This window comes from Mauremys mutica, chromosome 2 (genome assembly GCF_020497125.1).
Source record: "Mauremys mutica isolate MM-2020 ecotype Southern chromosome 2, ASM2049712v1, whole genome shotgun sequence".
Lineage (NCBI taxonomy): Eukaryota > Metazoa > Chordata > Testudines > Geoemydidae > Mauremys > Mauremys mutica.
The window spans coordinates 12235871-12352832 of record NC_059073.1 but is presented as its reverse complement, the minus strand read 5'-3'; the positions used below and the strand labels follow the sequence as shown (position 1 = coordinate 12352832).

Sequence of the window (116962 nt, the reverse complement as noted above, 5' to 3'; positions counted from 1 at the left end):
GCTGCCTCAAGCAGGCTTTGAAATGGGGATCTCTTACATACCTGTAGTTATTTAACGTATGCAGTGTTGTTGCTGTGTCAGTCCTAGATATTAGTGTGACAAGGTGGGGGAGGTAATAGCTTTTACTGGACCAACTTCTCTGGGTGAGAGAAACAAGCTTTTGAGCTTACACAGAGCTGCTGTTCAGGTCTGGGAAACTTAATCAGCATGTCACAGCTAAATACAAGGTGGAACAGATTGTTTAGCACCCGTAGTTAACTTTGTTTTCCTTGCGGCGCTTCATGCTCCTGTGACCAACTCATGAGCATGTTACACAAAATGCCAAGATAGCAGCCACATAACTGGGTAGTGGGCTCATCTTGGATTCAAACTGGTGTGGGTCTCAGATGCTTGGGATACACTTCCTGTGAGCAGAGGATATATGTAAGTGTTACTGGATCCTTCTGTGCCCAATCTGCAGAGGCCACGAGTCTGTTAAAGCCCACAGCTGCAGAGACATGGTATTTTAGCGCAAGCTGGAACAGCTCATGCTCATAGCTCTAGAGAATCCCCTGTCAGTGCCTGGTGTGTTAACTAACATAGGCCATCATATAAGAGCTTAGTGACTCTCTGGTCTGCTGGCTTTTTGGGCAGCTCCATGCTGGGAATCCGTGAATTTGTTTGAGCTTAGTGTACCTGTTTCAAAGGTGATTCTAAAAACCATTGCATTCTGAAGTATCAATGCTAAGGAAAAAATACGGAGCTGCTGCTTAATGCAGCTGTTTTTAAGCAGTGAGTACGTAAGAGCAAGTGACAGATGCAGGGAACATGAAATTTCATGTTTGTCTTAGCTCCATTCTATAGGAGAGAGAGAGAGAGAGAGTGTGTGTGTGTGTGTAAAAAAAACAAACAAAAAAAAACTATGATTCATTTCTCGACACAGACAGCAGAGGGCACCACTGACAACTAAATAGAACTCAATGCTGGGAGAGAAAATGCAAAGCATTTTTCAAGGCCCCAGCGCTCAATATCAGATTGAAAGGTAGGCCCCTGCTACCCCGGAGTTCTGCAAGCTGTCTGGTGGGAACATTTATGCCCTGATTTTTCCAGTGACTTGTATGTTTTGTTGCACTTATTCACACATGTTCAAAGTAAGTGTAAACAGACCATTCTAATGGGGTAGCATTTTGCATTCATCATTTGCACCCATAAAAGCTGGACTAATTTAGAGCAATGCTCACTATACAAAAATATAAAGACAGGGCCCTTTGAGGGTAGGCAGCTGTTTTAGGTGAGCAGGTGCATCATATGCTACATTTTTAAATGATTCACTCCTGGAAGTAGGAGCCAGCAGAAGCAGGTCCTGGCTGGGGAGGTGAATCTAGGCCATAGTAATTCATTTTCATTTCTGGGACACGCACTGCACAAGAAGATGTTCAAGTCAGTCTTGACGGACTGCGGATTCCCAGGTCTGCTACGAGTAAGGGCCCCTCACGTAGCCCAAACCCAGTAAGTTGTAGGAGCGCCTGGGCTTTGCTGAAATACCAGGCTGAGGAGGGAGTTCTGCACCAAAAAATTAAACTTGGGGCACAATATTTTAAAATTCTGAAAAAAAATGTATATTTTGTCAAAATAACCCTATATAATCATGTCAGTGTCAGTTATTTTGTAATTTATTTCAAAATATCTCTCAGGGACTCTGTGGGTAACAATACAGATGCACACACACAAATTCCCCCAGCAGTAGAGAGGTAAGGAAACCCCTGTGACAATCCAGTTCCTGTTTCTCTGCCCCCTCCCCCCAGAGCCCAGCTGTAGGGCACCCCCCAGCCCAGACACCCACACCCCCAACTCTCCCCAGAGCCCAACCGTGGCGCACCCCCCCATCCCAGACACCCACGCTCCCTACCTCCCGCAGAGCTCAGCTGTGGGGCACACCTGCATTGGCCGTGGCAGATAATTCTCCCAGGCATAAATACGAGTGGCAGAGGAAATAGGAGGTGCTCTATCTCCATCCACAGTAGCTCCTTCTGCTTTACCCTGGGAATCCAGCATGTCTGTTCACTTCAGCACCATTTGCTGCTTTTCACGTCCCCCATGAGGTCAGTCAAAGTGCCTCATTTATTTCTGCTGCGCTCCATAGAAGCCTGGGCGTTTACACCAGCAATGAACTTGGCCCAAAGAGCAACTACAATCCCAAGTACTGTTGTGTAAAAGTGGCAGCTTCTTGCCAGTCAGCTCACAGCTCAGAGAAAGGTTCCAGAGTGGTAGCCGGGTTAGTCTGTATCAGCAACAAGAATAAATGGAGACAACTCAGACAGCAAGAATTATAACATTCAAAAACCAGTTGGCGAACACTTCAACCTCCCTGGTCACGCGATTACAGACCTCAAAGTCGCAATACTCCAACAAAAAAACTTCAAAAACAGACTCCACTGAGAAACTGAAGATTTGGAATTAATTTGCAAACTGGACACCATTAAATGAGGCTTGAATAAAGAGTGGGAGTGGATGGGTCATTACACAAAGTAAAACCTATTTCCCCACAGTAACTTCCACCCCCCCTACTGTTACTCAACACCTGGTCAGCTGTTGGAAATGGGCCATCCTGATTATCACTACAAAAGTTTTTTTTTCCTGCTAATAATAGCCCACCTTAATTGATTACTCTCATTACAGTTAGTATGGCAATACCTATTTTTTCTTGTCCTCTGTGTGTATATATATCTTCCTACTGTTTTTTCCACTGGATGCATTGGATGAAGGGGTTTTAGCCCACAACAGCTTATGCTCAAATAAATGTGTTAGTCTTTAAGGTGCCACGAGTACTCCTGTTCTTTTGGCTCAGAGAAAGTGAATTGGAGTCTGCACTGGCTCCTGTAGTATTTGTGACAGGCCAGTGGGAAATGTCTTTGTGAGCACATGGCTCCTGATCCTGCTCCAAGCAGGGCAGACACATTGTAGCTGGTCCGGCTGGCTTGGAGTCAACTTTGTTTCTGAAAAGCACGCCACATAATCCAGCCCAAAACATCTGCCCACAGGTGGGAGCTCCCAAGGCATCTCCCCACAGCCTGCTCAGGGCTCCCTCACCCTGGGGCCTTGCTGGCTAGAGTCCCACTCCCAGTGCCTTTATCTCTGGGTGTGGTGTGAGCCACTTAACGGGGTGAGGCATTAGAGGCAAATCCTGCCAGCTCTTCCTAGGGGACACGCCAGCAGCGTGACAGAATCAAGGGGGTGTTTTCTGGCCCTGTGTTCCCGAGTCTATGCAGGGAGGCAGCTGATTCATCAGGCTCTGGCACAAATGGGTCCCTGCACCTTAAGTGCCATCGTCCATGCTCCAAACCTCAGCTGCGCTTGTGTGTCTTCCTGCCGCTGTCCCTGCTGGGCTCAGGTCACCGCTCAACCACCTCTGCCTAGATGATCGCCTGTTTCTTGAGCGAGCAGCAGGCCAGTGCCTCCCTCTCCCTGCTGCCCCCGATGGCCTCTCCAGCCCCACAACAGGGCTGTCCCTGTGCCTTCAACAAGCTGGTTTCTCCCCGCTCTGGCTCCAGCTCTGTGCCCCTGTCTCACCATAACCAGTGCTGGTGGCAGCCCTTACTGCACTGACATGTCCCGCTATGGTTGTCTGCCTGCCTTTGGCGCTAATCTGCTGGCACCCGGCTCATGTGCCCCCAGCCCCTTCCATTCGGGCTTGTGTAACCCACACACCTCCTGGGTGTGGTGTTCTGGCCCAGCTAGTAGCACCAAGACCCGTTAACGAGAACAATGGCTGTAGCGCAGCCCCATTAATTGCTTCTCTGACAGCCAGGTGCCTTTTCGTTCTCGCTGTAGCGGCTCATGCACTAAGCTCCAGAGGTCCCCGGTCGGCTCCCGTCTGCCAACGACTCGGGTCTGTCGGTGTTACATTTGCACAGGCGGGTGCAGTGCCATGGGATGCGCTGCTAGTGACACACACCCCCCCCCACCCCACAGGTGTGCATCACAGCCTAGGCCACTGTGGTCCCTGCACAGCGGCTGCCCCCTCAGCATGTCACCCGGCCTGGCCTGGCCTTTCCCTACCAGGCAAACAGCTGGGGCTGTGCTGGCTTCGTCTGCTCCTGGAAGGCTGTGTGTGGCGGGCAGGGTCTAACGGGGACAGCTGTGGCCGCAGGCGCAGCCGCCTGCCCAACGACCATTTGCTGGTCCCAGCCAGCGTGGTATGTGAGTAGAGCAGCCGCGGCTGGCGAGCTGGGCTCTTCGCCTGTATTGTCAGTGGAACTGCTGGGCCTTTTTGGGTGGGGCGGAGCAAGGGGCCAGTGCGGCTCTTGCCGTGGGTGAAATTCACTGCTGTGCCCAGGGCACTAAGCCTTCGTGCCGCTTAATTCGGGGGCAGGATGGGCTGACGCGCACAGCGCCCCAGGCTGCCTTTGCATGTGCCCGCTGGGGGCCACCCCCTTGCAGGCTGTTGGGGGGCAGCCGGCCTAGGGAGGGGTAGTGCCACTGCCTGCCCTGTGAGCCAGCTGCAGCACATGTTGGGGCGCTCAGGAGTATCTGGGCCCTCCCAGCCAGCCTACTCCCCCTGCCCCCGTGCGCTGACGCAGCAAGTCAGGCCAGCAGCCTCCACCAGCCTTGGTTACACTTGGCAAGATGGCTCCCCCCCCAACCCCCAAAAACGAACAAACAAACACACACACACTCTCACGCTCTCTCCTCTGCCCTGAGTTCCCCAGCACTAGGTGCTGGGCCACTGCCAGCCTGCTCCCGGCCCCTTCAGCGCGACATTAAGGGTTGCTTGTTCCTTTCAAGCAGGGGTTCTCAGAGTGGGGGTTGGGACCCCCTCAGGGGGTCATGAGGTGATTACATGGGGGGGAGTGTTATAAAACACCTTTTTATACATTTAATGGGGGGGCAGGGGGTGTCACCAGGACAGAAGTTGAGAGCCACTGGCTTTAAAGCTACAAACCCCAGCAACCCCGCCCCTCTTTCTGCACCAGCCTCCTGAGCCAGGAGTGCACCAAGCAGCTCGCCCGCTGGCTGCCCGCTGTATCGCAGGGAATGGAGGCACAAGCTGCTCCATTGCTTGCCACGGGGGCATTGAGCCCAGCCCCTTGTGCTGAGGCAGCACCCCGTAAACCTGGCCCAGCCCTGAGAGCCCCCCAAGGCAACGTGCCCAGCTAGGGTGACCAGATGTCCTGATTTTATAGGGACAGGCCCAATTTTTGGGTCTTTTTCTTATATAGGCTCCTATTACCCCCAACCCGATTTTTCACACTTGCTGTCTGGTCACCGTATGCCCAGCTCTGGCTGAGTCTTGGGCTCATGTAGCCACGGTTGGCTCCCCCGCTTTAGTCACACAGGGGTCTCCCTCGTTCTCCGCGCCTCTGAGTTGGGTGGTCTGGCCCCTAGGGGCCATGCCTGAGCTAAGGAGAGCCAGCACCCAACCCTAGCCAGCCTCTACCCCACCCCTCCCCAACACTCTTCTCTGCCCCAACCACCTGTGGGGAGTGGGGTGCAGCGGCTCACGCTGTGTCTGCGGGGGCCCCCCCACTCATGCTGCATTTCACTCCCTTTAGCTGAGCAGCTGCCCTAAAGCACTGATTGCTCCTCTGGACCTTTCTGCCGTCATCCACCTGCCCAAAGCTCAAGGCTGGCCCAGCGTTAGGTTGTTAGCCTCTGACTCAGGCTACAGGATCTAATCCCGTCACTGCTCTGCCTGTGTCCATGCACAGATCAGTTGCGCTGTGTTCCCAGGTGTCCAGTGGGGACGATAGCACTGCCCCACCTCCCAGAGTGTTGTGAGGATAAGGACAGAAAAGCTTGTGCAGCTCTCAGCCTGCAGCAGGCTGGGCTGGTTGGATGCCACAGAACTGATGGAGAGTTGTGGGGAGGAGGAGAAATAAATCAGGCTGGTGGCAGATGAGGCAAATAGGTGTTAGGATGCCCCACGTCCAAGGCACGTAGCTCAGGGTAGAGCTGGAGGGTGCAAGGGTGCGGGCTGAAGAGCCCTTCTGTTGTGTTGGCTGAAGTCAGACACCCCCCCCCAGCCCCATTTCTCCAACAGGGTGGGAGCAGAGCAGGGGGCAACAGGAGCACGTGGGGTGTTATTGCAGGAAAGACTCATGCCTCCACCTCACTAAAGGAGGCAGCCATGCCCCCCCACGCGCTGAGTCCTATGTCAGCCAGTCCCCTGTGCGCAGGAGCTGCTCAGCTCGGAGCAGGTTCTCCGTCAGTCATGAACCGCGAGGGCCCTTCTGTCCAAGCCAGCGGCTAGCTTCGCCCTTCCAGGGGACAGATAAGGACAGCAGCTGTTCAGCTTTGTCTCTATCAGACAGGATAAGCCTCTGATTTTCTCTGATCAGCCAAGGGCTTCCACAGTGGCCCAGCCTGACGAACCCACCCACGCCCATTAACTCGGTGAAGACCAGCATGACCTTTCCTTCCAGCTGCACCCCAGACAAACATGCTTTACTGCAGCATGTGCAGGCACATCCAGTGTAATTTTTGCCCTACAAATAGACCCTGGCCTTGAGGGATGTTTCTCATCCGTGTCAGAGAATTTCCAGGCAGCGTTCAGCCAGGCCCTGCATGCAGAGCTCAGCACTCTGAGCAGCGGCTGTCTGCACACAGCTTTGCTAGCCTTCCGTCAGTCCCCTCACAGCACACGGGCCATAGCAATAGGGAGGGTGCAGGGTCAAGCAGGGGCACTCGGTGACCCTGGGGAAAGGGATCATGTTTCAGTGTTTCAACAACAAATGAGGGGATTTTAGTTCCACCAACATTTTCAAGTTTTTAGCTCTTCATCTCACAGGGCGATAATTTTTCTGGAAACTTCAACTACTGGAATCCAATTTTCTGTTCCACCAGCCAGCCCTACTCATAAAATTCGAGGTAGAGTGGGGCACACCATGCATTAGCATGGGCTCTACAAGCATGCAAAATATTATTGCTCTGTCTTTGTACCGCACCTCCCGTAATGGGCTCCTGGGCCATGACTCCTAGACAAATAAGTAATAAGACCATGAAATGAAGTTCACAACCTAAGTCCCTCCCCAGGAGGAGGCAACAAGCCAGTAACAAACCAGAGGCATAAAAAGACTTCCATAGATGGCGATTGCAATGAGCTGAACTGTCTGCTTTACAGTGAGACACAGTGAATAAGGGGACATGATAAAGAGATGCAAAATAATACATGCTATATACAAAGTAGAACAGGATCCCAGCCCACTGTCTTGTACTGAATGTGTGAACAAAAGAATGAATCAATTACATTAAGACAGCTGATTTAAAAAGGAAATACTTATACAATGCAAAAGTTGCCAGTGGAACTCATTGCCAAAAGATACCACAGAGATATCATGAAGAGCTTAGCAGGAGTCATAAAAAGGATTAGATATTTATTTAGATAAGAACATCCAGAGCTTAAAAAAAGTTTGGAAGAGTTTGAAACCGTCATGCTTCGGGTCATAGATCAACCTATCACTTTCCCTTCTTGCACCATTGTCCAGTCGCTGTTGGAGACATGTAACCAGACCAGGAGTCGTTATGTTCAGTTCTGTAACCAGACCGTGATCATTTAGTTTCAGACTGTTGGACTATATTTATAAGAGCTCCTTATTCTTTGTACTATAACCACAAAAAGTCATCTTATTGCCAAGGTAAAAACCAGGTATTTTATTCAGATTCCCAAATCTAGACACCAGTAAGTGGTCACCAGCAGCTTAGGAGCAGCAGCATTGTGGAACATGGGTGGCAAGTTTGTAAAAATTTTGGTGGGGCCCAGAACCCGCCCCCAACTTCGCCCCCCACAACTCCGCCCCCACCTGCCTAAGGCTCTGGGAGGGGGCTCGGCAGGGGAGGTCTGGGGTGCAGATCCTGGGCTGGGGATTAGGGTGCAGGAAGGGTGCTGGGTGCAGGCTCTGGGCTGGGGCAGGGGGTGGGTGTGCAGGAGGAGGTGAAGGGTGCAGGCTTTGGGATGGAGTTTGGGGTTGGGAAGGGGTGTGTGGGAAGGGGGAGGGAGTTTGGGGATAGGAGGGAGTGCAGGGTGAGGACTGTGGGGCTGAGGATGAGGGGTACATGATGCAGGAGGGGGCTCAGGGCTAGGGAAGAGGGTTGGGCTGTGGGGTGAGGGCTGTGGATGAGGGGTTCATGATGCGAGGGGGCTCAGGGCTAGGGAAGAGGGTTGGGCTGTGGATGAGGGGTTCATGATGCAGGAGGGGGCTCAGGGCTAGGGCAGAGGTTTGGAGTGTGGGGTGAGGGCTGTGGATGAGGGGTTCATGATGTGGGGGCGCTCAGGGCTGGGGCAGAGGATTAGGGTGCGGGGGGATGAGGGCTCTGGCTGGGGCAGAGGATTAGGGTGCGGGGGGATGAGGGCTCTGGCTGGGGCTGAGGATTAGGGTGCAGGGGGATGAGGGGTTCATGATGTGGGGGCACTCAGGGCTGGGGCAGAGGATTAGGGTGCGGGGGATGAGGGGTTCATGATGTGGGGGCGCTCAGGGCTGGGGCAGAGGATTAGGGTGCAGGGGGATGAGGGGTTCATGATGTGGGGGCGCTCAGGGCTGGGGCAGAGGATTAGGGTGCGGGGGGATGAGGGCTCTGGCTGGGGCTGAGGATTAGGGTGCAGGGGGATGAGGGCTCTGGCTGGGGCTGAGGATTAGGGTGCAGGGGGATGAGGGGTTCATGATGTGGGGGTGCTCAGGGCTGGGGCTGAGGATTAGGGTGCGGGGGGAATGAGGGCTCTGGCTGGGGCTGAGGGTTTGGGGTTGGAGAGGCTCAGGGTAAGGGCAGCCTGCCTTGCCAGTACTGGCGGGGGGCAGGCACTAGGACCCTGCGGCAGCAGACAGCAAATCTGCTGGGAGCCCTCCGGGCAGCAGGCAGGGGAGAGGCGCGCTGTGTTCTGTCAGGCAGGGACGCAACACAACGCGGCGGAGGGGGGGGAACACGCGGAGGGGGGGTGGCAGGCGGGGGCTGGGACCTACTCCAGGCAGGGTCGCGGCGGCGGGGGGAGACCTGCGGTGGCCGGGGCCGATCCAGGCAGGACCGGGGGGGGGGGGGCGGGAAGAGACCCAGCTCCAACTATTGCTGGAGCAGGGCCCCCAGCCCTGAATATTGCTGGGGCCCGGGCCCCACACAAATATATAACCTGCCGCCCATGCTGTGGAATGAGACTGTGTCTGGCACAATTAGCAGTGAACACTCATTCGTCTCTGGTCTGAGGTAGCAAGATCTTGGGCTCGTCACCTCATGGAACAGATTTTAATCTTAGAGTCTAGGGTGGGTCTATTGCTTTAGAATCGTAACAGAGCTGTTTCTAATGTTCCCGGGCTAGTCTACGGTGAGGCATGACACACACTGAATGCAGACAATAGCCTGAGTGATGGAACCCTCCCTTCTCTCACATCTTCCATGGCACCTTTCCAGAGATGCCAAACCACCCCCCTCCCTGACCCGTAACATCCTGACATCAGCTGTTCCCAATCCTCTAGTGAGAAACATCATGTACACCCCCACCGGGCAAGGCTGCTCTCACAAGGGGCTGATTCATTGGTGCTTTTGAGGAACCCTATTCTGTGGGGAGATCCTGTCAGCCAGCTCACAGGGCAGAGCCTGACACAGAGAGCCAAGCTAGGAGCAGGAGCATTAGTCATTTCTCCTGAGCTATACAATGGCCATTTTCTCCTCCCTTTGCAATATTCTCAGAGGGTAGCGGTTGTATCCCGATGCAGGGATTAGTACTAGGGCTTGTGGTTCTTTCTAGATCCTGATTAATTCAGGACAATTTCCTCTCTCATAGGATTTAGCACACACTGTGGCGTACCCCTCCCTTCTACTGCCATTACTAAAGCACATTGTCTACTCCCCACTTCAGAAAGCTTTTCCTGAGGGGTTCTCCCCTGCTCAGCCCCTTTCTTTCCAGAGGGATTCTCTCCCCCAGAGTCACTTCAAGCAGGACTCAGCAGCACAAAGGTCATCTCCACACACCGGCAGCGTACCTGTGGTCAGCAGAATCTTTGTGGCGTCAGAGTTTGGGTACATGCGTAACAGGGCCCTGCGAGAGGAATTAGAAGTGAAGCAGCTTGTTGATGGCTCCAAGGGCTTCTGCCTCCCTTCTCTTGAAGCACAGCATGTGGGAAGATGCTCAACTGAGGTAAATGGAGCTACTATGAGCATGAGGGTCTTTTCTTTAACCAAGCTGCCTGAGCACACTGCCATGAGAGCAAGGCTACAATCTGTAAGTGTATAGCCTAAGGGGGCACATTCACAGGCACCACAGAGCAGACCAATTGCCAGGGGGCTTAAGACTCGTTCTGTGCTAGGTTTCCCTTTCTGTCACACTCCTTACCCCCTAGCACTTCGGTTTTATAGCTTGGCTGGTCTCAGATCTCTTCACCCTTTTAACAGTAAGTCAGGTTGTGGTTCAGCATGGATGATGAAAATCTTGTGTGACTGGGACAGGTTACTTCAGTCAACTCATGTTTCATGCAATCTCTCGGGCAGAACACGAAAGGTCCTGTGAATGCCAACAGACCACCACACACTTTCTCTTCATTCCAGAGTGATGGGGGGAGGTCTCTTGGCATGAGGGGTTGGGCAGCATCACTCGCAGCCTGCAGCATAAAGCTCTGATAGCCCAATGTTCTGGGAATGTTAGGCTGGACAAAGGGGGTGGTTTTACTAAAGAACAAAAGAGACTTACCTTTAAGGGGAGTCTTCTGAGGAATTTATAGCAGGATCATTCTAAGTTGGGCAACTTCTGGCTTGCAACACAATAAGCTGTCAGCTCAATTAATTGAAATTTTTTTCCCCTCCAGGCACTGCCAACAGGCCTTGCCTGAGCAAGCACACCATGCCGAAGGTCAGATTTATTGCTATGATAAGTTTTTGCCTAAGCCCAAGCAGTAGTTTGAACCAACTCCCATGTGGAAGAAAACATTCTGCAAATCCATGAGCATTCTGTGGGCTGAAGAATAAAGCTCTTGGGAGGTGGGTAATAAAATTAGGGCTGGTTTATGCCCAAGAGTGAAGTTGGCCCAGAACCACTGCCTCTTCACCTGAGCAGAAGAGTTTCCAGAGTACAAAGTCTGTAGAAGTGCTGGGAATCAAAGTCACAATAGTGGTCTCTGAAACATAAAGGTACCTCAGCCAGTTCCCAGAGACTAATGAGGGTTTGCAGTCAAGCAGACTCCACAAGGCTCAGACTACAAAGTATGGTATGCAACCCAAGCCCAGTACTACTAGTGTCAGACTAGGGTTTTATTATTTCATATACCTGCTATTGAATATGATAAACAATCTCAAGTGCCTTTTAATGGTTTAGCTACAGAGTTAAGTTTTTGATAACTCAGTAAGTGACAGCTTCTCATTATGCACAGGAATGGTTCAATCCAGAGGAGAAGACCCAAGCCATTCTGCGCTTATGTAGGTTTGCTACATTCCAGGCTGGTTTTGGTGTTTGACAGATGGTATGTTCTAATATTTCTCGCTGTGTCATGACAATGTCCCAAATGTTAGTCAAATATGTGAAGGGTGTAATGTGTTTGGAGCACTGTCGAGGCCCGAACTTTAACACTTTGTATTTAAATGTTTACACAACACAATGTAATTAAGACTCTCAAACCTTGAAAGGTTGAGTAATATTATTTTCATTTGTCAGTTGAGGAATGTGAAGAGTGGTTAAATAACTGGCCAGAGACGGCACAGAAAGTTAATATTAGAGGGCAAGTGTTCTTGGCTCACTCTTGAAACCAAGTCACGCCTCATTCACTAGTGACGCATACTCTCCAGAACTCTTGGCTAAGATATGCACCACACATGTGTTTTCAAGGACAGTAAGGCCCTTGTACTCAGGATTCAGACATCACACGAACTTATTTAAATGTTTATTAAGATTGAATTGTAGAACAACAGATTGGAACACAATGCAATGTGGAGTAGAGTATTTCTAAATCCATTTTTTCTATGCATAAATGAAAAATCAAGATTATACAAAAGGGAACAAAGTGCAGAACACAGTAAAAGTTTCTCATGCAATAAAGTTTGACCTTAAAAACAGAAAATAAGCTTAACAGTGTAGAAATAAAAAAAGTATGCTGTCTACTCAAACACATTCATCTGTGACATTGCTTTTCTTTATCCCTTTTTCCTCATAAAACTTAGTATGTGTTTAACACACGCTTATAAACATTGCTAAACTCAGCAAGAGCTATTATACTGCCCCAACTTAATAAGTTGATAAAAAAGTAGTTGTCATATGGCCAGTTCACAATGGAACCAAATATTTTTTTCATTATGAGATGCCTATATGCAGCTTTCTATTAATATGAGGCATTTTAAACAAGCTAGTCATTTGGCTACCAAAAGAGTTTGGTGTCCATGTTACATCAGAAAGAAAAATTAGGAACCACCAATTTGTTCAGAGTTATTGCCATCTGGGGTTTGTTCTACTAAATACAACTTGGAAATAATCTGGCACTGGTGGGTATTAAATCGATAAAGCTAATAATAGTGTTTTAGGGGTACATTCCTAGATCTTTAAATGCGATTTTAAAATTTGAATAAAAAGGAGCCAGAGTTCATCAAACAGGGGCTTGTGTGGTGGGTTCTCTTCCGGAAGTTTGCACTGGAGGCCTAGACGTGTATTAGGGTGCAATATTTGCTGGGGAAAAAAATTGTTTGCAATTGTGTTACATTGACAACAGCTACAGCACTAAAAGAAGTCTGTTTACTGCTGGTATCAGAAATGACAGCTCCTGTTGCCATCGGGTTAATCAGGATGCTGTATGATGCAACAGGTTCAGTCCCCTGCACATCAGACAAAGCTATTTGTCTCCCCAGGGGTCCAACGCAACCGTTTGCAGGCTGGAAAGGCCAGGTTAAAAGCAAGACAAATTTGAAGGTTGTTCAGGTCTAAAAATTCAAATCCATCTTACAGGAAATTATCTTCAATTTAAGCAGGGCAAAACCAAGCACCTTAATGGCAGAACCTTTCTGCCCTGACTGGCTGAAGTCACGCGTTAGTGACATTGTGAAGAGAGAAAGGATCCTTCTCGGATCCAATTTCCCCTTGCTGAAGTGAAAAATCCCTTAAAATAAAATCAGAGTTTAACATTTGAGTTAGTAGACGATGCATTTGCAATATGCTTATTCTGGATGCAACATGAGAAATAGAAAACTCTGGGTAGCTTATCCTTTCAGAATGACCCTTTTCAATGCAAATTTACAAACTTGCAGTGTGGCGGCTTAAGCTCAAGGACTATCTATAGCCATAAAAGTCACCTTAAGGAAAAATAAAACTTGGTATTTCTTACACAGAGTCCTCAATACCATTCATGTGCAACATTTGGCGTGCATTACATTAGGCCTAGCAACAGAAAACAAGGAAAACACAGCTGCAAATAGAAACAATCGCTCTTCCACAACAGATACTTCAGATGCTTGGAATTTCATGCAGGAGTTCTTGAAACAGGATATATATTCTATAGCTTGCAGCAGATTAAGAAGTGGGAAAAATGGGAAGAACTCAAGTGAAAACAACATTACTTGGTACAATTCAGGAAGAACCTACAACCACCAAGGATATTTTGGCCCAAACCATATAGTTCAGTACCTAGTTTTACCTCTAGCTCTGTCACTAAACATTTTAAATTCTCTATATAAACTAGAGGTAAAACTAGGTACTGAACCACAGGCTGTCACACAACCAAATCACATTCAATTGCAGTTAGGAAAAATATGGAAATGTTGGAGAAAAGATAATCTTGACCATCAAAATAGGTTTCAAGGAGGGAGCCCACCAGCTGGGCTTCTGTTGTCTCCAGCTAAACTATTTAACTTCCTCCTCCTGCCATTTGTAAATTTAGTCTTAATCCAGAGAGCTGCAAATGGGTATTAAGGGCCCGATCCAAGGCCCACTTGAGTGAATGAAAGTCCTTCCATTGACTTCCCTGGGCTTCGGAGCAAGTCCTACATCACCAAAACCCACGATTAGAGAGATGGGTTCTAGCGAGACTTAGCCTTGAACGACCTACTTCCTAATACTGCCACCTCTGCCATGTAGTTATTCAAACGCTCTGGGACAAGAGGAATTCCTCCTAGGGTGAGACTCCCCTTGCCCTAGCATCCATGCCTTTTTTGTATAAAAAAAGTTAGCTTTCTGGGGAATGTTTGGCATGTTTCTCAACTGAATCTGTCAGCCAGAATTTCCATAGTGAAAGTCACTCATAAGTGCAGGAGTCTAAGTTCAGAGTGTCCCTGCTGGTTAGACTTGAAGTGGGGAATGTTCCATATTTTACAAACAGATCCATCTACGATAGACCAGCAAGGACAAGAGATTCAGAGAGGGAGTTGTAATTTGCACTGGATTTGTTGTTTCTCCTTCAAATACTTCTTTGCACCTTGTTGTGAAAGGCACACGTCTTTCCCCACCAACAGCTGTCCTGAACTGACTGTTGACAGAGTGGATCAGAGATAAATCAGCTTAAAATTATTTAAAGGTTTATTTAAGTAATAAGTCTCCATGCAAATAATTTGAGTAATTGGAAGAAAACATTCCTAAGAATGTATTGCTTCTATTTTTTGAAATCCTTACTGAGCTGCTTGGTTTAATATGATTAGACTATGATAAATCAATGCAGCCAATTCAATTTTATAATTTCCAAAAATGGTTATGTTTAAGCCTCTGACTTCACGCAGCATAATGCTAGACTTTGCGTGAGATATCCGGTTGCTAGGCTTCAAGAGAGACTTAAGTCATTTAACCTTTTAAGAACATGAACCTAAATCTGTCAAGTGTTATCAAGAAACAAAGATTTTTAATGAGTGGATGTAACGTTCTATACGGTAAAGAGAAACACAGGAAGAATTAAACTACCGAAACTTAAACCTGCTGCAGTATGTATCTTATTTGATAGCGTACAGAAGATGAAGTGGGCTAAGTAGTAATAGTGGCAAACCTCAACACTACTTAGAGTCACCAGGAAGTTAAACAGCTCCATCAGCTTTTTCCTCCCTTCAATTCCACAACAAGAAATAAGGTGATTACACTTTAAGGTTGCACTAGTCAAACCCATCAAAGTAATAATCTCTTTGCAGTTGAAGATGAGGGATAGGATATGTTATCTACCCCAAGGAAAAGCCTGGGCTACAAAGGGAATCTCTCAAAATCAAAGAACTCTAGAATTAAAAACCTCTGATAATCCAAGTCTGAAGCTGAAAAGCATCTTTAATTTCATCAGGCTCCGTAACCTGGCTAGGCTATAGAACGAGATACTTCGGTTACAAGTCTTTGAAGGCCTAAGCAGGGCTACCCAAACATGAAGTATTGCCAGCAGGATGCAAACATGTTTACACTGAATGACTGTTTCCCTGGGACCTTCATTTGCTGAAGCACAGTAAAACGTTGCTATGTTTACAGTTAGTTTATATTTTAATGGGATAATCTGAACAATGCTTTCCCAGCCCAAAACATGCACATTCTAGTCTCCAATTCTTAGGAAAGAGGCTTGGTAAAGGCTGGTCAGCACAAAATTCCATCTGATCTGATTGAAATCCTCTGGATCTGAAACTGACTCCACCCCACAATCAAACCTTCACCTCCCTACTTTAGAGGGGTGGGGGAGGTAAGTGTGCGTGCGCCCAGCTCCAAACAGCAAAGTTTTATGACCCCTCTATTGCTACGTAGCAAGAGGCAGCCCACTGCTCTTTCCAAGGCTAAATTGTCACCAGTTGATGATGCCAGTGCACATTTTGGCTCAAGAAAGCGCTATGCTGAGTAATGGCAATTTAAACAACATCCAGTGAAACATCTGTCGAGAGGAAAAAGGACCAGATTGGTATTACAGATTAAATTGATAGACAAATCTCACATGCAACGGTAACTTTAAAACTTGTTTCTATGTGTAAGTTACAAAGAACGACTGACTGTGTCCGTTTAACAAAGATGCAGAATCCTTAGAGTATTTTAAAATAAAATATTGATGCCAAACTTTAAAACTGTCTAATTAGGTTTGTATTTCACAGGAATGCCATTTATGGTGAAACAGCATTGCAATTCTGTTATATGTGAACCCGACTAGACTATATACAGAGATAAAACTCACTCCAAGCGTTCAGTGAGAAATATTTCTAACTGATTTCTTCAATAAGGTCTTAAATGCTTCAGTAGTATTATTCTCCTGTCTGAACACACAATTCAGAAGTGTTCTAATAAAAAAATATTCACAGGAAACAAAAATCTCTTTTCCTTAACACACTTCAAACAAGAGTCCTATGCAATTCTGTATACGTGGTGGAATTTCATAGCACTCAATGTAAAGACAGTATATTCACTCCTGTCAGAGTGAAGAGTACTGCCTAAAATCCTTCAGCTAAGAAGTAAACATATGATGCCATCAGTAATTTATCAACGACACTGGCAAGACGGAGAGTTAGCTTCAACTACACCAGAATATAGATCTTCTCTTAAATACACGTGCAATTCAAGTAATTAAAAACGGCTTGTCATTTTGAAATATATAAAACTTTGCTTTTGAATGCCTATCGCAGCATGATTCAGACATGCACTCTAAAGTACTGCAACGATTTAATGAATTTGAGGCAGCAGAAATATTACAACAGTGGTCTGGATTTGCCTGATGAAACCTGTGAACTCGCTGTAGGTCTCTTCTATTCCATGTGGAAATGAGTAAATAGAGTTACAAACACTTGTTATAAGGAAAGGACCGGAAATTTGGTGGTTGTGTATAAAGACACTTTAAAAGGCTGCTGCATCTGAATTGCGTCTACCCATGGTTTTGGGCATTGCTAAAAATTCAGTTAAGCATTTAAATTAAAAATAGTATCTTTCCTATTGCTCGTCACTGAACGTTTCTTTGCACTGCAGCTGTGTCCTGAATCCAGTATTATACATCAGGACGGCAGCTCAATCTAAGAGCTCTAGCATACAACTCCTATGTAGGGACAGGAAGTGCATTACATGTTCCTGGATTGGATTTTAAGGACCAAAGCTTTTTCTGACACAGATTTTTATATAACCAGACTATGGCATAAAGTTATAGAGGTAGGCCTTCGGTTTACCTTGTTGTACTGACACCGACTATACTATTGTGATTCCCAGCCAGAGGGTTAAAGGATCATAAAAGTGCAATCAACAACCTCCTTCCCCTCTAAAGAGAATCCTCACATCAATTCCATGAAGCCAACTGAATGAAATTCCTTTCTCCATGGCAGTTTCATCAAAATGAGATGATCAGCTTTAAATACTGAGAGAAAAATCAACCCTAGTAAGTTCAACACACAAAGCTCCCTGCTAAAACTGTCACAGCATGTTCCAATGCCGCTCATTAAATTCTGCGCTCACTGCAAAGGCAGATCACCTTCCCAGCTGCTGTTACTTCCATCAGCAGCTAAACCACACACCCAAGACCATCAATTTCTGACAAGCAGCAGTACTTGGGAACAAACTTGTTGAACGGTTTGAATAAAATAATTGACAGCAGTTCTATTAAACTTTAGTAAATTGCTTTTTAAAAAACAAGTAATTGCAAAGAAAAATACTCGGTAGTAATTGCACCCACTAAAATAGGATGAAATCCAAACAAATGTTAAAAAAAATTGTAGCTGTCAAACCAAATATTGTATCTATAGGAAAGGGGGAAAAGAAAAAAGGTGTCTATGCATTTGATTCACCTATTACATCATCAAGATCTGAAATGTTCAGACAAAAAATTAGCAAAGCCTATGGTCAAAATAGCTTTTGTTTTCAATTACAGTCTAAAAATTGCAAGCAACCTTCATTTTTCTAAACTGCTAATTGTATACACTGTGAATCTGTCATGACATTTTAAAAAACATGCAAGAACGAACAATGTACCTGCAGATTGATAGATTTGAAATGTGTGTGTTCTTAATTTAAAAGAAAGTGTTCAGAAGTGACAATTTCTAAATTGTAGAGAAAGCAATCAGCAAGATAGCCATCTGCTCAAACCTATCCTAGGACTACAGAATTTCATCTACGTTTTCATATGAAAGACATTTTTGCTGCAATTTAAGCAAAAAAGTAACTATTGAAGAGAGTCAGAATTTTCCTTAAGAACATCCTCATTCATGCACCTGCATTCATGCACCTGAACGGCTTGGAATGTGTATAAACAACAACGACCAGTTCAAACTATTGACTCGCTTTCCACTTCTGATGAGGCTGCCCCTTTACGCGAGAGCTTTATAGCAGTTGGTTTCTCTGCATCCACCCCATTGCTTTCGGTGGTCTCGGGAGGGCTCAGTCCTTTCTGTTCTTCCTTTGGGTCCTCTGTGACATCAGGATAAATCACCAAAAATGTAGCCGTCAAAAAGCCCAGGAAGGATCCTACTGATGCCACCATTGGAATAACCTGGACTGTGCCTACTAGATCCACCACTCCACCAAGTGCTGAGGCCACCAGGATCTGGGAGATGTAGACTTGGCATGACAGGATAGCACAGTCTATGCCAAATCCTCGCTTTGAGTTCCCAGGGCTGTGGTGAATATACTGAAAGACAAGGAATATACATTAGAAGTCAGGGATCTAAGCATAAACAGTCTTCCCAGACTTCCTGAACCACATTCCCTCCTGGACACACCATCTCTACCCAAGAGGGTTGTGTGGGGATGCTGAATGGTTAAACAGGCAACACTCATTTCTGCTTGAAGATTAAATGGTACAGAGGCAATAAAAATACTACTATCCACACAGCTCCTATTAAGGTCTATCAGCTAACTGGAATCCATTATTCTGGAGTGATAATTCCTGCTTATTTTGCGCCAGACAGGCCATTAATCACTCCAGTTTAAGGGCCTTTGCCATCGCAGTTGGCTCAAAATTAAGTTTTATAAAGGTCATTTTTTAAAATGAATTGACCAGTAGAAACTTTGATATTTTAGACAATGTCAATGAAAACAGATGTGTCCAAGAAGTACTCTTGCAGGCTGGAACCCAAACACAGCAGTACTAAGAATCTGAAAGTGAAGTTGACTGCACTTCTGCTGGAAATCAGTCAGGACAACAGAATCGTTGCACTTATGATACCTGGGGTTGTATCTCCAGACTATTATCAGAGCCTTTAACAGGTTTACAATACAGCAGATGGTGCTTAAACGGGACAGCTCAGTAGACAGCCTATCCTCCCAATTAAGGAGACAGGTCCTTTAACAAAAATGGTTCGCCAAGATTTAAGACACAGCAATGAATAGGAGTGCAATGACTGCATTCATTGCCTCACTTTCCTTTTAATCATTATTTGACCACTCCTTTTTAATTAAAAGGCCTGCGCTCATATTTCATATGCATTTAACCCCTTTTACACCATCACTTAGCAACTTGGCATCAAGCTGTGTCCCCACTGAGCAGAGTTTTATGCTAATTGTGGCCTGATTAAGTAGCAGTCATTGCTGTTCACTATCATACTCTTTCCTCCAGGAGATGCCCCAACAGTGCATATATCGCAAGCAAGTGGATGTGGCAGACCTATTTTGTCACTCACAATCTAAATAGAGAGGTGTAAGTGAACTGCTATAGTTAACTATTTCACATACCTCTTTAATATCATGGTATTGTCCTAAAAGCGCGTAAGGACAGTAGGATATGCTCATAGAGACGATTCCCATAGTGCTGATCATTATCATAGCGACGTACACATTGGGGAACATAGCCATCACTGCAGTTCCAATAGCAAAACCCAGCGTGCCCAGAATGTAGATCACCTTTATACTAAGGTCGTAGTTGTCCAGGTATTTTTGTAGTAAAGCTGCAGAGAATTAAAAGCAAAAATCAAATACACATTAGTCTACTGAATTACGTTTTACAATACTCAGTCCTTCAGTCTGACATAACATTTAAGGATTACATGGCACTTTTTATATGTTCAGAGAGTGTTGAACAAGCACTGATTAATCTTCACCACCTACCTAGGAGGTAGGAACATGTTATCCCCATTTCAAAGAAGGGGGGAACAGACACAGGTTAAGTGACTTGCCCAAGGCCACAATTCAAGCCTGTGGCAAAGCTGGGACTAGAATTCAAGTGTTGCAGGATTCCAATTCAGTGGTATCATGATACCACTATATGTGATCAATGGTATTAACTAACATTTTCTGTTAAAGGAAAAAAAAGTGTCCAGATATTTTGAGTACAGGATAGATTCAGTTCCTAACTCAGATATTTACTAAATTACATGCTTTTGATAATTAAATAATCCATCCCCAGAGCCAGACTTCCTTTTGTATTTTAGAATGAGACATCTGGCTGGACATGCCTGAATAATGAGATGGTCCCAAGGATATTAAATTGTAATTTACATGTGCATATGCACTCATGTGTGGGCTGCAAAAGGCAGATTTAAAGTAGGTCTAAAGCTCTATGTTACAGTATATTTCAAGTGCAAATGTTAGCTCTGAAGTTTATAGGGTGCTTATCTGTCAAACTTACACACAGATTCATGTCTTAGAATGGTATTATTTAAAGAATAGTCTTAAAAAATTTAAAAGACCACAAGATGAACATTTTTGATAGGCAGTTTTAGTTTTCTGATGGCTGGCTGGCTAAAAGTCACAAATGTCCTCAGAAGTGGTTTTAGGTTTTAAACTATTAGAAAGGAGCTGTTCATATGTCTGCATTTGAGGTACTTTGCTATACAGATACTTGAGGAGCCAGCCTTAAGACTCATTATAACATGTGAAATGCATTTGCAAGTTCTCTCATGCCCCTCCCTCAACCTTGCAAAAACTGACTGGAAGGTTCACTCTGGAGTCTAGACAAAATTATGTTTTTACTTTGGAAAAAATATTTAACATACTGTCCCAGCAGTATCCCACTCACATGATTAGTGAGAAATACTTCATTGCTTGTCTGCATGGAGTCTCTTACCTGAGCAAACAGCAGCAGTCGCAGCATAAATGACCAAGCCCCTGCAGCCCATCTGAACTCCGGCATTGTAGGCATGCAGTTCAGTAGAATTAGAAGGACCCTGCATGAAACAAAGATTTACTAGAGTATAATCAAAACAGAATAATTACAAGCTGTTCTGCATTGGCAACACAGGCTCTTTGCTCACCTTGGGATCCCCTTTAAAGATGACCTGTCCCATGAAATCTGTATAAAACACTGCTTCAGCAATGATGGAAAACCAGGTTAAGAGGTGACAAAGGCAAAGCCTCAGGAGCTCATTGGGCATTTTTAGCATAGACAGCCACAGAAGTCTGACAGTGGTTTCAGTTTCCCCTTCTTCACTCTCAGTGTCTCCACTAGAATTCGTTGTTCCACTCTGATTCCTGTGCCTGTACCTCTGCCGCTGTCTCTTCTGCATGTCATAGATATCATTCATGCTGCGGGAGGACTTGATCAAGACAATGGCATTGGCCCGTCGGAAACGATAGCGGTGAGAACCTATTTTGCCATAGTAGGAGAAGGTGTAAGATGGCTGACGATAGAACATGTGCCTTCGCCTGCGCATGGAGTTTGAAGTACTAGATTGCTTCATGCCAATCCTAGCATGTCCATTGAGGAGATCTTTTGGTAGGGAGCCATTGCCATTTGGGACTTTGGCTTCATTCAAGTGATTATCAAGCAACATCTCCTCTCTTTCGTTTTCCCTGAGGAAAGCAGACAGGCGGTTAAATCTGCACTTCAGAAATTCCTGGCTGGTGCTGAGGGGAGTGTTTGGGTATGAAGGGTCCTGAAAAATGGAGGGCTCAATGTCATGTAGAAAAAGCAGCTCTGATTCAATTTCCAGAGTAGCATCTGGCATGTGCAGAACAGAATCGCTCTTACTCCTTACGATGTCCACCTCAAGGAACTCCATATCAAGGTCCTGCTCTGACTGAACCTCCTCTGGGTACACAGAGGTCCCATAGGGATCTTCCTCGCTAATTACATTCAGTCGATTCAGAGGTGGAAGGCTGCCACTGAGCTTAACACTAGAAAGTGTATCTGCTTCATCTTCAATTCTGTCTTGTTGAGGGTTATACTGCTCTTCTTCAATGCTAAAAAGGTGAAGAGCAACAGAGACAGAGAAAATAATGGCTGCAAAAAAGAAAAGTACTTGTTCTTGAGATTTAAAAAGGTCACCCAAGAAGGTCTGCATCCAATCCAGCCCTCCTAACATATAGCCAATGGCTCCTCCAAGACCTGAGGAAGGGAAACAAACAGTTACTATTTTGCTGCATGAAAATAAAGGTTACATTCAGTTTGATCTCAAACTTAATTTTTCCTTGAAATACCATCTCATCTAAAGCACCCAAAAGGTGATCCAGAAAGGCACAGAAACAAGAAGTGAGACATGTAGAAGTTTCCACTACTAAGTTTAAGACATTTCTTGTTTCATGGGAAGTACGAGTCTCTTTTTAAGACTGCCATGAATTATTTTAAGTGGTGGAGCACTGGAATTCTGGATTTCCCAGCTTTAATTTAAAATATATTTCCAGGCTGGAGTCAACTCTCAGTCTGGCAATGGGAAGAGGTTCAAGAAATAAAAAGCAGTCAGGCAAATTCTCACAAAATGGAAAATTTTATCTAAAGCTGTAGACTTAAACTCCAAGACCATATGTGATTGGCTAGTCCAGTGTTATCATGTGATAACAAGCTGATGCAATTGACAGAGTACATGATTTCAGTACTGCCCTAAACCCACATATTTCTAATGAGGTGGTTCATTTACAACTATGGGAAAACCAGAGTTTTAATATTCATGTCTTTGAGGGAACTGAAACAAATATCCATTTGGTATGTTACCATATATTTTAAATATACACCACACCCAATTCTCTTTTTGGTTACACTGGTGTACGTCCAGATTACTCCAGATATATTTTAGTGGAATAACTCACTGACATCATCATAATGGTGAAACTTGGGCCAGTTTATTGTCTGTCTTTTCCATTTAGATTGGAAGTACTTCAGGGAAGAGAATCTCTTACTACATGTTTGCAGAGTACCCAGTGCAACAGGGCCCTAATCTTGACTGAGTCCTCCCCTAAGTGCTTCGGTAATACAAATACAGGCAGTCTTCAACTTTACGACGTTCGACTTATGACAAACGGCACTTACAGCATTTCTGAGTTGACACCCTGATGCAACTTACGACCACTGGTTTTGACTTTACAATGCTCGGTCCCGCAATGGAGTGTATTGCGGTTCTGAGTTACAATGTTTCGACTTATGACGCAATTTACAGAAACCGTGTCGCAAGTCCGAGGACTGCCTGTAATCATATGATGCACTTCCACTTGCAAGTATTATTGATGCATAATCATATGATGCATACTTCCACTTGCAAGTATTATTTTGTCATGGCCAGGGTTCATATAAAAAAAGTGTCAAGACCCTCCACATTGGGATGGCTACGATGCACTATGGACACGAGGAGCAAGGTCAGTGAACATCTACAGCTAATCTTTCAGTGAAATGACTTGTCAACTTCATGCAGATACAAAAATTGCAGGAGAGATGCAAGTTAACTGCCTACCAGCTGAAAAGGCATGGATGTTGAGTGCCATGTCTTGTTCTTCACTGTCCACCACATCCAGTAAATAGGCCCGAATTGGCCCCTCTGTCGCATCAGCACAAAAATCCAATACCACCACCCCAAGCACTGTGAGAACTATGCCAATGGGCTGCTTGTCTGGGACATCTCCAATGGCCAGACCTGTGGGAGGAAAAAAAAAAAATCTTTAAGCATTGTATCCAAAAGGGGCAAAAGCAAGGTTAATCTCCTTAAGAGAAAGGCAACCAACACACTTACTGGAAACATTCCTTTACTGAATAAAATGGCCATTTCAGTTCTTTGGCACAGCTTCTTGCATGGTCTGGGACAGAAGACACGTTTTTACATTTATGAGAAAAACTCTCGAGAAACAAGTGTCAATCTGTTTTAAGCACCTCAGAAAGTATCAGCTACTATCTTTCATTTCTCATACATGTGATCCTCCAAATTCCAAAGGCAGTTTTTGTGACAGGTAGCCAGCGTAGAGAGGTCAGCACCCACTAAATTACAAAACTGGTCAAAATACTGGTTATAAATGCAGTTATACGAGTTTCATTTTTCCCCCATTCAATGTTGTAGATTGCACCCTTCAATATAGAGCACTCCTAGATGGTCCTGCCGGTGTAAGCTACACTAATGGTGCATTCCAAAAGTGGAAATGTGCAGAGGCCACTCAAACAATACCACCAACTTCTCAAAGGCCTGCAATTGCTTCTGTGTTTTAAAACTAATCATAGAATCATAGAATCTCAGGGTTGGAAGGGACCTCAGGAGGTCATCTAGTCCAACCCCCTGCTCAAAGCAGGACCAAACCCAACTAAATCATCCCAGCCAGGGCTTTGTCAAGCCTGACCTTAAAAACCTCTAAGGAAGGAGATTCCACTACCTCCCTAGGTAACCCATTCCAGTTCACCACCCTACTAGTGAAAAAGTTTTTCCTAATATCCAGCCTAAACCTCCCCCTCTGCAACTTGAGACCATTACTCCTTGTTCTGTCATCTTCTACCACTGAGAACAGTCTAGATCCATCCTCTTTGGAACCCCCTTTCAGGTAGTTGAAAGCAGCTATCAAATCCCCCCTCATTCTTCTCTTCTGCAGACTAAACAATCTCAGTTCCCTCAGCCTCTCCTCATAAGTCATGTTCTCCAGCCCCCTAATCATTTTTGTTGCCCTCCGCTGGACTCTCTCCAATTTATCCACATCCTTCTTGTAGTGTGGGGCCCAAAACTGGACACAGTACTCCAAATGAGGCCTCACCAGTGCTGAGTAGAGGGGAATGATCACATCCCTCGATCTGCTGGAAATGCCCCTACTTATACAACCCAAAATGCCATTAGCCTTCTTGGCAACAAGGGCACACTGTTGACTCATATTCAGCTTTTCGTCCACCGTAACCCCTAGGTCCTTTTCTGCAGAACTGCTGCCCAGCCATTCGGTCCCTAGTCTGTAGCAGTGCATGGGATTCTTCCGTCCTAAGTGCAGGACTCTGCACTTGTCCTTGTTGAACCTCATCATATTTCTTTTGGCCCAATCCTATGGAACATACTGAGCATGATGCTATTACATGTATCTCTGTTCCCTCTGCAATACTGCAACGCCCCCCTCCCCCCATAGTGACAAAAGGGTAATAATTAGGGCTGTCAAGCGATTAAAAAATTGCAATTAATCGCACTGTTAAATAATAATACATTGCCCCTCAAGTTTTGGAAGACCCTTCAGATTCTTAAACCTTGGGTCGAGTCCTGTAGCTATCTCACATTGGTACCTTCTTTGCGTTTTGTCAAATCTGCAGCGGAAGTGTTCTTAAAATGAAGAACATGTGCTGAGTCATCATCCGAGATTACTATAACATGGAATACATGGCAGAATGTGGGTAAAACAGAGCAGGAGACATAATTCTCTCTCAAGGAGTTCAGTCACAAGTTTAACACTTTTTTTTTTAAATATGAGTGTCATCAGCATGGAAGCATGTCCTCTGGAATGGTGGCCAAAGCATGAAGGGGCACACATATGTTTAGCATATCTGGCATGTAAATACCTTGCCATGCTAGCTACAAAAGTCACATGTGAACGCCTGTTCTGACTTTCTGGTGACGCTGTAAATAAGAAGTGGGTAGCATTATCTCCCATCAATGTAAACAAACGTTGTCTTAGCGATTGGCCGAATAAGTAGGACTGAGTGGACTTGTAAGCTCTAAGGTTTTACATTGTTTTGGAGTGCAGTTATGCAACAAAAAATAGACATTTGTAAGTTGCACTTTCACGACAAAGATTGCACTACAGTACTTGTATGAGGTGAATTGAAAAATACTATTTTATTTTTACAGTGCAAATATTTGTAATCAAAATATAAAGTGAGCAGTGTACACTTGGTACCTGGTATTCTGTGTTGATAAATAGAAATCTATATATTTGAAAGTGTAGAAAAATATTTAATACATTTCAATTGGTATTCCATTGTTTAACAGCAAAGAGTCCTGTGGCACCTTATAGATTAACAGAAGTTTTGGAGCATGAGCTTTCGTGGGTGAATACCCACTTCGTCGGATGCATTGTTTAACAGTGATTAAAACTGCAATTAATTTTTTAAATCATTATTTGAGTTAATTGCCTGAGTTAACTGCAATTAAGTAATAATTACTTTAAAAAAAAAGTGTTCTAAAAGTTTGAGAATACAGACCACTGATTACATTTTTACTAAATCAATCACTAGAAGATGAAATGTTGCCAAGTAAAAGTTTTAGCTGATGCATTAAGCTATGTTTGTCAATATCAGATGCAGACCTAAACTAACATGCAGAGATATCTTAAATCAGAATGAGCTTCCTCTTTATCTAGATAAATCTATTAAGAGGCCGGCAGTCAGATGGCTTTCACAAATTTGCAGGGGGGAGAAGGAATAGCAGGAGCAGGGAGACAACTAGTGGACAAAGTAACAACCACATCATATATTACCCATTCCTCCAAGCATTAACATTTTCTTGCAGGGACTAAGTCTAAGAAAACTGGTAGAGCAAAGCAATGGAAGTTGCTGATGTCTAATAAGTAGACATGATTTGTTTATTAACAGGAACAGTTCTTATCCCGGGCAAACTGTAGGAAGTTAAAAATGTCACATGGCGGGTCAGTCAGACTTTGGAAAGGTAAAATGCTGACCCAGTGTCAAATGCTCAGTTTGCTTCCTGAAATATTAAAAATAGGGCTGTGTCTACCACACAAATAAGAGCAAAAAAGAGTTATGGCTCGGTTCCTTGCTATTGTATCAATCCAAAGGTGATGTAAATGTTTGCCCAAATTTACTTGCTGCTGCCAGTCCCATTCTAAATTTCACAAAGATTCTCAGATCCTAGATTAAATCTTGTAGTAAACTATGTTCTAAGCAAACAATTTATTTTTAACAACTTTGATGGGGACTCAGGAAAAATTATTTTCCCACATACAGTTTCTGATAAACAAATATTAACAGTGTTCTGGACATTTTCAATACCAGGACTAAGAAAAGAACAAGAAAAAGTGAAAAGATAATTTTTGAAATAATGCTGGAAACAGGATGTGTTGCCAGATATGCATTAAAGGGAAAATGGATCACAACAGGAAACATTTCCCTGTGAACAGGTTGCTACAGTTTTCCCATGTCAAGAACTGGCCGAATTCATCTTAGCGTCTGCAAATCTGCTGGCAATCACTATTAATGACTAGGTATTAACAGTTACAGCTAGGCTTGCAACACATCTACTCTAGTATTTAGCACAGTACTGTAATTTTTGAAAGAGAACAAACAAGCAAAGTTTGGGATAGTTCACATGTTAGAAATCTCAAAACTATTAATTTAGTACTAAACATCATATAAATTAATCAAGCGCACATCATCTGTTTCTTATATAAATATTTTAGATCCAAGACTGTAGCAGAAAGAGGAATGCAGGTGATTTCCCCAGTATTTACCTATAACAGAGCCATTAAGGAAAAGTGCAACACCAAAGAGGACACCAACGCAGAGAGCAAGAATAAAAGGCCGCCGGCGGCCCCAGCTCAGTGTGCAGCGGTCACTAGCCGAACCTATGAGTGGAGTGAAGATCAGGCCCAGGATGGGGCTAAGGAACCAAGTGAGGCTGTAGTATTGCTCAGGAAGACCTAAAATAAAGACAAAGAGGGTTCACAGATTACATGTTGGGCAATGAACATTTTAGACCTAACAGGATTCTATGTTTATGAAAGGTACAATACATGAACAATACGTTTGTCTCTAGTAGTCACTCTCCTGAATGCACAACTGCATTAGATTCCCTAACTGGCAGAAAACTCACAGGAGTTAGACAAGTTATAGTTTCAATTTAAAACCACATGCAGCATGAAGAAATGGCTGAAAATAAAAGGTTATAAAATGAGTAGCATTATTTAGGAGTCAGTGGGGAGATTTGACCCTGTAGGGAGAGTAAAATAGAGGAGTCCGTGTTTAGCAGGACAGTTTTTGGACTTTACTTGTACATGGATATATAAAAACAGTGAGCCTTCTGACATTCTTGAAGAATTACCTGTAGGCCACTGCATCTGGTATTTCCCCTTCTTGCAGAATGACTGATGCAAAACTATTAATAACCAACTGATGCAAGTCTGAGAAAAAGCAACATTCAGGGCTAAAAGTTTTTGAAAATTGGACTTAATATCTTAATGTGTTAAAATGAAACCAGTGCCCTACTCATTGCTGTGTTTATAATTTTGTACCAAAGTGTACTCCAGATAAAATTGAACAATGGATAAAAAGCAATTTGCTAGCCCTCAGAATGGATAAATAGGTTGCTCCTCTCTAAAACCAAAAGGGTTTTTTGTTTTGCCACCCCCCCCCCCCCCAAAAGAAGAAGATTGAGTTGTGTGTTCAGGACTGAGGGAGGAAGTGAAATGGGTTTAATGGGAAAAAGCTAGTGCAGGTGATGAACAACATCTGGAGAAAGACAAGTGAAGAGAAGGAAGGAGACCCAAAAAAACACACAAAAAAAACCAACCACACAAAGGGGAAAAAAGCCTGCTACCCACATTTAGTGTGAGTAACGCTGTCCCGCAGCCTATAGATGTCTGGAGTGCTTCAGAGCAGGTGTTACTCTTATTGAATGTATGTTCAGAAGTGTTTTCCCTCTTTAATACAGCACTACCTCATATACCCTTTTGACACAATTTACAACAAAGCAATATGGGCAAAACAGTTCATTGTTTATTGTTTAAGTAGCACAGAGCCTAAAATGCCAATATTCTAATGCTAAAGAAAAATACTTACAATTCAAAACCATAGGTAGTGATCACAACTGTTTGATCTTTACCACTGAGGTCAAGCTGCACTTCATGTTTTCATCCTGTGGATATTAGTTATCAAGTGGGATGATAATAATTCAGAAAAACCCATATGGTAGTTCAGGAAAGTCTAATCTCATTGCTATTTAAAGTACCATCAAATCTTGACTAATATGATGACTTGTTCTATGAGAACTTGGTTTCCCAAGATAGCAGGAAACAGTATGTAAATAAGCTATATAGACCGAATTTAGTTGTTGCTTACTAAAGAAGAGCATTTCATCCTAAAGGCTCTGAATGATGTTCTGAAGCTAAGAACCTCTGTGATGGGACCAGCTTTTGCCAACTAACATGTTCACAACCACAGCTGCTTAGCCCAATATTGGGCTATTAAGTTCATCAGACCGCACTCTGAGTTTAGTCAGGACTTCTGCTACTAGTGGAAAGGCATACAGAAGCTTTCTTCCCAGTGGATGGAGCAGGTACTCTTTAATAGCCCTTTCTTGGTTGGAGCTGAAGACCAGCAGCGTCCTGTTCAACTGACTGGCAGAGATCCACCTCCAACATCCTCCACTAGAAGAGGATCTAGTCTCTCCTTGATGTAGATCCCACTCATAGAGCTTAAGTTAGCTAACAGGGAAGGAGAACACAACTGCAAGCTATGAGATAACTACCACTGGCCTATGGGACAAAGCTCAGAGAGACGTGCCAAGGGAACTACAAATAGATGGGGCTGTGAGACCAAGTGTTCACACCATGGCGGAGGCTACCACCTGCTGGCTCCTGCTTAGCTTTTCTGACAGGCTGATGAAGTCTCGGATATTGGCCAGGGGCAGGAAGGCTTTGAGTTGGTGCTCCCTTCTAGGTGTAGCTCAAGATCTTGTGGGACATGTGAAGTTTACCTCCCAGCTTTCCGGGACAATTAGAAGTTAACAGCTTTGATCTTGGCTTTCTGCAATCTCTGCTCAGACTACAGCTCTAGCTTGCATCTATACCAGCCAGCTCCCCTCACTGAGCCTATTCCTGGCAGAGCACTGCACAAAGTCAGCCAGCAGGGGTGCACTCGCACAGGAGTAGGTCTTAGGATACAGTCCTGCCTGAGGGCCAGCCTCTGCTTGCATACTGATTTTATACCAGTGTTCATTCTTTTGGCTTTACTAGTTTACTCCAGTATGACAGCAGAATCAGGCTCTGGATGTTTAACATGTACCAAGCCAGACCATATAAGATGTTAACACTTATCCATGCCTCATCTATTGCACAGGCTGGAGGAAGTTTAAATGCAGAAACCAGGCTCAGGAGGAGGAAATTCTTCAGCACAACAATGTACTAAGCTCAAAGCCAGACAGGTTTTTAAGTCACTTATGGTTGGATGACTTTTTGCACCCACTACATACCTGCAAGACATAAGAGAAGGAAACGCCCAGCACTGTTTACTCCCTAGAAATCCCCTTTCGTCAGGTTAGCCCTGCATCAGTGGTTCACGCCATGTGATGCAGCTTGTTATAACAAGTACTACCTTAAAAGACATCCAGTAATTACAGTTTCATTAACATAACTGGTCTGTGCAGAAGTCACCATGACATGAAACAAGTCAAATGCCACGAACCTTTTCAACATGTGTATGCTGGGAAGTATTTAAATTTTGAGCTTCAAAACTGGGTAATTTTTGTTTTGGGACATTTGACATCTGAACTCAACTCAGAAAGGCTTAATCTATTTAAGCCAAAGAAGGTGTTGCATGCTAACCATACAGTTTCAAATAAAACACATCTGAAGACACCCAAAGCTAGCAAAAGTTTCAATTACTTACATTGACAATATCAATCTATTTGAAGTCAAAGAAATGTACCAGACATGTAGGTACAACAGTACATAAAAATTCAGAGGCTTTCCTCTGGTATTACATCCTTCAGTTAAGAGAAAGGAACTTGATATGGCATTAGCTTGTGTATCAATCTTTAATCTGATTTGAACTGATCACTCAGGTACAAACTGAAAACCCACTTTTAAACCTTTTCTGTCAGCTGCAATAGAATTTTCACTTCTCTAAATTCTACAGACGGGGAGTGAATTTGCATTCTTTGAAGCAAGGTTAATGAATTGCAAAGAAAGGTTACTGAACTGTTGCATAAGTGTCACAAGATTTTTTTTTTTTTAAACTGATTTTATTGCTAGCATTACTTCTTTCTGTTTACTACTTGCAAGGTCAGCTGGTTTCTGGACATTATGTAAATCACAGAATAGTCAAATCAGGCTAAGACAAATCGCAGTGATGAAAGTTTACAGCAGGGGTCAGCAACCTCTGGTACGCGGCTCAGCAGGGTAAGCACCCTGGCGGGCCGAGCCAGTTTATCTGCTACGTCGGCAGGTTTGGCTGGCCGCGGTTCACTGTCCCAGGCCAATGGGGGTGGCAGGAAGCGGTGCAGGCTGAGGGATGTGCTGGCCACGGCTTCCCACCATCCCCATTGGCCTGGGAAAGTGAACCGTGGCCAGTGGGAGCCATGATGGGCCGAACCTGCCGACGTGGTAGATAAAACAAACTGGCCCAGCCCACCAGGGTGCTTACCCTGGCGAGCTGCGTGCCAGAGATTGCCAATCCCTGGTTTACAGTCTTAGTTACCAAAAGCTAGGCTCCTAAATCAACATACAAGAGGCACTGAACACTTTAAATTTGCAAGAGTTTCAAAAGGGGCTCAGTACTTCTGTGGGGAAAAATAAGCCATTTAGACACCTAAAGTAAATATGGTTTGAGATGTTCAACTTTGAAATTTTTCAGCAAACTACTTTTTAGTAGCCAGAATATTCTTCTTTAGAAATGTATTATAAAGACTTGTGCAAAACTTGAGCCAAAAGAGAAAAAAAATTAAGTACAACGCCTCCTGTTTTTCTGCAGAGCTGTCAAGACACCTTGAATGGGTCAGAGGTAACTTTGTAGAGATGGCTTCTACAGTGATTTGACCATTGTACATTCATTTAGTGGTCAGAAGAAGGGAAACCTTTGACATCCGAGTATAGGCTGCAGCTGCACCTTATCTTGTCTGACTAACACTACCACACTCTGCCACTGCAGTTCAGCTGTCACATGTGAACCTTGCATTCACCCTGCTGTTTGCAGGTCAGAAGTTTGCAACACACACCCTCTTCCCACCAAGATTCACAGTGGACAGAGAAAGGCATGTCTAGCTTCTCCAAACATTGAAAGTATGCCTACACTGGGAGGGCGCCTCCCAGACTGGACTGACAGGGTGGTGTTGGCAGGGCTCACATTAGTGCATTAAAAATAGCAACATGGACTTTGCAGCTTGGGCTCTCAAGCATGCAGAGGGAGGGGATGGGTTTGGGCGCCCGAGCTCCAGCGTCACAGCAACATCCAGACTGATTTTTAGCAAGCTAGTGCAAGTCCCACAAACACAAAAGACTGTTGCCCCAGGCTGCGAGGCTCAATCCCAGGTGTAGTATAGACATAGCTTGCTAATTCAGTGTTCGTAATTGCAACAAGGCTCAGCGGTGAGACTTCAAGACATCCCTCCTAGATGTTCATAAAGCCCAGACTATCTGCATGCCTAAGGGATTTTATTTTTTGAGGAACAGAGTTGGGGGAGGGGGTACTTTCAAAAATAGCATCTTGGTCACTCCAGTAGTACCAGGTTTTGTATAGCAATAGGCATTTTATATTACAGTCAAAAGGCCAAAGACACTTTTGGAGTAGTTCCTGACAAGAGTTTGTTTCTACTTCTATCCTAGCATATGAGTTACTAATAGCAAACCAGTCTGTCACAGTATTTTCATGTGCACACACCCACCCACACATCCACACACTCCCCCACCCACATTAGGAGAAAATACACAGAGGAAATTTGAAAGGATGAAGCTGAAGTGTCCCAAAATGTTAGGTGCCTCTTACAAAATATGGTTCCTACCCAAGAGATGTCACATTTAGACACTGCAAAGTGAGGATCAAACATCACAGAGGGGGTAAGAAGGGTGAAAACGATATTACAGATACTTATGAAGGCACATGTGCATCCCCATAGTTCCATTTTTTGCATTCTTCCCTCCCCTTTACAGGCAGGATTTAAATAAGGTGAGGGTGATGGCATGTTGAACATGTATAGCCATAAAGAGAGAAGATGAGGGAGTACCTTCTTGGTCAGTGCTAAAAACTTAAATCCCCTGCTGTGTTGTGCTGGGGAATATTCATTACCACCATCTAGTGGTAAAAAAAAGGCAGCCATGTGGTATTTTAAAAGTGAATTTCATTCAGGTGAAATGTGTCAGATTATTAGCCCAGTAGATTCCAGTTCTCTACACTCAGAACAGGTACACCAAGGGAGACATTTTGACTGAACTTGGAATGAACTAATCTTTTATTGTGTGGTACTCATCTATTCCCATCCAGTCACTGGTCCTTTCACCCGAGTCTCGCTAAGGTGGCAATTTCTGTCAATTGCTCTATTCAGCTGGTAACTGGACTGTAATAAGTTCGTGACTGAGCCTAGATGGGCCAAACAAGCCATCAATAAGCATTTTTAGTCCAATGAGGCTTGAACTGGGGAACCTAGAGGTGAAAGCACCTGCATCCTGTTACCAATCCCATGAGCTCTCGGGTGCTGTTCCTTTATTATAATCCTTTTGCCTGCAATTTTCCACTATTGTGTTTGTCCTGTCAGGGAACAGGATCCAAACTTTGTTTTGTGACCATTAACAGTCATGCACTGAGCTAGGCAACACTTGTAATTGTTTTTGATTTTTCTGTTGACCTCAGGGGGGGGGGGGTAATTCAAGTACTGTTATTTAGCAGTCAGCGAAAACACACAAATATCGAAGAGGAAAAAAATACCCTGGATAAACAAGCTCTAGTACTGGCCCCATGAGCTGACATTGTGGAGAAGGTTAGAAGTCCCACACAACTCAATGAAAAACAATTTCTATCAGCAGCTACCACTGCCACTGAGACCCTTGCAACATGGCATTTCCCAGCCAGCTATAAACAAACAGGACACTGGCTTCTAGTAAATAAGTTTTTGTTTTTTCCCCAGACAAAAAAAAGCCCAACAATAGTGGGACCAGCACGGCTCCTGGTTCACAGGAAATGCTTACTGTGTCACCACTAGTCTGAGGGCTGTATGAGGTCACGAGTTGCATGGAAGAAAGACTAAGTCACATGCAGCAGTTTCTATTCAAAACTTCTTTCTGATAAAGTTCTGGGTGGGGGAGGGTGAATAGTTCTTTGCAAGTATAAAACAAAAAGATCTGACATGGGAATAGGAATTTAGCTTCTGTTTTCACCTGTCAAATTATCACCTAGATCAGGGGTCGGCAACCTTTCAGCAGTGGTGTGCCGAGTCTTCATTTATTCACTCTAATTTAAGGTTTCGCATGCCAGTAATACATTTTAACATTTTAAGGTGGTCTCTTTCTATAAGCTATAATATATAACTAAACTATTGTTGTATGTAAAGTAAATAAGGTTTTAAAATGTTTAAGAAACTTAATTTAATTTTAAATTAAAATGCTCCCAGACCGGTGGCCAGGACCCGGGCAGTGTGAATGCCACTGAAAATCAGCTCGCGTGCCGTCTTCGGCACATGTGCCATAGGTTGCCTACCCCTGACCTAGAGACTCGCTTGTATTCTTGACAAACCAAAAATCAGAACCAAAGAGAAACAGACAAGTATATGTGCACATAACAAAAAGCCATTGTGTTTTGCAAATACTATGCATTCTGCACTACTGTCCCTTAATTAAAATACTGAATTTTGCTCAATATTGGTAACAATCCTTTACCTAGTTAAGTTTTCCAGATCACGTGTTACAGATCTTGTATTTTGTTATTGTAACAAACAGTACTAGGACAAGATCAATAAATATTTGCCATAATCTCACCACAAAAACATTTTTCAAGAGCCTGTAAATAAACATAAAACCCCCAGTGTCTGCACATATTCTCATTAGAAGAGAATTTTATAGAGCAGTGTCAGCTTTGTTAATTTCTTCCTCTTTCAGGGGGCTTGTATAAAGAATGGGGCTTCTGAGAGAAGAATGCCCTTTTAAATAAAAGGTTTTTATATTCCATCCCTTTGAATTAGGCAAATATTTTTAATGCTAAGTTGCCACTCATTCATTACTTCCCCAGAGAAAGTGGGAACACAGAGGCTGCCAGAAGATTGCATGCTGACCCTGGTGAGCATTATTTTCCCTATGAACCTTTATCAGAAACATTAAACAGACTATACCTCTCTACTCTTCAGACGAAGCTTCCTTGTAACATTCCTGCAAATCAGATGGTTCAATCTCAGAAGATTGAGGGCTCAAAATAGACTGACCTAGCAGGTTCCCTTCACTTGGAGTAGTCATCTCCCGTGGTCTGCTACTCCTGATGACCTCAGGGGAGGGATGCAGTCCTGTTCCCACCTCTCCTGGAAACTTCAGAGGTTGTCTTCCCCATTATTCACCCCAGATTCCTATCTTGCCCATAAATGATTCTTTCCATTCCTCTCTAAGTCTCCTATCGAGTCTGTTCTCTTAACCCTCACCCCCAATGACAGTCCCACTTATCTGATTCATTCTGCGTTACTCTACTGGCATGTCCCACAATGGATTCTCCCTTCTCTCCATGAAGGGAGCTGCTCCATGTCTGAAAAATCACTTTGGTCTGTGAACATGACATCACTACTAGCAGCAAGAGGACTGGCTTGGAGCCAGGCAGAGGGCATAACATTCTTCAGGCAGCCTACCACCCATTCTACTCAGAGATCACTACTGAGGTGAGGCTGACTGGTCTATAGTTCCCTGCATTCTCATTCTTTTTTAAAAAATGGGCACCATATTTGCCTTTTTCCAATCATCCGGGATCTTCCCCAAGTGCCATGAGTTTTCAAAGATGGCCTATGACTCTGCAGTCACATCAGCCAACTCCCTCAGCACCCTCTGATGCATTAGATCCGGACCCATGGACTTGTGCATGTCCAGCCCCCAAACAGCAAAGACTCTGAAATCTGTAGCTCTGACAGTAATAATCAGTTTGCATCCTGGTGCCTTATGAGCTGAAAAAGACTAGAAATAACATGTAATTCAACCCTCTAGCTTGTTAAACCAGTAGTGATTGACAAGCGCCTTTTGACCTTTCAGCAAGAGGATCTAAAGAACATTAACTCCAGATACAAAACACTTTAAACAAGAATCCCTGAAAGCTGACAGACCTCCCCCTCATCTGAGAGCTGTAGGTTGTATGCTCCATGAAAATACAAGTTACACCTAACCAGCCTCTCAAGGTTAAGTGCATAACCTAGGCCTAACTATTCCCAGAAGGCACAGGAGACAGCCTGTTACGGGTAGTTCAGAAAAGCTACAGATACACAAGGACTTAAAGGTCACATACAAAAGTACAAGGAATATGCAGTGCACATTGGTTTATAACTGCTAGGCCGCACCTATGTTTAGGTGAATGCAGCAGTCAGTAAGTTACTTTTCTGCACTGTAATCTTTCTCTCTCTCTCTCTCGTAAGGGATGGAATTAAAACGCATAAGCTGTGCATGATGCCCCACTTATACTCCACATGCGTTATGTAAGACTGCAATATTTAGCCATTCTGTCTCACTGCAAGATTAGACAATTACAATGACATGTGTTGCCTGCAGATATGCAGCATCCCAGTTTACCCAAAGCTCAATAGTGTTTGTCACAATTTCGTATTTAGAAACAGGAGTGTTTCAGTTAAGGACATAATTTAATTTGTCTAGTTTATAATTTAAAAGCTTACAATACTGGCCAATAATATGAACTCTTATTTACAAGATATCTTTTTTGCTGCATTGATTAACATATTATTGTCTCTGAATAGGATTATACACTTTTCATTGGAGAAAATTTTCAAGTCAAGTCATTGCTGCAATACAGCTACCTTTTTGCATTATGGACTTTAAACTGTATGCAACTAGAAATACTAAATTTGCTTGAGAGGTCAAATTAGATCGTCAGTGAAGAACAGAAGCCAATGATTGCTCGTCAGGTTAGAAATTTAGGAAACTAGTGCAGACCACTGAGGGGACTGCTTGCAGCTTTTAGGTGTGACAAAGCCTCTCCAATATGATTCTGAATGGTCTTTAGAATATGAGTAGGCACCACCTGGGATCTTCAGTTACACGAAGTATTAATTTTTTAGTTAGGTACAACATTCTCTCACATTTACAGAGTGTCCTCCTTTCCAAAGGATCCCCAAATTTGTAAACTGCACACAACAGAATAACTAACACTAACGCAGACATTGTTTGAATGGATGGCAACAACCCAGCATAGAAATGGGGGTAGAGTGAAGGGGATATTTTGGCCAAGGACATCAGGGGAAAACTAATCCTATGAAGACATCTCACTGCAGGGCAATTATGATCCCCTGCCCCCGAAAGACCCATGCACAAAGCCAGGACAAATCTGACTGTTTTGGGAGGGTTAGGACAAACAAGATTCCAATCTCAACATGACATACAACTACTTGCTGCCTGCCAAGCAAACTACTTGCCTGCACTTAGTCTTGGATACGCTGACCAGACAATATACATTACCCGAGGCTGAAGAGGCCGAGCAAGCAGACTGAGGGCAGGTCTACACTTAAAGCGGCAATGGCACGGCTGCATCGGTGCTGCTGCACTGCTTTATTGAAGATGCTACTAGGCAGATGGAGAACTTTTCACGGGGCACCATAGTTAGGTGGTAGCTGTGTTGATGGGAGATGCTTTCCTGTAGGTAGTGCTATGTCGACACCAGGTGGTTAGGTCAGTATAATTACATCGCTCAGGGGTGTGAAAAATCCACACCCCCCAAGTGACAGTTATACCAGTATTTTGTAACACAGACCTGGCCTGTGTGGAGCCTAAGGCAAGAGTTTAGCAAAGGCACAGGTAGGCATGTTATTTATTCCTTTTGTTACTTCATATTTACAAGAAAACAAAGACCAGTCTTTATTTTCAACCTCGGGTTGTATGCGTTGGAGAGACTAGGAATCTGGGACACAAATGCCAGATCACATCAGCAGACAGTCTCTGAAGGAGTGACATACAAAAACGCACCCACGCTTTTTGGGGGGTTGAAAATCCTATTTAGAATCCTGGCTGAACAATTGTAAAATGCCACTTTCTTACCGAACGTAGCGCTGTTTTAGCCCAGGATATTAGAGAAAGACAAGGTGGGCGAGGTAATCGCTCTAGTTCTGTAGGAACTCGAAAGCTTCTCTCTCTCTCTCACATATACCAACAGCAGTTGGTCCAATAAAAGATATTACCTCACCCCGACTTGTCTCTGACCTTTTTACTGAGTATCTTTTTCCTCGGTGTATTTAGAGTACTGTTTGTTTTAGAGCCAACATAGCTAAGAAGGAGTGAGACCGGTTTTTCTTAGGTATCACCAGAATTGTTTACTAAATTTAAACTGGTCACACTTGTGCAATCTCACTGAAGGCCATGGCACTGCACAGGTATTATAAAAGCCATTAGGAGTTTCAGAGATGTAGCTAACGGCCTAATTTAGCATTTTTGTTATTGGTGAAGACACATGAGAAGGAAGAACCCAGCTGGAGACTCAGCCCAGAATAAATCTGAAAGGCTGGCAGCTAGAAAAATGTTTTCATCTGCAAGATGAGCAAGTTTGATATGGAATCAGTGAAATTCATGGGGAACTTCAGTGTCACAGTTCAGGATTAGCTGCACCTTTGAGCTGGTTTCCAGTTTCACCAAGTAAACCCTTTCAGATTTCAGGCCCCTCATCTGCTCCTGTCCTGGAGTGGGATCCCACAATTCTCCCACTCTAATCAAGTAGCCCCTGAGGCCACCAGCTGTGTTGCTCAGCAGTCCCAATGGGGTTCAACAGCCAGAAAACTCTTTTGGGAACTGTGACCAGTAGGTGAACAGAGTGAACCAAACTAGATTTTTAAAATAAAGTACACTATACGTTCTATAGTAGGAACAAAGAATAAAAAAAAACTACACAAAAAACTCCCCACCTTTTCTTTTGTTAAGTCTACACACACACTCCCATCTTTTCCTAAAGCTTAGATAAGCTTAGCTTCTCCTAGGCACCCCCACTTCTGAGAACTGGGGTTCAGTCTGCTCCCCATGCAGTCCCTGTCTCTTCCACCTTGTGTTTCAAGGGCATAATTTTTAATCCATTCCAGAGATCTTGGACTAGAATCACCCCACCTTTTTTCCTAGCTTGATGCAATGAGTGACCATAGAAGGATTAAAGGCTGAGTTGATTCTGGATGGATTCAAACCCTCAACCTACCAAACAGCCATTGCTACCGTAATATACATTTACGAGGACTTTGTGAATTGTCATCATGCTGCAGCAACAACCTCCTCTTTCTTAAAGGCTTTAGGAAGTACTATTGGGCTGTTTATAATAGGGATAAACACGCTGCCATTGGCCCAATCATTTTCTGTCTCAATTGTGCTATCAGGATGTTCTACTGATGAAAGACACCAAACAAAAAACCTCATTTCTAAATTTGCTATTTAATTGGGGGGGGGGGGGCACGCAGGGGAGCGGATTTAGACATTCCAGATGCATCAATCCTTTTAGACATTCCAGATGCATCAATCCTTTTAGCCCACTATTCAATATGGATTTAAAAAAGGAAAATTCTAAAATAATGTATACTAAGCTCCTAAAAAGGAAGTACATCTTTCTATGCCATTGCCTTTATTGCAGTTAACACCCCATATCGCTACATCGAGGGGTGCACAAATCCTATTGCTTTTCCTATTATCTTAGACAAATGAACTGAGTTTTAGTTTGGATGCATGGTTTAATACTTAGACAATTGCTCCAGGAAAGCACTACAGTACATTGGTTGTTAATTGAAATGTCATATGAATGGACTGCTATATGCACTAATGGTGGTAAAAGGGCCATCATGTGTAGCATTTAAATTCAACAGATAAATAGCTTTTGTGTTTGTCTGTCTTTTGCAAACAGTTCTCCCTCTCTAAAGCTACCAAGCATATTCAGCAACAGTCCCCCAGCTGCCTTCTTGCCCTTGGGAGGTAGAATCCATGTTAAAGCAAAGGAAGGAGGCCGATTAAAGAGGCAGAGTTCAAACCAAAAAATGAATGTCTTGTAAGGCAGTTTTGGAAAGTTTGAAGGAGGATGTGACAGGCAGTGTGAGAGCAACACTAAGCCAACTGAAATATATTCCAAGAATGGTGTTTCCGAAGAATATAGATAGAACTAAGTTTCTAAAAAACAAACATTTCAGCAGTATCAAAGGAGTAGCTGTGTTAGTCTGGATCTGTAAAGAGCGACAGAGTCCTGTGGCACCTTATAGACTAACAGACGTATTGGAGCACAACCTCTGTGGGTGAATACTCACTTCATCAGACGCATCTTCGTCTAATGAAGTGGGTATTCACCCACGAAAGCTTATGCTCCAATACATCTGTTAGTTTATAAAGGTGCCACGGGACTCTGTCACTGTCATAGGTCTCACCCCCACTTAGAGCTGTTGGGTTCCAATGTGGGGACCTGCCTTGGTTTCCCTCTAAACTAAAATTCTAGTTTAGATCTAGTAAGCTGCCACCACTCAATCAGATATGTGGATTGAGACACAGTCCTTCCCCAAAATCCTAGGGGATTCCAAGAGCCCCAAATCCATGGAGTTCTTACACCCAGGAGAAACAAACCATTCCCCCTGCTTCCTCCCCCCTCCCTTTTCCTAGGAGGGACACCGGGATTTAACTACAGAGGGATACCTCCCCCTCCCCTTTCCCTGAGAATCCACCCAAAGAAAGACCAACCAAGTCCTTAATAGAAAAGAATTTATTAAAGAGTAAAAAAGAAAAGTCACTGTCTCTGTAACCAAGATGGAACAATACAGGGTCTAAACTTATCAATCTCTGGAGAGAATCCCCCCTCCCCCTTTCTTTCTCAGTGAAAGCAAAGTAACAGCAACCAGGAATAAAGAATTTCCTTCAGCAAAACACACAATTGCAAATGTAGAAATCAAATTATAAGACTAATTCGCCTTTCTAATTAATACTCACTATTGAATAGTAGAAACTACTCCAGGAGAACTTGGAGACATGACTGGCCTCTTTTAGATCCAAAGAGAGCTCTGAGCAAACAAGGAACACAGACAAAGGCTTCCCTCCACAGAGATTTGAAAATAATCTTGTCCCTCATTGATCCTCTGGTCAGGTGTCCACAGGTACTGCTTGTTAACCCTTTCCAGGGAAAAGAGACCTTAACCCTGATCTGTTTATTTATGACAGTCACTTATTTCAGAAGTAGTGCAATTTACTAAGAAAAAGTCAGTTTTCCCCATTAACCTGTTTTTGGTTGTCAATGGAGAAAGTTGAGCAATATTTTGTGTTAGGTTACTTTCAAGATGGATGTTTTTTGGCCACATTCTGCCAATAATTAAGATCTACAATTTGGCATAAGGCATAAATGTGGCAAAATGCCTAGTTCTGCAACCCTTAAATGAGTAATCCTTATCTGTATGAGTCCCATCTTATTTAGTCACTAAGCCTACTCACCTAAGTAAGGAAATCAAGAGGGGAGCTAGTTTCCTAAAGTTAGAAGTGCATTAAAAAAGTATTGAAGTTTTAAAAGTGTATTAAAACTCAGGACAGTCCCAGCCAAACTGGAGGTGTTAGCAGGTGTGTTTATTGTACTATACACTATTTGCCATTGAACACTTTTTTTGCATTTGTTTTATACTGATCTCTTTAATTTCAGATGGACAGTAATGTTACCATCATCTTTTCCCAATTTTTGGAAGTCAGTATAAGTCAAGCAAGCTATGCATACCTTCATGCTGGGAAGGCCTCGGCATTAAGCCATCTATTCTCTGCTTTGTGGCAACAGAATTGCCGAAAACTTTGTTCAAACTGCATTTTACTAAGTGTGCTTATCCTGATAAACAAAAAAGGAAAGGACAGCCAACACTTGGGAGAATAAACTGACTCTGCAACTGAACTTTAGTGACCAAAGAAATCTTAACTCTTCAGCTACTGGATGGAGTCAAAGAAAATAAGCAGTGCAGTAACCAAGACAACTAAATGGTCTACTGGACCTAGTACTGTACAATTCTGTTATGTACCAAAGTTCAATGCAAGACAAAAGGAAATCTGTATTTGAGACAGAGATTGAGGCACTTTAAATGGAGTATTCTCAAATTTTGTCCAATCTGCAGAGTGCAATACAAGTGTAATTATATTTTAATCACACCATGAGACCCACGTAAGACAGAGCAGGTATGCTTGTCATTACTATTCCTTGCCAAAAAATGTCTGGCTATGCATGACTGTCCAAATGAGGAACTGCTATGCATGACTTTCCAAATGAGGAAACAAAACGGAGAGAACACCACAATCCATCTAGTGCAATTAACTTTTGCCCACCATAAACAATCTGATTTCTGCATAGCAAAGGCATTTTGTACTGTTACCTTAAAGCAGTGGCTGAAACTTTTTTTTTTAAACTTTCACATAGCAAACCTTTGAGTGTGACACCGCCCCCTTAATATATTTAACACCATTATAAATGCTGGAGCAGAGCAGGGTTGGTTGGGGTAGAGGTTGACAGCTTGCAACCCCCTGAGGGGTCCCCACCCTCAGTTTGAGATTCCCCCATCTTAAAGCCTAGAGCTGTGTTATAAATAGAATTAGAACTCTAAAGTAACAAAAAATGGGGGAAACTGTTTTCTGCACCTCCAATTAGTAAGTGGAAATACAATTTGCTATTATATATAACTGGCTCAGAAAAGGCTCAAACTGAAAAACACAGGAGCCAGTTAAAGGGACACAGAAGAGAACAGGAGAAAAGGAGATGCAGGTGAAATCAACCTTGACAATTCTTCTGTAACATTAAAACAAATAGTGAGGATTTGGCATTCTGGCAGCAAACATGCTGCTGGTATCAGAAACTGGATCACTGGGTTGCAGTCCTATTTTTCCAACCATATTAAGCATCTGCAAGAAAACAGCCCTCTCAGCCTGAGAGCTGTTCATTAAAGTGACCCCAAGTCAGTTTCTTCAAAAACAAACATTTAGGATTCCAAAAAGGTACATAGGAAGCAGAAGGATGAACGCAATAGAAGTTTATATGCAGCTGGTCTCACCTAAACTTTACCCTTTCCTTGCAAGTTTTGGTAAGCTCCACTTAGCCCAGCCATCTCCATCTCTGGGCTGCAGAGACCATCCTCCTGCAGTTCTTTGCCCCACTCATCCAGTCAGCTGCTGCCCTCTCATCTCCCCCCCCTCCCCCCCCGCAGGGGTAAAAGATGTAGTGTTCTTTTGATATTAGGCTCTGGCCTTGGAAAAATAAGCCTGTTAACTGACTGGAGACAGGCAGGTAGGCATGTTCCAATTAATAGCTTGCTCATTGTTCTCTTAAAGACCCTCAGTATTGTTCCTGGAGATATCTTCTCTTTGTCAGTGTTTCCTTTCCTGTTTGCTTCTCCCTACCAGCCTCCTTTGTTTTAACTCCAAGCAGTGGAGCAGAATATTTCATGCAGGTAAACAGAGGTACATAAAGTATTCATACCCCCCCCCAATCTTTGTATTTTTTCCACCTTCTAGTAACTAAGCATTGCACAAAATCTCACATGATACAGAGCAAACAGATGCAACTCCAGAGTTCATCTGCAGCTTTCACGTGATAGTTGTGCACACTATTGTGGCACTGCACTGTGACACAGGCAGATCTGTCTGGGTGGACCAGGTCCCAGATTACTCCAAACATTTCCCTTTCTTTAGCTTCCGAAGCAAGGAGACCTAACAGGTGAGACAAAATGGATCATCTTCCTCCGGATACAGAGTCTGGGGTCTCCATCTCTCTGTGCTGGACACTGCTTGTGGCTGGCATCAGCCAGTGACTGACTTCTCTACCTGCCCAATATTTTCTCCCCCTTACCCCTGTGAGCTAGGGCACATTTGATTGTTTTGCCTCTACCACACGGCTGAGCCAGAGTTCTTTCTCCTCTACCCCGCAGAGATTAACCTTTTTCTCCTGCTCCAAGCTCATACCCAGTAGCCAAACCTCTCCCACAACACACACTATCTATCCAAGACCAATGTATATTTGGGCATGGGCATTAGGGTTGCCAACCCTGCAGGATTGTCCTGGAGTGTCCAGGAATTAAAGATTATGTCATGATGAAACATCCAGGAATATGTCCAACCAGAACTGGCAACCCTAAATTGGGCAGGCTGTCCAGGCCTGCAATGAGTCTCCCTAGCATGTCTATGTCTACTTCTGAAACTACCCCTCTCTGACCCAGCCCCCACTGCTGGCCCGGTTTCATACTACCACTGACAGAAGAATAGAAATCACCACTAACAAAATGAAACTTGCTTGAAAGTCTTCCTCTTCATCCACAAAGAGAGATGAAGACAGTAGTTGGGCAATAATTTTTCTCAAGTCAGCTTCTTAACTGCTAACTAATTGCATTTGGCATAGAATAGACACGCCTTTAGCAGTTTGCTCTTTAAGATCTTATGTACAAGTAAAAGGTCATGTCACATACATGTCCTAGACCTGACGAGGCTTCTTGTACAGCCCATGAGATTTAGCTCTCCAACTAGATTCTTCAACTCTCAGAGAGCAGAGTGCATTCTCATGTGCAAATATAATGAAAAAGTTACAACACAAAATAATTACCGTAATCTGTTTCCTGATCAAGATTTTCAAATCCATCTAGGGGATTCAGGTAAGTTTCATCAATCATAGTGGGAAATATGCCTACACTCCTGCACTGCTTGAAATTCAGCCTCCATTTAAAAAATACTTTAAAGATTAATTTGAGTTCAAGAACATGAAGCCAGCTCAAGTCCTCATATTACCTTGAGTTGAAAGTTAGATCCACAGTAAGAACACAACTAATTTGATCCTTGGCAGTATGCACAGGAACATCTTAAATTTTGTGAGACACCTCCGGGGGCATGAATTATTCAATTAAAAAAAGTGATGGGTGGGGATGTTTCAAGATGTTATTAACATTTGCCGCAGGTGCACTGTTTACAGTATTATATGTTCACCACCTAAGACATGTATTAATGGAACAACATCATATCCTTTAGGTTCTTGTGCTATAGATGAAATTAATGGCTATATGCCTAAATCTATTTTAGAGGTTTTATTCAGTTAAAAGGAGTCTTTCCACTCTGGACTCCCCACCTTACCAAAGATCTTGAAGAAAAAATTTAAGTTTAAAATACAAATATTTTTATGCTAGCTCCCAAATCTCTATTTTGCATAAAGAATTTTTACTCAGGACAGTAATAAGAGCCTAACTCCCCATCTCTATTTGAAGAAAAAAAAAAGGCATTAAGGAGCCCAGGTTACCATGAGCAGCTGATGGACTGGAGAGGTGGGGAGCAGGCCAAAGCCATAACTTGAAGCCATCTTTCTGAAGTCTGTGCACCTATTATTCAAAGCACACTAAAGGCAATAGAAAGATGCCCATTGATTTCAATGGGCTTTGGCTCAGGCCCAAGAACTTCAAATGGCTCTTAGTAAGGAAGGGAAAACCATTTTGTCATTATCACTGATTGTTTCAAAATTAGATTTGAGACAGGGATGGCCTTTTCATGCATGACAACTGCACCATTTCTCCAACCACAAGCTTGTACTATTGCCCAGTGCATCATTTTAATTTGAACAGTTTTGCCTGCACCTGGGCTATAAGATCATTTGAGCAGGGATCACAGATCCTTAGGTTTGTGAAGTACCCAGTATCTCATCATGCCTAAGTTGGACAGACTGACCAAAGGACAAAAAGGCTCCTCTGCATGTAAAAAATCGGTGAAATAAGTGAAGTGCTTTGATTCTACAGTATATGATGAGAAAATTCAGACAAAAATAACTTACTGTATTCTGCGAGAGTTGGTTCCACCTCTTTATTAGAGCCTATTAGAATCAAAGTATTTGTTTCCTGAAATACTATTGCTTAGCCTCACTGCCTGAAAACATTATATTCAGAGGTAAGCCTGAAACAAACAATGTGAATATTTAATGGACAAATGGCAAATGTTTACAGTAAGTGGCCATTTATTCCCACATTACAATGTAATGCCATCAGACATCCATTTGAATACGAAACATTACAACAGTACTGCTAACTTTTATGTAATAATGCATGAATTTCAAAACTTGAAATACATCAAAGACCAACTAAGCAGCATCACCTGGAATGGGTACCCCTTATTCATCACATTAGAGAAGGAGGGGTAGAGCAGGGTTTCTCAAACTGGGGTCACCGCTTGTGTAGTGAAAGCTCCTGGCGGGCCGGGCCAGTTTGGTTACCTGCCCCGTCCGCAGGTCTGGCCGATCGCGGCTCCCACTGGCCACGGTTCGCTGCTGCGGGCCAATGGGAGCTGCTGGAAGCGGCATGGGCCGAGGGACTTACTGGCCACCGCTTCTAGCGGCTCTCATTGGCCTGCAGCGGCGAACTGCGGGCAGTGGGAGCCGCGATCGGCCGGACCTGCGGACGGGGCTGGTAAACAAACCGGCCCGGCCCGCCAGGAGCTTTCACTACACAAGCGGTGACCCCAGTTTGAGAAACACTGGACTAGAGTTAGTCTCTCTTTTATAGGGAAACATTCTTACATTTTGAAGTCACACATAAAGGGTAGATGGGATAGTGTTAAAAATGTTCACTTGAACCGTAAGAGTTCCTTTTAGAAACGGGAAATAAGCAAAGAGTAACATTTAATAATTTATGCTGTTTTAGAAAAAGGGAGAGGGGAACATTTCTGTTGCTGACAATCAGTTCTGTGCTTATTAACTATTCATAGAATACTCAATGACATGAGGAAAAGCCTTTGAAATACAGTAAAGGCTTAGTGAATCATTTACCATATTAACTATAAAAACTATGGTACAGTTGTGACTGTTCTAAACGTCAAATTTTATGGACACTGCTGAAACACCATTACTCAATTGCAATGTTATAACTTTTCACATTAAAAATATAATACATTAACAATTACAAGATAGATTTCTTACATTGGAAGGCCTTTGGAATCTTCCTTTTCCTAAAAGATAAAACACGTATGCCCAGGAAATCAGGGTGAGTAGATTTCCATGAATTAAAGCCAGCAAGCATTTGTCTGTTGGCCATATTATGCATACATTTCCCCATTTTCTAAGGATGTGAAAAGTGTTGGTAACAAAGGTCATGCACACTAACAGTAATGTTTTTTCATTTTTTCTGGTATTATGAATCAATTACTTTAGTTTTTAAAAATCAAAAAAACTTAGTAAGTTATAGCAAAGCAGCATCAAAACTACTAACCCTGTTTTGTTCTTTTCAAATCATTTCAGTGGTGTGGTAGATACATTGTAGGAACTGTTTTGACTGAAAGAAAATTTATACCCTATAGGCTTAAATTTTGGAAGAACGTTAATAATGAAACATCATTTGTAAACAATGGTAGAGAACCTTAGGGCTTGTCTAGATGGAGCATTTTGTCTGGACCCACTTGTAGTTAGCATAGTCTGAAAAATACTTGTGTACACCCCCCCCCACCCCCACCATTCATGAAATCCACCAACTCCGAATTTACTGCAACTTCTACAATCTTCTTTTGAAGTGTACTAAATTCAATGCTAGTTTAGTTAGTGCGGTCTAGTATTCTCATACATGCAATGCTGCCACATGCTCCTTTGGCAGTCCTTCAACTGCTATCCCAACTGCTTTGGGGGCCTCTGTGACCAAACTATCTGTTGACCTTCGTGCCCTCCACTACTTGGAGTCAAGCTGACCAGATGACACCCCCCCCCCCGGTAAAATGTAGTACGGTGCCAGGATCAGCCCATTTGCTCCTGGATTATAATATAATGGCATTACAGTGATATTACTCCAAGAGCCTTTACAACTTGACTTGAGCAGCTGCTTGGCACCACACTAAGACCCAAGATCTCCTTGCCATATGGAGAGAAGCATCAGTGCAGCAAGCTCTTGGGGCCAGCCACCAGGATAAAGGAATGTTTATGGACATCGCAATTCAGATTCCCATGAGGCCCCCCATATCCAACCGCCCTCTGCTCCTCGTCCCCTGACCATCCCCTCCCAGGACCCCCTGCCTCTAACTGTCCGTTCCCCCCCCCCCCCCAAGATCCCACCCCCTTATCCAACTCCCCTGCTCCCTGTCCTTTGACTGCCCTCCTGACCCCATCCACATCCCCACCACCTGACAGGCCCCCAGGGACTCCCACTCCCAATCCTCCCTGCTCCCCATCCCCCGACCACCCTGCCCCCGAACCTCTGCCCCATCCAACTGCCCCCTCCTCCCTGACTGCCCCCCAGGACTCCCCACCCCCTTACCAGCAGCAGGAGCTTGCAGCTGCGACACCCGGCCAGAGCCAGCTGCGCTCCCCAGGCTGCCCAGGGGGAGTGGCAGGCCAGAGTGAGGCCCGCGCAGAAGGTGGGGGGGGACAGCGGGGGGGGGCCGGGGGCTAGCCTCCCCGGCCGGGAGCTCAAAAGCCGGACAGGACGGTCCTGTGGGCTGAATGTTGCCCGCGGGCCGTAGCTTGCCCATGTCTGTGCTAAACGCTCTGGACACCATACAAGTGCCTCCAAGGCACAGTACAGACTGCAGTGTTGAAGGGGGAACAACGCTATCCCTCTCCTCCTCCCCCCGGCTCTCACCCTCCCAGGCATAACTGCAAACCCAGATGGAATACACTGAACATCCAAAAATCCCCACCTAGCCCTCCTCATGCACCCCACTTATCAAATGATGTTTCCCCTAAGAATGGAAAGAATCTCAGAGGGGTAAATACATATTAAAAGATTGACAGAAACACACAAGTGACTCCTACTTCCTCAACCACAGCACCTGTAGCTGCCTGACCCTGAAGGACAGGGTCTTTATCAATGGTTGAGTGGCTGACTAACAGAGGGGAGAAATGAAAAATTGGAGATGCAGTGTTAGGAGAACTCACTGCATACGCTCCAGAAAACCTGAAAAATAAGGGAGCTGGTTGTTGGAGATCGGAGAGGAAAGACACAAGGAACTATCAAGATAGCACGAGCGAGATGAAGTGGCCAGAGACCACACTGTCATGGCAAGAGACTGTAGTGAGAGACAGGGACATGCAGAGGCAACACACTGAGGCAATACAGAAGCAGAATGCTCTAGTACAGCATTTGCTGGTAGAGGATGCCCAGACAATTCAGTGTCCTCAACCAGGACACAGCTATGTTCTGTAGCCACTGGACAGAGGGTACTAGGAACATTGGCACATGCTCCCCGCTATGCCCCTACAGCGGTGCTTCCAAATACTATTCGCTCCTGGGCCAAGGTCAGGGCAGGGAGAACAATTGTACCTGGGAGCCCAGCTCTTACAAGTCATCTAACATCCCTGGTAACTTTGAGCCCTGACGTTCCCTGCGGGAAGACAGAAGAACAAGAGGCAGCAGAGGAAACAGATGGATGTACAGCTGTACATTTCCAGGCCTGAATTCAATGTAAGCGCAATACATATCCCTGACAGCATTGACCTGGCTCTTGCCATTTTCTAGTGGGGGGTCTGGCTGGCTGCTTAAACTGCTGAGCAAGTCTCTGCACCTCAGCTACCCACCCACTGGCAAGGCTCTTCCCTCCCACCCCTCACTCTCAAATATTGTGCAAAATACAACATGCAGCTATAATCTCAGGCTTTTTTTCCCCCTGCAGCTTCCAACCTAGCCCATTAACAGTGCCACCTTCCTTTCAGATGGCCAAATGCACACTCCACTGTCATTCTACAACTAGTGACGTGACAGTTCAAGGGAGTTCCTTCCTTCTATCCAAGCAGCCTGTGAATGACTTCATTAGCCAGGGAAGCAGAGGATAAGCCAGGTCTCCCTGGATAACCCGAGCAATCTCCACACCGTTAATGCCCATAGTGATCCTGGGGGCAAACTATCCTTTATTCATTAAGGTAAATAGGGCTGAGTTCCAAAAGATCCTAGCATCACGGCCTTTACAGACCATCCTGCATTTGTGTTTGTAAGTCTACCATGGTGGTCAACCAAATCATTAAGCACTGTGGAGAAATACCCCTTTGTTTAGAAACTGAGGCCTTGTGTAGGGGGCAGACTGTAGGCACATGGGTTCCATCAACTGCCCCAATACAGTTTGGGAACCCCATGTGTGCAAAGCCATCAATCTCCTGAGCATTACCAAGCTTTATAACCTATTGCAGCAGTACCTTATGAATGGCATCAAATGCCTGCATGACAATAGCCCAGCAGGTGATCTCCCTTATGCTGAATTAGTTGGCTATGGACTGGTAAGCATTCAGGGGTGGCTAGCTTCCACATGGCAGTGGTGAGTGGGGCACTGTTGGTATGCTGCTGTTGCAGCTCTGGAGCTACTTCGGCACAGATATCCAAAAATGGTTGCTTTCACCATCCTGAAATTCTCTCACCACTTACTTGGTCATCCCAGGTGTATAGAATGATCCTTTCCCACCAACAGATGCTGGCTTCCCAAGCCCTGAAGGCACCGCATGAAAGATGTTCAAGCAACTGCTACAACAGAGCTGTTCCTGAGTGGGGTCATCCTCTTCTTCCTCATCCCCCTTCCTGTCACTGCTGAAGGAGCTGCTACTGCTATGCCATCTGCTTGGTGGTACAGCAGGCAAAGTCCAAACTGAAGCTACTCAGCTTAAAGTAGTCAAATAAAGCCCAAGTAGCCACTGTATATTTGTGATTGCAAGCATAGCAATGCAGCCAACAGTTAAAAATGTTACTGGCATGCCCAGAAAAAGAGGAAGCATGGAATGGACAGACTGGAATCAGACTGAGTTTGGTCCCAAGTTCCAGAATTCCACAGGTTTCTGCTATGCATCTGACAACATGTATGAGGAAAATCCCAGGGTACACAATGCTCAGTAGTGACACAAAGGGATGTGGAATACCTTCCCAGATTGCCATGCACTTAGTATGCTGCATGTACATGATGCACATTGAAAGAGGGCAGAGCTGTCCTATCATAGAATCTCAGGGTTGGAAGGGACCTCAGGAGGTCATCTAGTCCAACCCCTGCTCAAAGCAGGACCAAACCCAACTAAATCATCCCAGCCAGGGCTTTGTCAAGCCTGACCTTAAAAACCTCTAAGGAAGGAGATTCCACCACCTTTCTAGGTAACCCATTCCAGTTCTTCACCACCCTACTAGTGAAAAAGTTTTTCCTAATGTCCAACCTAAACCTCCCCCTCTGCAACTTGAGACCATTACTCCTTGTTCTGTCATCTTCTACCACTGAGAACAGTCTAGATCCATCCTCTTTGGAACCCCCTTTCAGGTAGTTGAAAGCAGCTATCAAATCCCCCCCTCACTCTTCTCTTCTGCAGACTAAACAATCCCAGTTCCCTCAGCCTCTCCTCATAAGTCATGTGCTCCAGCCCCCTAATCATTTTTGTTGCCCTCCGCTGGACTCTCTCCAATTTATCCACATCCTTCTTGTGGAGTGGGGCCCAAAACTGGACACAGTACTCCAAATGAGGCCTCACCAGTGCTGAATAGAGGGGAATGATCACATCCCTTGATCTGCTGGAAATGCCCCTACTTAATACAACCCAAAATGCCATTAGCCTTCTTGGCAACAGGGGCACACTGTTGACTCATATTCAGCTTTTCGTCCACCGTAACCCCTAGGTCCTTTTCTGCAGAACTGCTGCCCAGCCATTCGGTCCCTTGTCTGTAGCAGTGCATGGGATTCTTCCGTCCTAAGTGCAGGACTCTGCACTTGTCCTTTTTGAACCTCATCATATTTCTTTTGGCCCAATCCTCTAATTTGTCTAGGTCCCTCTGTATCCTATCCCTACCCTCCAGCGTATCAACCACTCCTCCCAGTTTAGTGTCATCTGCAAACTTGCTAAGGGTGCAATCCACACCATCCTTCAGATCGTTGAAGATATTGAACAAAACCGGCCCCAGCACCGACCCTTGGGGCACTCCACTTGATACCGGCTGCCAACTAGACATGGAACCATTGATCACTACCTGTTGAGCCCGACCATCTAGCCAGTTTTCTATCCACCTTACCGTCCATTCATCCAGCCCATACTATGTTTATGCTATTGGTATGGTTTCTGTATAGTGCACCAAACAGCAAGTGTCAACTGAATGCAAGCTACACCCTACTCCTCCCCTATCCATGTAGACAAGGCCATGGTTCTCCTTCAGCGATGACTGTTAACTGTTGATATAACATGGTCACTCAGGTTCAGCATGTGTACATACCTTAATAGTTCAGTTGTATCTTAATTTTATATATTTCAACATTTTATGAACACATGAAAAACACACTGAGTATTACTGACTCACACCTATTACTGTACAACCATTTAGCACTGCCAGATTACCATATAGATTACCTGTTGGGGCAAGCTTAGAAAAAATGGTTTGAAGTTGAGGGAGGGGGAAAAGAAACATCTAATAAATTCATGCAGAACTGGACACAAAATCTAATGTGCCAATATTTAAAGAGGGTATATGCTACGATCCACAAAATTATAGCCTCACTAGCTTGACATGGATTCCACAAACCAATCTTCAGGTTTCCCAACCACATAGAAAAGTCAAAGTAGGACTTGATCAAATTTGGCAGCGTCAGGTAATGAAGCAATACTGTTTTAAGCTGTATTTTAAAGCATAGATAGTCCATAAATAATTCACAGGCACCACTAAACCTGCTCCAATTCTGTCCTCTTCCCATTCACCACTTGCTGCAGCAAGTGATACTGAAGTGTTTATTAATCTAACACGCTTAATACCTGGCCCTCACTTTTGGTTAGAAAGTCTGGAGAGTCATGTCCTTTAATGAGCCCAGCAATTATTTGGGAAACTGGCAAAAGCACTTCCTTAATATGCAAGAAGCAGAACAGTCTACACTCATTTTAAATCCTCATTTTATTTCTATTACACAGTGCACTATGGACTGCAGCAAGGATGCCTAAAGTTGTTCTGTCCATTAATGGACTTGTTACCAACCAAAATGGCCAACAGGTAATCTTATGGACATCCTGTACCAATAACCCTGACCTAATTAAGGGATAGAGTTGTTGGCAGCTAAATTGCAATCTAGTTTTAAAAACAAGCCAATAGTTTAGATCAGCAACTCTGAGCAAACAAAAACTTTTAGATGTTTAGTTAACATTAGCTGTGGCATATTACTTCAGAGCTACACAGCTTCATGTTGACCATGGATCCACGCTATCTTCATTTGATTTTTCATTCTCTGAAGCATAAAAAGTTGAAATATTGTATGTCATTCTGAATGTTAAACTATGTAAGTGAGAGGTTGAACTGGGTATAAGTACCCTTTTCCTCATGTGCCAGTTGTCTATTGCATAATAAGGGCAAGTTCTTGGCACAATATCTCTTTGCATCTTTAAACATAGAGATACCAGGCAAGTGCTTTACTGAATTACACACAAGATAAAAGGTTCGCTAGAAGCTCAAAATAGAACATACAATATTATATAGAACAGTAGTTATTGTCAAAGCCAATCCACACAATAGTCTCAGCATTTTCTTGGGCAAAGTAACCTGATTACATTTCCCAGTTCTTGTAACATGACTACTGAAAACAAGTTTGTACCTAAAGTCCGCTGGACTAAATATTTGTCCAATATGTTAAATGGATATTTGGATATAATCTGACATGACTGGTTTTCAATATATATTTTAAAAAACCTAATACATTTGAAAATATAGGTTTTATGTATTTGTACTGACAACTTAGAATATTAGCAAAAATACTTGGTGCTTTTTCCTCAAATCTCCTATAAGAGGTAACCCTATGAAATAAGCAAAATCATTATATGGATGGTATATGTAAGTTCAATGTGTTTAACGTTTTGTAAAAGATCACACAATTAGTCAGTAGCAGAGTCAAGAATAGAACTCAGATGTTCCAATTTGCAGCCCGCTGCTCTAGCTGTAACAAAACCACTTCTTCCTACGGCATTAGCCAAAAAACAAAAGAAAACATTAAAACGAGCAATGGCTTTGTTTAAAGCAGTATATTAGACATGAAAAAAAAAATGTACTTACCAATTTGCAACAATACCGGGGTTACCAATGCTGTCTCCATGGCATAACAGAATTCCCTGCCAAACATCACTGCACCATGCATCACCCACAGGCGTACTGGTATCCGATTTATGGATCCTTCGCTAATAGTCTCCTCCCTACTCTCATTCTCTTTGTTTGCTGGTTTCTGAAGATCTGTCACAGGTAGCTCTTGAACTTGCATAGATTCCGAGTCAGCGTTCTGGGGAGCCATTTTCATTACCATAAAAATATATATTTATTATAGATCTATAAATAATACTATCATATCTCTAAGATGTCTTCTCTTTCAGCTTCTGTTGTGTTCCTGGTGCAAGTAATGCTTATATTCCTCTTGTACAGATAGGTATTTCACAACTTCTCAGGTAGATATGAAACAAAGAACAGGAAGCTACTTAGTAGGAATTTCAACATATGGCTTGCTACGTTTACTGTGAATTAGAGTTAAAAATCCATAATTGCCATTCAGTTAATACCAGTTTCATAATTATTATTGACAAGGTGCTGAAGTTGTTATTCTTGCTATGCAGAGGTGGAAAGGCGACACAAAAAGGTGCTCCACTGTTAATCCCCATCGAGTGGCTGATTAATCTGCAACAAAGCAGTAAAATGCAAACCATTAGATATCCAAGCAATAGATTTCAAGCTGTAATCACGCTTCTGAATGTATACACTAAACAAACATTTTTTTCACTATCAGCACCCCTGCCCAATATAGGGCCTTTATCCCAGAGCACTTTAAAAACTTCACACCACACATTAAAATGCAACTGCTGTTTAACTGTACTGAAACACTACTCGACAGTTTAGGGCATGAGGTGAAGGTTATTTAAGTTAGATGATTTGCAGGAGAAAAATCTAAGCAAAGTGTAATTACTATATTTAGGCTTTGGCCAGAGTACTAGGTATAAGACTCAGTAATTCACAAGTTCTTTCATGAACTCAGCTTTAGGTTCCATTTAAGAGATGTCACAGCATACGCCAACACTGCTCTCCAGGACACAGGTTCAATGCTGACAGGTGAGACCACCATGTACTGACTCACCAAATACCACTTTCTGAAACACCTACAATGGCCCTCCGATGTCTTGATAGAAATTACTATACTTTAAATACTTGAGATCCACAGTGGTCATTTACACTAAGCACACAGTAATATTCATTATCCCACAGTTTCCTCCCCAAATCTCCAGAATACTTGAATGCATGATCTATTGTACAGGTTGGTAGATGTTGACTTCCATGGTTTACTTTAAAACCTGAATACCCAAGAGTTAAAAAGTGTGGAGCATTCCGATAGGAAAAATCTGATCATCATGGTCTTTCCTGTAACAAATTTAAGCAGAAGTGTAAAAAAGTCACTCAGCTCAGAAGACACCAAGACATCCAATCACAGCCCCTATCTTTCAAAGCAATACTGCTGATTCTAAAGTTGATCACAGTGGAATGATGCAATGCTCTCCGGTCTGCACAGTATTCCTAGATTATGTTCTGCCCAGGAAGTGAGACAGGGACTTCTCATGTCTCCCATACAGCAGGGCAGAGAGAAGCATCACTGAGTCACAGGAAACCTTAAGTAGAACTAGCCATAACTCTACACTTTTAGTGAGAAGGATAAGGCATTTTGCAATAAGTGCAACTGTTAATTTCCAAGGAGTCAGATTTGACATATTAATTTTCATGTTTGTTTCAGAGAGATGTGTATGAAAATCTAACCCAGGCACAAAAATGTATTTGATTCTACTGAGAGAAACAATGTGGGTAAGGTAATGTTTTTTGTTGGACCAACTTCCACTGGTGAGAAGCTTTTGAGCTCAGAGCCTTTCTTCAGGTCCACAATGTTATTTTGTAAGTTACCCACATGCTACATTCTCTTTGAGAAAGGTCTGAGAAGTCTCTTGACCCATAACCAAGGTACATTCCCTTCTTGTTTATCATCATCATCAACTCTAGATCCCATACAGCGGTTCATCTACTCCTATAGGTTTCTCATCTGGACAAGCATTATCTTCCAAAAGCAAAATCTGACCCCTTGTCAGAATTAAAGAAAAAAACATGGAGATTAGCTCAATCTTGTTTTAAAAATATTATAGTGGTATCATTGAAGAGTTAATCCCAAAATTCAAGATCAAAGTTGCAATATGCTGAGTTTAAAAAAAAACAACAAAAAATCCCCCACAAAACCAAAAACCCACCACACTCACCCTGCAACTGAATTTTCACCCAAGCACAAAGGGCCCCACAAAAGAGTTAAGGTTTTCTGCATCACTTAAACAGCTTATGAGATGCACAGGCCCCTGTGTCTGCCCTCTGCACCAGGGTGAGTTTCACCCGGAAACTGGCATTTTATTCCTGTCTTTCACCAGTCTTTTGGCCCTGCTGCTCCAGCATACTGTCTGGCATTGCTTTACGACACTATAAAACTATAGAGCTATTTGTATTGCCTTACCCAGTATATGTTACCACAACTAGATAAGAGAAGGCAGTGAGCCTTCATAGGAAGTATTTTTCCATGGCACAAAGGTTACCAAGTTCATCCAGATCGCAAAGCAGCTGAGTAGTTTGGTCAGACTAACATCCCAGTGTTTTAACAGCTGCACGATAAACCCACAAACTGACTTTCTTCTAAACTATTAAAAATTACAGGAGCTCTTTAATGTAATCATTTGGTAACAAACCTGAGGTATATCTCCATATATATTATATTATTTAGCTATCTTCTAGAACTGGAAGGGACCCTGAAAGGTCATTGAGTCCAGTCCAGCCCCCTGCCTTCACTAGCAGGACCAAGTACTGATTTTGACCCAGATCCCTAAGTGGCCCCCTCAAGAATGGAACTCACAACCCTGGGTTTAGCAGGCCAATGCTCAAACCACTGAGCTATCCCTCCCACCAATATGCTCCATATGTGGCTAGATCTTGATCACTTGAAAATATTAAACCTGTGCTAGAATGCAGCAGCTTGTTTATCATGCTGAGAACACTTGTGCTTTAGGAGTGCCAAGTGTCTGTTTAGCCTAGAAAGCCCTAAACAGTTTTGAACAGGGTTACCTGAGAGTAGGGTGACCAGGTGTCTGGTTTTTGACTGGAACACCAGGTCGAAAAGGGACCCTAGCAGCTCTGGTCAGCAGTGCTGTGGAGCTAAGGCAGGCCATCCCCTACCTGTCCTGGCACTGTGGACTATGTTGCAGCCTGAAAGCTTCCAGCAGGTCTGGCTTTTAGGCGGGGGGGGGGGGAGAGCAGGAGGAGGGGTTGCTCCATGCGCTGCCCCACCCCGAGCACTGGCTCCGCGCTCTCGTTAGCCAGGAACCGTGGCCAATGGGAGCTAGGTGTGGGCCGTGCCTGCGGGTGAGAGCAGCACAACGCAAAGCTGCCTGCCGCGCCTCCGCTGAGGACCCGAACCTGCTGGCCGCTTCTAGGGTGTAGCGCAGTCCGCGGTGCCAGGACAGGCAGGAAGTATGTCTTAGTCCCCCTGCTGTGCTGCTGACTGGGAGCCGCTGTAAGTAAGCCTGCACCCCAAACCCCTCATCCCCAGCCGAGAACCCCCTCATTTCTGGCCCCACCCAGAGCCTGCACCCTCAGTTAGAGCCCGCACCCCCTCCACATCCCAGCCCAGTGAAAGGGTGTGAGGGGGGAGAGCGAGCCACTGAGGGAGGGGGAATGTAGTAAGTGGGGGGCAGGGCCTTGGGGAAGGGGCGGGGCTAGGGTGTTCAGTTTTGTGGGATTAGAAAGTTGGCAACCCTACCAGAGGTGTTATCCCTCCCGCACAACAGTACTACTGTAGCAGAGATGCTTAGCTTGGGACCGACTTGTAAATCACAGGGAGCTGCTAGCTGGAAATCCTCCACGAAGACCCCTCAGTTTCCACCCTTGATCTGCCTGCATAGCCTGTAGACATTACTTCCTTTGTGGGGGAGGGCAAGCGGTGGGCTGAGGTCAGGTGTTATTTGTACTTGCATTTTTATGGTAAATGCAAATATTAAGAGGGACATAATATTTTTATGAACAAAAAAATCAGCTGCAAAGTCATAACAGATGCTAGAATAAATAGACAACTACCCTTTAAATGCATCCAAATATCAATTTAACACTACTTGACTAAAAATAGTTTGAAATGTGTTAATACTATTAAGACAGGCTGCTGAGTGACAGGTCCTAAAACACACCCGTATTTGCTAAAATACCAACATTGTGTTATTTGGCACTGTGGAGGAAACAAATACGAAGACACTCTCTGCTCCAAGGAACTTATAGTTTAAGACTCATCACTATAGGAAAGTGCAGACTTGAGAGGACACAAAGCAGAAACTCTCATTTTACTGTTCAATAATGTAATGTTGAGGTGGAAAGGGGATTTGACTTGGGTTTGGATACGTCTACACTGCAAAAAACCTCATGGTAGTGAATCTCCAAGCCCAGGAAAATTGACTTGGGCTCCAAGATGCTTCCCCTCACTGGGTTTCAAAACCCAGGCTTCAGCCAGATGTCAACACTGTTGTTTTTAGCCCTGCAGCCCAAGCACCATGAGTGCAAATCAATTGACCAGGGTGCAAACTCTGTACCAAGGGTTTTTCTTTGCAGCATAGACACACCTTTATAATAGTCATGGGATTCTCTCTGAAGTAGAAGATATTTAGAAGGTATCTGAATGAAGCCCAAATGGTGCTTAGTTTATCAGATTAGAATGTTTTTCCATGCATGAGGCAGGATTAATATGCAAGTTGGAGAAGGATGAGGGTGGGGGCTGGTATCAATGGCAGAGTGAAAGGGATGATGAGAAGATGAGATCAGAGTTAGGCCAGGATACATTTGAGCAAGACCCTGAAGGTGAGACTATGATGATTAAACTTGATATGGATGACAAGGGGGAGTCAGATTCAAAGAGTGGACTGACAGGCTGTGATTGATAAGGGATCCTGACTTTGTGATAATCCCTCCCCCGCCCCCAAATTAGCCAATGCAGAACTTGAGTTTCCCTAAAGCGTGTGCTCTAGATTGTGTTCCAGTGATACAATGTTTTACTGATGTACCCCTCTACCTTGATATAACGCTGTCCTCGGGAGCCAAAAATATCTTACTGCGTTATAGGTGAAACTGCATTATATTGAACTTGCTTTGATCCACTGGAGCACGCAGCCCCCCGCCCCAGGGCACTGCTTTACCGCGTATTCGTGTTATATCAAGGTAGAGGTGTATTTACAATTTTTAAGCAAGCTCAAAGCCTACTAGTGCCACCAATCATAATACAAATTGCAATTCTATTTAATTTTATTTCTTACATATCTCAAATACTTCTACGTATTGGGCTCAGCACTGGGTCAGTTAATATGGAGAGCTGGATAAACTGGATTTTACAGTTTCTATTTTTTCACAAAATGTAAAAACTAAATCATTTTCTGTCAAAATGTAAATTCCATGTTTTTCCACAGCAAATAGATTTCTAGGATCTCCGTTGAAGAAAATGTTAACAGCTGCATTTTTCTTGGACTGGAAAGAGACAATCTGGGTATCAGAGTTTGAGGCCACAGAGAAAGTAGTTGTGGTAATCAAGACAAGTGACCTGGGCATGGACTGGTTTTATCCACTGGGACAAGAAAGGATGACTGAAAACCCAACATCTGCTTGACAGTTAAGCATTACAGTGGCCTTCCCTCACTACTGCAATTCAACTCCAAATGCAAATCTAATGCAAAAATACTATCTTGGAAGGGACTATCACATCTTCATAGTGAGGTCTTTTGCAAGATTTGAGAAGTGTAAACACAACTAGTTTAAATTTTATAATAATCCTCCTTCCTCCTCTCCCCCACAATTAACTTTGCAGTGACACAAAGATTACTACAAGAATAAAGTTTGCCAGGACAAGAGGTTAATGCTCATTTACAGAACCATGGGGGAATTTCAGGAGCAGTGGGTTCTTCCTTACAAAGGATTCCAGGTTATAACAGGTCTTAGAGAATCACTGGTTTCATTTTACTGGATCTGAAGGCTATAGGGAGAGATTAATTCCTCTGCATCATGCTCTGCTCTTCTCCCCGCCCCATGGCATGTGGAAATCAAAACAGGAATACCAAGTTAAGTTCATTTCTTGCCTTTGGGGCCAGCTAGGGTTTCCAACTCTCTAATCAAATCCAAACTGAACACCCTTGCCATGCCCCCTGCCCCGAGACCCTACTCCTCACTCCCTCCATCCCCCCTCACTCGCTCGCTCCCCCACCCACCCTTAGTCACTTTTGGGCTGGGGGAGGAGGGAGTGAGGGCTCAGGCTGGGGGTGTGGACTCTGGGTGCAGGAGGAGGCTCAGATCTGGGGCCAGGGATGAGGGGTTTGGGGTGCAAGAGGGGGTTCCGACCAAGGGCAGGGGTGCAGGAGGGGGGGGTTCAGGGTGAGTGCTCTGGCCAGGCAGCACTTACCTCAGGTTCTCCCAGTCAGCAGCACAGTGGGGCTAAGGCAGGCTCCCAGAAGTGGCCAGCACATAGGTGCAGGGTGGCAGCCACCGCCCCACAGCTCCCACTGGCCGTGGTTCCCGGACTATGGGTGCTGCGGAGCCAGTGCTCGGGATGGGGCACCGCATGGAGGCTCCCTAGGCCCTGCGCCTAGGAGCCGAACATGCTGGCTCCTTCCAAGAACTGTGTGGAACCAGGGCAGGCCACCAGGGTCCCTTTTTGACCGAGTGTTCCAGTCAAAAACCAGATGCCTGGCAACTCTAGGGCCAGCAAACAATGGGGAAAGTAGCAAGTTATCTAGAAACATCATAAAACTTCATGGCTGAGAACAGTTACTCTAGAGGTATCACATCAGAAGTAGTTATTTGAAAGACTGAGCGTCTGTGGCCATTTTTAATACAGTAAAGCCTCAGTTACAAAACATCAGAGTTATAACCGACTGGTCAATTACACACCTCGTTTGGAACTGGACATATGCAATCAGGCAGCAGATACAAAAAGCAAATACGGTACTGCGTTTACCGTAAACTACTAAAAAAGGGAAAGTTTAAAAAAGATGCGACAAGATAAGGAAACTGTTTGCGCTTTTTTCATTTAAATTAAGATGGTTAAAGGCAACATTTTTCTTCTGCACAGTAAAGTTTCAAAGCGGTATTAAGTCAATGTTCAGTTGTAAACTTTTGAAACAACCATAACATTTTGTTCAGAGTTATGAACAACTTCCATTCCCAAGGTGATTGTAACTGAGCTTCTACTGTATTATGAAAATCCTACTACTAGTGTCTAGGGCTCCAAATATCTTACATTTCATGCAGCTTCTGTTTAACAAAGCAGGCTATTCATTTTACTTTAAAATATACCAATAAGTAGCACAGGCCAAATTTCAGTGTTAGAAATTCTTTGTTCCAGTTGGGTTCAATAATATTCAGTTATACTTTTAGAAGCTATGAGTTTGGTTTACATTTTACCTGGCATTCAAGCAGTTTAGGCGTTAAAACAGCTGGCTTCTCTTCCTCAAGCAGTGCAAGCAGAGAGGCATAGTAAATAGATGGCAGTGAAGGTCCCTGTGGAAAACTATAATGTTATAAACAAGCCACATGGCATCTTAAATGTAAAGGAGGACAGAGTCAGCACATTATGCTAACTTTGTAAAACATTTGACTCAGGAAAAAAAACCTAAACTATTCCTGCACCCTGCCATACGAGTTCACTAAACTTTCTATCACTGTTTTTGTATCATCCCCAGCACCATAGTATCTCAGCTTGTTCCATATGGCAGGAGAAAATAGTGTGAACAATTCTACTACATTTGTCTACTGCCTACCTAGAGATAATTTTAATAAGCACGTATAAAGGTTGGGTAAAAAGCCACAAGACAATTTAGATATGAACAAATCTAAAGTGGTAAGATATGTACTGGGGAGGATGGACTGCTTACATAACAGCTCTTCTGCGACGCCGATTTCTATGCATACTAGTATTTTACCTTGACCTTTAGCCAAATAGAGACAGTAACAACTATAAGTTTAGTTAATATTTCAACAGGAATATTTAGTGAGCATTATTTTATAACATATTCTAGTGCAAGTTCACCTGTGCTAAGTTTTTTCACAAATATCCTGAGAAACATGAGAACTCTAGAAGGGTCTAATCTTACAATTTAGTGTCAAGGTTTTGAGTAGACCAAAAAAAGTGAACCATTATTTGTGAAAAGTTTTCTATCTTTCACAGCTTTCTGGTCAAGCATTTACCACATCTTTTGATGCTGCCCAATGAATATTATGGAGATTGCAAATGTCTATAAGCAGTAGGAAAAATAACTGGAAGTTGAGGGAGATGGCAGGGAAGAGGAAGAGTTATATTGGATCAGTCTCAAGGCCCATCCAATCTGGTGGGTTCTCTCCAATGGCTAGTATTAGATGCTAGAGAGGTGTAAAATGCTCAAACAATTACACACAAGTATGAATCAGGCAATTTCCTATGAACCCACATGCTGTGAAGCATGAATTATGCCAAGGGTGGCCAACCTGGGACGAGTGAGGGTACAGCAGGCTCAGGGGAGGGGGCAGGGCGTGTGGCAGAGCCAGGGGTTGAGCAGTGAGCACGCCCTGGCACATTGGAGAGTTGGCGCCTGTAGCTCCAGCCCCGGAGTCGGTGCCTACACAAGAAGCTACATATTAACTTCTGAACAGCTGCATGTGGCTCCGGAGCCACAGGTTGGCCACCCCTGTATTATGCTTTTTAAGAGAGGTAGCCAAATATTATACTTCTCTTTAATGAGAGCTTCACAGATGCAGATCAGAGTGCATCACATCAATCCCAAATTGGTGAATTCAGGGGAGCATAAATTGTTACCACTATTTTCCTCCGGAAAATTCTAACATTGAACATATTTTAAACATTTGTTCTCTGTAAGCAAAAAATAATGGGATGCAGAAAATGGATTGTTCTACAAACAGTCTCAGAGAATACTAACAATCATCCTCCAGAGTTGAGGAGATTCCAATTTTTTTTTTTTTAAATAAAGTAACTGGGCTTTGCAGATCCAGCTACAGTCTGCTGAGGAACTGTTCTTTCCTTGTAACGCAGGACACTCTCCCCATTGATGCTTTGCATAGTTGGCTTCCAAAGAGGCTAGACTTTATCACAGTCTAAAAATGTAGACTGCATTCTTTAAAAAGCAGTTTTATAAAGCCTAATGAAAATGTATTTTCTAAATTTTCCCAGTTGAATTAAAATTTGCTTGGACTGTTTACAGTCCAAATATTGCTGCATTATTCTGTGCAAGAGTGAAACTGCTAGTATATTTTAATTAGCCAAATTAAGTGAGAGGCTAAGTAAACTATCCAAACTGAGTATTTTAAAGATTAACCAACATCATAGATCATCGTAAGTAAGGACATTTGATAGCCTGACAAGTGCTCCTTTGTAAAAGGAAGTCATAGAATATCTATTGCTTCTCTCCATTTAAGGGGGGGGGAAGAAATGGAGATAATCTGGACTTCCTTCCACAATTCTGAGTATTTAAACTTCCAGACTACTTAAGTACACAAGTGAACTGGTAAATGGTCTAACTTAAAGTTCATTGCTTAAATACAATGCAGAAATTCTGTAGAAGTTTAATAAAAAATTTTAAATAACCCCTCATCCAATGGTGCCCAAAGTAATTTAACTTATTTTATAAGGTGACATGTTCACTAAACTACATGCCTGAACTCCTTAGCCAGAGAGGTGTTGTGCTTTTGGGATATATTGCTGGGTGTTTCTAACATTCAGGGACAATATTGTTATGATTTGCAAACACAAGGGGAGAAACAAAATACAATTGTTGAAGTCAACAACTTCCTCTATTGTCCTGTTTGAAATTTAAGGGTAAGGGATGCCAAAACACGTGACTTTGCTAATGCAGTAAACCCCAGCTAATGAAAACATGTTTACCGTATATTTGCTAAGCACGAATAGTACTACAGATCTAATAATTGTATCCACAGCATTGGACTATTCAGGTGCCAATTCCTTCCTCTATATTTTAAAAGCAATACTGAAGATTAAATATATGGAAACTCACAAAAAGAATCCTTATAGTAACAGATACCTAGAGAATATAAACAAGTATACCTAGTTGCAAGGAAGAGGCTCTCCAAAAGATGCAAGTTCTAGCCATAGGAAAAATAAGATCTCCCAAAAATAGTCCTTGAGATCTAACGTGATGCTATAGTTAGCCTAACAACTTTCCTAAAAAGCCTTTAAGCACACTGGTCTATTAAATATAAAAACAGAAAAACAGGGCCATTAGAATACAAGTGGAAGAGCAGCACAACAATTCTACAGTTGTGTTAGGAGGGAAGACAGACTTAACCATGACTCCTCTGCAGCAATCATGATATTAAGAACTTCCTCCACTTCTCTCAACTAGGCCTGTTCCTCTTCCCTACACCCAAAGAATTAAACCTGTCAAGAGTAACTTCTCCTGGGGCAGGGGGAGTTATCCTGCCCTTCCCTCCCCCCCCAGTCAATATTCTCTGTAGCCCAGAAAGGCAGATTTGAGCATCCCAGATTCTTAGATAAGGCCAGAAGGAATGATTGCGATCATCAACCCTGACCTCCTGTGTAACATAGGCCATACGACTTCCTTGAATTATTTGAACTAAAGCATTTTTTTTAAGGGGGGCAGGAAATAATCTAGTCTTGATTAAAAAAAAGTTTCCAGTGATGGATTACCAATCACAGCCCTTGGTAAATTGTTCCAATGGTTTATTATCCTCACCAGTTAAAAATTCACACCTTATTTCCCCATCTGAATTTGTCTAGCTTTAGTTCCAGCCATTGGGTCTTGTTATATCTTTGTCACTGTAGAGCCCTGTTATCCAATTTCTATTCCCTAGGTAGGTATTTATGAACTGTGATCAAGCCACCCCTCAACTTTTTCTTTGACAAACTAAATAGATAGACTCAAGGAGCTCAAATCACTATGAGGCATGTTTTCCCACCCTATAATCATTTGTGTGGCTCTTCTCTGAAGATTCTCCAATTTATCAACATCCTTCTTTAATTGTTAACAGCAGAACCGGACACAGTATTCCAGCATCGGTGGCACCAGCACCAAATACAGAGGTAATATAGCCTACTTACTTTGACTGAAGATTCCTCTCATTATACATCCAAGAACAGCTTCATGCAGGGAGTTCATATTAAGCCAATTATCTGCCATGACCTTATGTCCTTTTCAGTCACTGATTTCCATCCTGTAAGTATGGCCTGCATTTTTAGTTTCTAGATGCATACTTTAGATTTGGTCATATTAAAGACCACAGTTTGTTTGCACCAGTTTACCAAGCAATCCACAACACTGCACCCACTGACCTGTCCTCTTCATTATTTACCACGTTCTGATCGTTGGGTCATCTGCACACATTAGCAGTGATGATTTTATGTTTTCTTTCAGGTCATCAACATTTTTATGAAATAGGAATTGATTCTTGGCCCTATTCTACAGGGCCACACTGGAAAACACACCTGCTTGATGATGGTTCCCTGTTTACAGTTACCTATTAAATGGCTTAAAAACTAGCTAACATACCAAGTCAACATGGTACACTGAGACCATTCTAGTTTTTTTTTTTTAAATCAAAATGTCATGTGGTACTAAGTCAAATGCCTTAAAGATAAACCTCCTATATTATCTTCATCAGACTTGTAATCTCAAAGATAAATTGCTAACCAACATGGATTTATGGAAACTAGATCTTGTCAAACTAACTTGATATATTTTACTCCCCTTAATTCTATATTTAACTGAGTACCATATCAATTGATAGTCTTTTGTCCAGGACTGCTAGGAGGCTCACAGGCCTATAGTACCTAGGTTGTCCCATTTACCCTTTTTAAATAGTGGCACAACATTAGCTTTCTTCCAGTGTTCCAAGTCTTGCTAAAATCCCAACATTACTGACCCAGCAAGCTCCTCTTCCATCTTTTAAAATTCTTGGAATGCAAGTTAGCCAGACTTGCTACTTTAATAATGTCTAGCTTTCATAGCTACTGTTCAACATCCTCCTAAGCTATTATGGATGGAAAGTGTTTCATCAACACCTCATCTAGTTTTTCTCCCTAATATAGAACAAAAAGTATTTATTAAACACATCTGCCTTGTCTGCATTATTGCTAATCCTCTCATTTAGTAATGGACCAATATCCTTTTGCTCCTTACATAGTTAAAAATACTCATTGTCCTTGGCTCTGATTAAATCATGCCTGTAGCTTGCAAACGAGGTTGCTGCTTGTATATTAGGCAGAGGCATACTGTGTAAAAGGGAAAGGAGGTAGCCAACCTGGAGCAGGAACAGAGATATCCTGCAGTGTGAAGCAGGATAGCTAGGATGAACAGGCAGTCTAGGAAAGGAGGAACTTGGATGTTCCCCATAAAGATAGATGAGACAGTTTGAAGAGAGTCTTGGCATGCACACATGGTGGGCTGGATTACGCTTTTCCTTCCTTCCCCACCACCAGACCTCTATTGTGTTTACATTGTGGCCTCAGAACATCACATCAGCTGCAGGGAGTCAGGATCTCAGAACTTCCAAACTAATCTCATCCTCAGTACTCTATACCATAATACTACTAGTTTTTAATCTGAACAGGCCACTAGCAACAATTTAACTTTGATAGACAACATAAGTGTGGGTTAGTGTTATTATGAGAACTTATGCATTTCCTGATACTCAGTAAGCTATTAAAGTAATAAGGCTGTAGATAAAAAGTAATAAATACCAGCAATACCTAACTCTTATCTAGGTGCTTTTTATCTGCCAATCTCGAAGTGCTTTAAAAAGGAGTTCAGGATCATCCCCATTTTACAATGCAGGAATAGCAGTACGGAGAGATAAAAAGATTAAATTTCTTGGTGCAAGTATCAGAGGGGTAGCCGTGTTAGTCTGGTTCTGTAAAAGCAGCAAAGAATCCTGTGGCACCTTGTAGACTAACAGACGTTTTGCAGCATGAGCTTTCGTGGGTGAATACCCACTTCTTCGGATGCAAGAAGAAGTGGGTATTCACCCACGAAAGCTCATGCTGCAAAACGTCTGTTAGTCTATAAGGTGCCACAGGATTCTTTGCTGCTTTCTTGGTGCATGCACTTCTGTGTTTTAGATTTGTTAAGTTTCATGGCTCTCCTCTCTATTGGATTTTTGAAGTGGCTCTTCAATTGTTAAATTGGCGGAATGCCACTGCAGTGAACAAATCCACACTCATGCTTGATTTTAAATGAAGCTTTTCAGGTGATCTAATTATGACAATGCTTCCCCCCCCCCCCACTTTGAAAAGCCTCACATTAAATGGCACAAACATTTCTTAAAAGATTTGACAGACAGAAAAGAGTAACAAAATGGCTACATCAGCACAGGAGTTCACATCCATTTTAAAGTTTAAACAGAAACTTCTCCTTAGGCATTAGTGACATTAGTTCTGCTGAGGAGCTGGCCTGTCTGTTTTGATTGTTCTAGCTGCACACAGTGATTAGTGAAGAACCTTTCAAGGACTTTGTAATCACTTCTCTGGGGTCACATCTTTCATACTCCACCAAGGGCGGTCTTTCTTCTGCATTTGTACAGCACCTGGCATAATAGGTTCTTGATCTATGACTAGTGCTCCTAGATATACCAAATACATTTGTATTACTATATTGTCTACTTCCCTGCCCTGCATGGGCAGGGTAAGACAAAGACTCTTTTTTTTTTCCAGGAGACACTTTGGGTTATACTTTACAGCAAAAGTATGCACTTTCCAGCTAGCCATTCATAACCTTGGTTACGTTTTGAATAATGAACTGAAAGTGCAAAGTTCCTTATTGTGCAAATTAGCACAGACTGAATTGTGGTGCTGAAGAATTTTATCTTTAAGCATTGACATACTGTATGTCAGTGATGCCTCAAAACTGAAGATCCATTTCAAACCAATGGCATCACAGAGCCACAATATCTTTCAAGGCTGACATTGTGCTGCTTGTTGTGACAGTCTATCTTCTTGACTTAATGTTTCCATACATCATGCAATGAAAACCCCAGTGAGAAGAAAGCACTATTAGGACATTGTGATGCAGTTTTGTGACTCTGAATTTATTCAACAGTATTTCTCTACTCCTCTTTCCCATATTGTCGGAGGGAGATGCTATGTTCCCTTCTCCAAAAAAAGAACTAAAAGACAGCTATCCAAAAATCTCTATGCTAGGAGAAAGCCTAGGGACTCAAGAATTTTTGTTCAATACTCTCCCAAAGCCTAGCTGGAGTCTGCAAGCATGGGAAGCACTCTTGGGATCAAAGTTTTGCTCAGATATCAGATCAGTAGACTTCAAGAGCCACAGAAGGAGGGCACCCGAAAACTATTACCGCATATAGAGCACTATTTGAAAGAACTGCCTCTTTCACAGCCTTTAATAAGGCCAAGACGGTACATTTTTCAGAGCAGCCTCTTCCTTCCTTTTATTATAAAAAAACCAATAGAGAGGAGGTAGTGCTCTGTTCTTAACTCAGTGAAGGTCAAAACCATAAAAAGGATTAAAAAAGAACTAGATAAGTTAATGGAGAATTGGTCCATCAATGGCTATGAGGCAGGATAGTCAGGGATGCAATACCATGCTCTAAGTGTCCCTGGTCGCTGTTTGCCAGAAGTGGATAACGGGATGGACTGATGATTGCCTGTTGTGTTTATTCCCTCTGAAGCACCTGGCATTGGCCATTGTCAGAAGACAGGCTACTGGGCTAGATGGACCATTGGTCTGACCCAGTATGGCCGTCTTATGTTAACTCCATCAAAACCTCAACGTTCTCTCTTAGGCAGCAGTTCTCTAGGTATTTCATGGGGAAGACCACTTTATAAAAGGAAAATTTCACCAAGACTCCAACACGTGATTCTACAAAGTAAATTCGAGACACACATTAATGGTGAGCACATATCAACCTAGAAATATTTTTCACAGCCAGGTTATCCCAAAACCAAGCACTACAAATGCATGAAATTCAGAGCTAAGTTTAAACCTGAAAAACTCAAAACATGTTAAGGTATGGAAATACAGTTAGGCACTCAAAACAACCTTAACTCTGCACTGTAGCAATGCCATGCAATAACCATATAAAGAGCACATTAAAATTTGTGTTCAACGTTACTGAAAACTGACTGAAAGAATCTCCCCTTCATTTCCCCCCTGAACACTACAGATCAGAATTAAGGTGATTTTCAGGCACCTCAACTACACTCTTCCCAACATGCTGGTGGTTTGGGTGGCAGGGATTGGTGTGGCCCTCAGAATCTGTATGCCCAGGGCAACTTCTACCAGCAGCATTAAGGGAAGGGGTGGGGTGGCCTTCCTGTGTTCTTTCGTGGCTGCAACACCACTCTCCCCCGGAGCTGCCTCGGACAAAGACTAATTTGGTAGGCTTAATGCTGGTCCCTGGTCTCAAAGCAACATCCATGTTGCTGGGGGGCAGGGCATTGTCCACCTGCTCACTTGTGCTCCTGACACAGGTTTCCCCACAAGTTGCAGCACAGGGCCTGTTGCCCATGCTGCTAGGCCACACTCACCATGGCTGGAACAGCAAACCGGTTAGTTGAATAGCTAGGGATTCTGGCTTGCACTTGTGTTAAATAGCAACCTTGCACTAGACCCAGGGTATGCACTGACAAAGACTGCCTTGTGGTTTGTATGCCTTACAGCGGAAAGCTTGGCCTTCAGCACATCCTCTGCACTAGCAGAGAGGCTATAGCATATTAGAAGGCAGAAATAGAACATGTGATGACATCTTCAATGAGATAATGAATGCCTCCAGGACAGATGACTGCAGGATTTCATTTTCAGAAAAACTGGACATGGGGATGCTCTCTTGCTCTTAGGAGCTTGAGCGTGCCACACAGGATGAGATGCTGTGGATCATGATGGACCAGACACGTTGAAGCATCTGGTTGAACTTCAAGAAAAAACAGCTTGAGGCTAGACTCCCTCTGCAGTCCCTACACAATGGCCTGCAAGCATCACCCTGTTCCCAATCCCCCTTCCCCAGATGTTCCAGGACGTGGGTACCAAGAACAAAAGGCAGCCATTCAAAAACCTTTGATGGACAAGACTTCAATGCTGTCATAGACAAACTGACTTTGTTTCTCCCCTCCCAGTTCTCTCTCACTGTTTGCCCAAGGTTAAATTCAATTATTTTCCTGTTCTTTATGTTTGTGTCATAAAAGTCAACATTGCGAGAATGAAATGCTCTATTTATTCCAAGCATGAGGGCTTGGGAGAAGGGGAGGTACAGGGAAACTGAGGCAACAGAGGGGATGGCATGGGAAGGCACAATGCAGATAAGCGGCACACATTACTGTGGCTCATTACTGAAGCCTCCCAGAAATGCAGAGCTCCTTGCTGGGCTTCTTATTGCCCTGGTATCAGGCTGCTCAAAACTAACTGCCAACCTATCTGCTTTCTTGCCCCATCCCTGCAGACACTTTTCCCTTGGTCTCAGATATTATAGCACATGCAGCGAGAACAATGGAGATATTGCTTTCACTGAGGTCTAACCTAGTAAGCAACCTGCACCAGCGATCCTTTAAATGTCCAAAGGCACATTTCACCACCATTCTGCACTTGCTCAGCCTATTGTTGAACTGCTCCTTACTGCTGTCCAGGTGGCTGGTGTACAGCTTCATGAGCCATGGGTTGGCTGGGTCTCCCAGGATCACTATTGGCATTTCAACATCAATGGTTGTTTTACAATCTGGAAAGAAAGTCCCCGATTCTGCTTTCTGAACAGACCTGTGTTCCTAAAGTTGTGCGCATCATGCACCTTTGACCATCCTACGTTGATGCCCTGTGATCTACCAGCTCTTGCAACACCATTGAAAAGTATCCGTCACTATTTATGCACTCTTTGGCAAGGTGGTCTGGTACCAAGATAGGGATATGCATGTCATCTATCGCTCTGTGGAAGCTAGGGAACCACAGCATGACAAAACCATCCACTATGTCCTGCATGTTGCCCAGAGTCACTACCCTTCTTAGGGGAAGTTGATTAACGGCCCTCCACACTTGAATCACAACAGCTCCTACAGTGCATTTACAAACTCCAAATTGATTCCCCACAGACCGGTAGCAGTCTGGTATTGGAAGCTTCCACAGAGCTATTGCCACTTGCTTCTCCACTATCAGAGCAGGACTCATTTTAGAGGTGCTGTGCTTCAGGCCTGGGGAAAGCTCTGCACAAAGTTCCTGGAAATTGGCCTTCCACATTCAGAAGTTCTGCAGTCACCGATAGTCATCACATATAGTTACATAATGATGCAATACCACTACTCAGTGCTGGTTTCCCAGGACCAGAAACAGGGCTCCACTATTTTCAGCTGCTGCACAACTGCCAGCAGCAACTGGGAATTGTTTCATTCCATGGCTTACTCAAGCAGTCCTGCTGTGACATAACAATGATCTGCATGGCGGCTCCTATCTCAGTCTGGAAATACTGCAGGATAAGACAAAGTGTTTGTAATAAGAACAGCCTTATTGTGTCAGACCAAAGGTCCATCTAGCCCAGTATCCTGTCCTCTGACAGTGGCCAATGCCAAGTACCCCAGAAGGAATGAACAGAACAGGTAATCAAGTGAACCATCCTCTGTCACCCATTCCCAGCTTCTGGCAAACAGAGGCTAGAGACACCATCCCTGCCCATCCCAGCTCACAATAGTGCACAGCTTAGCAGGGTCCATGCTTCCTGGGCTATAGCGTATGCCCGGCTAAGCCAGGGTGTGAAAAAAAAGGGGGTGCAAAAAAATGGGTTGTTTGCCATTTATCTCAAGGGAGGGAGGAAACTACATCATTGGAGGTTGAAGCCATGTTCCCATTCCCTCCTGCAACAATGTTTTGGTCCCATGAGGCATTGCAAGCCCATCTCAACCCCCCCCCGCAGCTAGTTGCACTTCTCTGTGCATCCATGCAAGCATTGCTAGTGAGATCAAACTGACCGACAATCGATGTGGTGGTTGGACGTCAACTTGAATTGACAACTTTGCAGTGTAGACATGCCCTCACTGTACAATGGAGGCAAGACAGTAGTGCCACAGGGCCTGTGAAGCACTGATGCCCAAACTCTGACCATGGAACCTTTGAAGAGTAGTGAGAGCTGGGCCACGTAATCTACCAAGAGATCTCATAGGGCACATTACTACCAACAGAACTGCTGCATCCAAATTAGCTTTAAAAGGATGGTGCTCCCTTGAGTTATTTTTGAAGTAGCAATGACCCCACTCAAGAGTTATCTGAGCTGTTTATTTGAGCCTGTCCGGGATAGGGATAAAACAGGTTAGCTGCTACCTAATTTATGCAAAACATAGCCAAAACAAGATTTCAATTCATGTTCTTTATAAGGAAAGTTTGAGATTATTCTGCTACTAAAATCATTTGGTGCAAAAGCTGACATGCTAAATTTATATAAGGGATGCAGTTTTTAATTCTAATAGATTTACTTGTAAATTCTCAGGAAAGAGACTCAGCATGCAAAGTAAGTGTTGTAAATTTAAACGGGGGGGGGGGCGGGGGGTGTCTAAAGAAGGATGTGGTAGGAAGTACAGGAGCTGAAGGATTACATACTATAAAAGATTATAGACTTTTCATTCAAGTCCTCTCCCCCACTATAAGTGGGGATAGCAACTGTGTCCAGGCCTCCATTTCTTCCTATACCTCACATGAGAATTTTGAGTTAGGCAGGAAAAGTCTTTTTGTAGGAAACTTTGTACTGGAAAGTACTGCTGTTATACTAGATATCTGCATTTTCAATGTATGTACTTGAGCCTCCTAGTTCATCCAGGCTTGTGGGTTTTATTGGTTTGTAACCACCAGATTCAGGAGACTACCCTGCAGAAGGATGGGTCTCCTCTTCCATTTAACGGAGTCCCTGTCAGTTAAGTAACTGATATTACAGGTCATCTTAGCTAAAGTAACGCAATGCATGTCTGTTGTGTGTTATGCTTCTCTCCCCCGCCCCCAAAGCAGACGGCTGCATGCATTAAGAGCAGCAGTTCTCAAACTTTAGCAAGCTGAAGACCTGATTTAAAAATTGTCATGCCCCCCCCCCAAACCCCCATTCAGCCCCCACTCCACCCCTTCCCCCAAGGTCCCACCCCCACCCCTCTTTCTGCCCCCTCCCCACTCCTAACTGTTCCCCCTCCCTCCTAGCACTGCCTGCATGCCAGGGAAGAGTTAATCAGTGGGGTTCACAGACCCCCTGGAGTACCCTCCTCATAGGCCCCTCAGGGGTCGCACACCCCAGTTTGAGAAACACTGCATTAAAGGACATAAATTTTTGAGTATAACAACTCCTCACTTAAAGTCATCCCAGTTAACGCTGTTCCGTTGCTGATCAATTAGGGAACATGCTTGTTTAAAGTTGTGTAATGCTCCCTTTTAATGTCATTTGGCAGCCACCTGCTTTCTCTACTGCTTGCATGATTTCAGCTATTTAAATCTGAAATGTCATGGTTGTGTAACTGTAGGGGTCCTGACCCAAAAAGAAGTTGGGGTCCACAAGGTTATTGTGGGTGCGAGGGGGGTGTCGTCGTACTGCTACCCTTACTTCTGTGCTGCTGCTGGTAACAGCCCTGCCTTTGGAGCAGGGTAGCTGGAGAATGGCAGCTGCTGGCTGGGAGCCCGGCTCTGAAGGCAGAGCTGCCACCAGGAGCCGAACAGAAGTATGGATGGCATGGTATGGTATTGCCACCCTTACTTCTGTGCTGCTGCCTGCAGAGCTGGGACCTCAGTAAGCAGCTGCCACTCTCCAGCTGGCCAGCTCCAAAGGCAGCAGCGCAGAAGTAAGGGTGGTATGGTATTGCCCCCCTTACTTCTGCACTGCTGCTGGCAGGAGGCTGCCTTCGGAGCTGGGTGCCCCGCCAACAGTCACCACTCTCCAGCCCCTCTACTCTGAAGGCAGCGCAGAAGTAAGGTGGCAAAGCCACAACCCCCCTAAAATAACCTTTTATGACCTCCTGCAACTGCCTTTTGGGTCAGGACCCCCCATTTGAGAAATGCTGGTCCCCCATGAAATTTGTATAGTAAAAGCATACAAGAGACCAGATTTCACGGTCTGTGATGTGTTTTTCATGGCAGTGAATTTGGTAGAGCCCTATTTATAGCCTAGGCACAATTACTGCCTACTGTTTACTACAGTGATGAAGTCAGCTTAAACAAAACCCATCCCCAAACTTAGTCTTTTACAAAACTAAAGCCCATGCCCCCCCAGCCCATATTTGCCCCAGCAGTATGAACAGAGAGAGCTTGCTCTCTTTTTCAAAACTAAAAGCCATCTCCCCTGCATGCACCCCCTCCCCATATAAGGGGGAAGCTAATGCTGGTCCAGGGTTTCTTATTAAAATGAGGTCATTCCCTCCTACCACCACTTAGCAAGGGTCTCATCTGAGTGGCCCTGTTCCATATAATCTCAGAGAAAAGGAAATGGGAATATTTAGTTAGTGGTCCAGCTCTGCAATTTAAATGTAACTGTATATATACACACACACTTTAACCTGTTTTGTATCTGCAGTCAGATTAAAAATGCTGTCCCACTTATTTGTTAATAAGGCATATGAAAACATCACTGGTAAAGGGTACAATAAGAACTGTATTTAATATGCTTCCATAAGAAGACAACGTTCTAAAACTTCAGGTCTTAACATTTAATCTGTAGTCCTCAGATCAAAAATTCTGAAAAAATGTTTTGTTCTGAGTACAAGATGACTAGAGGATCCTAAACATTTGACACTACGTCATAAACAACATTTCTACACAAGATGGTTTGTAGCCAAGTTGATATTTCTTTAAAGAAAAAGTCTGTAAAAGGAAAATGAGTGTTCCAGCATCAATTCCACTGACAACTGCAGTGCGTAAACTCTGCAGTACCACATAACTGACCCAATTTCAAAATAGCAGTCGATGTACGATGTCTAAGAAATGGAGTCCAAAGAAATAAGATTAAAAGAGCAAAATTCATAATTTTACAGTGCATCCAGAAGCTAGTTTTAAGCCTTTATGAAAGTGATTCTTCATCAAGACACTCATTTTTGCCAGGATGAGTTGTGTACTCATGTCAGTTTGTAGAATGTTAGTTGTTTTCTCCCTTTCTATGAGGAAAGAAATTGAAGACATCTGCCTCCAGGAGTCTTCATCCACTAATCTATGGGTGACTTTTTATATCCTCTGCATCACACACCTAATTCTTGAGGTCAGCAAGGTCTCTTGTAAAGAGTCATCCACACTACTCCTTAAGGTCAGAGGCATGGCTGTTAAATAACCCAAGTCTTGTACTCCTACCCCAGGAGGCAGGCATGCCTCTTCTGCTACTTTCCTGATAGCGCAGGCTCAGAGTGAAAAATATGGAAAACCATAATCCCTTCCAAAACAGTGTGGAGCACTACAACCAGGTGACCAGGCTGGCCTAAAGCCTGGGTCATGTTCTCCTGTGAGTTTACCCCAGGAACAGAGGAAGCTATGAAGGAAACTGTCACCTTGAGGAATCTGCTCCAACCTCCATAGGAAAAGATATTAATCCCCCACCAGAGCACAAGGTTTTAACTACATGAAATGTAGGCTACTTGGTGGTGACTATCAGATCCTCCATGTGCAGATCCTCCAGCACATCTAGCTGTGCTGTTGGGGGAAAGCAGTAATCTCCCCATGAGTCATGCTGCCACTGTTCTCTCTCACCTTATTCTACTAGGAAAGGCAGGGAAGGACAGTTAATCAACTTACAGTTTTAATTATGCAGATTTACCAAAGGGAATCCTGCTGGTAACTGACAGCAGCCTACCATGTATGGCAATTGTTTCCCTGGTTGGCCCATTTTCTGCCCACACATTTCTTCATCCCCTAGAGACAGAACTCAACTGTACACAATAGGCAAGGAAGGCTTCCATGGGGTCACTGGACAGAAGTGTCATTTAAGAAGCACTACTTCCTCACTCTCCTCTGCAAGATGGCCCGTTAGGAGTGAATGGGTAGGTAAGTAGGTTCTTTTATCATCCTTGATACAGTTCTGAAACACTGCTGGGAAAACTTTAAAAAAGAATTCTACAATGTAAAAGATGCTCTGTAATGGCTGTCACTAACATTCGATCACATTTTTTCCTTTAAAAAAAAAAAAGAAGAGGGGGAACAAAGACAAGATAGCAAACCCTGATTAAGCTACTTTGGTTTATTGCTAAACACATACATTTCTCATTTCTTAAAAGCAGATCTGTGGCTATGTGCGCCTAGGTACCAGATATATGACCACATATAGTTTGAAGTACAATGACTGTTTTGGAAATAAGTAATGTAAAAATTTGGCTGACTGATTAGCTACTTCTACCCACAGAGGTCTTCATTTTGACTACATTCCACAACACAATACTAGTTTGTATCGTATTAACAAAATCCAAAGACAGTGTGTACAAATACTGCTTTAAAATGTGTGTCATTGATTTGGGGGGTGGGAGAATGGGAAAGTGGAAAGGAGATTACAATAGAAATGACCATTGCTGGTCATAGCTAGATAAATCCTTTGGAATAAAAAAAAGTTTAAAAAAAATATGTGAAGTGGAGAAGTATGGACATTCAGAGAGAAATTAGTTAATTCTCTTCTATAAACCAACAGAAAGGCATATGCTCCTGTTGACTTATGGCACTGGGGCCTCAAAATAGCAGGTGCTGTCCAGTATCAGGATGAGGCTCAAGAGTGTGATTTTGAATAGCCAGGCAATAAACTGTTAAGGGCGTTGTTTAAAAAAAAAAACAAAAAAACCCAGTGACTGTTTAAAACCCATCCACAGGCAGCAACCTGAAAATTTAGAAAGTAATAGGACTGAGGATGCTCAAGTCAGTGAGCAAAAATGTGCTGCTGCATTGTGAATAAGCTGCAAGTGACAAGATTTCTGCTAAAATGGAATTCAACTAATCTAGTTATGGGGTGCTCCTGGGAGTTCAGCAGGTGATAAGGACACAGCACATGTAAACCATATTACTTAAAAAAAACCCTCTGTCTCTGAATGGGATCCTTCAATAAACAGGGACACAAAAGAGAACCTTCGTGATCACTTAAGGATATTGCCAGCTGGATGCACTGGAGCAACCTCAGCCTTGCTACTGCAAAGAGGCAAAGAATAAGCCACCAAGGTCAATGGGCAATAGCTATTCAACTGCATCCATATAAAAACAGAGCAAATATGGAGCCACAGTAGCAAAGTATTTAACCAAGAGCTTTCAAAGGGTTGCACAGTATGGGAGAGTTTATACCAACATTGCAATAGTTGGTTAATTGCTCTCCAGTATGAGCAATGCTTTCAAGTCATGGAGAATTATGTTTTGCATAGACTAAAATACATACCATAAAAAAAATTTATCAAGTCAAAGATCGACTTGTTCCCTTGCATGTATTACAACACTTTAATGAATACATATTTATTAAATTGTATACTAATTCGCTCTTCAAATTTTACATACAGGTATTTTAAAAGTATTGTAATCAGTCTTTTAAATAGTGATTTCTGCTTGTATAATTCAAGTAGATTAAGTCAGTTTCTCTTTGAGGCTGTTAGTATTGCCAATTTTTGAAGATGACTTGCATTGTTATGGGAAAATTTTACATGAGTATCTCATCATAGCTTCCCACAAGGTTTTAAACTATGGGGATCAGAATTATTTACAGTAGATGCAGATTTTAAAAAGTTATACATCTTTAACTGTCAAAATATTGTATAATTTTGACATGCAGTGTTGACAAATATCCTTAAATCAAACTGGCAACTTCAAGCAGCCTCTTACTTTAACCGTAAATTTTAAATCACTGCAAATATTTGTCTGTGTGCATGAAACTGGTGTTTTACACATACTGTACTATAATTAGGCTTGGAAGATTAGATTTAATGGAAACATTGCAAAGATTCTTGCAATTTAATCGCAACTGTCTAACCTCAGCTATCCAAAACCAGATCAAGTCCAAATTCTACACAAGTTTGGCTAAAGGGAATTTTCAGTCTTGTGACATTTGGATAGAGCTTGAACTGTTCCTAGGTTCCTAATATAAAATGGAAATAAAGTTCTCTTGCTTGCCTTCTGTAACAAAAAAAAGTACATCAAGCTGCTGCCATTATTCTCCACTGTCAAACACTTATGGATACACCTAGATCTTTATGGATGTGCAGAGAAATTTTACTCTTCTACGGTGCAGTCATTTGTTATCAGTGACCCTAGCATGCCATGTGCAGGTATTGTACATAGTACGAATGTTGGCATTCGTTTAAATGGCTTTAAGCTCAAGGTTTATCACTCCTAGCTTATATTTAGCTGCTTTTAGCCTGACGTACGATCTCTGACAACAGAAGAATGCTGACAGGTGAATCAGGTTTAGTCTCTTGTAAAGATTCTACATATATGCAAGCCTTAGCATAGCTTAAAACAGTCAACCACTCAGTAAACCATAGTTTTAAATATGCTAAGGCTAAAGTGCCCTATTGTTATAATGAGGTATCCAGTTTGCCATTCACATTGCAGGCACAATTGCATCAGAGTTTTGCTCTGTAGTTAAGCTTCATAGTAAACCAGAATTCCCGCAGGAGTATCTACTGAACCTATGCCAGCATAGCCACCAGTATAGATGCAGCATAAGCTGACAGAAGGCAGAGTTCTGCTGCATAGGAACCTCACCTTCCCTGAACTGTGGTAGCTATGACCACCATATGGTTCTTCTGGTCCCATCAGAAAGACTTTGAAAATGCTGTTGGAGCAGTAGAACTAAAAGTTCCTATTCTTTTCCTCTTCTGTGCGAGCAGACCTACAGGATTTGTTTTGCCTTTTTTTCCTCATTCTCTAGACAACCTCCTTGGCTCCAATAGTTTCTATAGTGTTTATGCTGCCTCATCTGTTCACTCCTGCACCATACCCTTTATTCAGTCTCAGGTTTTGAAATCTCTTGCTTCTTGGAAATCAACACAGCCAGGACAGGATGATTTATTTACTCCTTCCCCCTGCCATGGTATCCTATTACCTCTTGTTTTTGAGCTCTCTCCCATTCTATTAATCTTAGGCTTGCAGGATCAGTGTTATTTTACTATTTAATGCACATCTGGACTGCTTGTAGGTTCTTGGTGTTTTTCCTCCACCAGATTAAAAACAAAAAACAAAGAAAAAACCCATCACCACAAACTGATATCCTGATGGCTAGATTACTTGTCCATACCCTTGTTACCTCTTGCCTTGTATTACTGCAACCTCCTCTCATCTAGCCTCTCAATACCCACACCAATCCCTTCTAATCTAACCAAATCACCACAACTAAAGTGAGCTTCCTTGGATGCTCAGGCCACATCCATCCCATCTTTGACTTGTTCTGCTGGCTGCCACTTGTCTGTAGTATTGCCTTTGGTGCCATGCACAATTTAGTGCTGACCTGACCTCCAGCTGCCTGTTATTCCCCATACCTTATTTGGTCCGTTTGCAATCAGCCTTATAACCACTTTGTCCCTTCTCACACTCATGTCTTCTTCCATTTTTCCCCTTATGCACAGCAAATTTCCTAGTTTGTCAGAACCTTAAAATCTTGTGATTAGCAGGGGCTTGAATAAATAAGTTGAAAATCTAAGGCAATTCCTTCCTCTCCCCACAGTGCATCTTCTGAATTGTGAAATCCCTAGGGTAGGGCTGCCTTGCACAACACTAAGATACATATGTAAGCACCAAAAACATATGCCTAAAGATGCTGTAGCATTACACTTTACTTTACTCATATAATTGAAAATATTGCTGAGGATCTGGATTACAAGTGTTTCACTCTTTAGGAATTCAGTCTTAACTGTTGAAAAGTTTACACTGGAAAAATGTTTGCAAGATTCCTTAACCCCAGCTGAAGTGTAAAAACTATTACTACTATAACCACTGGGGAAGAAAAATGACCATAAGGATTATGCACATTCTAAACTTCAGTTTTGTTGTCATAAGCCAGAGAAAGAATGGGAGGAAACACTTATGAGACATTTTGACAGATGATGGAAAAGCTCATTTTTAAATGAAAAAAGTCTATCCTTCTGGACTAAGTTTTATTTTGGCAAGCCTATTCAGGAAGAACAGTCATCCTCCCATTCATTTCAGTGACAGCACTACTTTACTGTGATAAACATGTTATAGGACTTGCATAACAACTGCCAAAGTAGGCGGCAATAAATGTAATCAGAACTGAGTGTGCATTCAAACATAACCATACATGATGCAATATATGCTTGCTTGTATACATTACACAGGCAGGAAGTCTGTATAACATGTATACATACAGGAACAAAAATGTGTGTAAATACTGCTGTAGCTATATTTTAACCATTATTCCTTTTCTTTTGTCATAAGCTCAAGTGGGGAGCAACAGGTCACTTTATTTTCTTCCACCACCCTCTCAATTTGTCTATTGAAATAAAAGCTAAACGTTATTTCTCCCTCTTCATAGCTGGTCCTAAATCATGTTGCTTTGCAGCTGTTTGTTTTCACCACAGATATCTGAATCTCACTGGTGGCTGAAGCATTTCCTATATGTAATGTGTTTTGGCATAAATTACTACTACTTGATAAATATGCAGAGGTCATGCTGGAAGGCAATACTTGATCCACACCAAATCTTTTCTGGAAGGAGGGGCAGGAAGGTTAATGAAGCAAGGAAATAAAGTTAAACGGGAAGGACTCACTTAGGGCAGGACCCATCTTTTTTATTATGTGTTTGTACAGCACTGAGCACAAGAAGATCCTGGCCCACGGTTAACTGCATTACATAGCACTTAATAGTTGAACCAATAAATATGATAAAACTTGTAAAAAAAAATAAGGCACAGGAAATCATACTAGCAATGATCTTGGGTCTTGAATTAGAGACAGGAAAACTCAGAGCAAAAATTTCAACTAGGCCATTCTGTACTTAAATAGAAATAAATGACAATACCTAATCTGAATGGATACTTGTCAGGGAAGATATAGAAATGTTGTGACAACAGGCAAGGGAAAGTCAATCTTTGTCCTTGATGTTTTCCCTAATGGTAGTTATTGGTAGGATTAGGGAGTAGTGTATTTTTACATAGTGAAATGGTGTTTTAAAGTGTTGCAAGATGGATAATTAGCATAACTTAAGTCAGAATGAAGGTGACACTACCATGGAAACACCAAGTCTCTAATTACATTCTCCAAAATAGAAGCAAAGTGAGTCAGTAAATCTAGCCTCATCTTCTAGTGAAGAAATTGCCTTTTGTGGAGGCTGCAAAAAAAAAAAAAAAGTTACCATAACTATTTTAGCCAGGAGTTAATACAAGACAGTTAGACTACAGTAACTTTAAACCACAAAGTAAAATGGAAACAAGCATCTACCTTGTCAGAGCTCAGTACAGCAGCATGCCTCTGCATTAATAGCCCAATTACACATTTTTTTCCCCACAAGTTTTGGTGCTCATAGGGTACCATTTACAATTTACTAAGTCTTCAGACAGTCAAGAAACCTTATCCATATGCATAGAACAGTTACTTGTTAAAACTGAACAAGCCACAATCAAAGGCAGCAGCAGGAGTCACAAAACCTGTGCTGAAGATGACAGTTTAACATTTAAATTCCATGTTTACATTTAATTTCCAGGCCAACGGGGGCTGTGGGCAGCGGCATGGGCGAAGGGATGTGCTGGCTGCCACTTCCCGCAGCCCCCATTGGCCTGGACTGGGGGACTGCAGCCAGTAGGAGCTGCGATTTGCCAAACCTGCGGACGCTGCAGGTAAACAAACCGTTCTGGCCCACCAGCAAATCTCCCTGACGGGCTGTGTGTGAAAGGTTGACGATCGTTGCCAAAAGTCCATATTAATACCATTGTGTTTTAATTCCTCTAGTTTTTGGGGAAAACATTCTGATGTTTCCTTTATCATTAGAACTATCAACCTTCCTTATTTTGAGACCAAATCTTGAAGCTATACTGCAATTTTAGTCCTTGCCCTATGGATCCACTAAAAAAAAAAAGTAGCTAAGGGTGCCAAGACTCCACATAAAATTGTGCACAAGCCAAATTTGAATTTTGCTGTTTTCCCTTTACCAGATTCACCAAGATGGTGGGATTGGACTCCAAAAATTCTCTAGCTGTGGCCAGTTCAGAGCAATCTTCAAAACCAAAAAAAAGTTAGTTCAATATCAAAATTTTTGAAGTTGCGATTTTGTGAATTAGCCAGTATATTTGACATTGACTTTTTTGCCATGCAAGCTCTTATTTATCCTTATTGGATTATATTTGTGCTGTGCATCAGAAGCTTTATGATAAGCATTTTGATACATCAGTGCTGGAAAAGGATGTTCTGGAACAGAATGATTAAAGAGTTGTTACCAGGACCAGATAATGTTCACTCCAGACAGGGGCGGCTCCAGGCACCAGCACGCCAAGTGTGTGCTTGGGGCGGCAAGCCACGGGGGAGGGCGCTCTGTTGGTTGCCACGAGGACGGCAGGCAAGCTGCCTTCGGCGGCATGCCTGTGGAGGGTCCGCTGGTCCCACGGCTTCGGCAGACCTCCTGCAGGCGTGCAGCCGAATCCGCGGGACCGGGGACCTCCCGTAGGCAAGCCACTGAAGGCAGCCTGCCTGCCGTGCTTGGGGTGGCAAAAATACCTAGAGTCGCCCGACTCCAGAGTTCTGAAGGAACTCAAAGAAATAGCAGAATTACAAACTAGAGTATGTAACCTACTGCTTAAAATCAGCCTCTGTACCAGATGACTGGAGAACAGCTAATGTAATACTGGATTTTGTAAACAAAAGGTTCGAGGCAATCCTGGTAATTACAAGCCAGTAAGCCAAACTTCAGTACCAGACAAATTGCTTGACTATAGCGAAGAACAGAATTAGACACAGATTAAACACATGTTGGGAAGAGACAAAGCTTTTGTAAATGGAAATCATGCCTCAGTCTATTAGAATTCTGTGACAGTATCAACAAGCATGTGGACAAGATGATCCAGTAGATCTAACATATACTTGGACTTTCTGAAAAGCTCTGACAAGGTTCCATACTAAAGGCTCTTAAGCAAAAGTAAGCTGTTGAGATAACAGGGAAGATCCTCTCATGGAACAGTAACTGGTCAAGATATAGGAAACTAAAGGATAAGAACAAAGGGTCAGTTTTCACAGCGGAGAGCAGTAAATAGCAAGGTTCCCCAAGGATCTGTACTGGCACCAGTGCTGCTCAGCATTCATAAGTTATCTAGAAATGGAGGCAAACAGTGAGGTGGCAAGTTGGCAGGCAATTACTCAAGATAGTTAAGTCCAAAACTGACTGACAAGTTACAAAGGGATCTCTCTAAATTGGATGACTGGGCAACAAAGTGGCAGATGAAATTCAATGTTGATAAATGCAAAGTAATGCACACTGGAAAACAATTCCAACTATACAGACAAAATGCTGTCAGTGGCCCACGATGTCAGTTAAAAGTAGCAGAAGTGCTCCTGGTGAGGATGTGCACTGCTGACAGGTTAATGTGGACATAAGAAATTGATTTAATTACTGCAGTGGCTGTACATTGACATAACTTAAGTCCACTTAATTTTGTAGTGCAGATTTGCCCTTAGAAAAGATGACTAAATGGGGATATGATAGAAGTCTAAGATCATGAATGGTGTGAAAATGAATGGGGTAAATATATTTCCCTTTTACATAACACAAGAACCAGTGACCACCCCATGAAATAAGTGGGTTTAAGACAAGTCAAAAACTACTTCACGGAATAGTCCACCTGTGGAACTCCTTGCCAGAGGGATGTTGTGAAGGCCAAAAAAGTATAACTTGTTTCAAATGAATTAGATGGGTCCCTCAATGGCTATTAGCCAAGATAGTCAGGGATGCAACCACCTGCTCTGGGTGTCCCTGAATCCCCAACTGCCCGAAGTGAGGAATGGATCACTTTACAATTGCCCTGTTCTGTTCATTCTCTCTGAAGCATCTGGCACTGGCACGGTTGGAAGACAAAATTAGAAGTGGTTGGCTCTCCCCTCCTGCAAGCATTAAGGAACCACCTTGCTGGTTATTTTTCAAATTGCCAACTACACTACATTCTACTCAGAAACAGATGCAATACTAACAAGCTTGAACACACAAGCCCAAAAGATAAAACAGATATCCTTACATTTTTATTACAAGGCACCTCTAATCCAACAGCGTTCAAACCTGACATACTCAGCTGCTGCTGAGGAGAATAAGTTTTGGCTGAATGTTTTAAAGTACCATCATGACAGAAGGAAGTGTTGACAGCTAGAGAGCTATTTAAACTGACCTAAGCAATAGGATGCCAGTGTATTTAGAAAAACTGATTATGACTTACAACTGTTCTGCAAAGGAAATTGTATTTAAATATGTATTCAATCTGTATTTAAAAAAACGTTAGAAAAAACAAGATGTGTCAAGTCATTTTATTAGAGCAAGTAAATAAAGAGAACTATAGGGACTGGGTTGTTTATATTGGGAACTAATCTGTTCTCATCTGTGTACTGGATCTCAAATAAAGCTATAGCTCATGCCTACAGATGTGGAGCAGTACAGATCTGTCATGTATATTTGAGAGTTTTGTCCTTGCTACAGTTTGACAGAAAACATCTGAGAAATCTACACAGACATGAGTATTTCAGCAGCAAGTCTGAAGACTTCTGAAAATACTTTATATCGTATCAGCCCAATGCTCGTACTAACCAGAACCAGGGCAGAATCAAAGGGTCAAAACACAGCACTATACATGAGTGTCAATACTGCATTCAGCATGATATACATGGACAAAGTCTCTATCCTGAGTTTACAATTAATTCAGCAAGTAATACAGCCTCTTTTCTTTTAAAACTGAATGGCATCCAGTATTTGGAGATAATTAGAAGGCCTGATGAAAATAGTGTTTGAAAGATGGATTAGAAGATGGTAATGAGATGAAATTGTAAAGGGTATGAAGACGGGGAAGAATAAAGGGGATTGTTACAAGATGAGCAGGAAGATGAGCAAAAAAAAAATAGATGGAGCAGAATTGTAGGAGTTCCTATAAAAGGTGCTGGTGGTGTGGAAGGCAAAGGAATTTGACTGGCATAAAAGGAAAAACTAGCAGCAGATTTCTGGTTTGGAGGAGGATTGGGGGAGGGGGAAGGAGAAGGGAGGTAAATGTTCCTACAGTTGAAGGACAGGCCACAGTGGGTTTTAGCAAGAGATGGATAAATTCATGAATTAAACAAAAAGGTCTAGTCACTAGGAAATTGACCCAGCTTTTTTTTTTTTTTTAAAGCCATTTCAATATCCTTCCCCTTCCTCTACTTCCATATTTAAAAATTCAAGCGAGTCACTCAACTAATAAACTGACTATTTTAGCTGGGTTTTAATGTCAGAGTACTTTGCCAACGCGTACACAGACTTAGACTTTAAGGTCAGAAGGGACCATTATGATCATTTAGTCTGACCTCCTGCACAATGCAGGCCACAGAATCTCACCCACCCACTCCTGTAACAAACCATACAGCTACACCTGCTAACCAAGTAGATTACACTGTAGATATTTAATGAACTACATATACATCTGCCTGGTCACTGGGCCTCATTCTCACTCCACTCTAAGCTCCTGCCAACAAAACTCACGTGGATAAAATCTTTAAAAGGACCCAAACAATTGATCTGCTGACAAAAAAAAAGCTGAATGAAAGGTTGGGAGTTCAGAACACAATGCAACTATTGCTGTAAATAATGCCCCAGTTTATCAATGTAACAATGACTTTCATTCAAAAGATTAATAAACTGTTTGAATTAAGCCAGGACTGTAGATTTCAAGATATTTTACAGGATAAATGTTTGGCAGTAGAGCTAGTCAGGAAGTGAAGATTGCTAAAGCTGCAGTTTAAGTGGGAAATGAAGTGAATGGTGCAGTTGTCTTGATAACCTACAAACTCTTCCAGACTATTCTGATAAGTAAACACACATATTATTTCAGGATATTGCAATTTTGTATGACTGGTTTCATACCAAGAACAAAACAAGTATTAAGAACTCATGTGAACTACATTATATAGCAACCCTGTGCCCTTTGCTCCAACTCTACTGTAGTTAGCTTCAATAGCTGTAAAATAGCATATGCTGAGAACATGGGACATTTCTATATTTATGAAAAATATGTATGACCCCCCCCCCCTTTCTGTATTGCTATTTCTGTCCAGGGTCTAGGCTGGTATAAATGAGCTATCAAGACCTGTCAACGTGACAACAATTACTTTGGAGATACAATGGAAGAACCAGGACACTAACTTTTAGTGACTGCAGGTGGAGGGAGGCAGAATATGGGAATGGTGCCTAGAGCCTGAACACAGAACTGAGGTGTCAGGACATTGGAATAATAATAAAAACCTTCTGCTGCCCTGTGCTGGTGGAAAAGATTGAATCTTGAATGTTTTGGACAGAGGCAGGTTATGCTGCTGGAATGAACATAAGCTTTGTTTTTCCATTCTAAGTAAAGAATCCTAAAATACTGTATGCCAGTTGACTAATAAATGCTGGTTTGTTTCAAAAAGGCTGTCCTGTGTTGCTACTAATATATGCTGATTGCATAGAGCCTAAAGAGGTAAAGAGTCCAGCAAGTCCAAAAGAAATTCAACTCCTGTTGAAGCAGCAACAGCAAGAGATAGTGAAACACTTCCCCGCCCCCTCCCCCCACCAAAAAAAGGGGGGAGGGGGGCAGGCCTAGCACTAAAATTAAAAGTTCCAATTTTTGTAGTTTCCCAGAGAAAGTGTTAGAGGCAAGCTCACCCTCTGGGTTTGTGACAGCATAGGATGGAAACCAAGACATATGGATTATTAATGGAAGTTCTAAAACATCCAGCCCTACATTTTAAACTGATTGTCCATTTTATGAAGTCACAAGTTTAACACTTTACATAAGTGCTACTGGAATAAGTGCATGTATAGAACTAACTTTGTCTAATTTGGCCACAAGAATACTACTTTCCCAGTAGGTGAACAGCAACATATATGTGATGCTCACAGCACTTTTACAGTGGAAGTGCCTCTTAATACATCACTAAGGCCTTGGCTACACTTGCAAATTTGCAGTGCTGCAGCAGGCTGTGAAAAAACACCCTCTCCAGCGCTGCAAATTACGGCGCTGCAAAGTGCCAGTGTGGTCAAAGCCCCAGCGCTGGGAGCACGGCTCCCAGCGCTGTACGTTATTCCCCACAGGGAGGTGGAGTACGGACAGCGCTGGGAGAGCTCTCTCCCAGTGCTGGCGCTTTGACTACACTTAGCGCTTCAAAGCGCTGCCGCGGCAGCGCTTTGAAGCGCAAGTGTAGGCAAAGCCTATGTTACTGTCTGTCAATATCTGAACTACTTTCTCTTGGATGAAGCAAGTGTGCCTTGAAAGCATATTCAGAAAACTAGGCCACCATTGCCATGTTTACATTGGATTGTCAGACAAATAGTTGCCTTTCTCCCCAATGCCTTTTACTTCAGAGGAGATTAAGAAGGGGAGTGGATTTAGTTTTCAGTGATTTTACATTTTAACAAAAGAAAGGGAACCTTTCCTGGCTTTTGATGGAAGGAGCAAGGCTCCCTAGTCAGTACTTAAGAGAAAGGAGTACTGAAAGACAGAGGTAGACTCTTTTGTTCTGCATATTGAAAGCATCCAAGCAGCAAAGACCTTTCAAGGTAAGATACGCAACTTCAGCTACGGGAATAGCGTAGCTGAAGTCGACGTATCTTATTTCGACTTCCTGCGCCGTGAGGATGGGAGGCATCAGCCGCGTCTCCCCCGTTGACTCCGCTTCCACCTCTCGCCCTGGTGGAGTTCCGGAGTCAACAGGAGCGTGTTTGGGGATCAATATATTGTGTCTAGACGAAACATGATATATCGATCCCCAACAGATCGATCGCTACCCGCCGATCCGGCGGGTAGTCTGGATGTACCCTAAAAGTAGGGACTCACACTACACCCTCTTCCCTTTAGGCTACTGAAAAGGGATTAACATTTTATTCTATCCACAGGTTGGCTGTCCCTACTTCATCATGTTCCCATTATGCCACTGGCGTTTACACCAGCAACGAAGGTCCCCCCACTCCAGTCCATTTCTGGCAAGTCTTTCAATGGTGCCCCAGCTGTGCCCCAGGTTTTTCAGATCAGTTTCCACAGCTCTTCACCATGTTGTTTTCGGTCAACCTCGTTTTCACTTGCCTTCAGGTGCCCCTACTTACTACCCTCAAAATTACATCTGTCCTCCCCTATCAAAAAGGGAACATTTGCAAGTGTCTTAACAGCATACACTACCAAACAGTCACACCTGGACTCTAGAAGAAATACTTAGACATTCTTGCATTATGGTGAAAGCCAAGGCTTGGTCTACACCAGCTGTTCTCAAACTGTGGGTCAGGACCCCAAAGTGGGTCACCAGGGTTGGCTTAGACTTGCTGGGGCCCGGGGCCAAAGCCCTAGCTTCACCGCCTGGAGCTGAAGTCCAAGGGCTTCAGCCCTGGGCAGCAAGGCTCAGGTGGAAGATCTGGGGCTTTGACACCCCCTGCCCGACTACCAGGGACAGCAGGGCTCAGGCTTTGGTTCCCCCACCCAGGGTTATGTAGTACTTTGTCACCAGAAGCAAACAATGTGTTTTAATATGGTTAAATGTATACATCTAGGAACAAAGAATGCAGGCCTTACAAACAGGCTAGGGGATTCTATCCTGGGAAGCAGTGACTCTGGAAAAAGATCTGGGGGGTTGTGGGGATAGTAGGCTGAACCTGAGCTCACAGTGCGACATTGTGGCCAAAAGAGCTATATGATTCTTGGATGTATAAAGAGGAAATCTTGATTACTTTACCTCTTTATTTAGCACTAGAGTGTGATAGCTGCTGGAATACAGTGTCCAGTTCTGATGTCCATAACTTAAGAACGATGTTGATACAAATGATTAAAGGTCTAGAAAACATGACCTATAAGGAAAGATTGAAAAAATTGGGTTTGTTTAGTCTAGAGCAGACAAGACTGAAGGGGGATATGATAAGAGTTTTAAAGTACATAAAGGTTGTTACAAGGAGGAAGGAGAAAAATTGTTCTCAATCTCTGAGGAGAAGATAAGCAGCAATGGGCTTTAATTGTAGCAACGGAGGTTTAGGTTGAACATTAATAATAAAGAGAAGGTTAAGGGGCGATTTGATTAGTCCGACTACTACATGGGGAAAAATATTTAATAAAGGGTACAACTTGCCAAAGGTGGTTGTTGAGTCTCCATCACTGATGATTTTAATGTCAAGACTGGATGGGTTTTCTAAGAGATGCACTAGTAATTATTTTGGGAACATTGCATGGCTTGTGTCATACAAGAGGTCAGACTAGAATGGTCCCTTCTGGCCTGAGAATCTACGAAGTCCATTATGGCCTGAAAATGAAGATCCAGCACTTTGAGACTATTCATTCCTTCTGTAAGTCACCAAGGAAAAAAGCAGGTGTTAAGCAGTCTTAAAGACGAAGTATTTTTCACAATAATGCTGCTTGTGTATAAAAATACTATTAGAAGGAATAGGAAGTTAACTGGCACAGGAGTCTGTTTTACTGTTCTGCAGTAAGACATCAAGTGACCCAACCATTGCTTTCTGGATATGGTCCAGACAATCTGATCACCTATTCAAGGACAAAGAACAAGAAAAATAAACTCAAGTGTGAGCATAGCAGTAACATTTTGTAAAAAACAAACAGCACTCTGGGTTCAGCCCCCAGCTGGGTCATTTATTTGGCACTCAAGGGTGATAATGGATTTGTTTTTGAGCTTCTCAAAATAAATGAGCTAGTACTGCATGCAGAAGTAACCCAGGCTGGCAAACGGAGAAAGAATATGCAGGGTCAGCAAAACACTGGTTTCATATTCAGCTACAAAAACAGAGCCCTTATTTAAAATAAAATGAAGAAACTGAGTTAAGGAAGAAAACCCAGCTAAGGACTCCAGTCAATTTCCCAGCAACATAAACTTAAAAGCTTAGTTAATAAGTTATTAAAAGTTTTTGCTATTTACAAGTCTTAACACAATTAGCATTTATGTACTTTATAGTTCTGCTTTAAAAAAAAACACGCATTACTACCAATCCTTATTTGATCAGATGATCTTTCATTCTGTTTCTTCTCGGCTAAGAACTTCCCATATCCTATTTGTGTTATCTGTTCTGCCTCCTTACCTCCCCATTCCACCCCACCTCACTTGTCTGTTGTCTCATCTACCTGTTAGGTCTTTTACACTGAAAGCTCTTCAAAGCAGGGACTATGATTTTCCTATGTTTGTACAGCACCTAGCACAATGGGACTCCAACCTAGTTGGCCTCTAGGCTCTACCACAATATAAAGTGTTGGTGTGCAGCTAAGACTAGTAAATGATGTCAATGCAGCTATTTAACTTAATTCATACCACTTATCATGCAATTAGCACTGCTGTGTTTAGTGGCCAGTGCCCATTGACAAGACAAGGGGATAAGGTCCAGGAAAGTGAACCTACCCATCTTTAAGTGGTATTTAATTTTCCATCACCTATCACAAGTGAACATAAAAAAAAAATCTACATTTTAAGGGCCTAATTTATTTATGTCACCCTCAATAAGTTAATAGTCTTAGTGCCATTACCATAGGACAGCATCATTCCCTAGCAGGGCATGTTAATACAAAAAGCCAACCCACAAACCATAACAAATAAATTGGAACGGCACATTAAGCTAAAGCAAATCATTGTTAAAACTAAAGAGAGCCTTAAGTTATGCCCTGAATCGTGCCAAACTGTCAATATGCCAACACAGCCAGTTTTAGATGCAGAGATCCTCAGATAACAAGTGTTGTACACTTATATATTTCAAAGTCCCAGACAATTCATGATTTCAGAGACTCACCAACACCTGGAAAGAGTGCTATTGCAAAGACTTGAGCACTAGCATTAGTACTCAGACGTCCATTCTATACAGGAAGTAGGAAGCCATATGCTTCATCAGCTGAAGTTTCTGGGTGGTCCTTGCGCACACTCCTAACCACAGCACAATTCTAGCAGTACAACTTGAACCTACAGATGTGTGGTTAACTATTACAAGCTCTAAAGTGAAGAGAAGCAGCTGTCCAGGGTTGATTTTAAAATCTAACTAGATCTCATAGTGCAAAGATACTGCTTAGAGCAAAGTTATTATAGACAGAGTGCACAGCAATACCAGTTTAGGTTACTTCAGTGTTTTCACCCTAGGAGTGTCAACTTTATCAAACTTAGCTTCAGACTAATATTTGGCATGTTTGTCAGTGTGACTTGGAAGAGTTTGAGCAGAAGTGATTATCTGAAAATAAACTGTAGTGGGGGGAAAAAAATCAAAGCTCTTTACAAATTGATACAGCTATGGTACCGCAGCATGATGTGTCAAATTGGAAGGTATATAGTTAGTCAGAGATAGCAAAGAGTTCTGTGGCACCTTAGACTACCAAATGTATTGGAGCATGAGCTTTCGTGGGTGAATACCCACTTCGTTGGATGCATGCAACGAAGTGGGTATTCACCCACGAAAGCTCATCCTCCAATACGTTTGGTAGTCTATAAGGTGCCACAGAACTCTTTGCTGCTTTTACAGATCCAGACTAACATGGCTACTCCTCTAATACTTAATCAGAGATGTAACTCACTAGTCCTGTAAAGAGTTTGATTTGATAGGGGCCCCAAAAAAACCCCACAAAAAAACCTAGATACTTCATGTATGAAGTTATACCAAGAAATGAAACACTGGCAGATGCTTCATTGACACTGTCACTCAACTTACACGTGCAAAAGTTCTCAGCTTGGAAAAGAGATGACTAAGGAGAGATATGATTGAGATTGATAAAATCATGACTGGTGTAGAGAAAGTGTTGTTTACTCCTTCTCATAACACAAGAACTAGGAGTCACCAAATGAAATTAATAGGCAGCAGGTTAAATACAAATAAAAGGAAGTATTTCTTCACACAAATCAGTCAACCTGTGGTACTCATTGCCAGAGGATGTTGTGAAGGCCAAGACCATAACAGGCTTCAAAAAAGAACTAGATACATTCATGGAGGATAGGTCCATCCATGGCTATTAGCCAGGATGGGCAGGAATGGTGCCCCTAGCCTCTGTTTGCCAGAGGCTGGGAATGAGTGATAAGGGATGGATCACTTTATTACCTGTTCTGTTCATTCCCTCTAGGGCACCTGGCACTGGCCACTGTCAGAGGACAGGATACTGGGCTAGATGGACCTTTGGTCTGGCCCAGCAGGGTCATTCTTATGTTATGTTTATGTTCACAGTCGCCACTGAATAAATTTTAAGTATTCTCCTGAATAGCACCTGCATGCTTGAGTGTGGAGTGGACTTTCAGTTGCAATATGTAAGGACTTGCAGAATATGCTGGGTATTGAAGGATGGAGAACCCAAAAGAAATGTTATCAAGTTGGTTCAGATTTGATCTTGTCTGCAAAATAAGTGACAGTCTCACACAGCCAGGCACACTGAACTGTAACCAAGACAAAGAAGCATGACTTAATCAAACTGCCTATCATCTGGAAGAGTTTTCACAGGCCTGGACTTTAGAGGTGTTATGACCAACAGGAAAATAGTTCCATTCAGCAAGGCCTTAAGCACAATACAGGCATGCAAAAATTCTTTGCTGCAAACAAGCATGCTCAGACTAATTCCCCTTGACCATTTCAACTATTAGTCTCTCTACCTCTAAACTAATGGTTCTCAAACTTTTATACTGGTGATCCCTTTCTCATAGCAAGCCTCTGAGTGCACCCCCCTTATAAATTAAAAAAAAAATTAAATATATTTAACACTATTATAAATGGTGGAGGCAAAGCAGGCTTTGGGGTGGCATTTATTCGTACCACTGAAAAAAAATTGCTATTTAATTCAGTCAGTGATGCAAGTTTGTACTCAAAACACTGCTTTTCAGAATACAGATGTCCCAAGTTGAAATAGAGCAAGCAGCTAAATAGATATTAGAAAGCCTGTATTAATTGTCAGTAAGTCTCTTTAGAGTCATGGGAACTTGGACACTTGAGAAGTTTCCATCTTTTGCTTTCTTAAGAAAAAAATCTGGTTAGATTTGCATTAACCTTCAATGTAAAAATTCTGTATTGGAACTTTCTGGAAACATCTATTTATAGTCAATATTCAGAAGTACCCTGGCATCAGGGTTATATAAATTTTTACCTTTTGTAGTGTCAGCTGATCCAGATGCATTTTCAGTAAGAAATACTGTAGTTTATATTTAATGACATTGTAAGTTGAATATTTCCAATAGGTGTTGGCAAGTTTAAGACTGTCAAGTCTACCCAAAAAGTAAATTTTACATCTTCCAAGGTCACAACTGGTAAGTTAATAATCATGGCAGTGTCATCAAGTCTAAGTCCATGTTCAAGCTTCTTTTAGTCTAATCACTTACAAAGGTCATGTAATTCCAATTGTTTGGGGGCGAACACCCAAAAGAAAAGTAGATTTATTTTAAAGAAAGAGTCACAGCTACCATGTACTCAACAGCAACCCTACAACTAAACAATTCCCACTCCAAGACTTGAGTATGTGACATTTGCCTTTTGGAATAAGGGTATAACAATACAAGAGAGCAAGCAAAACACTGAGATAAAAAAATGTTAAAGAAAATTGTATATGCCAGTAAGCTTGCATATTTTTTCCTAGCCACACAAAAAGCTTCAAAAAACCAATAATATGTCATCATTTACATAAATTCCAATGGGAAGCAAGTGTTCTTTTCCACTGTTAGTAACCCAAGTGTTGCATCATTGTGTTTATACATGGGAACTAGGAAGTAGAAGTGAAACTGAGTGGTTTATTTTCATTAATTAAGATAAGAGAAATAAACCAAGGATCAGAAGCTACATAGACTTGGATTAAAAAGGTCTCTGTTTCAATCATTTATGGTGCTATAACATAAGGAAAATGGTCTTTAAAATATGCTATACTTGCATATTTAGCCTTAAAGCCCATTTCATATGTTAGATTTTCTATCAAGCTAAAGCAATGCACAACAAAAGCAGGTATATAACTGAATTAGATCTTGTATAAGTCAGCCAACTGCTAATGAAAACAAATTTCAGCTTCAAAAAATAAGCCATTAAATTTTAATTTTATGATCGGTGTGACAATTGAAGACTCATTCACTAAACAAACAATTTGCAGATATAGCTCATATCACCAGAGTTCAGCGTTTAAGCAAATGTAAGCATCTGCAAACATATGAAGTGTCCTCTGGCCTTCAGGAGGGCAATAGAAAATAGAGAATGCACACTTCACACAACTCAGAAAAAGGCTGTACACAAAACAGCAAACTTTCACCTGACTTAAAGGCCCCTCAGTTGTCTACATACTGTCTTCCACCTACACATAGACAAGAAAATTGCAGCCTCTTTATTCAAGGATACCTGAACTGACTTGAATGTAGATTCACCTCCAATAATCCAAGTACCCAACTACGAAATATCAGTTACCAAATTAATGCGACTATCCATTAGGTCATGCAATTGCCCATTACTGTAATGAAGTCTCCCTTGACTATTTAAGTTAAAAAAAAGCAAAAACCCAACTTACTAAAACCTATAAACCATAGATTAAAGCTATGGATTTGAGGATTCCAGTGTATTATTTCTAAGACAACAGCAGACATTATAGTAATTTTCATATCTATTCTCTCTTTTGAAAGCCTACTTAAAGATCCCTGGATTTGCTTTTTTAATCCTGAAAAAGACAGGTTCCTTTGTTGTGAAGGTTGATGAGTCAATCTCAAGACTATAAGCCAACAGTATATTTTTTCTATAAAAGAAAACATTTATTGTTAAAATTGTCTACTTGTTTAAATATGTTTACATTTAATAAGTTTCAAAACTTTCCATTCATCCTTTACCAGTGCAATTTAAAACAGATCCCAGGAGATGATGTGTTCATTGATTTCTAGTACAATAATTAAACCAAAACAAGCAGACCTTGTCTTTTGTAGGTACTGCTCCCCTGCAAAAATACTGCACTATGCAGTACTACCTTAAGCTCCACTGCAGATGCTAGAGAGCACATACTACAGCTTAAATGGATTCTTTCCCTCACATTTCAATCAGGTATGTTTATTTAAGAAATCTTGCAGGTTGCGAAGCAAAAAAAAGTAAATAATCCACCAAGTCACACTTTAAATGATGTGATCACTAAACTGTTTTATCAGACTAACTTCTGTTGTAATAGACAAGCTTTTGAGCTACACAGAGGTGACCTGAAGAGGTCTGTGTAGCTCAAAAGCGTGTCTTTCATCAACGGAAGTTGGTCCAATAGAAGATATGATCCTGGGATATGAGATGAGGTGAGTGAGGTAATAATAGCTACAACAGTGCAGACATTAAATATTTTAGCAGCACTGTCTGTGCCAGGCAATGAATGTGGAGCAGATAACATTTAGACAAGTTAATACAAGAACAGCATGTTATGCAAGTTACTGTGACCATACACACTTGTAACAGTGAGCTCTCTTCAGCCACTAGTACTCCTAATGGATATTTGCAATTTTAGATTGTTGGGAGTAGGGTAGAAAAAGGGCACATCCCTTCTTTGTGGGCAGAATCAGACTATTCAATGTTGCCTAACTTAGCATGACAGACAACTTGAAATATCTTTATTAAGCTTCTTTCCTGACCCCTCCTACTAGTCACTAGCAGCAACACTAGACTTCCCCCTCTCTGCCTCCAGACTTGAGTCACAGCCAAATCCTCACTCTCTCTACCCACTAATGAAAGACACTAGCTGAGACACTCTCAACAGATAACATAGAAAGTTACAGGACTTATTGCATTGTTTCTATTGCAACAAAGAGCACACACTGCCTCTTCTGGGGCAATCTCAAGGTCAGCAGCACATTTTTCACCTTCCATTAAGAAGTTTCTCCAAAAGCACCACACCCATCATTAGCCACCTTAAGAACTTATTTTTATAATAGGTACTTGTGTACTGTATTAACATTTTCTTCAACAGATTAAATTGATGCAACTCAGTTCAAGTTTCAACCTATCAAAGATCACCAGGTTCTGGAAGTGAAGGGAAATATTCTATTACTGTAACCTCTTACTGGATTCAGCAAATAGCATTTCCCTTTACCCTCCACCAGAATGGTGATAAGCAGAAATCCGCTCTCATGAAAATAAAAGGATTAAATCTGGTTATAGTTAAAGCATGCAAACATTTAACAGGAAAAAGAGACCAACTCCAGGTCTCTCATAGCCTGGCTGCTCAAGGACAAATCCACACCCTCAGAACCCTGCAAAGCAACTCATCTCCCACACCAACCAAAAACAGCACTGGGGCCTCCTATCTACAGTACTTGTCTCTTCTGGCTCCTGTTCATATTCTCCTTTCCATCTCCCTCCTGCTGATATTCCCCCCCCCACACACACACACTTCATTGTATCTGCCTTACCCCAGTAACCAGCACTTGTTTCCTACTCCTCACCCACCCTGTCATCCATCCTTTGACAGCTATCATCCTCCTCTCAATAGCCAGCCCCATCTCCTTCACCCTCTCACCACTCAGCCCCATATCCAACTAACTCACCTTCCACCTCCCCATTTTACCCGTTACCATCCCCAAGACTCCGTGCCTTACCCTATAGTAGGCCCCTGTGGGGGTAAGACCTCCCCTTCCACCTATCATTCCTCAGCCCATCCCCCAGAGAAGCCCCAGCACCTCACCCCCCATTTATCCCTTCCACCCAGCACCTCACCTGCTTGGCTTCCCCAGTGTGTCCCTAATCCAGGAAAATAACTCCCTCACCTTCCTCCCAAGCCCCTCATCCAGCCACCCCCCTACCTGTCAGCCAGCCCCCTCACCCCACCACCCACTTACCTCCCTCCCTCCTCTCCACCTGTTCCGTCCACACTTCCCCAGCCCCTTCCCCAGCCCACCTCCACCTGCCAACTACCAATCGCCCTCCATCCCCCTGTCCATTTACACCCACCACCTATCCCAGCCCCTAAAGCAGCCACTCCCCCACACACCTGTCCCAGCCCCATCCCCACCACCAGCCTCACCCAATCCCATCCCCTCACCCAACCACCACTCCCTGTCCCAATGCCCCCATCCCCTCACCCACTCCTGTCCCCCATCCCAATCCACCCCCTCCAGTGCCTCATCTCATCTCATCCCATCCCCCCCACCTGTCCCAGCCCCTCACCTAGCCACCACCCCATCCCAATGTCCCCAGCCCTTCAATCCAGCCACTTGTGCTGCAGGGAGGATTGGATTGGGACCTCACCCAGTCCTGTCCCCATCTTCCAGTCTCCCACAGCACCTCACCTGGTCCCATCCCATCCCCCCTACCTGTCCCAGTCCCTCACCCAGCCACCTGTCTCAATGCCCCCGGTGCTTCACCCAATCCCATCCCCTCACCCAGCCACCACCCCCATCCCAATGTTCCCAGTCCCTCACCCAGCCACCTGTCCCAATCCAATCCCTCCTGCAGCACCTCACCTGGTCCTGTTCCCTTCTTCCAATCCCACCCCCAGCGCCTCACCCGGTCCCATCCCATCCCCCTACCTGTCCCAGTCCCTCACCCAGCCACCTGTCCCAATCCAATCCCCCCTGCAGCACCTCACCTGGTCCTGTTCCCCTCTTCCAAGCCCAGTGCCTCATCTAATGTCCCCCCCGCGACGCCTGTCCCAAAGCCCCTGGTACCTCACTCAATTCCATCCCCACACCCACCCACCCCATCCCAATGCCCCCAGTCTCATCCCCCCCTCACCCTGTCACCTATCCCAATCCAACCCCACCCCCCACAGTGGCTCACCCAGTGCCGTCCCGTCCCCCCCCCCCACCTGTCGCGGTCTCTCTCACCCAGCCACCCCCGCCACCTGTCCCAAGGTCCCCCCCACCTGTCCCGGTGCCTCACCCAGCGACCCCCGCCACCTGTCCCAAGGTCCCCCCCACCTGTCCCGGTGCCTCACCCAGCGACCCCCGCCACCTGTCCCAAGGTCCCCGGCGCCTCACCCGTTCCCCTCAGCTAGCCCGGTCCCTCACCCAGCCACCCCCCCACCTGTCCCAATACCCGCCCCGCCCCCCCCAGCTCCCCTTGTGCCTCCTTTACCTGCCGCCGGGTCTCCCCCTCTGCCCGGTACCTGGCCCCTGTGGCCGCGGAGGGGGTGGGTGGCTGGCTGCGGCAGGCAGGTGGGTCGGTCAGGACGGGGCGGCTGGGGCCCGGCTGCTCCCCGGGGGCGGGTCAGCGCGAGTCGGATCGGGCCGGCGCGGGCTGAGCGGACGGGTGCGGGCAGCAGCGGCCGCTTTATACCGGGCTCCTCGGAAACCGTCTCCCTGCAACGCTTCCGCTTCCGCCCCCTCCTCTGGGCTCATTAATATGCAGAGAGGGGCGGGGCTCGAGGGCAGGCGCGCAGCCCAGGGGGGAGGGGGCGCCCTGAGGGAGACGGCACGCCCCATTGGCTACCCCGCTGTCCGCGCGGGGCGGGGGGCGTGCGCCAGCCAGGGCATCACTGAGGGAAGAGCGGGAGGCCCCAGGTTGGGTCACTGGGCGGGGGTTGTTATGGTAACCTGGGTACCCCAAGCGAGTGGGGGGTAGGGACAGGGGGCCCCAGCTTGGCAAGCAGGAAGGGGCTGCCCATAGGGGGTAGCACAGAAAGGAAGGCAGGTCCCAGCCTGGGCATCACTCAAGGGAGGGGAAGGAGGAGGCCCCACAATAAAGGGGAGCTAAAGCAGGAGGGAGGGGCACCAGTAAGGAGAAGGGTGTCCCTCCTGGGCATGAGCACTGGTGGGAGAGTCAGCTTAAACACTGGTTTCAGAGTAGCAGCCTTGTTCGTCTGTATCTGCAACATACACGGCTGCTACTCTGAAACCTGTCATTATGCAAGGCGCTGAATTTAGCCGTATGGAGTGGAAATCCATCAACTTCGTGAAAAAACTCGCGCAGATACAAACAGACATCATCTTCCTTTCCAAATGCAAACAGATGGACATCATCCCCAAAGGACTGAAAGTAAAAAAAAATCCATTACAATCTACATACCACACAGACTATGCTGACAGATTGTGCCACACTCTCTCAAAGAAACTGCAGAACCACCTGATCAACATCCTATACAGCAAACTGGGAAAGATTACAAACAAGTACTCCTGTTCTTTTTGCAGCTTAAACACTAGATGACATGGTATCCTAGCCTGGGTATTTGGGGGGAAAGAGGATGTCCAAGACTGAGCGGGCCAAATGGTGTCCCAGGCACAGCATGCCAATTCTGCCTCTGTAACAAAAACACAACAACTACAAAATCTAAAGGAACCAAATATTTTGTCACATAGCTTTCTCTCAAAACTGTATATGATAATTTTAATATCTCACACTAATTCACGCAAGGGTATCAATAAGGGCCCAGTTCAGTAATGATAGGAGCTATTTATAACAAGATCATCACTAGAATCGTTGAAAAACAAATGCTGAGAAGCCAAAGTCAGATTTAGTGGCAGCGTTGCCACCTCTTGGTGAACAAACTCATCTGCTTCACAGTGTAGCATCAGCACAGGGAAGTGCTGACACAAGGTATTGCCTTAACAGAGATAACAGAAAAGAATACGGCTACAACCATGGAGACGGCTGCCTTTGGGGCAGCAGGCCATAGTTTTCAGTTTTCAAACCCTGGTATGATCAGGAGAATCCCACAGAACTTGGGGTAAATGACAGGCACATTTTAAGTCAGGAAGGGACAATTATGATTATCTAGCCTGACCTCCTGCATAACAGATCACTGAACTTGAAATTGGCTTCAGGCTCATAACTTCTGTTTTAGCTATAGCTTATCTTTTAGAAAGATATCCAGTATTTATAGAAGAGACATGATTTAACAGTTTGGGGAAGGAAAGAGTGCGTGACTCAAGTTAAACAGAAGCCTTCCACATTTAATGTACTACGTGAAAATAATACCACCTGAAGAGTAACTATAAATGACTCTTACATATTGTATATTTAGCATTTATATCATTATCCTTTACAGACGTGATGAGCGGGCACCTTTCCCAACCTGCTGATCTACAAACACAGTCCACACGTAAGTCCAAATTCACTCCCTTCCTGATGTTTGGCTTTAACAACAGAAAACAACACCACCTTAAAGCTCAACCCAAATGTTCTCCCCAGAGTTGGCTGCTCTTAAGGTTCCTTGCTTAGGACTGTTCCACCAACACCTTACAAAGCCACTCTCACTTCTTTACATCCAGGTGAGGTACCTGCCTCAGTGAGTCAGTAAAACCCACTTACCCCTTTCTCAGCAGGATCAACATATTTTAACAGGGTGGGTTGTAAATACTGCTGTACAAATGTTAACTAAATTATATAAAACAATGTATAAAGCACAAAAACCCTCAGGAAATTCAGAAGCTTAGGTTCTGACAGCAATCATAACTCTGCTGCATCATGCACATATCCACTTTACAGTATATCTGTTGTTACACAAATATTTTCCCTATGGCCACACTTTTAGTTCCACACATTTTATTCACAATTAGCCATATTTCCTAGATCCAAACAGTGTGCTTACAGCTTTTTGCAGGTTAGCATGAAATTTAATTTTCTTTAATCAATTAAACTAGGGATGGGCAAAATATACTGATATATATGGTATTTGCTTATTTTAGAGTATGTTGCACCATTGCTTTATTATTCCTATGACTATACATGCTATTAATATATATTCCAAATCAAAATCTTTGTTACGTTACTCTGAAGATTGCTCAGTGCATTCAAGAATAGACAGACCATTGAACATGTTTTTTTTTAAATTGAAAACTGCAAAAGTAAAATTAAACAATTACACATGTACATACTATTAAACAAAAAAATCTGTAATTACAAGAATCTAAACAATCTTCATTCTGCCTCTAACACAAAAACTACAAAATCTAAAGGAACCAAATATTTTGTCATATCTTTCTCTCAAATCTGTATATAAGAATTTTAATATCTTACACTAATTCATACAAGGATATTAAAAAGTGTCATCTAACACAACCATGCACAATCCACAAATCAAATATACTTTAAATTAAGGCTACCTGAATCTATTTATTCTATCAGTTTTATAGCACCTATTGCCATAGCTTAGAAACACATCCAAATTATTAGTTGTTTTTTTTTTAACTGAGCAAAACAATTCTATATACCTCTATGGAGAAATATCACAGGAGAGGCAAAGCTACCATGCAAATTATAGATATAAACAATTGTCCTAAATAATAAAACAGCATCCATTTTATGACAACAGGAACTGTTGATGAGACAGCAAATGTGACAGCAAATGTGACACTACAGATAAAGTAATATATACTGGTATTAGAATAGCCAAATGTATAATGTTAAAGAGACATGAGGATTTAGGTTCCAGCTCCTATTGGACTCTAGGCCCTTGGGTTGGAAGTTAAGGAAAGACACGCCCATTGACTTCAGTGGAAGCTGGATGAGACCCTAAGACAAATAAAAGGATCGAGTTCATGTATTCATGGGAGCTCTTGACATTCATTTAGCAAACTTCACTGTAACACATTTATTTTTCCTTTTTGATTTATTGCAGATTAGGCTATCAAGAGGTTCTGGCACCTAGTTACCATGGAGACAGATGCCTTAAATATATCTAAGATAGATAAACATTCTTTCCCTATTAGTTTGCATAACCTTTGTTGTGGCCAAGTGTGATCCTCCACCTACCCCTGAGATATTAGTCACAATTAAGCAGTATATCCACCATCCCTCCTCATGTATTTTATGACCAGTGGATGAGCCAAATGCCAGGGAAGACACTTCCATAAAGAAAACATTTTAGTTTCAAGCATTCACAGTGTTATGAAGTGGCATTAAAAAAAAAATCCCCACATCTAGACAGTGAGACCCCAATCCAGCCCCAAATTTGTAGTCTTTAGTAACTGAGCTGCTGTTGGGGTCTCTATGTGGAAGAAGTGAAGAATCCTCCCTTCTCTCAAACTATAGTGTACCCGAGGAGCTCTTCCATGGTTGTTACTCCAGCTTCATGACTGCAGTAACCTCTGTAGCTCTTGTGACCCTGTTCATGTGGTCCATAGTACACTGATCTGTGCAACAGCAAATCATTGATTCCACTGCTTACCTGTCTTGCCCCAAAAGAGCTTCTGCACAGCGAGATTCAATGGAGTTGCATGCCTAGATGCACACTCCCTGTGCAGCCTCCTGAAATCCCTCTCCTCTTCCCATCAAGCAATGGAATGAGTTTGGGAGGGATCCTCCACATGCTCATGCAGGAAGGGAATAGGGAGAGGCAAAATTTGTTCCTAGAGCACTGTGCAAGTTAAAGTAAATTGTAATCTAATTGGTCAAATCACCTCTTGCTCAATGATTACTATCTTGAAATCAAACTGAATGTAAACAAGTTCAAAGAGTTGCAGTCATGCAAAGGGCAGGAGACATAAAAAAAAGCCACTGTGGTTTTATGCATTTCATGGATCACAGTGTGGGGAAATGGCAAGTCTGTATACACATCAGAAACCAGGAGATCTCTAGCCTGGTCCAGGTTGCTGTCAGGTGTCTATGTGACATCCTCCATCTAGACACACAAAATGGAACTGCTGTCTCCTCCTTGTTCAGGGATGCTTTAATTAAGCTGAATGTAGGTTCATTGTCAAACAGCCATCAGTTACCATGCTCCACTACATGCGTATTTTCACTGTAACTTGTAAAACTGTCATGAAAATTTACCAGCCAGGACCCAACATCTACTTGCCTACCCTTTCCCACGATTATTAGGAGGAAAAACAAAAAGTGTAATGTAATTTTACTTGCACGTCAAAAGAAATAACTTGCCCCAGGCTAGTGGGTGACAGGGTTTTGCAACGCTGCTCATGAACCCCACTTCCAAACAGTTAAATAAATGCTGTATGAGGAAAGGGACAGAAAAGAGGAGACAGTTAGTAATTAATTAAAAGTTTTACCATTATCATGAGATAATGGATTATTTAGATGATTATTCTCCAGTGTGAATCGCTTGCATGATATGCTGGCATGCCTAGATTATTTTAGCCTTACTTGCCTCCACTGTTCAGTCCCTTAAAAGCCCTGGCTTTTAAAAGACTAATTAATCAACAGAATGGGCTAAATCCCATGGATTATTTTGTCTGGCAAACGCTGGGGAGGAAAGTATCATGGCAGTTTTTTAAAAGTATTGTCTTCTGACACGGATCACTTTTCAAAGTGGCTTGTACTTTAGATGACACCATTTTTAAAACAACTGGAGCTTGATTTTAAGAAGTTTAAGAGCTGAGCACCCACAATGCCAATTCAGGTGTCTCACACTGGGCACCCAGAAAATGGGAACATCCACAATTAGTGGCCACTTTTGAAAACGTGGCCCTTCTTCCACAGGAATCTCTTCTAAAAAGCTTCAGATTCTTGTTATTGGAGGGAACACAACATCCTGAGCTGGAGACTGAAAATGGTTTTTTTACTCTAGTGTTTTTGCTGCCAATATGCAGTCATTAGGTTAGCACTTTAATTACTGAACCTAATGGTTATCTGTGTAAAAAGGCCCATAGCTCTTTATGTCACAGTATTTTTCCTAAAGAGCATTTGGGAAAATTCTAGATTTTTCTTAATTGAGATACAGGATATAGTCTCAGGGTAAACCAACAAAAGATGTTTTGTTTAGACACAGACAAGTCATAACAAGACCTTGTACAGCAGGAGAGAGCGAGAATGAGTGTGTGTGTCTCTCTCTGTTTCCTACATAGGGGCCAAATTATGAGATGGAATTTATAAAGGATTCCCTCAAGAATCACCGAAGGCCAAGGGGCAAAATCTTTAGCTCCAACTGGCCAGGTCTGCCAGCTGCTAACATAGGCCATGAGGTGATGTAATGGACATATGCTGCTGTCACCGCCATCCATGAGTTGTCTACATCAGTTTATGCCCTGAAGAATGAGATTTGCCTATAATTATTTTCCTGGTTTGCACTGTTAAAAATTATGTTAGCCATCATAAAATTATCCTGCCCTTTTAAATTACAGCCTCAGTATATGATTAACTTCACCATAAAACATCAAGGAATTAAGCTAATAGGCAGTTTACAGTTAACAAGGGATGATTTGGTAGACCTGAAAGTAACATAATGGATAGCTATGTGCTGAGAGCAATTAAAATACTAACACACACACTGTGAGAACTGAAATCAATGTTTACTATAGTCATTCTTCTCTTCAAAGAACATTGTCAAGGGGACCTGAATTTCTAAAAATCTGCTTTCCCCTCCTTTTATGTTGTTTGTTTACTATGATTTCTCTCAGCCTGTACAATGCAACTAGATTAGTTGGTTTCACTTCCTGGTTGTCACATAGTTGCTCTTGGCTGCTGTTTGCATTTGCCGTATTGAACAGGTATATTTAAACTCTGATTTTTAAGGTTTATTGAAAGCAACATAAAAATAAAAACATTCTATTCATACTGGGTTTTGTAAAACACGAAAAAAAAAATCTAAAAAAAAAATCTGCTTTCCTGCCCCGCTCCCTCTCTGTCCCTGAGCCAATCAGCTGATGGCCCTAGCGAGGGAGAGGGGGGAAGAGCGGCAGCATGCAGGCAGTTCCCTAGAGGTAGGGGGACGGGGCTTTGGGGAAGGGGGTGGAAGAGGCATATCCCTTCCAGCCCCCTGCCCTGAGCCGTTCAGGGCAGGGGGCTGGGAGCACCCCTACAAGCCGAGCACCCCAGCCCTCTGCCCTGACCCCCACACACACTCAGCATTCTGCCCTGCACCCCCCATACCCCTCAGCCCTCTGCCTTGACCCCCACACACTCAGCATTCTGCCCTGCAGCCCCCATACCCCCCAGCCCTCTGCCCTGACCCTTGAACCCCCACACATCCCCAGCCTTCTGCCCTGCATCCCCCACACCCTCCAGTCCTCTGCCCTGAACTCCCCCACCCCAACACACCCAGCCTTCTGCCCTGCATCCCCACAGCCCCATCCCTCTGCCCTGAACCCCCCCCACACCCAGCCCTCTGCCCTGCACCCCCACAGCCCCATCCCTCTGCCCTGACCCCCCCCACACCCCCAGCCTTCTGCTCTGACTCTTGACCCCCCCACACCCCCAGCCTTCTGCCCTACACCCCCCCCAGCCCTCATCCCTGAACCCCCGCACCCCAGCCCTGACCCCATAAACCTCCCCACGCAGGTCTGGGGTCCCGGCCGCAGGCCCTGCTCAGCCCGCTGCGGGCCTAGGTGAACTGAACCCCAGGCTGGCAGCGAGCTGAGCAGGCTGGGCGGCGTAAGATCAGCATTTTAATTTAATTTTAAATGACGCTTCTTAAACATTTTGAAAACCTTGTTTACTTTACATACAATAGTTTAGTTATATAATATAGACTTATAGAAAGAGACCTTCTAAAAACGTTAAAATGTATTACCGGCACGCAAAACCTTAAATTAGAGTGAATAAATGAAGACTCGGCACACCACTTCTGAAAGGTTGCCGATCCCTGTACTACACATTCCCTCTCCTCTTGCACCTCAGCTAACTCTTTGCTAAAGCACAGGCCAGAGTTCTATCTTTTCAGGACGTTTCAGAAAACATTACATAGGGCTAAACATCAGGGCAATTGCATGGTAAAACAACTCAACTATTACCATCTCATAAAATGGACGGTAATAGTCCACAGGAAATTTCAAAGAGTGAGCACCATTCACTTTCTGAGTAAAACAAACATTTAATGCAGGCAGAGCCCATTGCAAGTAGTATAAATATTGTAAACAGTCTTTGCAATACTATGAATAACTTTTCAACAAAAGCGATTTGTGGCCCAGGGTCCTTTTGGTGCCGACAAGCAGAGGGTTCAGGGATGCATAACGGTTACTAGGTCTACCTACTGCTTTGCTAAAGGGTGTAATAATGTAACATTTTTACTGAAAGCCTGTGTCACACACATAACTATTGCAAGACGTATGTACAGCTAATACATAAGGAGTTATGTATGTAACTCATGCCTGCTTGGTGTAGAGCTCTGTCCCCCACTAATGGCACTTAGCCCAGCTAGAGGTTGATGAGTCTGCTACAGCCTTGGCTAAGAGCCATGTGTAGGGTCCTACCAAATTCACAGTCCATGTTGGTTAATTTCATAGTCATAGGATTTTAAAAATTGTAAATTTCATGATTTCAGCTACTTAAATCTGAAATTTCATGGTGTTGTAATTTTAGGGGTCCTGACCAGAAAGGAGTTGTGAGGGGGGTCGCAAGATTATTGCAGGGGTGGTTGCGGTACTGCTACCCTTACTTCTGCGCTGCTGCTGGCGGCGGCTCTGCCTTCAGAGCTGGAGAGTGGCAGCTGCTGGCCAGGAGCCCAGCTCTGAAGGCAGAGCCGCCGCCAGCAGCTGCGCACAAGTAAGGATGGCATGGTATGGTATTGCCACCCTTACTTCTGTCCTGCTGCAGGCAGGGTGCTGCCTTCAGAGCTGGGTGACCAGCTAACAGCCACCACTCTCCAGCCGCCCAGACCTGAAAGCAGTGCAGAAATAAGGGTGGCAATACTGCGACACCGCCCCCCCGTAAAATAACCTTGTGACTCCCCTGCAACTCCCTTTTGCATTAGGCACCCAATTTGAGAAACACTGGTCTCCCTTGTGGAATCTGTAGAGTATAGGATAAAAGCACACAACACACCAGATTTCATGGTCTGTGACTTGTTTTTCATGGCTGTGAATTAGGTGGGGCCTTAGCCAAGTGGCATTTAGCTCATGCAGTAGAGGCTCGTACACTAAGCTTCAGAGGTCCCAAATTTGATCCTGCCAGCCTACAACCGGGGATCTGTTGGTGCTACCATGGGCGCCAGGTTTGTATAATTTTTGGTGGTGCTCAAAATGGGTCCAAGCAGAGCTGTCCCGTCCCTATGAATGGCTCTGAAAATATACGCCCAAACGGTGGTGGAGCTGGGCCCACGTTCCTGAATATTGGTGGAGCACGGGCACCATGGGCCCATATAACTCGCCGCCTATGGGTGCTACAAGTGGGGGCTTGTCCAGGATATCAACTGGCAAGTCTCTGAAGCTTGGGACTTGTTTCCTCAGCTAGGGGAAGTATATAACCCATGCCTGCTTGGAATGGTGCTCTGCCCTCCTCTAGTGGCATCTAGCCAAACTACAGCTTGTTGAGTCTGCTACAGCCTTGACTAAGCGCTGTTAACTCATATACTAAGCTTCAGAAAGCCCAGGTTCAATCCTGCCTGCCAACAACTGGGGTTTGTTGGCATTACATGTGTACATACATTGTTCTTAAGATCTGTGAGTTTGGACTAATCACCAGAAGGTGATAAAGAAATCCCTTTCAGGCAAGAGTTGTTTTATCTGTCTGTCTGTCTATATGTAAATTGAGGATTATGTGCTTCACAATGACTGCCTATTTACAGATTGAGCAAATGCTAATCAAAAGTTCGCAAAAGCTGATTTTCTACAGACCCCCCCCCCCAAGCAGCAGGGGGTGTCCTGTTTGCAAACAGACAATTGAATGTTTGAACTATAACTGGAGGTAAAAAGATCTTTCCATTAGATCTTTCCACTAAGAAGGCAAGAGGACAATGTGTCTTATGTCATGAAAGCTGTGATACGCTGGAAGGATTTTGGCTGGTCTTTTGCTCTATTAGGAGATGACAATAACCAGTTAAGCAAGGTTAGATTCCAGAAAGCATGTTATGGTTTAATTTACATGTATCCAGCTGTTTCTAATACTTCTATCTACGTGCTATTACCTGAATCTCTGTTCTTTAACTAAACATTCCTTTTTTCACTATAAACAAATCCAAGTGCTGTGTATTAAGCAGAGCTGTCTGTGTTTGAAGGAGTAGCTGATAAGCTGAGGTTTACTCTTCCTTTGGGAACAACTTATCTGTGAATACTGTGTGTGTCCAGCCGACTAGGGGCTGAACACAGAGGGCTTGGTGGTTGATGTGTTCACATCACTAACATGCAGAGAGATAGCAGAGTCTGCATAGGCTGAGAGGAGAGGGCTTGTGTTGCCTATGGCTGGTAAAGCCAGGGAACTGACTACTGGAGGGCACAGACAGGGACAGGTGGTAGCGAGGTGCCTCACAAACCTGGGTACCCCCTGGAAACATCACACGATTAGACAGTAAAGCTAGCAGTGTTCCTTATTCAGCCTTTCCTCCTTTTGTTTCTGTTACAAACCTTCAGATAGAAGGTTTCAGCATAACATTACCTATACTTTAGTACACATGCATCTAAACACATCACTTCTGATCTTCTCTCAGAGATGATTTCCTCACTCTTTATAGGGTGACCATAGTATGTAATGTGGGTCACCTGGACTCTTAAGAGCTTGAGAGATGGCAGCACCTCAGTCCTTTCAAACACTTCAGAACCTGGTCAGCAAACTGTCCAGGGATCTCCACAGCTAGCAGCATTCCAGCCCTTGGGTTGATAGCTGACTGGTCCTCTCAGTTGCTGGTGACACAGGTCTGGAGCCTGTACAGAGTGGCACAGGGACTGGGATCAGCATATAAAATATCCATTTTCCAGCTCTCTAGAAGGTTCTTGCTCTATAAGGCACCATCTTCTCCCCATACACCCAGTGAAGTCAGGCAAGAATTCACAAACCCTCACCTCATTAAATGCTGCCCCATTCGCTCTCATTAACGAGACAGCATCCCTGTCTAAAGCAGTTAGCTGACAGCTCAATGTAAATTACACAGCCCCTGTAGCCTCTAGGGATAATAAAAGTTCTCCCTATAGGTCCATAAAACACAGTGTGGTGGACCAAACATCCTAATGGAGGGCTTCCCTAGTAGAGCTGGAATAGCACTGACCTGTATCCAAAGTAATACAGGGATTGGGACCTAGCCCTCCCAGCACAAACATCTCTTGGTCCTGGGTAGATCAGTCACTGAATCCACAGGTCTTTCTGTCATTCCTGTAATTATAACCTTTCCCCCTTGTGCTCTGATTGGCTCCTTTCTCAGAGGGGACTAGTGTCTGACCAGCCAGGTGGGTTGCTCACACAATGAAAATTTCTTATACTGCCTCAGAAACAGCTTCTGAGCATATCAGGTTACTGCCACACCCTGTTCTGGAAGTTTCTGGGTCTTTCTAGCTAAGGTGCATTGCTTTCTGCATGTGTGCAGAAACACAGAACATCCAGCTAAGATCAGTGTCTCCTCTTCACTGTTCGCTCCCCAGCCCAGGGAAATGCAAAGTCAAATGCTGCTGTATAAAGCATGTGGGTTACCATAGTAATGGTGGAAGCTGTTGTGTTGACAAGTTTCAGGTGGTTTTTTATACTCCCCTGAGTAGGTGAGTAACACTCATCTGAGTAACTGAAAAGCAAGCTGGATTGACATTTATTGGCAAGAGAATGAAAAATTAGTATTTAAAGAATCCAGGGATTAAGATAATATAGTGGCGTTAGAGTCATAAATTTGGCCAAGTTTTGCAGCCCCGGAGCTTCCAGTGGTGAAATTCTTGGCTCCTGTCTCATCTCTGAATCTTAAATATATCTAACAACTTTGGTAACTCAAGACTCCAGCAAGCTCTGCCCTGCCAGTGTCTTGTTGTGATTGTGATCAAACCACCGAGTACTGTGTTTTTATTAACAGCTGTGTGGTCCCACTGGTTCAATTAGTTCCTGTACAGTTTTCTAGTGCATACAGACCTTTCATGCTTGCCTGTCAAAGCTGTGTGTGCATGCAATTGTTTGTGCAGTTATTGCAATGGCATATGCATATTAGGTATTGCCATATACACGCAGGCAGGCGAGTTACTCATTTAGATATGCAATCAACATGCACAATAGCACCAACTGCATGTGCACACTTTTGAAAACTCAGGCCCTTAGTGACCGAAAACTCCCTTTATAATTCCAAAATTCTTCATCATTCTGATTGTGTTGCCCATAGTTAATGAATCAGAAATTAAAGCTAATAGGATTGCATTCAGGGGCACGTCATACTGGAAATTAAGGCCCCTTTCCCTGGTTGGGTTTCAAGCCATTATTTTTGGGCTTTTAGATTATTTTCTTTGGACGTAGCTTGCTGCTTATGAAAACAAGAAGCTCCTAGCATTACCCTGAGCCATAGCGCAGACAGACTATGAAAGCTCCCACACATGCCGCTGACTGCTCTCCCAGCTCCCGAGGGAAAATCTGGGGAGTAGCGATGCGGGAGGGACAGCAGAAGATCAAAAGGTATCAAATTTTAATGCAGGAAGGGAATTATTCACAGCCTCAGAAGCTGGTAGGGTGACCCGATGTCCGGATTTTATAGGGACAGTCCTGATATTTGGGGCTTTTTCTTATATAGGCTCCTATTACCCTCCCCCGCCCCCCGATTTTTCACACTGGCTGTCTGGTCACCCTAGAAGCTGGTAAGACACTAATGGCCTCAAACCAGGAAGGGAAAGCTTAGGCTAGAGAAGGTTCTTATCAATAAGATTCTTTGGGAAGTTTAATAAGTTCCCTGGGGAGGTGTTGGAAACACCATCACAGTAAAGAGTCAACAACAGATTAGATTTACTGTTTTTAAGAGGTTTAAGGCTTTTTCTCCCTGATCATTACAAAGTGGGTCGCAGGGGTGCAAAACCTGGTCCCATTGACCCAGGAGTTTACCAGACGGATCACTCAATCTTTGTTTTTTATGGATGAAGAAAGTTTCATGCATTTTCCTCCCTCTTTTTCAGTTACTGGTTTTGGGCAGACCAGAAACATAAGTCACAAAAGCCTGCCAGAAACATTATTTTCTCAGTAGATATTTTCCTCAAATGCGCTTGAAAATTTTCCAGTTGACACCCTTTTATGTAGCAACTAGGGTTCTCAATTAATCTCAGTTAACTCACGCGTTTAACTCAAAAAAATGAATCATGATTTAAAAAACTAATCACGATTAAATGCACTGTTAAACAATAGAATACCAATTGAAATTAAATATTTTTGCATGTTTTTCTACATTTTCAGATATATCGATTTAAATTACAACACAGAATACAAAGTCTACAGTGCTCATGTTATATTATTTTTAATACAAATATTTGCACTGTAAAAATGATAAACAAAAGAAAAATTTTCAAGTCACCTCATACAAGTACTGTAGTGCAATCTCTTTATCATGAAAGTGCAAGTTACAAATGTAGATTTTTTTTGTTACATAAATGCGCTCAAAAACAATGTAAAACTTTAGAGCCTACAAGTCCACTCAGTCTTACTTCTTGTTCAGCCGATCGCTCAGAGAAACAAGTTTGTTTACATTTACGGGAGATAATGGTGCCCACTTCTTATTTACAATGTCACCAGAAAGTAAGAACAGGTGTTCGCATGGCACAGTTGTAGCTGGTGTCGATATTTATGTGCCAGATGCGCTAAAGATTCATATGCCTCTTCATGCTACGGCCATCGTTCCAGAGGACATACCTCCATGCTGATGATGCTCATTAAAAAAATAATGCGTTAATTAAATTTGTGACTGAACTCCTTTGGAGGAGAATTGTATGTCGCCTGCTGTGTTTTACCCGCATTCTGACATATATTTCATGTTATAGCAGTCTCAGATGATGATCCAGCACATGTTCGTTTTAAAAACACTTTCACTGCAAATTTGAAAAAATGCAAAGAAGATACCAATGTGAAATTTCTAAAGTTAACTACAGCACCCAACCCAAGATTTAAGAATCTGAAGTGCCTTCCAAAATCTCAGAGGGACGAGGTGTGGAGCATGCTTTCAGAAGTCTTAAAAGAGCAACACCCTGATGCAGAAACTATAGAACCAAACCACCAAAAAAGAAAATCAACCTTCTGCTGGTGGCATCTGACTCAGATGATGAAAATGAACATGTGTCGGTCCGCACTGCTTTGGAACGTTATCGATCAGAACCCGCCATCAGCATGGATGCATGTCCTCTGGAATGGTGGTTGAAGCATCAAGCGACATATGAATCTTTAGTGCATCTGGCATGTAAATATCTTGCAACGCCGGCTACAACAGTGCCATGCAAACGCCTGTTCTGACTTTCAGGTGACATTGTAAACAAGAAGCAGGCAGCATTATCTTCTGCAACTGTAAACAAACTTGTTTGTCTGAGCAATTGGCTGAACAAGAAGTAGGACTGATTGGACTTGTAGGCTCTAAAGTTTTACATTGCATTCAAAAATAAAATAAGTTTTTTTTGTACATAATTCTACATTTGTAACTTGCACTTTCATGATAAAGAGATTGCACTACAGTACTTTTATGAGGTGACTTGAAAAATACAATTTCTTTTGTTTATCATTTTTACACTGCAAATATTTGTAGTAAAAATAAACATAAAGTGAGCACTGTACACTTTGTATTCCGTGCTGTAATTGAAATCAATATATTTGAAAATGTAGAAAACATCCAAAACTATTTAAATAAATGGTATTCTATTATTGTTTAACAGCGTGATTAATCACGATTATTTTAATCACGCGATTAATTTTTAAAATTGCTTTGCAACCCTAGTAGCAATGTAACAGGTACAGCATAGGCAATGACAACAGCACTTTCCTCTAGGCTCTCCCCTCATGATTCAGACCTGAACTGGAGAAAGGGTAGTTCAGTCTCCATAGCTCATTTAGCCCTTGGCCTCATTGCTGAGACTCCTACCACGGGTGCAAATGTATGGGGTTGGCATTTGTGAATTTTTGTGGTATTATCCATCTGTCAAGAGAGCCTGTTCCTCACAAGATTCCCAGCCTGATTACTTGACCAAAGGTGTTTGGAGTAGTTCAGAGGAGCTTTGAGGTACTTATCTGAGTTAAAGCTTTTTAGTTTTCGTCTCACTGGTGGATAGTCCTGAGAATTACCAGAGTCAGACTGGCTAGCCCCAGGAGCTCTGTGACCAGTGTTTCTGTGAGTATTGACCTGCAGTCACCCTGGTGTTCAGCTCCTGGGTCTTCTGACAGGGATAACGGCATTTTGTGGTGGATGTGTGCTCTGTGCAGAAGTGAGAACAAGGAGGAGATCAAACCCATGTTCACTTTTGTCCCAAGTTGGTGTTTGAACTTTACTCTCTAGCAGTAAGAGGCAAGAGTGCGAACCATACAACTAAAAATAGAGATGGGTTCAAGCTGGAGAATTTGGATCTGGATTCCAATAATCCCTAAAGTTTAGGGAGGGAGGGGAAGTGTTTGGATTGCAGGGTTTGGTTTGCTCAAAGCCATTGGTGAATTCCATAGGACCCAGGTGCTCAGATCTCTGGCTTTGCCTTAGATTTAGCTCTAATCAAAAGCTTACAATGGACACTAGTCTGATAGACTCTTGACAACTGATGGTGCTGTTAATGAGAGGAAGTTCTGTTTAGTGGCTGGAGCACAAGGCAAGCAGGTGATCCATACCTATTTCCAACTCTGCCACTGACTTACTGTGTGAACTTTGTCAGGTCACTTATCCTATGTGTGTCTCATTTTCCTAAATAAATATATCACCACCTTCCTCACAGAGGCTTTATGGGATTTAATCTTTCTAGAAAGTATGGACATCCTGGGATGAAAGGTGCTAGGTAAATACAGAGTATTATGATGATGCAGAATGGGGAACCTTGCATTATTTTTGGACTAGAACTGGTGATTTTTTTTTCACGTTTCAGTTGGCTTTGCTTACTCTTTAATGGCCTATATGTGTCTCTCTTGTCTCTTGGAATTGAGTGTTTGTGCTTGTTCACAGTTTCCTTTCCTTCCGCTATCCAGCAACAAAGTCAGCTGAAGTGGTTTTTATGAACTCTTTCAAGATCCCTAGAAGGATGATACAGGAAATAGCAAGTTTCCTTTCAGTTAACTTTCTATACAAAATCCTAGGGTTGGCCGAGAACGTATTCCCATTTATCTGCATTCAGCTGACTGCAGCTGAAAAAAGAGAGGGATTTTTATTGCATTTTCAAGGGATAGTAACAAATACAAGTAAAAACAATGAGGAGTCTGGTGGCACCAGATACAAGTAACATTTCAGACAGGATAGTTCTCTTCATAAAAATAATCTGACATTTACACAGCACCTTCAGTCCCAAAGCATTAGACTGAGCTTGCCAAACACTTTCCCTGTATATCGTCACATTTCCAATTGCTTACAGTTTGGCCAAATGTTAACCATTCAGGCTGTAATTTTCCATAATTGCTGTCTGCCGCACGTTGATTGACTACTTGTTTTGGAAAGTTACGGCAAAAACACTGCAGCCATTTTTCAGAAGGAAAGAGAAGCAGCTTTGCCAGTGTTAAAATTGTCTGACCACTTTCATTGGAAGAGCTCTAGAATCTCAGGAGTTTGGAACAGAAATGTGACATTTTGCAGAAGGATAGACCTGGGCCAGGGACGTGCATTTGGCGGTCTTGGTGAAAATCCATTTGGAGTAGTCCAAATTATAAACCACTGCAAAAACACTATTTGATTTTGTTAGATGGTTGTGCCTTAATTTTTTGCACATGCCCACTGTGGTCTCACATGCCACTGTGGGTCTCCAGACCCAGCAAAGCAGCCACACAGACCAGAATATCTCGACAGGACAGAGACAAGAAGGATTCTTTTCCTTCCCGACCTCATCCAATGTGACAATGCATCGCTTGTGAGATTTGATAGAATCACAGTAACAAGCAGGATGTCAGTCCCTGTGCATAAAGCATACAGGGTGGATCATTAAAAGGCAAAACCCAAACTAAATAAACCCGTTACTTATGCATCAACCCCCACTCCCACAAAAAAAAAACTATTTTGGAAGGCTTAGTCTTATTCTGACACTCCATGAGTCAGAGAGTCTCCCATGAGATGAGACTCACACTTCACCAGAAATAAACATAGATAAATGTATTAGTGCTTAGCTAAATACAGTCTACAAGAACATGTTCTCCTCTAGTTGGATATGCAATCTGCTTTCAAACTTTTATTATCCTGCCCATCCCCTTGCCTTTCAAGTGGTCAGATCTGGGCAGGCTTTAAAACATTTAATATACTACGGTTAACGTCATTTATTTAGGGAACAGGAAATTTTCTTGCCAACTCTTCTGGAGTGTGTGTGTGTGTGTGTGTGTGTGTGTGTGTGTGTGTGTGTGTGTGTGTGTGTGTGTGTGTGTGTGTGTGTGTGTGATCCCCTTCCCCCAGTATTAACTCAGCAATAAAAATCGATGCGATGCTGCTCCTTCTAACACACCTGTTAGCATTTCCTCAGTGCTCCAGTTACAGAATTCAAAGGACTACAAAGGGATAATGTTATATCTCGAATAAGGAGTCTGCCTCAAAGATTCAGCTATCAGCTTTGCCTTATCCAATCTCTTCACTTTGTAGGGCCTGATCTATTTTCTCAAGCAGTCTGCAGCAAAGAACAGCTGTTCTCTGAGAGAATAATTTGTATTTTAATAATATTTAGCTGTTAAAACACAACCTTTCATATTCCTAAAATTATATAACAATTATCTATTTTATCTTCAACAGCCATGCAAGATAAGTTTGTGTGTGTACATGCATGCACACATACATATACATTAGAGGTGTTTGAAAAATAAATGTATTTGAGAGAAATTGTGAATTTTAAAAAAATTTCCTGTGAAAATGTCAGGTTTTTTTTTAAATGAGAAATTGCAATTTTTTTCATTAAAAACTCAAAAAATGTGTATTGAACAATTATGGATTTATGATGTCAGAGAAAAAGTTGGAATATTTTGAACAAAATGAATTGTTTTGTTTTTGGTTGAAAAGTCATTTTTCATCAAAAATGTTTCAGGAAAAAAATTCAACCATATTTACTATATACCCATGTTACAGGTGGAGGAAATGAGGTGGAGAAGTTAGGTATCTTACATAACATAAGAACATAAGAACGGCCGTACCGGGTCAGACCAAAGGTCCATCTAGCCCAGTATCTGTCTACTGACAGTGGCCAATGCCAGGTGCCCCAGAGGGAGTGAACCTAACAGGCAATGATCAAGTGATCTCTCTCCTGCCATCCATCTCCATCCTCGGACGAACAGAGGCTAGGGACACCATTCTTTACCCATCCTGGCTAATAGCCATTTATGGACTTCACCACCATGAATTTATCCAGTTCTCTTTTAAACACTGTTATAGTCCTAGCCTTCACAACCTCCTCAGGTAAGGAGTTCCACAAGTTGACTGTGCGCTGCGTGAAGAAGAACTTCCTTTTATTTGTTTTAAACCTGCTGCCTATTAATTTCATTTGGTGACCCCTAGTTCTTGTATTATGGGAATAAGTAAATAACTTTTCCTTATCCACTTTCTCAACATCACTCATGATTTTATATACCTCTATCATATTCCCCCTTAGTCTCCTCTTTTCCAAGCTGAAGAGACCTAGCCTCTTTAATCTCTCCTCATATGGGACCCTCTCCAAACCCCTAATCATTTTAGTTGCCCTTTTCTGAACCTTTTCTAGTGCTAGAATATCTTTTTTTAGGTGAGGAGACCACATCTGTACACAGTATTCAAGATGTGGGCGTACCATGGATTTATATAAGGGCAATAATATACTCTCAGTCTTATTCTCTATCCACTTTTTAATGATTCCTAACATCCTGTTTGCTTTTTTGACCGCCTCTGCACACTGCGTGGACATCTTCAGAGAACTATCCATGATGACTCCAAGATCTTTTTCCTGACTCCTTGTAGATAAATTAGGCCCCATCATATTGTATGTATAGTTGGGGTTATTTTTTCCAATGTGCATTACTTTACATTTATCCATATTAAATTTCATTTGCCATTTTGTTGCCCAATCACTTAGTTTTGTGAGATCTTTTTGAAGTTCTTCACAATCTGCTTTGGTCTTAACTATCTTGAGTAGTTTAGTATCATCTGCAAACTTTGCCACCTCACTGTTTACCCCTTTCTCCAGATCATTTATGAATAAATTGAATAGGATTGGTCCTAGGACTGACCCTTGGGGAACACCACTAGTTACCCCTCTCCATTCTGAGAATTTACCATTAATTCCTACCCTTTGTTCCCTGTCTTTTAACCAGTTCTCAATCCATGAAAGGACCTTCCCTTTTATCCCATGACAGCTTAATTTACGTAAGAGCCTTTGGTGAGGGACCTTGTCAAAGGCTTTCTGGAAATCTAAGTACACTATGTCCACTGGATCCCCCTTGTCCAAATGTTTGTTGACTCCTTCAA

At 43.1% G+C, this 116962-nt stretch overlaps 1 protein-coding gene across 6 annotated transcripts; it reads right to left on the bottom strand.

Annotated features, from left to right (window-relative positions):
* Nucleotides 1–11827: 11827 nt before the first annotated feature.
* On the bottom strand, nt 11828–108718 carry SLC45A4 (solute carrier family 45 member 4). Of its 6 annotated transcripts, none has more exons than XM_045005707.1 (9): nt 108647–108700; nt 61234–61329; nt 53803–54411; nt 27413–27601; nt 23449–23628; nt 21040–22112; nt 20853–20952; nt 19523–19734; nt 11828–18479 (listed from the first exon to the last, which is right to left on the bottom strand). In XM_045005707.1, exons 3-9 carry the CDS (start codon nt 54044–54046, stop codon nt 18117–18119), a joined length of 2361 nt encoding a protein of 786 aa, XP_044861642.1. In that variant the 5' UTR covers nt 54047–54411; nt 61234–61329; nt 108647–108700; the 3' UTR covers nt 11828–18116. The 6 variants fall into 6 exon arrangements, with proteins under 6 accessions (XP_044861642.1, XP_044861640.1, XP_044861643.1 ...); XM_045005705.1 differs by lacking the exon at nt 108647–108700 and adding an exon at nt 97915–98127; XM_045005708.1 differs by lacking the exon at nt 61234–61329 and having other exon boundaries at nt 108647–108718.
* Nucleotides 108719–116962: the final 8244 nt, after the last annotated feature.

What these genes read in the sequence shown, in the direction of transcription:
- SLC45A4 (XM_045005708.1), bottom strand. Translation starts at nt 54,046, where the DNA reads ATGGTAATGAAAATGGCTCCCCAGAACGCTGACTCGGAATCTATGCAA. An exon ending in CATCCATGCCTTTTCAGCTG is followed by an intron (nt 22,113 to 23,448) that starts GTAGGCAGTTAA and finishes TCCCTTCCTCAG; the next exon opens with GTCTTGGAGGAGCCATTGGC. An exon ending in AATACCATGATATTAAAGAG is followed by an intron (nt 18,480 to 19,522) that starts GTATGTGAAATA and finishes CTTGTCTTTCAG; the next exon opens with TATATTCACCACAGCCCTGG.